We start from the raw sequence: 141910 nt of genomic DNA, 5'->3' as shown, positions 1-141910 counted from the left end.
CATGGCTCTGGATGACAAGGCATTAGGAACAGCCCTTCAGGCTTCCCCAATCCAGGGATTCTGACCTCTGGGTTTCCTTTCAAGCAGAAATGTTAGAAAAGGCCAATGAGAGGAACAAGGCAGAGATTTAAGTAACCACTGTATGTGAATTATGACCTAACACTGGCTCCACCAAAATCACCCATGAGCAGTGTCCAGCAGCTTCCCCCATTCAACAGTCACAACACTTTGTAGGCTTGGTTGCCCAGCGTCAAGCTCTGGTTCTTTGCTGCTGGACTCCCAGGTTCAAACCCATCTGCCAAAGTTACCCACGTTCCAGCTCCTCAGGTCCCACTAAAGTGCAGGGTGTGAACACAGTTCTGGCACTGCCCTTAACTACACTAAACAGACACATCCCAACTCCAAGAGAAAGCAGTGACGTTGCATCCAGGTGGGCAGAACCATTTGAATATTTCTGATGAACAAAAGGCATACAAGCAGGAAAAGACTGGAAATAACTTTGATAATAGGGAACAAGGTTGGCTTTTCTCCTGGGTGGTCTGGCTTGCTTGGACTTCCTAATTCAGCTCCTTTAGACCTCACTCGCTAAGCCAAAGGCCTTGACTTCCCTTCATAAAGGCTCTCCCAGGGATGCTCCTGGGATTCGCTTCTTCCTACTTAAAATTAAAGTGAGTTAAATTTTCCATATTCTCTGGAACAAAACCACTACCTTAGAATGTCTTCACTCCAAATTCTTTCCCATTATTCATGCTGCTATTATTTGTTTGTTTGTTTGTTTGTTTGTTTGTTTGTTTTCGTACTGGGGATTTAACCTAGAAGCACTTAACCACTGAGCCACATCCCCAGCCCTTTTTAATTTTTTTTTTTTTTTTTTTTTTTTTTTTTTTTTTTAGGCAGGGCCTCACTAAGTTGCTTCAGGCCTTGCTAAATTGCTGAGGCTGGCTTTGAACTTGCAATCCTCCTGCCTCAGCCTCCCAAACCTCTGGGATTACAAGCATCTGCCACCCCCATGCCTCGTTCATTTTTCCGTTATTTTAATTCCATTTTGCTCTTACATTTCCCCAAATTAGTACTTTTTAAAGCCGAAGCCTAACCATTTTTTCTACTGTGTGTTAATATTTGTTCTCCTTTGCGTCTTTCATTCCCCTCTTACTGGACATACCCCTACGTCATTCTTTCAGAGAGGGCTTGGCCTGGCAAACATCTTAGGTTTGGAAATGCTTTTTTATTTCATCCTTATCTTTGAATGATAAGATAGCAGAGTATGGAACTCTGTTTTATTTTGATTTATTAAAAAAATGTTATTCAGTGGCATTTAACATCGCTGATGAGAAATCTGGTTTTAGTCTTTGGGGATGCTGGGTTTTCCCCCTGCCATTTGTTTTCTTTGACACTTCTTAGTTTCATTATGGTGAGTTTAAGTTTGGAGTAGTTTTTGTTTTATTTTGTTTTTTATTTGTGTGGTGCTGAGTGTTGAACCCAGGGCCTTCTGAATGCCAGACCTGTGCTCCGCCACAGAACAGCACCCTGCTCTGAGGAGTCGCTCTCCACGTTGTCGTGTGCTTTTTCAACTTGAAGACTTAAGTCTTTTTCAAATTCTAAAAATTCTCTGTCTTTATCTTGTCCAATCTTGCACTTTGCTGCTCTCTGCATTCCTCTCTTCCTGAGGAAACTGTGAGGGCTGGATCCTGGACGCATCCATGCATCCCTCAGGCACTGTGGAGCTTCCTCCCCTGTGCCCACCCTCCGTGTCTTGTGGTCTCCAGGCCACCTTCCAGTTCACAGCGAGCTCCGCTGTGGGAGGCCGTCCTCACAGCGGTTTGAGTTACCTCCTGGCTGAGCGAGAGGCGCTTGGACACAGCTTTCTCCACCCTCCTCCAGGTCCGAGGGCTTGTCCCTGCAGAGGCGTGTCTGGCCACTACCCCGAAGACCCAGACCTCACCCCTGACCTTGGGATGCTGCCCCCCTTAATCTTCATTGGATGGGATTTTCTCCAGAATTTTTTGTTCCCCAATAAAAGTCCACTCCCTGGCGTGTTCTCTCTCTCTCTCTCTCTCTCTCTCTCTCTCTCTCTCTCTCTCGCTGGCCTCTTCAGTAAACCTCGATACCACACTAGGTGGCTGGAGGCTGGAGCTAGGAGGAGCCGTCCTAGAGCTGGTTCATTCATGAAGGTCGAAGGTCGAGGGCTCAACTCTGCCATAGCACCTGGCCGTTGTCCACTGAGTGTTCGTCAGGACAGCCACGTTGATTACCTCTAGAGTTTCTCTTCATTCCTTTTTAATCGACTTGCACTTTTTTCATGACCTCTGTGCTCTTCAAAGACCCCAGGCATATTTGCACAGACAGATCCCTTCCTGGGTGTGCTTTATCTTAGCTGCTGAACCCACCCACTCACTTGGGCATGGTCAATGGTTCCCTTGCGTGACGTGTGAACTGCCGGGTGAGCCTCTTGCAGACACAGTGCTGCACCTGCCCTGGGATGTGGGGCATCTCTTGAAGTCCCAGTTCTGAACCAGTCCATATTTTAATTTCTCAGCTTCAGATCTCTGCGCCTCATATATGATGTAGATTCAGACAACCCGCACATGGCCCAGAATTCTGCAGAACAAGGCCTAAAGTGTGGACGTGATTCTGAGCTGTGTTCCCAGTCGGATGGGCAGGGGTTTTGCCCCCAGCTCACAGTTCAGGCAGCCCTCCCTGGCTCCTCCTGATGCCAGATGCCACCTCTGTGCTGCGTGGGGCCCGGGGTAGGGGGCGAACACCCATGGACTCAATTCCTTCCTTCCTGCAGTGGAAGCATGTTGAGGACTTCACAGGGCGCCAAGCTCCGTCCTGACCTTTAGCTGGGTTTTGCTATTCCTTAGTTTCAATAGTGAGTTTATGTTTGGAGTAGTTTTTTGTTTTCTTTCATTTTACTTAATTTTGCTTTGTTTTTTATTTGTGTGGTGCTGAATTTCCAACCCAATCTTAATTTCTACATGTTTTATTACTATTATGGTTTGGATATGAGGTATCTCCAAAAATCTCCGGGGTGAAACAATGCAAGAAATTTTAGAGGTGAAATGATCAGATTATGAGATTCATGACCTAATCAGTGGATTAACCCACTGATAGGGATTGACTGAGTGGTCACTGTAGGCAGCTGGGGCTGGAGGAGGTCAGTCCCTGGGGGAGGGGGGTATATATCTTGTCCCTGGTCAGTGGAGCTCTCTCGTTGCTTCCTTATTGTCGTGTCCTGGGCTGTTTTCTTGCCCATGTCCTTCTTCCCTGATGCTCTGCCTCACCTGGGCCCAGAGTCATGGAGTGGACCAGTAAGCACTGACCCTCTGAATCTGGGAGCCTTAAATAAGTTTTTCTTTTCTATGTTGTTCTTGTCAGATATATTGGTCACAGTGATGCAAAAACCCACTAAAACAATCACTTTAGCAAGCATTCTCGTGTGTTTCTAGAAGGGCCACTGATAAGAGGGGGCCTCAGAACTGGCTCCATCTACCAGGTCATGTGGACTAAACTCTGCGGTCATGGGGCAGAGTAAGAATTTCCAGGAGCTTGCCTAGCATGTGCCAGGCCCTGGGTTCAATCCCTAGAACCACCACCAAAAAAAAAAAAATTATCAAGTAAAAAAGTAACCAAGGCCAACTTGAAAGACTTGAAAGGCAAACCCAAAAATGATGTCCTAGTGCCACCAGTTCATTCTTCACCTGAGACCTGTCGTTGTCCACTGGACTGAGGACGGGACCATCTCTGCCTCTCTCCTGCAGCATGCCAGGCCCACGCACGGGCTTGATCCTCGGACAGTGGTCCTGATTCTCTCTGATTCATATAACGTTTTTGAAGTAGGCATGGTTTTCCTTCTAGTTTTTAATGTGGTAAATACATATGGCATAAAATTACCGGCTTAACCATTTTAGGTTCAGAGCTCGGTGGCATGAAATACCTTCATAAAGCCGCACGACCCCGGCTCCTTTCAGCTGGTAGAAGTGAAATTCTATTCCCACTCGGCAAATGCTCGCTCCTCACCCCACCCTGCAGCAACCACCTGCGGCCACCTCTGCGTCGGAGCTTCTCTAACTAGAAGGCATCGTGCTCCAGCTGCCATTAAAACTGCAGAGACTGCAGCGAAGGCCTGCGCCTAGGGTCACTTCTACCCGAGGGCTCTGATTCCAGTCCACTTGGGCCGCTGCTGCTGCTCGGCTGTGAAGCCTTTGTAAAGTTCACGGAGTCTGTGAGCACGGGAGGAAAGAGACACCGCAGGACCTGGGAGGAAAGATGCAGGGATGGGAGAAGCTAACTGGAAACAGATTTTAAGTCACGTAAGGAATTTTTATACCAACTAAACAATCAAGAGAGCCTTGTTGGAGGGCACCCAGTACCAGGCGTTATTGTGGAGTGGACAGCCTGGCAGGGGCACTGCAGAGGGACTCCCAGCTCCCAGAGCCACAGCCTAGTGGCTTTTCCCACCCTCCTTCTGGGCTGTCTTCTCATCTCTCCAGCCTCATTCATTGCACTATAATGCCTCATTTGAGTTGGTGACCCAGATAGCTTCAAGTAGCTCTCTGCTCTGTGGGTGGCCAGTCCCTTGTGGGGGTGTCCAGTTACCAGCTGCAGACACTGGGTGACTTCTCCCTCCCACCATGGGCTCTGCAGTCCCCACCCCCACCCCATCCCACCCCACTGCCAGGATTAGGAGATCTCAGCCCCTGCCCATCCCCCACACGACAATCTCACCCCCCTCAGGGAGGAGGGGAGGACCCTTAGCCCCCTGAAGTGGGGGGTAGAAGCAGAGAGCGGAGGAGGAGGGCGGAGGTGGGTCAGCCTCAGCCTTCACTGGGGGACCCTGACTGACTGACGAGCATGGACGCTGGGCATCCCCCAGGCCAGGACAGCCATGAGCTCCGTGCTCTGGGCCAGTGGGCCAGCCGTGTGAGATGTGCTCAGGCTGGGAGGCTGGACTTGGAGCGGCTTCCCTCAGCCACACACAGAGCTCTGTTCCCCATGTCTATGTGACAGGGAACCCCAGCAGGCCTCCTTGCCTGTTGCTGGGCCTGTAGGACAGGGCTGTGGCCTCTACCCTGAGATGCCCTCCTGCCTCCTCAGGACCCTCATCTCAGCACCCATCAGCTAGGTGACCCCCTCAGAGGGCAGTGGCCGAAGAACAACAAAAAGCAACCATAGAAACTAGCAGGAGGGGCTGGGGTTGTGGCTCAGCGGGAGAGCGCTCGCCTATCACGTGCGAGGCCCTGGGTTCGATCCTTGGCACCACATAAAAATAAAGAAAGAAAGGTATTGTGTCCAGCTACATCTAAAAAATAAATAAATATTTTTTAAAAAAGAAAGAAACTAGCAGGGAACAGAACCCAGGGGGCCGTCCTGTGCTGCAAGTCCTTGTGCTGATGTCTCTGCCCTGCTGGAAGAATGACCAGACGATGCTCTCTGCCGAGAGTTTCTGAGGGACGACGGTGCCTGACCCGCGACGGGGAAGCTGAGGCACAGCACAGCAGTGGTGTCGAAGTGCTCTTTACCGCCAGGCTTTACAGTGTCGGACCCCGGGAGGGTGAGGAGCGCCAGATCCTACTTCACAGACAAAAGCAAGAAAAGACAGAGCCAGACCCTGCGTTTCCTTCAGGTTAACCTCGGGCCGACAGCAGCTTTCACAGTCCTGGCCTCCAAGGCCAGCTGTTCCCTGGGCCTTTCCATGTGTGTGTCCTCCTGTGAGCCCGACCCCGGGACTGTTGCATTCAAGAGCAGACCGGGATTGTGCCAGCAGGGACAGGAGACTGGTCCTGGGGGGCCGGTTCCACAGGTGGCCACTGGGCAAAAGGTGCCTGAGATCCTGCCCCTCTGCAGGGCCGTGCCCTTCCCAGGGCCTCCTCTTGGCTTACACGCCATTCACACAGCTCATTTTCCCTCTGGAAATCTCACAAGAGAGGGAACACATTCCCACACTCCGAGGAGGGGTCACAGAAACACATTTCCAAGCCGTTCTGAGCGTCAGCAGCTCAAAGGGGTTTTTCATCTTAAATGACTTTATTTGGTGTCAAAGACAAAAACATTATTATTCACTCTGGCTTTAATGAAAGAATGTCTCCTTTTTAAAATACACTTATTTAAGTTCAATAACTCTATTCAGGATCTTGATGTCCTTTTAAACGCCCCCCCCACCCAGCCCTCCTTCAGGACCCTGTCAAAGGCTCCTGGTGATTTGTAATCTGCTAGTCTGCATTTTAATATTTGCAGCTGTGAGGCTGAGAAACGCCCTCAGTCGGCATTAGTGAAAGCCGGCTTCCAGGGAGAGTGAAGCTTCCCCACAGTGTGATTTTAGGTTAAAAGAGCAAAATAAACAAAGTGAGAATTTTGAGAGTTTCCTTTTGGGACCATGAAACCTCCCGTGGACATGACCTTTGTCACAGGTACAGAGATGCTGATCATCACTAATACACGTCTCGGGGTCTCCGTCCTTCTTTGGTGTCCCACAAAGAGATGCAAAAGTGAACAGCTCAGTGGTGGCTTCTTACCGTTCCTCGAAGCATCTCTGCCAGGGCAGGTGACAGCACCCCTCCCTGGCTCTCCTCTGCCCTTTTCCTACAACCATCTGCACTTCGCTTTGTGTTCTCAGACCTGGGAGTTGACTGACTCCCTCCAACCAAACTGCCACGGCCACCCAGCTGGTTTTAGTTGCCCTCAGGAGGTGACTGAACCTGTCAGTCGCCTGCATTTGACCTTTCATCCAGACTAAGGTGCACGGTGGATGATCAGTGAGTTCCCCAAAGGCCTCTGAGTCCTAATCCTAATGCCCCTGAAGGCCCATGTCTGGGCCTGTGACTATGAATTTTTTGCAGATGTGATAAGGGCTCTGAGACGGGAAGACTGTCCTAGATAATCTGGGTGGGCCTAAGCATAACCAATGTCCTCATGAGAGGGAGGTGACGTGGTCATGGAGGCAGAGCTTGGAGTGATGGGGACACAGGCCGAGGAACACCTGCAGAAGTTGGAAAGGCGAGGAGAGATTGCACCCTGGAGCTCCCAAAGGACCCAGCGCTGCGGACCCATGACCCAGGCCGTGGGGCTGACTGGGACTCTTGGCCATCATAGCTGTAAGGAAGTGGATTCATGTGGCTTACAGCCACTAAACTTGTGGTGACTTTTTATTGCAGCCATGGGGAAGCGGTGTGGGAGAATGACAAAAGTCAGGTCTCCTGAATCACGCTGTTTGCTATTGTATAGGGCAGTCCTAGGGCCAGGAATCCACCTGCAGTTTGTGGCAGGTCTTCACATCACATGTGGGCGGGAGGTTTTCCACCCACTCTGACTGGCCCTGCCTTGGTTTTCTAGTGTAAAACTTGGAACCCCAGGTCTCCCGGAGGAACTATACCCAAATCATTCTGAACAGGTTAGGGTTAGCTAGTTTTGAAAGGTGTCCCAGTTGATCCCTTATTTTCCAACACCGACATCTGACAAATCAACCTCACTAAGCATCAGAATCCCACGAGAAGTTTCTTCTGAAACGCCAAATCCGTTGACATTCCTGGAGATCTCGATGGAGGAGATTTGGGAGGAGCCTGCGCCTTTGCATTTTTAAACAGTTCCCTTGGCGATTGCTATCGTTTGGATTTTAAATGCCCCTGAAGGCCCTTGTCTTAAAGGCCTGGTCCCCAGCGGTCTTTTAGAGGCAGGTCCAGCGGGAGGGCTTCAGGCCACGGGGCATGCTGTGTAAGGGGACCGTGAGACCAGGGGCCTTCCTCCTGCTCTGTGTGCTTGCTCAGCGCGGGGTGAGTGGTCCTGCTGCGCTGCGTTCTCAGGACACGCTGCCTTGCCACAGGCCCAGGGCAATGGGCTTGACAGATGGTGGACCACAGCCTCCAAAATGTGAGCCAAAATAAACCTTTTCTCTCTAGACGTTGATTGTCCTGGGTGTCATTCTAGTAACAGAGCTGACCAGCACAGCGATCTCCTGGCCAGCGGTCTAGGGAGGTTCTGAGTGCATGCCCAGCTCCCCAGGGCTTTCTCCCCTGCAGGAGCCAGGACCCGGCTGTTTTCATAGTGACTTTACATGCCTGACACTGGTACAGATTGATTGATATTTAATAATCTGGGGATGCAGCTCCGTGTTGGAGGCTTACCAAGCATTCAAGAAGCCCTGGGTCAGAAAGAAGGAAGCTTTTCATTTGTTTATGATCCCCCTATTTCTAGTGCTCAAGAAATATTGACTAAACTATGTCTATCTTGCCTTTCCCTCAAGGCAGAATTTCACAATTGATTCCAGAGCAGGGTAACAGCTGTGGCAAAGAGACACACATCAGTCACTATGGTGGCGTCATGTGCCAAACCTATGGGAGGGAGCAGGGGACCTGGAGTGTCGTCTAGAGGAGACAGGAAGGGCCTTGGGGGGAGAGGGGCCATCTGCCTGGTGGAGGAGCTGGGGAGACATGCCGGCCCCAGGAGACCCCAGCACCTGTAGATGGTCTATTTTTATCCACTGCAGTCCCCCGCTTGAGCCAGTGACGCCATGGAGAGGGTTCAGGTAGAGCTGACAGTGACCGTCCAGCGCCTGCCCTCCCTGTTGCTCTGAGGTGATCTCCACTGGCGCCCCGCAGGCCGCAGAGCGGACCTGGAGCTCTCCTGGACTCCCTCGCCTGCTCCTGCACCTGCTCCCCCTGTTCACTTGCACCTCTGGTTTTTTGTTCCCAGCCCATTTCTTTGTTTAGTCCCCAATAATCCTTCTTTTATTGATTTCCATTTATATTTCCAAGGAATTAGGAGCCTTAATGTCAATTTCAATTTCCAAAGTCGGTAGCAATTAAGAAAAATGCTTTCCTCGGGTCGATACTCCTCCTGACTTGATCTGGAGCCATTAACAATGAGCTGCGTGTGATTTCATTAGGAAGAGTGGCAGGGACCAACAGAGGGCAATATGTGGATATGAACCTGCTGGTTTTCCCCGACACAGGTCTTTATGGAAAGGCCAAGTGCTCAGAGTCAGAAGGTGGCCTTTCCATTCTGCGTCCCCACTGGCCACTAAGCTTGTGGTCACGTCACCAGCAACAAGCCCCACTGGGCAGGAAGCATTTCAATGACGCATTCTGCTGACCACGGATTGACACTCACTTCCCTCTCGCTGAGCTCAAATCCACACTCTGCTGCCCATTTCAGCAATTTTCTCAGTTGACTTATTGGGGTCCCCCATCTTAGGTGGGTTGTGCTCCAAACAGGGCAGCCAGTCACTCCCTGCACTGCTGCCCTCTGACCCTGGGGGGAGCCTTCTCCATCCTACCTTGCTCCCAAGACCCCTGCCCCTGCCTCAGGGCCAGCACAGCGGAGGATGGGGGAGGTGTTGGGCTGCAGCCCTCCACTCCCCACACCCCACCGAGGCAGAATGAGTCTTTCCTGAAGGGTTGGAACAATGAGAGGGGGGTCTAAGGGAGAAGACAAAGACTGTGCACAGTGCAGAGCAGAGTGGCCTCAGGTCTAGGAAGAAGGCTCCAGGGAAAGGCAAGACCTTGCCACCTCCCCACACTCCTGGAGACAGCCTCGCCTCCTCAGCGCCTGGGACTGTCCCCAGACCACGCCCGGGGTGCTGGAGCACTCTGGGCTGTGAGGGCTAACCCCAGCAAGGCCCCCTGTCCCCTCACCAGCCTGTCTCTTTCCATCCAGCTGGCACTGCCTGGTAGAACATTTGCACACACACACACCCACACACTCCCACACTCTCCCAGTTCAACCAACAGCGTCACCAACCTGAAGGGTGCAGCCAACACTGTCCTAGGACCCCACGCCTCAAGACCAGGGGTACCTGTGCCAGGCCCGAGTGCCATCCGCCTTGGCCACTGTGGAAGTTTTCACCCACCGCAACCACCCAGACCCTTCAGATTACGCCCCTTTGAAGCAGCAAGGAGTAAGGAATAGGATTATTTCTGAGCCATCTGGCAGCTTCATTAACCTCACAAAGACTTGAGTAAACTTCAAGACGATACTCAGGAAGGCCTAGGAGACAGTCCCCCGCCCTGCAGCTGGAGGCCAAGGGAGGGGGTGGAAATCAGGGGTGAAACGTGATTGTTCCTTCACGGACACTAGGGCTCTACCCCAGTCCCCCACCCCTGCGTCCCTGCCAGGAACACTGAGTGTTCTGCAAGCTTCTGGGCTGACTGGCTCCAGCACTGCTTTATGAAGACGTGGCACCCAGCTGCGAAACCTCTCTATGTCATCTGTACTTTTGGCTCCTCTATGGAGGTTGTGTCTCAAAAGTAGTACCATCTGACTTTTTCTTTGCAGAATAGCCTCAGTGTGAGCTTCTTTTTTTTTTTTTTTCAAGAAAATACTACCATAGTATAGCTAGATGATTGATCGATGGTTGATCTATTCATTGATTGATGGTGAATAGAGATAGACGATAGGTAGGTGGATGGGAGGTGATGAGTCCGTCTGTTGATAGATGGCTTAATGACAGTCCTCTCTCCGAACCTAACACCTTCCAGCTGTTCTCTTTGCAGGCACCTGAGCCTTCCAGCCATCTGAGAGTTGAAGATAGGCCTCCTGCTTTCATCTTCAGACTCTGCTGTTCCATCACACTGGGAGGAGATGCTGCATTGACAACTTCATCTGAGATCTCACAACTACGTGTTCCAAGGAAAGTCCACCGGAGAATGTGTTATGAGCCCACGTGGACCCTTGGAAGCAGCAGCAGGAACAGCTGTCTTCTGAGGCCCCTGCCAAGGGGCCTGAGATTCGCGCACCAGAGACCTAAAGTAGAGATTTCTCACCCACCCCGCCGTGAACCTTCCAAGTCACCATCTGGCGCTTCCTGCTCTCCCGTGAGCCCCTCCCATGATGGTCCCTGGTGGGGAGGCCACAGCCCTAGGAAGGTTTGAGAACAGAGTCGAAGGATGGATCCAAGAACAAACGGTATGGCCAAGACACAGATGTGCTCCTGCACCCTTCCAGCAGACCCTCACACCAGCCCAGGCTGGACCCGAAAGGCCTGAGGGGGATTTAGGATAGACGGCTCTGTCATAGTCTTTCTCAGGGTTTGGGATTAAACATACTTTCTCAATATCCTCAACAGGAAAATCTAAAGCAAGCAAAGCAAAAGCAAGTATCAAAGGCTCCAACAATACTTCCTGATGAACAACTTCCACGAATTTTTCAGACCTGCTTTCTTTGCCTGATCTATCTGAGTTTTCTGCCTGAGGGTGAAAAGGCTGTCACCAAGGCAGTGTCCTTGATCAATTACCCTGCAACAGAAACCACAAAACCACAAGCTCACCCCATCCTGGAGAGAGGAAGGGAACATGTCACCATTTCTACTTATATTAGGATATGGCTCCACATATCTTTGTTACCTGCTGGGACCTCCCTAAAGGAGGAAAAGAAGGAGATCATTTGCCTCAGAAACTGCTAAATGTAAGGAAGAGGCCCTATCAGAGGTCAAATTCCATCCAGATGACATACTTGGGCCCAGTGGTGCCTGGAATTTTAAAGCATTTCAGAGGGAGCAGCAGTTCACATAATAGTTTTCTCTCTGGCTGTGGGTGTAGCACGCCCTAGAAGCCGTGTTGGTGCAGGGTCACACTTAGGAGTCCCTGGAACCATGCAGTCGGCCCCTCACGTGAGAGCAGATTCCTCTGACCTCCCGCAGGGCTGGGGAACACCTCTTCTGAGCATGGCAGGGCAGCTTGGCTTTCCAGACTCACAGGACAGTTCACACCAAGCATCGGGGCAAAAATAACCTCGATTTTTATAGACTAGTATTTTTTCCAAAGCCTTGGCCCATAATCTTATTAAATGTAATGGTTCAAAATAAGTTTCTCTGGGAAACTTTGAAAACTAGGCAGCAAGAAAGCCACCGATGAAGTCTGACATGGTCCCTCTGCTGACCCCCTGGAAGTCGATGTTCCCAGTTCCCCTCTCCAGGAAGGGCTGTTTCCTTGGTCTCTCTGCCTGAATGAGGACAGACAGCCCCACTTAGCTTGTGGGAAACTCAGCTAGCTCCTACGTCTCTGTGAACGACCACCCACCTGTTGCCTGAGTCTGCAGACGGCCACTGCTCTGGGCAGAAGATGTGGCCGATCGTGGCAGAAGAGTATGGCGGAGGAAAGTGGCTCAGAACACAGCACTGGGTAGGGGGGACAGAGAGAGAAACTCTCCTCGCCACAGACAAAATATATATCTGGAAGACAGCTCCCAGTGGTCCTCCTCCGCCAGCTGTTAGCGCTGTTTACCGGTGACGAGTCCTTGCTTCCCCGAATGCTGAAGTAGAACACCAGAGAAGCAGCCGAGGCCAGGGTAGAGTGGACATGGAAGCTTTATTAAAGGCAGCAGAAGAGACTTCCCCCGGAGGAAGAAGGGGGCCCCAAGGCAGAATCTGGGGAATCTTCCCTGTTTCATAGCCAAGATCTTCCTTCAGCTTGCCCACCCTCCTGACCTTTGTCTCCCGTTATCCTGAGTGATGGACTGCAGGTGGGAAGGCCCAAAGGTGGGAGGGAGGTGGGCTGGAGGGTCATCTGGGCAGGAAGGGCTGTTTGCGGGGAGCTGCTCCATTAACAGTTCCTTAGGATGGGCTCGGGGCCTTGGGGACGTTGACATTTCCATTTCCCCGAATGCTGCTCTGGTTTCCTGGACTCCTGCCATTCTCTATAACGGCCTCCACTTTCTTTTTCCTACTGGACATGAGACCTGACTTACCTAACTGCACTGACTACCTATCTGCAAATCTGGCTTCACAGCCACACCCCGTCTGCCTAGAGTTACCTCCAGTTAATCCCTGTCAGGGGACTGATTCACTGACTTAAGGCTCTCATAACCCATCATTTCTCCCCTGAACCTTCTTGCATTGTCTGACACATGAGGGAAACTGTAACACGGCCTTTGCCCGGCCTGTGTCCCTGAAGACAGCCCTCCGACAGCCCTGCCCGTTCCATCCCTGCATGTCCAGCATGCCACCCACCTGGCCCTGCTCCTCCAGAGCACTCGCCAGGCTTTAACCTGCGTCCGTCACTCTGCCAATGCGGTTCTCACTCTTGGCCATTGATCCTCCTCCTCCCTGGCCTCTCTGACCCCAGTGTCTGCTCCTTATGGCAGAGGGTTTTCGTGTGTCCTCCTCACTGACCTGTCCCCAGGTGCTGAGCACACCAGGTGCTCACTAACATGTGGGGTGAACACTGACCTGTCCCCAGGTGCTGAGCACACCAGGTGCTCACTAACATGTGGGGTGAACACTGACCTGTCCCCAGGTGCTGAGCACACCAGGTGCTCACTAACATGTGGGGTGAGCACTGACCTGTCCCCGGGTGCTGAGCACACCAGGTGCTCACTAACATGTGGGGTGAACACTGACCTGTCCCCAGGTGCTGAGCACACCAGGTGCTCACTAACATGTGGGGTGAGCACTGACCTGTCCCCGGGTGCTGAGCACACCAGGTGCTCACTAACATGTGGGGTGAGCACTGACCTGTCCCCGGGTGCTGAGCACACCAGGTGCTCACTAACATGTGGGGTGAGCACTGACCTGTCCCCGGGTGCTGAGCACACCAGGTGCTCACTAACATGTGGGGTGAGCACTGACCTGTCCCCGGGTGCTGAGCACACCAGGTGCTCACTAACATGTGGGGTGAGCACTGACCTGTCCCCGGGTGCTGAGCACACCAGGTGCTCACTAACATGTGGGGTGAGCACTGACCTGTCCCCGGGTGCTGAGCACACCAGGTGCTCACTAACATGTGGGGTGAGCACTGACCTGTCCCCAGATGCTGAGCACACCAGGTGCTCACTAACATGTGGGGTGAGCACTGACCTGTCCCCAGGTGCTGAGCACACCAGGTGCTCACTAACATGTGGGGTGAGCACTGACCTGTCCCCAGGTGCTGAGCACACCAGGTGCTCACTAACATGTGGGGTGAACACTGACCTGTCCCCAGGTGCTGAGCACACCAGGTGCTCACTAACATGTGGGGTGAGCACTGACCTGTCCCCAGGTGCTGAGCACACCAGGTGCTCACTAACATGTGGGGTGAGCACTGACCTGTCCCCGGGTGCTGAGCACACCAGGTGCTCACTAACATGTGGGGTGAACACTGACCTGTCCCCGGGTGCTGAGCACACCAGGTGCTCACTAACATGTGGGGTGAGCACTGACCTGTCCCCGGGTGCTGAGCACACCAGGTGCTCACTAACATGTGGGGTGAACACTGACCTGTCCCCAGGTGCTGAGCACACCAGGTGCTCACTAACATGTGGGGGAGCAGAGTTGTGAGGAAGGACATCCTAGCATCAGGTTCACACTTAAAACCACTGACTCTGGCTGTGACCACAGCCCTGGACTGAAGGGTCAGTTTGTGGAGGGTGGTGACAAAGCTGCCACCTCAGTCCAGCTGTGAGTGACAGCAAGGCTGGGTCAGTGTGTGGAGGCGAACAACGGCAGGCAGACTGGGCCACTCCAGGTTCGGGTAGCAACTCCAGCAGGGCAGGACAGTGGTAGGGACACCTTGGCCAGTGGTGGTGGCAGACAGAGGCAAGACAGATTCGAGCTGAGCCCCACTGTGGGCCTGGGCCATGTCGCTGGCCTCAGCAGGCTGGCGTCCAGCACAGACTTAGGCAATGCCAGCATCTTTTTTTTTTGGCCACTGGTTGTGGTTCTCAAAGCAGATTCCTCTTGTCTCACCATGGGTGGAAAGTCTCCAGAGACTCAATCGACTGTCACTTAAATGGCGTGGGCGCCAGTTAGCTCTTGCACACGGATCTGTATCCCTCATGGCCTGGGAGATGTGATGGCCACTGATTAACGGGATCCTTGATGGCACTGGCCTCTGGGAGCAGAGGGCAATTCTGAGGAATGAGCCCCTTGTGGGTGTGTGCACGTGGGTGTAGCTGCATGTGCACGTGGGTGTGAGACTGTGTGAGAGTTGGGGGAGGCACTTTTTTCCCAGCAATCAGGTGCAGGCCTCACTGCAAAGCCCTTCTGTGCAGCCGGAGGCCACGGCGCCCTCAGGGTGGGCTGAGGCCGGGCTGCAGCCCCACGGGCACACATTAGTGAGCTGGAGCGCCATCTGGGACGCGGCCTGCGGTCAGGCTCTGAGAAGTCTGATGTCCCAGGCTGCTGCCCACAGCTGACCAGGAGTGAGAAAGCATCCCGTCCAGTAGCCCAGGAGCACAGGCTGCATTCCTGCCCTTCCTCCAGGTGACCAGAGCACTGCTGGTGTCCAGGGACATGTCATCCTACTGAAGAGGAGAACTGGGCCTTTCCCCTCCCAAGAGGCCGCACAGGTACTTTGTTATGAAAAAGCAGAATGTTTGATTTTCTCCAGGCTATCAGTCGCTCTCAGTGGAGACGTTGCTTTGGTAACTGCTCCGTCTTGGGATTTCCGAGCCACCACCGGTGAATTAGATCCACACTCTCCCAACTCGGGTGAGCGGGATTCTACTAACCCGCCTGTCTTCTCGCCCCTCCCCAGCTGTGGGTGGCCAGAACCTCTTGTCCTGACATTTGTGAATGTGGGAGAGTTGGTTTCCTTTCCGACACAGTTCTGACTCAGCGGGCCTACCCCCTCCGCCCCAGTTCTTCCGCACGGTATCTGGGCGCAGTGGCCGTCTGTAGCAGGGTCTCCACTGTGTACCCCAACTCCACTCTCACAACTGCACCCCACTAGTCTTGCATCTCAAGGTGTCAGCCCACCCTCTCCCTCCCTGTGCCTGTCTAGAATCCTCTGTCACTCCCACTTGGAGTGAGGGAGCTTTGCTGTCCAGAGGGACACGCTGGTCCCACCCTGTCCACCACAGTGTCTGTGCTCTCGGTACCAGCTGATCCCACTCAAAGCCTCCTCTGCAGCTGCTGGCCGTGGGCTTTGTCCTGGGCTGTGAGCCTCCAACCACAGCCGATTGCTGGTCTGGCGCCCTGAGCAGGCGGGCCAGGGGCGTACCTGTGGGAGTTCTCTGGGCCCCTCCATCCTGGCCGGGGCAGAGCTACCACAGAGGCTGGGGCAGGCGTGTGGCTGTGAGAGAAATTTTGAACCTTCAAAAGGCAGGAGGGAGGCACCTAGAACCCCGGCCTCTCTGGGTCAGGATTCAGAACGGAACCTAGCTAGTTAGGAGCCCTGGGCCTTCTTCCTGCCATCTGGTGAGCCTGGGAGCAGCGCTGCACAGCAGAGGGACTGTCCTGGTGGTGGTGACGATGACTGTGACCCCACCAGTCACACCTCTTAGGCCTGGCACTCTCTCCCTGTGATGGTGATTGCAAGTGTGTTTGATGTGTTTATGTGTAGACATGTGCAGTGTGTGTGTGTATGTGTGGGCATGTGCTGTGTGTGTGTACATGTGTGGGCATGTGCTGTGTGTGCATATGTGTGCGCATGTGCTGTGTCTGTGTCTATGTGGGCATGTGCTGTGAGTGTGCGAATGTGTGGGCATGTGCTGTGTGTGCATATGTGTGCGCATGCGCTGTGTCTGTGTCTATGTGGGCATGTGCTGTGAGTGTGCGAATGTGTGGGCATGTGCTGTGTGTGTGAATGTGGGTGTTGGTGTGTACTGAGACTTTATGTGTGAGTGCACCTGTATGTGTGTGAGTGAGTGTACGTGTCTGTATGTGTGGGTGTGTGCAGTGTGAGTGTATGTGCGTGAACAGGACTGAACACATATGAGTGTGAGTGTGAGTGTGTGAGTGCCTAAGGCAGGTCTTTGTCTGACCTCTGCTCACTGTTCACGACACCCTCACAGCTTGGATGTTAGCAGTCAGGTGTCTTCTGTTACGGCCCAAGCCCACAGACATGGCTCTCACGATGGTGTCTCACTGAATACGCTTCTGTCCTGGGTGGAACCCCTCCCCGTCTCAGGGAAGACTCCTCCTGTGCCCCCCATCCTTGGTGAAGTCACGTGTATTCTGCTCCAAGCAGAAGGAAAAGTGCCGTGTTGCCCCTGCTCTCCAAGCACAGCTAAAGCACTCCTGCTCCTTCAGTGGTTGCTATGGAGATTGACCCTTGTGGGAAACCTCGTGGGCAATGTACCCCCCACAAAGTGCCGCAGAGGAGTGTTGGCCAACTCAGGCCGTCACAGGTTGCTCCTAGTCGCCGCTCCACTGGCCCTCCTGACCTGCAGGCCACGCAGGGGCACTCTAGAGGCTCCACAGCAAGGAGGCCCTGGGGGACCCCATGCCCTCGCTGCTGTCAGCAGCCCCCACCGCAGCAGTGCTGTGCGCCTGGCGTCCCTCCCACGTGGAGGGCTGTGCCTCGGGAGGTGGCAAGGACCTCAAGGACACACATCCTGGTCTCAGCAGACAGCTGGGCCACTGTGGCCCGTGGAGAAAAATGGCGAGATTGGAGATTCAGCAGGAGGAGGCCAGGAGGAGACAGAGCGCTGATGAAGAGCACCCACGTGAGGACTCCGCAGCCCGAACCAGACCCCTCGCCCGTTTCATCTCCTGTCTTCAAAGACGCGCCAGGACGTGGGAGAGGATGAAAGGGAAAGTGATGAAAGAAATGGCACCACGAGGCTTGAAGGGGAGGGGAGGCTGGGAGCAGGCTGGTGGCGGCCTGCAAGTCAGCTGCTCCCGTCTCAGGGACCCCACGCTCTCCTCCAGGCTCTGGAAGTCGGGCTGGGCACCTGGAAGACATGGGTCTAAAGAAGGGCTGTGGCCCTGACCAGGTCCTCCCAGTGCACAAGCAGCTCTAGAGCCCCAGCTCTGCACCTGCTGGGAATCAGGGGCAGACGAGCGGAGCGTGCAGGGCCCAGCCTCCCTCCTCACTCCTGGGCAATCAGACAAAAAGGCCTGTGTCTGTCCAGGGGGACAGGTGAGGGCCAAGAGGGCCCCTGAGCTGGGGACATGGTCCTGCACCATCCTGGAGATGTGGTTTTAGCTGTGACAGCTTGTGAATGGGCCCAGACCAGGGAGTCCCAGAGGAAACCTGCAGCTGTTCCTTGATCTCCCGCCTCCTGCGGTGTCTGGTTTGCTCCCTGCAGGACATTTGCACACACTTTTCACACTGAGGCCAGGGAAGGTCTAAAGTCACAAGAGCTGGTTCCCAGACCAGGCTTCTGGCTCCAAGTTCCAGAACCTTCCACAAGTACACACTGACTGCTCCTCATCAGACACGGCAGTGAGTCCACCTGGGGCTGTTTAAGGTGACTCAGAGAAACTCACTCCTCCGGTGATGACCTGTCCAGACGACAAGCGGCTTTGGGACAACTTAGACGTGGAGGTGTGGGTATTCTCGGGGGCCTTTCTGCTGCAAGTCCCAGTGTGGTCCTCTACCGTTGTATGGAAATCCGACGAGTGGTCACCTTGCATCCTGTGCTTTTGGGGTACACTTTTCAAGTTTCTGTGTTCAAACATTTTGAAAATCAGAAGTGATCACGTGTCCTGAGTTTCAGTTTGAAAGCCACAGTGTGCAATAGTCGCTTCCCTCAGATTTCTACTGTGGAAAACAAAGCACATAGCCCTCAAGGTCAGGGACAAAAGCAAGGGCCCCCACCCAGACCCTGACCACAGCTGAGGGCCGCATACCTCTCCCTGCTCCCCCGATGGCCCTGGCTCAAACGTCCTTGAGACACCTTCACAGGTTCAAGACTGAGCAGGAAGTGGACCCCCAAAGGCCAGAGCGTGGAGGAGCCAATGCTGAGTGTCCCCAGACCTCGAGGCAGAGACTACAGCAGGTGTTAGTGCTGCATCTTCAGGAAGCCCCGGGGCCAGGGTGGCCAAAGTAGAAGATGGTGGGAGAGAGAAATTCCTAGAGTGGGGCTGAGGGCCTCCTCCAGGCAACCCCTCCGTCCCCAGGGTGCAGCGGGCTCTGTTCTACAGGACCAGTGACACTTATGACAAGCCCCTGCTGCCACCTCCCTCAGGAGAAGCCACTGGCTGTCCAAGGCCAAGACAGCATGGCACCCCTCCTGTCTCCCTGGGTTTCTGTGACTGCACAGCGGGCATCCTGCACTGCTGAACCCCTGTGCTGGGACAGGACGCACAGCCAGGGTCCCAACAGGCCCTGCGCATCACAAGACCTGGGCCCCAGGTTCTGCTCCCTCGGGTGTTAGCTGAGGGTCCTGCTTCAGATGCAGCCATGTCTGGGTCCCCCTCATGATGGGCTGCAGAAGGGGTGGACAGCAGGGCAGGGAGGGAGGAACAACTCCTCCACCTCCAGATACTCAAAGAACAACTCTGAATCAAGTTTGAAAACAGCTGCTCTTCTGATGATTTAAGTGATGTCCTGAGTGTTTGCCTTGGGTGCACACAGGGCCTGGGTGGGCTGGGACTTTGCCCAGGCAGGACCCTGGGAGACAAGGCTGCTGCACTCCCAGGAGGAGCTGTGCTTTGCCTGTGCCCTCACGTGAGGAGAATCCAGGAGGTTTGGCGATGTTGGCAGTGTCTGTGAATGTTTGCAACATCATGTGACAAGGCCAGTTCAGGTGTCTACAAACTCCTGTGGCCCGAGCCCCCTGTGATTGCCATGCAGAACCTCGTTAATCCTGCCACAGGTTGAGATGTGTCCTCTGTAAGCCAACCAGACACACAACCTGGAGTGTTTCTATCATCAGAAGATCATTTTAACTATAATCCATCAGGATACATTTTGAAAACTGGCCTCTGACGAAGGATTGGATGGTAATGCAGTGCCTGCTTTGATCTGGATAAAATTTAACTTGCCTTAATAATCTTTTTCAATTCCCATCAATGTTTCCCTGAGAGTGTTCTGTCTACTGTGAGTGTTGTTGAAACATAACACAGAATTCACTGAGGCTGACATTTCTCCCTCTGCTCAACTGGGCCAAGAAGCATCTCATTTGTTGCATTAAAAATATTAAAAATGGTTTCAATATGCATTTCCCTGATTGCTAGAGATATTGAACATTTTTTTAGTGTATTTGTTGACCAATTATATTTCTTCTTTTCAGAAGTATCTGTTTAGTTCTTTCACCCACTTATTAATTGAGTTATTTGGATTTTTTTTGGTGTCAAGTTTTTTGAGTTCATCTCCCGTCAGAATGGCAATTTTGAAGAATACAAATGATAAAAAATGCTGACAAGGATATGGAGGGAAAGGCACACTCATCCATTGTTGGTGGGACTGCAAATTAGTGCAACCACTCTGGAAAGCAGTATGCAGATTTCTCAAAAAACTAGGAATGGAACCACCAGATGATCCAGCTATTCCATTCCTTTCCTTGGTATAGATCCAAAAGATCTCAAATCAGCACCCCTTAGGGCTGCAGCCACATCAACGTTTATAGCAGCACAATTCACAACGTCCAGCTATGGAACCTACTGAGGTGCCCTTCAACAGAAAAACAATGGGGGGTTACTTGGCCATAGAGAAGAATGAAATTATGGGATTTGGGGTAAATGGATGGAACTGAAGATTACCATGCTAAGTGGAATAAGCCAGACTCAGAAAGTCAAAGGTTGAAGGTTTTCTCTGATTTTCAGAGAAGCTACCAAACCCATGGGGGGTGGGGAGGGGGACAGAAAGAGAGACAAGGAAAAGGGGGTGGATTCCATCAAAGTAGAAGAAAGATCAATGAGCCAGATGAAGAGGATTGAGGGGGAGGGAGAGGGGACGGGAGAAGGGAGGAACAGCCGAATCAATCTGACCTGACTGTCCTAAGTACCTACAGGAATATCCCACAGTGAGTGTCACCTCACCTACGTCCACACTGACTATTAAGTAAATGCAGAAACTAAAAGTAAATAGCAGAAAGCTCAGTAGAGGTAAGGGAGCAGGGGGAGGGAAGGGGGAGGAACTGGGAGGGACCAAATTGGGACACATTATATGCTTCTATAATGGTGTCAAAATGATTATATATATATAATATAAAGTTATGTGAAACTAAAAAACACCAAATATGTAAATAAACAAACAAATAAATAAATAACTACAATAATTAAGGATGGGGCTGTAGCTCAGCGGCAGAGCCATGAGCAAGGCCCTTGGACTCAATCCCCAGCACCACCACACTACAACAATTAAGTACTGATACACAGTGTTTTTATTGTATTATATAAAAAATCAAAACAAGCCTGAACTTCGGCCTGGATTGTGTAAGAGCCACTGTCCCACACGGAATTCTCCAGGCAGGGAGGGAAAGTGCATGTAATCAGGTAGCCATCCTCAGAGGAAGGAGATAAAATGGCCCCTTGCAGCAAGAAAACCACGGTTGTGTTGGGTAATCAACCCTGCACAGTCTCCAGGGCAAACAAAAGCATTCATTTCCATTTTGGTTGAAATGAAAACTGACTTTCCCTCCTGCCTCCCCGCATCTTGACCTGCCCTCCTGGGTCCCTTCCCAGGTGAAAACCTGCCCAGCAGAGAAGCAGCGGGAACAGGGCAGGGGCAGGGGTCTCACCAGCACCAGGCCCAGCCTGTGAGAGTCTGCCAACTTGGGTCTCAGCGCACTTCTGCCACAAGAGAGACGGATGCTGCTGACAAGAAGTGCCAAGTGGGTCCTCGGGCACAGGACGGGGGCTGTCCTCCTGTGTGACAGCTGGCATCATCCCATACACTGCGGGAGGGTGGGGGTGGGAAGCACAGGTCACTGTGGCCTCCACATGAGTCTCCAGGACCTCAGAATCCAGGGCTGGTGGGGCTTCCGAGATCCCGGTTCCCTGTGTGACATCTCAGAGTGAGCTGGTGCCGACGAGGTACACAGAGAGACGCGCCCCAGAGGACCTGGAGAAGGCAGGCTCCCTCGTGCAGATCAGGGAGGGGCTGGGGTCAGGAACAGAGAGATTGTTGGAAATTTTCCAATTTACGCATTTTTGAAACTTCAGATTTTGTCCTTTTCCTTTGTAAACCCCGACATCCCCTCCTCATGCCTTCTGGGCCGCGTCTTTCTCTACTCCGCTTCCACGTGACGCGTGATTCTGGTGGGGACGCGCAGGTCCCAGCTCAGAGTGGAAGTGCAGTCCCTGTGGCTCCCCGTGGCTTTCACCCTCCCAGGAAGCAAGCGGAGCGGTCTGCTTCCTGTGGCTTCTGTCCGCTGCAGGAAAGCGCCACTCGGAAGAGCACATCCCACCAAAGAAGGCTCTGGTGCCTGTGGCGAGGTCCCCTCAGTCACAGGAGGAGCGGGTCTCCCCCCACACACAGTCAGTGCCCACCCCAGCACCTGGGCCACTTAAATTCTCTCAGGTGACAAGACAACACTGTGTTCAGCAAACTCCCTGCTTCTAGGAAAACTTCCCCAGAGGACAGGCTGGAGAAACCAGCCCCCCACGCCCACATGTCCACCTGCTCACACTCCTCTGCTGACACGCACATGCACACTCATGCATGCACTTGTGCCTGCGGTCACACCCATTCATGTGCACATGTTCACACACACAGACTCCCTCGGGTGCACACGCTCACACCTGTAGATGAACACTGGTGCAGGTGCACACTCATATTCATGTGTGCACACAGAGGCATACTCAAACTCCACACAGAGCAGTCACCTGTGCACAGCCATGCACACTCACACACACACAGATGCAAACACACACACACATTAACATGCTTGCCTGCACACAGTCACGTGTACACAAATTCATACTGCTCTTCATGGACACATGAGCACATGCTGGTATTACATATATGTCCACACACCTGTGCACACCCATGCTCACTTGCACACTCACCTGTGTGCACACACTTGTGGTAATGGTTTAAAGGGAAGAGCACTCAGATCTTTCTTTCTCTGATGACTGGACACAATGCTTTCTACAGAATGTTACACATGGGGCTTGGGTTTTCTGAGAGTTCCCCCAAAGGAAAATGCCCTGTGCCCCTCTGTCGTTTCAGGGTGTGACAGAGGGGTCAGGACCAACAAAAATCATCAAGCTGGGGTGGAGCATGGAGACACTTGTCCCAGCACCTGAAGTGAAACTCAACAGCACCGGCAACTGCACAGTCAGACTTCACGGTACCTTAGAGACAATCCATTTGCATAGTGAACATGTCTCATCATTAGAGCAACTGCACAAGAAGTCACTCCAGGTCACTTCTCTGCCCTGCGCATGCTGAAGGCCTGAGTGTCTACTTCTCTGCCTCCTGCAGCTCCTTCAGCAGGGCTTGAAGGAGCCTGCGAAGCTTCCAGAACACGCTGGGGGCTGCTCTCCAGTTCCCAGTGGAGACTTCTGGGTCCGTGCATTCCTGTACAGCCTGCTGTAATTGCCGCCGGAGCCGGAAGGAGACAGCAGAACTCTTGAGAGTTGAGGGGAACCAGTGGCGAAATATTTTGTCACAGATTACCTGGGGAAAGAAGGGTGCGCAGTTAATTCAGGGCGGCAAGTCATCGTTCAAAGCTTCCCAAGTCCCCAGTTGGTTCTCCAGCAGACCTTGGCTCTGCTCCTTCAGGGAGGGCCCTAAGAGGCCACTGGACTCTTGGGAGGTGGGCGGCTTTCCCTTCTGCAGCTGAGACCACTCTGCACCCAGAAAAGCCCCACCTCAGAGAGTGGGAGCCTGGCTCCCTGTGCAGAGGGAAATCCATCCCCAGCCTGGAGCAGCGGAGAGGTTCTGGGTGATGCTTCGTAGAGGACTGAACACATTTCCAAAGAGAAAGTGAGTAGAAGTCACCAATAGGGACAGTTCTTAGGAGTCAGTGGCTCTGTGGGTCTCAGCCAGCCGCCCTGCCCTGTCCCCACTCCACATGGGCTGTCCTGTCCACAAGTGGGTCAGAGCAGCAATGATAACCACCCCAACGGGGCGTCCTGAGGGCCAGGTGGAGCACAGCGGAAGGCAGTACAGACACGTGCACTGTTCCACGCAGCCTCGGAGCCTGTGAAGAAGGAAGAGGCTACGGGCATAGGTATCTTTAAAGGAGCCTTCAAATTGTTTTATTTTAGGAGCAGAAGGAAAAAATTAAGTTACTCTATAATGGTCTTTAATTCTAAAAGGCTATGAAATTCACTGATGCCCAAGAGATCTTGAAATTCTCAGTTTGAACGTGATCTGCTTACAGCTTTCACAGCCCCTCCGTGGAGCCCTGGCCTGGACGCTGCACAGTTAACAGTGCTTTATCTCCCACATCACCCTGGGTGTTGGGATCATTCAGCAAACGCCTCCGTTTTATTGTTTTGCTATTTCATAGAAGACAAGTAATTTAACTTTCATTTTCCAGACCCTATAAAGGCAAGGATTACTTTTTTTAAAAGACAACTTTATTTCTTTTTTGAGTCAAGAACACATTTTCATGTGCAGACTTTAAAGTGTCCTGAAGAATACACCATGATCTCAGTCTCCAACCAGCCCGGATTCTGGGCTCCCCCGAGAGGTGACTCCTCTTCAAGCACCCTAGACAGAATCTAAGCCTGTAAACACATTGGCCCCATTTTCTTTTATGTTTGCACAAATGCTACTCTGGGCAATATGGCAAGTTTGCATGCAGGGATTTGTCGGGAGCGTTCATGGGGACACATCTCTAGGGAATTGAGGAAGACCTACATAGTTGTCCTTTATGGGGGCAAAGGGACTCAGCTTTGTATCTGTGCCCCCTTCTCCCACACTGACCAATTGCTAGATGCTGCTGCCAGGAAGCAGGCACAACCCTGGTAAAGAAGTTCTGTGGATTTCCTGGTTGAGGGGTTGCATGATCTCTGGGAGCCAGGGATAATTTTCCATCCATGCTCTACCCTTCTGGTCTGTGAGGAGAATTGCAAGTATTTTTGCTTTGCTTATAGTTTTGGTGATTTTGTGGCTTCTTTGGCCATGGGGATTTTTTTTTTAAGAGAGCTAAATTTGTGCACTGTTCTTCCTTTGGCTTCTGAGCTGTGCTCTATACTTACAAAGGCTTTCCCTGCACTAGAATAATATTACATTCTCCAAGGAAATTCTTTCCTGGTACTTTAAGGATTTCACTTTTTACAAGTAAGTATTTGGACCATCTGGAATTTAGTTCGGCATAAGGAATGAAACACGGAGTTAACTGGACCACTTGTTGGGCTGCCACTTTACCAGTCATTACTCAACCCAGCTCCCACACGGGGCTGCACCCCCTTAACCACACACTAAATGCCCACTTATCAGTAAGCCTATTTGTGAAATTTTTTATTCTATTCCATTTATTTGTCCATCAATTTATGCATGGCTAGAATTTTTGTGTGAAATTTAAGTTAGAAAAGTAGAAATATTGCAAGATGAAGAAAAATGGTAATCCTACCATTCAGAAATAATTATCTTTGACAGCTTGGTGTCTATCTTTTCAATAATATCCTATTTCGCAAAATATCCTATTCGTAGTTTAAATATTGATTTGTAGTCTCTATTTTTTTTTAACTTAACACTTCAATATCTCATATCCTTAAAGAATGTGCAATCTCACTTCTAGGACTTTATTCTAAAGCAATCATCAGGTTTATGGACAAGTGAAATTGCTTAATATAAACATTTCCAACACTCACAACTCTCCAGAGAGATACAGTTTATGATCTATAACAATATAGACATTTATCTCTTTCCCTGAAGCTTCAACTGTTAATGAATGGCATTTTAATGACTATTCCCAACTGACAAAATAAATTTATTATCATCAGATTTCCAAATGCATATCTTTGATGAGATGAAATTATTTTCCATTTCTTTGGCTCTTTGGATAGGGGCATTCAAATGTCTGGTATCTACTCTTTCTCGCTGATGATGGGGTGACTGGGGTGACGCTACAGTGCAGACCACCCCCCCCCCAGCTGGATGCACCAGGTGTGGGTGCACATTAAAGAGGTCAGGGCGGCAGGCCTCCAGGTCACATGGTTGCTGGGCCTCCTTCAGGAGGAAGCCCAGGGCAGTTCTGGAATTCCACCCCAAAGTTTGGGCCACTCTGGGGCAGAACCAGGGCCTTTATCTGACCTGGCCATAGACCACCAGATTAACAGCACGACTGTCCACCTCTCCCCAACCCACCCCATCCTGGGATGGCGCCCTGCACTGTGCGCCCCTGGCGACTCGGATTCGGTGGTGAGGCGGTCCCGACACTGCCCTCTGGCAGAGGCCTCAGACCTGTGGGCCCCCATTCACCCTCACCCACCTAAGCACCTCAAGTGAGGGCTGGAAGGGACTACTTCTACCAAAAGGAGGGATGATGTCCCACTGGTGGGGGACTCAACCCTGGACATGGGGTCTCCCACCTGGAAACCCAGTTCAGCCGTCTGAAGCCCAGTTGACTCCTACTCACTGCTGACCTGGACTCGGCTTCCTCCCCCGTCAACCCTGCAACCTCTGCTGTCCCGAGTCTATCCCGTGGCACTGCAGTGTCTGTCCATCCTGAGGCCTGCTTTGCACTCTTATCAGTCTCATCCTTGACAGATTGGTCTCTGGGTTCTCACTCTTGGTGTGTGTGTGTGTGTGTGTGTGTGTGTGTGTGTGTGTGTGTGTGTGTGTGAGGGGTTATGTCGACGAAGACACTGGACCCAGAGAACAGGTCTCCAAGCCCAAGGATCAGGTGGAGCTTCAAGGAAGAGGAAGCCCAGCAGGTGGCTTTGCTGGGACCTCCATCCATCGGATTTCAGTGGCCACTTGCCCACCCTCCCCATGGGGTAGACATTAACCACCCCCTGCCCAGCCTTTGCTGAATACTTGGGGTGAGCAAGAGAGACTGGCAGGCCCACCTTCAGCTCCACGGAAGGGATCTGTGGCGCCAGAGGCTACTAGAGGGACTGATGGCATCCCAGCCCCCAGCAGCCCACTCACCTGCAGGTTGCTGTTGACACGTTGAGCTCCACATTTGTTCACATGCAAATCACATTTTGAAAAACAGTCAAAGAAATTGCAGTCTTCATCTCCTGTGCAATTCTGCTCAAGAATCTCCCTCATTTTAGGTTCAAAAAAGGCCATGTCCACATCAATAGCCACGACCTGCAATCAAAACAGCACGGAGCCATCAGAGGACACTGCAGGAGCCTGTCTGGGCTCCTCCTTCTAGCCTCTTTGCCCTCATTCAGAGCCCGGCCAGGACCTGGAGTGGCTGTCCCCCACCAAGAGTTTACAACTCTTCACATGGATTATATTGCAAAGCTTCAACTGCAAAAAGAAACTTTGCCCTCACTGGTTAAAGCCGAGGATTTGGAGCCATAACTACAAGTATCGCTTTTCATCTTTGAACATTTTCTCTGCTTCAAAAGTAGAATCTCTGAAATGGCTTAAAAATGAATTTATTTCTATTACTTTATCAGCTTTGGTCTCTGACCTCTGTCATCCTAAATAACAAAAACAACCAGAGATTCTCCGAAGAACACTGGCATCTATTTAGGAAGAGTTAGCGTGGGAATAGCAGAGCCTTGTGGTGGGAGCCCAGCAAACTTCTGCCATATTCAGGGCTGAGGCCTGGGGAAGCTTCTTAGGGCAACAAGGAGGATTACTTAAGATGTTTGAAACAATATGCTGGGTCACAATGACTAATAACCATCATGGCCTCAGTCTGAGGTTGACGGACAGTTGCTGGGCAGATGTCTTGTAGAAGTGCCTTATATGTAAGGCTGCGGCGGCCTCTGTGCCCAGCTGTGCTTTTTGACAGCCTCCTCTGGTGGATACTGTCAGGGAGTCATGCATAGCAACCCTTCCTCCACAATCTCTGGCTTTGTTTATTTTGGTGCTTTGGTTAGGGTTGACATGAGCAACTCCATTTAGATTTGACAATCCCCGCGTATCTTTTACACCTTCGAGATGGGGATTTTTATCTGAGTTTTATGGCACCTTTGCTACCCACACCAATGAATTTCCAACCGACCAGTCTGAGTAAATGTGAGGGAAAGGGCAAAGTGCTCAAATTAGGATAGACACATGTGGATCCTGACTCAACAGGATCAACAGGAGGGACCCACTTCCAAGTCCCACTGAGAACCTCACAAGCCCCCTGGAATTTCGGATTTATCATCCTGGCTTCAAACCAAATAGTCTTCAAAAAAAGAAGAAGAAGAACCTCTAAATTCTGCAGATTTTCCTCCACCACCTGGATATAACAACAACAAGAAAAGATGAGCTTGAATCTGAGAAAACCTGGAGTCTGCCCAAGTCATGCAGCTTATAGCTCCCAGGTATCAAAAAGCTATTAGGAAGCTTGATGAATCTGATGGCGTTGTGGCATTTCACAAGCCTTCACAGGTCAGTGTCAGTCAGCCCCTGGGAGAGAGCTGGCTTGCTGGTGTTCCTTTCCTCCAGCTTCACACAGCCACGGGGGGACAGGCCCTGGTGCTTGCCTATTTATTTATTTATTTATTATCTTTGTTTTTCACTTAAGATTGATGCTGGAAGGCAAGAAGTGTTCTTGGGAATTATTTAGTGAAACAGAGCAGGAGGGAACATAATTTGTTTCAAAATATGTGCAGAATCATGAAAATAAAGAGCAGAGAACTTTCCCCTGTCTGAGGGCTTTGCCTAATAACTAATTCAGGCACAGCAAACAGAATTTATCATTTTAATCAATCTTTCTTATCTCATTATTCAGCCAAAATAAATGGCTAATTTCATTATTTAGCCTGGTTAATATACTAAAACTGGATGAGGGCTGTGCTGATGAATCTATCATCTTTATAACTTATCACCAGAGCGAGCGCCTCTTCCCGGAGTTTCTGGCAGCCTCCCCAGCTCCTCCTGGGCTCCAAGGTGGAATTCCAGCCCTTGGCTCCTTCTCGCTCCCGTTTCTGGTGGTTTCTGGGTTTTCATCCCGGAGAGAGCCAGGTTTACTTCTTAATTTATATTGTGCACCAAGGATGAATTACAGCTCTTGAAAGCACGACCCTACACACCTAAAATAAGAACAGTAACCACACAAACACAGAAGCCTGTGTGATGCTCTTAACATCAAGAGAACCGTGGAGCCCTGCCTGCATGAGATTACTGAAGGTGCATTACCATCTTCAGATTTCCTCGGGCATCAGAATAGAAAGATCAGTGAGAGTTATTTCATTCTCCGCTGCATGGAATCGTTTCATAGTCTACTCTCCATTTTCATTCTCTAGAGCAAGAAGACATCGTTCGCTCAAAAGGTGCACTTGCCTGCCACAGTCTGGGTCACCAAGCCCTGACCTAGTTGTTCATTTGCAACCACTGGATAAACTCTCCATACCTGCAGGGGGTTGGGCCTGCAGGTGGGGGGAGACTTGGAATCCTGGACTCTTGGCACCCCTCCCACCACAGGGCAGCAGGGCAGCTGGGGCTCAAAGGCAGGAGCCACCCACTGGGACCTAGAGCACCCAGATCTCAAACTTGAGCACAGCCAGAACCAGCTGGAAGGAGGTGTTCCTACAGCGCAGGCTGCTGAGTCCCACCCCAGAGTTTAAGATCCCGCCTGTGAGGATTCAGTAGGGGTGGAGTCTGAGAATTTGAATTTCTAAAAAAGTTCTTAGGTGATGTGGGGTCTGCTGGTTTTCACTTAGACAAAATCCAGGCAAAACAGCTGACATGTAGTTCAGTGTCTCAAGGAGGGTCAAGATTCGGGGCTTGTGAAGGGATTCACCCTTTCCCTCCCCTCCCCACCCCACCTGCCCCAGAGCCAGCGCAGAGGGACAGCTCTGGGGAGCGCAGTCAGGGATGGCAAGGAGCAGGTCAGGATTTCACTGAGCAGAGCTCTCAGGACCACCAAGTGTAAGACGCCAGAGGCACAATTTAGGCGGCTGCACGAACCAGGGCGCCCCCTCCACACAGAGGATCCCCAGCCCCAGCCCCTCCATGAAGCCGGGTTCCTCCCAGGTCCCTGGAGCCCGCGGCGCCCACAGTTCCACTCGCTGACACTCAGGCACACTTGCTGGATGAGTCTTTGTGGGAACTGGCCCCTGCCAGGCAGCGGGGAGCCCAGAGCACTGCGGGTGGGCCTGAGGGCCCTGAGCTCCCTCCCAGAGCCTTCTGGAACCTGCCAGAACCTTTCAGCTCAGTCCCTTTCACACCTGCTTGCTGCCCGCCCCCCAGGGCAGTGAGAACAGGGCACTAGGACAATGCTGCCAGGTCAGATGCTCCAGTGCCCTTCAGGGACAAGTCCCTCAGGTAGACCAGGGATTTGTGCTGCAGGCAGATTCTGTTTCCAGATGGCAAGCTGCTTTAAGAAGGCTATGTCACTCCTGTGCCACCTGCCCTCAAAGTCATGGCCAGCAGCAGTGGAACCTCCTCTTTGTCCCTTTATGTCCTGACCAGGATAAGAGTCTTACTCCATCATGAGCCAGTCCCATGGGAGCCCACTCACCCTGGTGACCAGTGTGTGCAGTGTAGGAACACCAGCTTGTACAGGAGCAGGGACCAGAGCGCAGCTCCCCAACACCTATTTAATGCCACCACATCACAGGCAGTCTTGTCACCACTTCCCGTTGAGTGACCAAGTACCCTTAGGGCAGACAATGAGGCCACCGTTAGGGGAAGCAGCTATCCTGATACATTGTGTGGGCCCAGTGGGGGGACAGGGGTATCTCGTAATAGAGCACTGAGTCCTTCTGGCCCCTTCTCTGCCTCCTGGGTCCTGCAGCTGCCCAGCACTTGACCCGGGCACCAGACTCCTCCTGCCCTGCTGGCAGTCTTAAACACAGACTGGAAACTAACTAGAACCTCTCCAGAAGAGACGTACTGACAGGTCACACGCTGCTGCAGCGCATGGCAGTTTGGGCACCGTGTGCCCAGGCCAGGCCACTGGGTGAGTGGGCCAGGCCACTGTGCACCCAGCCACATGGCCCTCTGCAGCTCCTCCTCCACAGAAGGGCTGGCCTAGGTCCTCTCCTCCCCCAGACTCGCAGACCTGCAGCGCAGCTCACTCCACAAACACCCTCCCCTGGCCCACTCACTGTGAAGTCACTCCTGATGGCAAAGTTTTCCGGCTTGACATCACAGAGGTGAAGACGGTGGGAGAAGTCATGGTCGAAATGGCTCACCATGTCCAGGAAGCTGAGCGCGATGTGGCTGATGGCCTGCACCTGGGCCTGGCCGCCCCGGGGAGCAGCCTGGCCCAGAGGGAAGAGAGCGCTGTGCTGGGGGCTGCCAGCGGGCAGGTACTCCACCGCGTAGAAGTGGCCACAGGAGCCCAGCACAGGCAGGACATGGCGACTCAGGCCCTGCAGCAGGCTGAGGTGCACGTACTCCTCCTGCTGGAGCAGGGACCACGCGCTGGCCAGCTGCCGCCGCCAGCCTGGACCCCAGCGGCCAGGCCACAGGGGCCCCATGCTGCTGTTGGGCAGCTCCAGGCCCAGGGCGTTCTTGACTTCCCCGGCCAGCACTAGGAGGAGCTCCGCCTCTGGGACCCCCTGGCCCCTCTGCCCAGCCTCCTCCTCCTGCAGCAGGCCCAGCGGCGGGAAGCTGGAGAAGGCCTCCCTCTTGGACTTGAGCACCACGGGCCTCCCCCGCCACTGGGCCTGCAGCACCTTCTTGCCACGCTCGTAGTACAGGCAGCGCTGGTACAGCAGCTCCCCAGCCACGCACAGGTCCTCGCAGAGGTCGCCCACCAGCCAGCCGCCCCGGTAGTCCTGGCACTGGAAGGAGAGGAAGAGCGGGTCACCACAGGGTCAGGGCAGGGGAAGCACAGGCTGGTCCTTACTCAGGGGCTCCTGATCCAGCTGTGGAGAGAAGCCCCCAGAGGTGAACCACAGGCCTCTGCATCCGTGGGTTCTGTGGCCAACCACCCATCAAAAATATTTCTTTAAATCTACATCTGTACTGAACATGTACAGATCTTTTCTCGTCACTGATTCCTAAGCAGCATGGTATATTGTTCACGTGGTGTTTGCACGGCTCTAGGGAGCACACGTGGCCTAGAGATGATCTGGAGCACACAGGGGATGTGGGTAGTTACGTGCAAATACTTCACCACTTTATATAAAGAACCGGAGTCCCCCCAGGTTGGGTTTTGTATCCATGGGAGTCTTGGAAACAGCCCCCTGGGGATCCCCAGGGCAACTCATTCTGTGAGGGAAGAGAATCTCCTCGTGATTATATCACTCAGTCGGGTCAAGGACCAGTCTTTAGAACAGGAGTCTGGAGGCCAGAAGCTGTCTTCTGTGGCCCAGCTGCTTGGGAAAACCGAGTCAGATGAAAGCTCTGGCCCAGGCCAGTGGATCTCAACTCCAGCTGCATGTGAAGCTCCCCCACAGAGCATTAGACACTCCCACCCAAGAGCCGTTAAACCAGATGGGCACCAGGTCCTCGCCTGCTCCCAGGGCCAGCCACGGCACTGCCCGTTCCAGCAGGGACACACCTTGAGCTTGCTGCTCTCAACATGAACTGACGTGGCCGACGAGGCTAGCAGCTGTAGGGTTGCAGATGCTTAGAGGAGAAAACCAGGAGGACACAGGAGTGAGAAGAGGTCTTGTGGCTGGTGGCCTGGAGGAATGGCCCCTCTGGGTCACATGCTGGGTGCGTAGGGAGTACTGAGTTCCAGCAGTGCTGAGGAAGCCCACCCAGCACCCTCGGATGGGGACTTTAAGATAGTGCCAATGGGGGACCCAACATCCTTCCCCATCACACCACAAATTCCCTAAGAGGACTGTCCAGCCAAACAATCCTGGGGGAGGAAGGAAAGAAGAGAGGGATACAAAGCGGAAAGAAAGAGAGGATTGTGGTTCTTTCCTTTTCATCTTTTTCAGGAAATGTAAATCTGCAACCCATTTTTATTACAGGTTGAGCATATTTTCTAATCCCACCTGTTTCTCCCACACAGGAATCTGCCTCCCACACCACAAATACAGCCTCTCTTCCCCAGAACTTCTACAGCACATGACCAGTCACCTTCTTCCCTACAAGGTCATAAAACAAGTATAAAATCCTAAAGTAATTTTCCACCCCACGTTGTTGGTTATAAAACACCTTGAAGGACCAGCTGTGGACACTGTGCAGCATGGAGCACAGGACAAAGCACTGGCCCAAGAGCCAGAAACCTGGCTCCTCCCCAGCTTTGCTGCTATGCCCTGAGCACATCGCCTTGCTGTATCACAGGGCCCTGCCACCTGCACAGCAAGTGCAGAGCGGGTGTGGCAGTTAAAAAATATGGGTGGATAGAGGCCCGGAGATGGCCCTCCAGCAGCATTTGCAGCTAAGTGTCTATTTAACTACTTTCCAAAGACTAACTGGCTGTCTCCTGTTAGCTTTATTAACCTCAAGTAGATTATGAGATGCTCCTTGAAGTTGAAAAATGAACTTTCAGTGCCTGGACACATACACTGTTCCAAAATCAAACAATTGCAAACTACAAGTTTTCCTGACTCATTTGGCCTCATGTAGTATCCAAATCAGACTGAAAAAAAAATGAGAGGCTATTTATAGTCTGCATGTATTTGATTCAGTGTGAATCTGCATATATTTTGCTGCAAGATTATTAATTTGATTACTGGTGCTTCCCATATGCAAAATAAAGTGCATGTGTGCTATATTATCTCCCTAATACCCAAAAAGGTTTGAATTCCAAAACACACCTGGCCCCAAAGTGTTAGATAATGGATCACCGTTGTTCAAACCACAGTAACAAGTAATACTCCCCAGTGCTTGTGAGCACTGAATTTCCAGCACTGTTGGGTCACCGCCCCAACAATAGCCCAGAGCACAGACACCTGGCTTCCTCCTGAGAGTGCCCTGCCAGCTGTGAGGCTCTACATCTCTGCATACCCTAAAGGACGGGGCACATTTGCCAGAGACAATGTGACAAAGGATAGTGCTCTCCAGCAGAGAGCCACAGCCAGACCCTGCCGCCAGCGAAGGAGGCCCATCACCTGTGGCCGGAACTTCGTCTTTGACACCCACGAGGAAGCTGTACTAATACACACACCCAGAAAAACGGTTCTAAACACCCTTGAAATCCTATGCCTTCTTCTTGGAACGTGGCAGAATCTTGGTAAAATGCCTGTCTTTAACGTTGGTACCTCTTTCTAAGGCAACTTGTCGTGAAATGACCATGGAAAGGATGAGACCCTTGGTGTCAGCCACGTGGCCTAGAACCGCTTCCATATTGTCCTGGTGAGAAACCACTCGTCCCAGAGGCCACAGCACAGCCTGGGGAGGAGGTGGGAACCTGAGATGGGAACCTCAGACACTGGGCAGGCTATTGATTTTACTTGTGTTTTCTTTTTTCCTACTTTATCTGGTGTTTTCAGTACAATAAACAATTTTAAATTTCCTTTTAAATAAGAAACAACAACAACAAAAAAAGGCTGGGCTTGGTGGCACATGCCTGGGATCCCAGTGACTAAGGCAGGGGATCACAGGTGCCAGGTCAGCCCCAGCACCTTAGCAAGGCCCTAAGCAACTTAGTGAGACTCTGCCTCAAAATAAAAATGAAAAGGGGCAGGGGACATGCTCAGTGACTAAGTGCCCCTGGGTTCAATACCCAGCACCAAAAACAAATAAAGGATGATTTCCAAACATGGTTTGATTCAATTTCATAAACATGTTTCCAGTGTCTCTAGATTTATAATTTAGCCAAAGGTGCTTTTGTGTGAAGTACGGAACAGAATTGAAAAAGACAGTAAAGTGGGCAGCAGGAGCCCAGCCGGGGCAGCCAGGAGAGGTGACCCGTGCTGGGAGGAGGGGAGGGAAAGCCTAGGAGGCTGGCAGCTGACCGCCAGGACCCTCACGCTTCTGATCTGAGCTGCAGCCACCTTTGCCATGAGCCATGAATGACCGCTGGGGGCCCAGAAGCCAGCTGGATACTGACACGATTGGGAAAGGCCGCGGGCTTTCAGCCCCACCTTGCCACCTGCAAACCACCAACACCAGCTTCCAAAGTTAACCAGCTGATGGTGAGCATTCAAGGGTCATCCTCCACCTGCAGCCACCCGTCAGCTCACAGAAGTGACTGCCCTGGATGCTCTTGAACGGCACTAAAAGGTGAAATGTCCAAGACGGTGAGGCTTAGCTCCAGGGCAGGCTGGGTTGGCCCCCAGAGTTCCCCGCACGGGCTATGTGCTGGTCTGTATGCCGTACAATGAGGACGACTGTGCTGTGTCCCAGGAAGCCTGACAGGCCAAACAAGGTGAAGACGCACATTCCTAAGTCAGTGGCCTCAGCAATGAGAGCTCCCTTTCCACCCTCCCACCCCTGGCTATGAAAGGGGGGGTCAGGAGGCTCCTTCCTGGAGGAGATGCATCTGAGCAGACAAAGCCGAACTCTGCCCAGAGACAGTGAGGGTGAACGTGGATCAGGCCCAGGAAACAGGATGCAGAGGCCCAGTCCAAGCTTCAAAGTAGCACCTAGTGTTCAGAGAACCAGAAGGAACCAGCAGAGGAGAGAGCCAACTTAGAGAGGTGTACTCAAACTTTGCCCCGTGAACTCAGAAGGCCATGCCAGACAGGAGCTGCTGGACATTTGAACAGTGGTTTGACCATTGGATTTGGCATCAGCCTGTGGTTTTCAAGAGGAACATTAATCTTGGCTGCTTTTCTGGAGGTCAGCACATTGGCCTATCAGTGCAGGGCCCACATGGCTGGCTCCTTGCTGGGATACAGAGTATCAGAAAGGGCAAGAAGTGGAGGTGGGTGACCAAAGCCTGGCCTGGCCCTGCCAGTTACCACGGTGAGACCCTGGGTTTCTGACCTAACTTTTCAGTGCCCCAGTTACCTTGTTTGCCATGATAGATCATTTACATTAAAACACAGACACACACAGTTTTCACAGAGCTGCCCTTTGCCATTATCCTTTATGATGCATTTTGGCTTCTCGGTTTTGCCCTTCTTATACAGACTGTGAGGCTGTGGCTGGTTACCAGCGCTTCAGTAAGTGCCTAAGGTCTCTTGGCATGCCTGTGCCCGCTGGCCACAATTAAACCTTCATCCAGCAATTTAAAAGACAATAAGTTTAACACACAAATAGAAAGTTTGAAAGGGAAAGCTCTCATCATGTGAGAGACAAGAGTTGGATTAGCTCATTAGCAGCATTTCCTGTTGAATTAGAATTTTTTTTAACTCATTTAAAGTGGTTTAACTCAAAGAGCTTTGTAATGTTGTGAACAACCAATAAAAAAAATAAAAAATTTAAAAAAAAATTAAAAAAAATAAATAAATAAAGTGGTTTAACTCATTTAAATATACTTGCCCAGCATGCACAAGGCCTTGGGCTTTATCCACAGCGCCCCTCTCCCCAACACACACACACATAGGGGTTTACTTATTTTTAAAGTCAGACTTTATCAGACATTTTTCTGCTGATGGGGAGCTCCTAACTGCCAGCTTGAAAACAGGTACATTTCTGTAACCAAATTTGTGCCTACAAAATCCACAGGTGTCATATTTTTAAATAAATCGGGGGGGAAAGGGGCCTCATTGGCTCTGGCTCTGGCATTATTTAAGTTAATGAAGTTCACAGAGGATTTGAGTTTCTCATGGACATGTACAAACACACAAATGCCCATTTCCATGGGGCAGCCCCAGCTCCTGTTGGAAGACTTCTTTGTGGTTGTTGCTTAGTGTCTTTGCATTTTGTATCATGGTTCTCGGGCAAAAACAAAACCTGTCCACTCTAATCTAGGAAACGACTAACAGGCTCTCCGAGGTCATACTGAAGGGCTGTTTTCTTCTATGTGCTTGGTTTTGTAAGAAGCATTCAGTTCCGGTGTGGTTAGCCACATTCATTTTTCATGAGGGTATTGCTTCCTCCAGCCGCCACAATGTGCACTGCACAATCTCAGCCGGTAGCTGGTCCACTGTGCAGTCCCTCTCCATATTAAAAACATGGCCAAGCACTCAAGGAAAGAGCCAGTTACTGCTATGAAATCTTCCTGGGTATGGGTCCTGGCTTCTGGGTCCCATGGGGGCCACCAAGAAAGATAAGCCTGCCCTGTTAAAAATGAATCCCTAACAAAGGCACAAAATTAAATCCCATCAAAAACTAACCAGCCACAAGGCAGTTAAGCCTCCTGATAACAAGTCTCTGGGGACAGTTTTGAAGTGCTTTGAAAACGACATCCTCTGGAAAAGCAGAGTATCCGCTAAGTAACAGCTTAGGGTTTTTTCTGTTGTTGTCTTGTTTTTTTTGGGGGGTATCAGAGATTGAACTCAGGGACCCTCGACCACTGAGCCAAACCCCCAGCCCTATTTTATATTTTATTTAGAGACAGGGTCTCATTGAGTTGCTCAGTGCCTCACTTTTGCTGAGGTTGGCTTTGAACTTTGGATCCTCCTGCCTCAGGCTCCCAAGTCACTGGGATTACAGGTGTGTGCCACCACGCCCAGCACAGTGTAGGGTTTAATCACAGCAGAAGCCACGCACTGTCTCAGGGTTTCTACTGTGGGACTGCACAGGGCCACACCCTGGCTCCCCAACCCAATGGTAAAGAAGGACAAAGTTACTTTACCTTCCTGCAGCTCTGTTTTGCCCTCTGAAAAAAGGGGGCTACTACAAAGCAAGATGATTAAAAATGAAATAATACATGCACAAATCCTCTGCACCGTGCCTGCCACAGAGGACTTCCGCAGCGCCGGCAGCAGGCATCTTCAGGCTCTGAGGAAGTGCTCTGCCTGCAGCAGCAGCCAGGCACCAAACTGAGCAAGCAGAGTCAAATTCCCCTCAGCCTGGCTGAGCTTCCTTGTGCAAATGGACTACGATATGCGCTGAAAAGCCGCAGAAAGAGGAGCACTTAGTGTGACTGAGAAAATCCAAAGCTCAAAGACCCAGGCTATGAATCCTTTCAAACAACTCAAGTTGGCTCTTCTAGGGACTCCTGTCCCCAGAGTGTGGTGCTCCCCCAGGAGGTAGGCTGGGGGCATGGGGGAGCCTATAGATCTCCGACCCCATCCCCTAACTTCATCATCTGGTGGCAGTATCTGCAGGCAGCTCCTCCTAGGCCAGCAATGCCACCTGCCCTGCTGGGCCTGGGAACAGGAGTTGGGGATTCACTACCACTCCTGGCTCTGCCAGAGGCTCCCTTTGGCTTGGCTGGCAAAGTTGATTCTTCTGTGCTCCGGTACTCAGAGTGAAAGCTAATGAGAGTCTGGAGGCCAGTCAGGAAAATAACAACTCGTTTTATTATGTAGGATGAAAGCCAGGCAGAATGAAAAGTGCCGGGAGAGCCGGGACACAGAGGCTCGATTCAGCTGGAGTCCTCAGAAGCCACAATGCTACCCTCTGCTTGGCAGCCCAGCCCAGCCCCGTCTGGGCTGTGGAAATGGGGGTCATATTTAAGCCTGTCCTAGTTTAGAGTGTCCTGGACAGAAGTTGAGTCAGAACTCTGGGTAGGTCTCACACCAGCAAATGCCGAACAGCAGAAAGAGATGTGGCAGTAATAAAGGGGGAGAGAGAGCTTCTGAGCCAGCGTGAGGAAGAGCAAACTCACACAGGACGATTCAGGGCTCCCAACACATCAGTTCACCTGAGACACCCTCAGACAAACCTGGGGAAGACAATGTGTCACTGAATCCTTCTTTTGGCAATGGTTAAGATTGAGAGCCTTTACAGGCAGAATCACTCTCTCCAGTGGTATGTCAGACTAGAAAATGATTCCATATGGCTGCCATTGAAGATGTATTGGCAAACTTCTCAACAGAATTGGTTTTAATTTTGGACCTGGAATGCTGGGAAAGTTATGATTAGCAATTACTTAAATTATCGCAGGCTATTTAATTTCCATTAGGCCTTTCCCCTCCTGGCCAAAGATAAATAAATGAAAAACTGTGTTTGTTTTTTATGTTAATCTACAATATTATCATATTAAATTTATAAATAGGTCTTGCATCTTAGCCAAAGTATTAATTTTTGTTTACCTTAGTCAATCTGCTCCCCAAAAATAAAGGGGGGTGGGAGAAATCTTTATAACTGAGGAATTTTTACTTGAGTTACTGAAAAAAACCATACAGCTCTTGAAACTTAAAACTTGATCAAAATTCTGTGCAACAGTGGGGGGAATGGATGGAGAGTCTAGGATGTGTCACCAAAAAACCATCAACTCCTCACAGATTCCCATTCAATTAGGGAACATGGTTTGTATTAGATCTTTATTTTTTCCAATCTCATTTTTAAAATCATTTATTTTAAAAACCTTTATGCTGCCACGGTTTGAAAATCTGCAATCCCAAAACCCCACCCATATGTAAGCAATTGGACTGAACAGTTCCCATGTGTTGGGGATTTCTTAAATAGATCACCTTTCAAATCAAATGTGTAGATGGTCACTATTTTAGGAAATAAACAATCGCTTAAGAAATCAAGCAACATAGTTGCTGAGGTCTTCTTTTTTTATGTCCTTGGGGAGGGGGATGGAGAGTCTGTCTACCTGTATTCCAGTCTCTGCTGCACATAATCTTCCGCACCCAAAGACAAGAGCAGCTCTTGTTTGGAATCCAGGAAGACCAGCATTTCGTCTGGGGGCACAAGGCCCAGGGCACAGAGCAGTCTGCAGAAGCCAAGTGTGTCTCTCTGCCTAACTGCCCAGGCCAGCCAAGGAGCTGTTCCGTGTGTGCCTGCAAGCCCTCCACCGCTTAGGAGACTGCAGTGGAGGACCAGGACAGGCCCCCTCAAGGCACCAAGCCTGCTCGCTGCGCGCTGCGCTCGTCCGCCAGCGCTCTGCCTTGGTTCCCACGGACCCCACCAAGCAGAGCCTTGGCTTTGAGGCGCAGAGGCGGGGCCCTACCAGGCAAGTTGTGCGCCCAACTAGGCAAGTTGCAGGTAGCAAGTTATCCCAGGGTGGACTCAAAAAAGGGCGACTGGCCTAGAGGACCCGAGGGACAGACGCGCGGTCCCCTATTAGCACCGAACCCCAAGCCAGCCCACTCCCCGATCTCGGCCGCCTGACACGGGTCGCGGGCACCAGGAACCTGGAACCAACCCGCAAACTTTCTTCGGGAGCTTAGGCTCAGAAGTGGCGGCGGGTAGTCATGCAGGGACGCTGTCTTGGGACAAAGGAGCGATTTTGACGAAAAGGGGAGGGCTATTCCCCGCGCCCCCATAGAGGACTCCCAGGCTGAGACCCCGGTCGTGAGCCTGGCCTTTCCACGCAGGTGGCGGGGGCCCCCTCCCCCGGGCGGGAGCCACCGCAGCCCTCGGCCCCGGGGCGGGGTGGGCGCAGCCTTGCCGCAGCCTCCAGTGGCCCGAGGAGGTGTCGGAGGCCCCCACCCCGGACGCGCGGCGCGGGGCAGTGCGGCGGCGGGACCTACCAGCGCGGCCAGGATGCGCCGGCTCTTCTCGTCGGTGCAGCGCTCGGAGAAGACGCCCGGGTGCGCGCGGAGCAGCAGCGCGGCCGCCAGCACCCAGCCCGCGGTCCACGCGGCGAAGGCGAGGAGCGCGCACCGCCCGCACCGCCCGCACCGCGCGCACCGTCCGCACCGCGCGCCCGCCGCCCGCGCCATGGCCAGGCCGGCCAGGCCCGCCGCCGCCAGAGCCCCGCGCCCCGCGCTCGCGTCGCAGCTCCGGGACCCGCCGGGCGGGGGGTCGGGGGAGGGGCAGCGCGGGGAGGAGGGGAGGGCGCGCACCGAGCCCCGCGGGCGGGTCCGCTCGCAGCTCCCGGGGGACGCGCTAGGCGCCCCGCTCCCTCGGCCCCCGCCCGCAGCAACGTCCCACTTTCCCCCGAAGACCAGCCCCTCACTCAAACGGAATCCGCGTGGATTCGCCCCCGACCGCCAGCTCCGCTGCCTACGCCCCAGCTCTGAGCCGCGGCAGCGCCCGGGTCCCACCTGGACCCCTGGCTCCCCGGTGGGCTGCTATTCTTTTCGATCCCCTCCCTCTCCACCGACTCCGACCTCAACTTGGGCTTCCTCCAGGTAGAGCTGGGGGTCGGGACCGTCAGGGAACGTCTGGGACAACCTGGTGCGCCCTTTCCCACCCGCCCAGGATCAAACAGCCGCCTCCCACCCAGGCAGCCCAGGGCTCCGGGTGACCCACTGATTTTCCGCTTATGGGGCGAGGAGAAAGTGCTCAGCAATGTGCCTACATCTGCGTGTTTGTGAAATCTGGAGGAGCATGCTTCGATTTTCAAATCCCAGTCCTTATTAAGCAGGGGGGTGTTGGGGCTCGATCCTTTTCCCTACACACACACACACACACACACACACACACACACACACACACACACGGAGCGGGGTGCTTCTCCTGCTCCCCAGACCTTTCTCCAGTAAAAAGCGAGTCCGCTGTGGGTGGCGCTCGCCCCTGGCACTGTCACAGCTGAAGGTCCCGGAAAGCAGCCGCCCCTCTGGCCCAGGCATTCACCGAACCAAAGCCTATTCAGCGCGGCTTATGTGCCTATGAGCCTTCCTCCTTCCCTGTGCCCGAATTTCTCAGAATACATTCCGAGCTTAGACATAATAGAATTGCACAAACCCAGATCTCGCGTTCTGTAATTGCCTCAGGAACAGGCTTTCCAACCTAGTCTATTCTGCAGCTGGTGGTTTAGCTTCTCCTTATGGCTGGCTCCGTGGTACAAGTCCCCAGGAACTGGAAAATACCAAGTCAACAAATGTTTGGATCTAAGGAACACTTAGAGTACACCACAAATAAGTATTTCCATAATGGGACAGCCCCTGGGGATGTGAGTGCCACTCACTTCAGTCCTGTGAGACTGGTTCTCTGGCCACTGTCCATCTCTAAGACACACCCAACCAGAAGCACCAGGAGTTTCCTAGCTGAAAACTTTCTTCTCCTACAGTTGCAGGACTCAGAAAGCATCACAGGGTGCTTCAGCATCTGGGATAGCAGTGTGCAGTGGCTGCCCTCTTCCACGATTTCATTTGGTGTGGGAGGAAGGAATAGGAAGGAGAATGAGATGAAGAAGTGTGACCACTTGTTCTTTAAAATCTAGGAATAAGCCAGGAGTAGTGGTGCTGCCTGTAATTCCAGCAATTTGGGAGGCTAAAGCAAGAAGATTGCAAGTTCAAAACCAGCCTCAGCAACTTAGTGAGAACCTGTCTCAAAAAATAGCAAGGGCTGATGATGTAGCTCAGTGGTAATGTGCTCCTTGGTTCAATCCCCAGTTTTTTTTTTTTTTTTTTAAATCTAGGAATAAAAATCACAAAAATAAAAATCATTGAAAGGAAAAGCAGAACTTGAAATAAAGATTAACATTAATGTTTACAAGTTAAAGTTTACTTTTGTGGGTTGTGTAATGTTAGTAATACATTTCTTTTGTCATTTTATAAGGAAAAGTATACAGAAAAGAAAATTGAAACCCCATGATGAAGAGATCCTTTTAACAGGCAGCATTGTTTCAATACAGCAATTAGGGTACTCTCTAGAGCCAAGATAAGGTCCTAAGGGACCCCAGCAGGACTGTCATCCTGTTGTGCCCTTTGTGCACTGCAGTCAGATAGGACTGAAGTCCATCAGAAGTCAGCCAGTTCACTAACTGGGGACACTTTATCAGAAGAGACACTTTTTAAATTGCCTGTTCAAATGGGACTCATTATTATTATTATTATTATTCACAAGAAGATGCCTTATAGGCTAGCTTTACTTGGTACAAAAGATGATCCCCTAGAGCAATAAAAAATAAATGAATAAATTATTACATTGACAATGAAATTGCAAACTTCTGCTGAATAAATGAGAAATGAGCTTAGTCTCATTTCCCAGGAGTCCTGCTTGCTAACATGGGCACCACCCGCCAGTTCTGTGTGATTTCGGATGACTGGCAGGCTAAGTGGGGCTAGGGGCATGGCGCTGCACTCAGGATGAAGGGTGCGACTGAGCAGGGGGGTAGTTTGCTCCAGTACCAGTTCATGTCATCTTGACTTGAATAGGGTTTGACTCCTTAAAAACAAAACAAAAAAAAAAACTATGAAATTCAAGAACCACTACTCCCTTTCCCAAAACTATGAAATCACAGTCATATTAGATACTGAGTTCAGTGACCCCTCCAGTCCTATCAAACTGCACTCAGACAGAAATTCATGGTGCAGTTTTCCTTTGCCTTGAAGGAAATTTAAACTTAGCTCTGTATAAGCAGAGGAGAGGCTCCCCAAGATTCTAGAGTCCAGGACCCAGGACCCATGCCTGAGTCTCATTGAAATGAACACATCATGTGTCTAGAGGTGGTTGTGACCATGAAGCCTCTCTACCACCACCTTTGCACTGTCTTCCATTGGACTAGAGGAGGCCTGAGGCTTGGGCCTTGAAGGCTGGTATCTAATGTGTGCCTGATGTGGAATAGGCCCTTAAAATCTGCTGAATACATGAGTGGGATATGGTTGCAAGCATTTCCTCTGAATAATCAGAAAACTTTGAACACCCCATGGAATTTTTCTCAAGAGAATGCTTTTAACACATAAATATTTCTTTCTGATTCTTGAGGCTAAGTTGAGCAGTGCAGACACATCACAGGGTTGGGAATATGTTTGAACATATCCTCTGGGTTCTGACCTCCTCTATCGAGAGCTGAACTTGTCACTGAGAGCAGAATCTGAATGTTTGGTTTGCAGGCCATTACTGGAAGAAAAAGTAACGTTCCATAGTTTCCTAGACAAATAGGGTTATTAGTGTTCATTCTGCTACATTTCTACATAAACATATTTATTCTTGAAAGGACTTTGGCAACAAGAACTAATTTTTATGACTGTACAGTACTTTATATATTCACATTGATTAGATCATAAACTTCTGCCAGCGACCCAACAGTGTAGATGAGCAAATGTTGTTAACTCATGTTCTGTAAGAAGGGCGCTGGCCTTGTTTATATGGAGGGAGTGACAGGGCCAGAGTTCACCAGCTTCTTGGCTGGATATTCTGATCACGGTATGGATATTAAATCGCCCACTCCAGAAGCAGACATGGAAAATGCTCTCTGCCTTCACACCTGCTCACTGAGGTATCTTGCCTGGGGCTAAGAAGCCTTGCAGGGTCCCCGGCATTATGAAATGTTTCCAGCCCTGGATGGAACAAGATTTTAACTCGCGCTCAGTTTTGCCACAACTTCTTTAGCCCATTGCGGCTTCACACTCCCCAGCCACAGGATGGAGGGGCCCTTTGGGGCAGGCAGGGGCAGTTCTGGTCACCTACAGGGCTGAGGAGGGCCAAGTCAGAAGCACCTAAGGCCAGCCAGCAATGTCTCCTTAGATGCTGTCCCGGATTTAAGAAAGTCCTCTTCAGAGCATGACTGCACCCAGGACTTTGCTTTCAGTGAGATCAGGCTGGTTTTTGAGGCGAGAGTTTGAGAGGAAGGGAGGTGTTTCAGAGTCTGGAGAATGCCGGGGTGGAGGACGCAGGCGGTAAACCCGGGAGTTCTTTACAGGGAGGACCTGGAGGCGAGGGAAGAGGTGGGGACGTGGGAGAGGAGAAGGAGGCCCGGGGTGACTCCACCTTATAGAGCAGGTGTTTGCCGCCAGCCTCCGTTCTAAGAGCTGAGGTGGAAAGCTCTACACCTGGTCTGTGCAGGTAAACCACCACCATCTGCCTGGCACCAAGTAACTGTGCTAATAAAAATGACCACCTGTGAACGTACTGATTTAGCAGAAGTCCATGGATGCATGAGTATACTAAACTCAAATCAGAAAAACCAGACCCATGAGCTTATCCAAGACACCAGACACTCAATGAAGGAACCTTGTCACCGAGGCCCAGAAAATGAGGAGCACCCCAGGACCAGACTTGGGGTCCCAGACCCAGTTACCTGGTATCTCATCAAGCCTTGCCCAGGAAAATCACCACAGTGACATACTTCCAAATGTGCCCTCAGGCGTCTCCTATCTGTGACAACCATGGGTGACCCACTCCAAGCTGATTCTCTGAAGCTGCTGACCATCCAGACCCTAGCCTAGAGCAAGTTCCTGCACTTTGACAGCTCTGCACCCTGAGCAAGATCGGTTTGTAATCTTACTTGACCACCTACGGTGACTCTGCATCCTACGGTGACTCTGCATTCCCACCTGCACCAAGCCTTCGCTTTCAGTTCAGCCTCCTGGACCCTGTGCTTTCAGAGTCTTTCTGTGATACACACACACACACACACACACACACACACACTCACATATATGCACATGTGTGGGTGAGGTGTGATGTGTGGCTTGAGTGTTACAAATATCAGAACTTAAGACTGGAATAAAAGAACTTGTGTTTGTTTGTGAGTCTCGGGTGACCCCCAGGACTGAGCAGACTGCCATGCTGACAGTGGTGTGCTTCTGACACTGGGAAAGACACAATGCTTTGAGCCTGTTGCTGGCATGGCTTGCTCACCACAAGGAGCCCAAAGCTGCCTGTGCTGTATCAGGCTCGCTACCCGTCAGCACGGGTTAGGGATCTTTATAATGGGGCAGAGAAGAGCAACAGCACGCTAAGTACCTCAACACGCACAGTAGGGACTGGGTAGATCACCCTTACTCATCTGTCGGTGGAAGAATGACGAGTTGCAAGGAAAACAGTCTGTCCTTTCTCCTTGTCCTACACCCCAAGTTTCCCGGGGGACTCACACCCCTTCACCATTCATCTCTGTGGTTTGTCCCCACTGTCCCCACGGTGGGGGCAGGACTTGAGATGAAGCCTGCTGGGGGCAGCTCCACATTCCCCAACCACAGGAGCCGGCTCAGGCACCCCCAGCCCAACAGGCCAGTGGGAGCCAGGGCCCGTTCTGGTGCTTCCTGGAGCTGTTGGGAGAAAGCCGCCTTGTATGGGCAGATTTTAGGTCCTGAGGATATTTTGGCCAGGGCCACCCAGGGGGATATGCTGGAGGGCAAGACAAACCTGTGGGAGGGAGGGCATGTTCCTAGGACGGCCTCTGGCTCCTGACTTTCCAGTTACTCTGCTGATGAATTCCCTTGGGGTTTCAGCCAATCTTCATGGGGTTTCCATCATTCAGATGGAAAGTCTTGCCTGGCACGGATGTCCATGATACCACTGAGTGAAAGAGCAGATTCCCAAACACGGCATCCCACATATTTCCATCTCAGTCGGTGCTCGCTAGTGTACCATATACTTATGTTGTATACAAAAAAGTCTGGAGACATGAAGATGCTTACAGTGGTCTTTCTAGGTGGAAGTCATGCAGCGATGGTCTTTTTATTCTCTTGGCTTGTGATGATTTTCTAATTTTATTTACAACCAACATGCATTATTTGTGTCCTAGCAAAGCATTGATAGTTGAAGAAAAGAATTACCAGCCGGGACTGAGACACCAGAGTCTGGTCTCTGGAGCTGTGGCAGTGAGCTGGACAGGGGAGAGTTCAGCTCTGGCTCATCCTTGACCACTCTGGATGGACAAAGCTGGGCAACTGCATCTATTGTCCACTTTCCTGCTGCCTTGGATGCCAGTCCCAGGTCACTCCAAAGGTACACAGGAGCCTGGAAAGAATGGCGAAGGGAGCATGGTGCTGGGTGGCAGCCGGCAAAGGCACAGGGTCACATAATGTTCCTCTCTGTTGATGGCTCCCATCTTTGCTACCTTCGCTCATTGGCCCAGGAACTCAGGGCTCTGGCTCTTGCTCCTAGAACTCTTGCCTGAAAGAGGGAATGTGACTTCCAAGGGCAGGTCCTCCTAGATCCCAGGTCCTCCACAACTTAGAGTTGAGATTCCTGGGTTATAGTCATCATCATTGTTTTTAATTGATTTATTAAAGTATAATTTATATGCCATAAAACTTCCTTTTTTTAAGCATAGAATTCAATGATTTGTAGCAAATTTTCAGAATTCTTCAATCTAGTTGGGAACATTTTCATCACCCAGAAAGGTCCCTTTTGCCCACTGGCATGGGGCTTCCTATTCCCCACCCCCAGGCAACCTCTAATCCATCTCTACAGGTTTATTTCTTCTGGATATTTCATGTAAGTAGGATGATATAGCAGTGTCTTTTGCCCCAGGCTTCTGTCACTTGGTTTACGTTTTTGGCCTTCTCCACAGGGTGACACCTGGCGCCATTTCATTTCCTCTGCATTACAGCAGCATTGCATCCGATGTGTGAGCACATACCGTCTGTCCAGACATCAGGTGATGGACATCTGGATCGTCTTCACATTTTGGCTACTTTCATAACTGCTTCTGTGAATATGTGTACATGTCTTCATGTGGATATATGTTTTTATTTCTCTTAAATTTCTAGGAGTGGAATTTCTGGGTTTTATAGTAAATTCAGGTTTAACTTGTTAAGAAACTGCCAAAGTGTTTTCCAAGGTGGAAAACACCATTTCATACTCCCATGAGTGATGTCTGAGGAGTCCACCTTCTCCTAGTTCTGGCCAACACTCACCGTCTTGATTACAGCCGCTCTGGTGGGTGGGGAGGGTTTCAAACAGCACGTCCTTATGAAGAGTCATTGTTTTGACTTTCAGTGGCCTTACGACTTGTGTAACTATCCTTTCCTTGTCTTGTGATTCAGTCACAATTTAGGAGCTGCAGTCCCAGAGTTCTCCCCTTCTGGCACTGATTGGTGCAATGGCGAGGGCCTGCAGGACAGGGACCAGGGACGGGGACGGGCGTGCAGAGGATTGTCAAGGAAGCACAGCCCAGTTCCCTGGAGCACACATGGGCTCGGGGTACTCCCAGGAGCACATGTGAACTCGGCGTCCTCCCCGGAGCACACAAACACTCTCTGGAGTACACATGGATTGGGGTCCTTCCTGGAGCACATGAGAGCTCAGGATCCTCCCTGGAGTACTCACACAAGCGCAGGGTCCTCCCTAGAGTACAGACACCGTTTCAGGGTCTTCCCTGGAGAACCTGTGAGTTCAGGGTCCTCCTTAGAGGAGCACTTCCTGAGAACATGATTATGAGCCATGAATTTAAAAACTGCCCGCAGTTGCTATTGTTTCCACACAAGAGTTTAGAAGTAAGACATTTAGAACCACACAGTGAAGTTGTTGCTGTTCTCTTTCACAAGGCCTCCGTTGTTTGTTGAGGTTGGCCAGAAATCTCTGCACAAATGAGTCACCCTGTTTCTCACAGGACGCAGCCTGGTTTATAAGCCTCTGGGGTTTCCTAGCCATCCACAGTTGCAGTGCACTTTGAGACTAAACTTCAGGAAACCTGTAACCTTTTTTATTCCCTCCCTTCTTTTATTTTCACTTCAGTTCCACTACAACTGCTCGCTGGGCTTCCCCTCCAGACAAGGGAGAGAAGGAGGAGCCCCTGATGCGGATCCTTCACGTACACAGGCGCATCTTCCTGTGGGCACACGTCAGAGGTGGGTATCCAGCCCATCCTGGTCCCCCAAAACTGCTGCATGGGGAAAAAACCACCGGGCTGCTTGGCTTTGAAACTCCTACAGCAGCATCCTCAGGAAAAAGTGACATCCCAGAATTGTCATTTCCCACTTGGCAAAGGACATGCACCTCTGCAGAAAGTAGCGCTCTGCCCCTCTGCAGGAGTCTGCAGCCCTGGCTTCTCCCTGAGCTGCATGGGGCCCGCTGGTGCCCTCTTCACCAGCAGATGAAAGAAGCCCCCCACACACACAGCCTTTGGTGACCCAGGACGTTGAAATTAGAACAGCCTAAATATCTGACCATCGCTACTTTGCCAAATGAACATCCTGAGAGAGTCTCTTGGCCAAGGGATAAAGTGGTTACTAAATGTCAGCATGTGAGAAACCATGTGTCAGGTTGCCAGCATCTGCACCCCATTAAGCTCTCCAAGTACCCTTGAAAGACGGGGTGGACTTCATCAGTAGAAACACTGTTTTAATCAGGAGAGTCTGTGCCACCTAGAACCCTCTCCACAAGGGTCTCCTGGCCTTTCTGTGCTCAGCTCTTCCACCTGCTCGGCTCCAGCACACTCCTAAGAGCCCTGACATCTGCCAGTGACGTCATAAGCCACCCAGTCACTTCCTAGCTCAGAAATCTTGGGTGATTCTGGTCCCATCCCACTATCACAACCCAACACGGCAGGTTTTTTGTTTGTTCGTTTTGGTCTTTTTGTTTGTTTTTGAGCTACAGCCTCAGGTCTAACACCATTAATTTTTAACTTAGAAATGTTCTTTTTAAAAAAATTTCTTTCTTTCATACATGACAATAGCGGAATGTATTACATTCATAATTATCCATTCACAGCACAATTTTTCTTAACTGTATATAAAGTCTGTTCACGGTAAATTATGACATTATACATGGGCTCTCTAATTGATTTCTTTTGCTTTACAATTTTTAATACACCTTTATACCACAATTTATCATATCTCTGTTTGTCTAGAAGGTACCAACACTGCAGTTTTTAAAAGTAAAAAAATGTTGTGCTGGACTGGACAGCACATACACTAAAACCAGAATGACACAGGAAAGTCAGCATGAGTCCTGTGCAAGGAAGACATTCCAGTCCTTGAAGTGTTCCATATATTTTTGAAAAGTATAGAACACTGAGAAATAAGTTGAAGAATATGTTCCATATTAACAAAGGTGACTTACAGAATCACTGCCATCCCCATCAAAATACCAATGAAATTCTTCACAGAACTAGAAAGAACAGAACTAAAACTAATGTGGAAGAATAAAAGACCAGAATAACCAAAGCAATATTAAACAAAAAAGAACAGTGCTGGAGGCCCTTCAATGCACAATTTTAAATTATACTACAGGACTGTGGAACAAAACCAGCGTACTACTGTCATAGAAGCAGACACATAGACCAAGACAGAGACAAACCCACCCAGGTACAGTCATCTGATAAAACTATCTTGGGGAATAAAAGCCTTCTTAAAAAATGGTGCTGGGAAAACTAAATACCCACATGTAGAAGAATGAAACTTGCCCTGCACAAAAGTCAACTCAAAATGAATCAAAGACCTAAGAATTAGAGCAGAAACTTTGCCATTGCTAGAAGAAAACAGAGGGTCAACACTCAGCATATGGGCACAGACAATGACTTCCTCAGTAGGACCCCTATAGCAGGAAATAATGCCAAGAGTTAGTGAATGGGGTGGCATCAGAATAAAAAGCTTCTGGCAGTAAAGGAAACAATTAAGAATGTGAAGAGAGAACCTACTGAAGGGGAGAAAATCTTTGCCAGCTACTCTTCTGAAAAGAATTAATATCCAGAATATATAAAGAACTCAAAAAACTTAACTCAAAATAAAAATCCCACAAATACCCAAATCAAGAAATGGGCAAATGAAGTAAATACACGCTTCTATAAAGAATGACTACAAATGAAAAACGAATATAGGAAAAAATTCAAGATCTTTAGCAATCAGGAAAATGAAAATCAAAATTCAGTGATATTTCATCTCACCTCAAAATGGCAATCATCAAGAATACAAATAATAATAAATTTTGGAGAGAATGAGAGGGAAAATGAACACTTTTACACTGTTGATGGGATTGTAAATTAGTACAACCACTATGAAAATGAATATGGAGTCTCCTCAAAGACTAGAAATGGACCCTCAGGTGATCCAACTAAACCACTCCAAAGACTTAAAGCCCGTGAGATGTATGCATGCCCGTGTCCACAGCCAAGTTATGGAACCGGTCTTGGTGTCCATTGAGAGATGAATGCATAAAGAAAATATGGTGTGTATACACCATGGAGTTTTATCCAACCAGGATAAAAGGAAGGAAATTTCGTCATTTGTAGGAAAATGGACAGAACTTGAGAGCATTGTGTTAAGCAAAATAAGTCCTCAGAAAGTCAAGGGTCATGTGTTTTCTCTCACATGTGGAAGGTAGGAACACAAATAAGAAACAAAGGGGTGGAGGAGCCTCATAAAAAAGAAGAGTAGAGCAGGGGGACAGGATAGGGGAGGTGAGGGGAGGGAACCGTGAGGACCGGGGATGGAACGGACCAAATTCTAGGTGCATGTGGAGACATACCACAATGAAGTCAACTGTTACGTATGATTGTCACACACCAATCAAAGCTTAAAAATAAGTAAAAAATTTTGAAACACAAATTTTAAAGGAAGTTTTATGTTCACAGTAAAATTGAGAGGAAGATACAGGGATTTCTCACCCACAGCACCACCTACCCCATTATCAGCAGCCCAGGGAGGGGTACAATCAGTGAACCTCCGCAGACACCTTGCGTTGGTCCAAAGTCCCTAGCTTGAAGGAAGCTGCACTGTGGGTGTTTGTAGCCTGTGAGTGTCAGCGAATATCTAGTGGCAAGAAGCCACCATTGCAGACGTGGAGCAGACAGAGACAGGGCGGTCTCCCTGCTCTAACATCCTCCAGGCCCCCCCCCCATGACCTCAGGCAGCCACTGGTCTTTTATGGTAGAGTCGAATAATATGTAGCCATTTCAGAGCGTTTCTTTCACTTAGCAATATGCAGTTCAGGTTCCTCTGTGTCTATTCATGGCTTGAAATCTCATTTCTTTTAGCGCTGAGTAAATATCACAATTTTTCATGCATTCGTTTATCCATTCAGTTATGAATAAAGTTGCTCTGAACCTCTGTGTCCGTGCTGAGTTTTCAGCTCATTTGGGTAGGTACCCACAAGTGGGATTGCTAGGTCATGTGGTAAAACTACGATTCGTTTCTAAAGAGACTACCAAAGGCCTTCCAAAGTGGCTGCACCATTTTGCATTCCAAAGAGCCATGAATGAGGGTCCCTCCTGCTGCACATCCTCACCAGAATTCCGTGCTTTCGGTGCCCTGGCTTTTGGCCACTCCAGTGGATGTTCTCTGGGTGGTGTCTTGTTCTAGCTGGAACTTCCTTGATGACACACAATGTTGAGTGGAGTCTCAGCGGGCATTGTAAGGACCCAAGGGCAGCACAAACCAAGTGTTTGTTGAAAGCACTTTGATTTTGAATATTTCATGAAAAGCAATGACGTAACAGGAGAACGCTAAGTTGGTTAGACCACTTGCTTAATTTCTGGCTGAGAACTATTTGACGTAGTTATGGAAGAGACCACCATCACTCAGTGTTCTGAAGTACAAGAGGTCTTCCCTGGGCCCCTCGGGCCCTCCCTCCCTCCTTTGCTCAGCTCCTGCCTGATCTCTACAGACTCCACCAGGGCCTCTGGGCCTCCTCTAGCCCTGCCTGCCTCAGGCCACGAGCTCGTCTTAGAACAGGAAGTGATGGTCTTTGCCCTGGGAGCTACTCCCAGCCAGTGCCATCCCAAGCCTGCCAGTCTTCCCGGTCACCATCTGTCCATCAGACTCTGTCACTATGGTACCCTCGGTCCCTGCTGGTTCCCGTGGCCTTGCTCTTCCTGCAGGACCCACCTCCAAGACCACCTCCTCTCATTCTCCAGGCTGCTCTCTTCCCTCCCCACTCTAACACTTTCCACCACCTCCTCAGGGTGTGTGTGTGTGTGTGTGTGTGTGTGTGAGAGAGAGAGAGAATGAGTGAGAGAGAGAGAGAGAGAGAGAGAGAGAGAGAGAGAGAGAGAGAGAGAGAGAGGAGAAAGAGTTGGTTCTCCTGCTGAGCTGCAGACTTCCGGAGGTCTCCTCTTTCCTGACTCTCATCACGCTATGTGTGGCACAGGCCTCCCATGTCAGTGGGACGGACCCCACCGGCCCCCCTCACCCACCAACCTCCAAGCTCTGCTCAAGAGAGTCCTTCAGAACACTTTACCCCACAGACAGCGAACCCCACAAGATGAAGGGAGACAAACGTGCTTCAGGAGAAGTTGGGGAGCATTTGTGATGGCCGTGCTTCGGCACACACTTCCCCAGGAACAGAAGGCACGGGCAAAGGAGCTTCATCCCTCCTCTGAAGACTTCCTATCTGTCCTATCACTAGTTATATTCTCTACCCACTAACGAGCCTTTTATGAAGGGTAGGAAAAGCTGCCACAAGTTGACTTCCTAAATCAATACGCACATTTTAGAGTCTCCTAGATGATTTTGGCACTGAAACAGTGAGCAGGGGAGAAAGAAGCCAGTTAAGGATAACTAAGGAAGTGGCTCATAAATAAATTAATGACATTATGTATTTCTCTTTGTTGATATTAATTTTTTATGATAAAACTAATGCCTGAACAGACATAGTTCCCCATTGTAAAGCACAAATTCGCACCGTGGTAAAATAAACATAGTTACACTATGAAACTGTATTTCGGATGCTCAGCAAGGTACAGAATTATTCAAGAAGAAAATCTCGTACAGCTAATGCAAGTAATCGAGTTCACAGCAAAAGCCAGTTGCCTTTCATCTGTGCAGGCCAATGAGCTTGACGCCCTGCCAGTCTGACTGCAGCTAGGGGCCCCTGCTCCAGCACTCCCCAGCCTCCCTCCCAGCCTCACGGCCAAGTTCATCTCCTTGGGTCCTGTCATTTCCCCTTGTCACTCACGCCTGCCAGATGCACTCACCCTTTTCTTTCACAGAGACCATTTTAATGGGAAAACGAGTGCAATCGTCTCTAAGCTCCGCACATGGCCTTCCCATCGATGCCGTCCTGGACTGCAGATTTCAGGGGGCAGGGAGGGTGTTCTTTTGTTTACTTTGAGTTGGGACTGACCCTGAACATTCTATCCTCTGGCAGGAGTGGACGTGGGGTGGGCAAAGGGACCAGGCAGGGACGTGGCGGTGCTTGTCCTGGCCTCGGCAGAGTGAACATCTCCTCAGCCTCCTGAATTAACTTGTCTTCTTATGGTGCCATCTGAAAGCAGGTTTCTCTTTCTTTTTTTGTTTTCTACAACATCTAGTGTTTTCAATATTCCTGGCATTTGTGGAAATTCTCATAGCTTAGTCACTTTCGGTGCTAAACAACAGTCTCTTCTTTAGAGAGTGAGGCACTTTGTAATCCTGTTTAACATTAGAGCTGCATAGTTCACTTACAATCCTCTGCCTTCTTGGCTCAGGTCAGCCTCAGACCACAACATCGGCACTGTGGTGGCGTCTGGGGTAAGATCTGTTCCCTCCCTAGTTCTTGGTCTCCCTCTCCCTAACTTATAAAGAATGATGTTTTTATTTCCTTCTTTGCAATCCTTATGTCTTCAATTATTTTTGGTCCTCCTGTACAAGTTGTTTACAAGTAGCAGTCGTAAGCATCCTATTGGTTTTGTTGTTGTTGTTGTTGTTCTGTAACTAAGCCAAATATTTTATTTGTATAACTGAAGAAAATGTACAACTGGTATTGGGAGCTTTAAGGAGTTCTTCTATAAGGAGGATCTTGTGAATGGCTATTATTTAAAGTGCATGAAAACAATCATCTATACAAATGTTGCTCTTAGCCTCTAGGTTTTATTTTTATGTCAGCATACATAAAAGTAAACTCTGTGTGTGCTCACTGTTCTATGAATATACCACATGAGTAGATCTGCATAACCTCCACCACCACAATCAAGATGCCAAATAGCTCAGTTACCCAAAACCTCCAACAGCCACCCTTTAACAGTCACCCTCCCCCTGCCCTTAACCCCTACTCTAGCTGCAAACTGTAGGTTTGGTATAATGTACATTTGCTTTAATTCATCTCAGTATTTTCTAATTTCACTTGTAATTTTAAAAATTTTGCCCATTAATTATCAAAGAGTATGTTCTTCAGGTGTTTGTGAAATTCCCAAATTCCTTCCACTTTTTGATTTCTAATTTCATTCTGCTGTGATCAGAGCAAATTCTTTGGATGATTTCACCCTTTTAAATTTGCTGGGGCTTTTTTTTTTTTTACAGCCAGAACATAGAATGTTCCGCACAATGTACTTGAGAAAATGTGTATGCTTCTACTGTTGGATGGAGTGCTTGAGGTCTTGCTGATTTATTGTAATGGTCAAGTCTTCTGTTTCCTGTTGTTCTCCTGACTTGTTGCTCTACCCATTGTCTGAAGGGGGATAGTGGAGTCTCTGTTACTGTTTCTTCCTTCATCATCATCAGTTTTGCCTCACAGATTGGGGGCTCTGTGGTTAAGTACATATATGTTTACAGATTTTATGTCTTTTTGATGATTGACATACTTACATATCATGTCATCTTTGTCTCCACAATTTGGTTATAAGGTCTTTTTGGGTCTTGTGTTAGCACAGCCACTCCCTCTCTCTTTGAGGTATTATTTGCATGGTGTATTCTCATCTATCCTTTTACTTTCTTCCTCTTTATGCTGTTGAATTTAAATATAGACATAGTTGAGTCATGTTTGATTACCCATTCTACCAGTCTCTGCCTTTTGTTAGAATGGCTAGTACATTTACATTTAATGTAATTACCGATAAGGTAAGATTTACATATGCCATCTTACCATTTTTTTTGCTGTAAATATTGGGGCTTCTTTGTTTCTCTATTTCTTCATTAGTGTCTTCTACTTTATTGAATAGATATGTTTTAGACTATCATTTTAATTTCCTTGCTATCCCCTCCCCCATGTGTGTATGTGGGTATATATGAAGTTTTTTTAAAAGTTTTTTAGTTGTAGACAGACACAATACCTTTATTTAATTTATTTATTTTTATATGGTGCTGAGGATGAAACCCAGTCCCTTACATGTGCTAGGCAAGTGCCCTGCCTCTGAGCCACATCCCATCCCCAAGAATTTTTTTTAAGTATTTTCTTAGTGGATGTCTCAGGAATGACAATATCTGGAGACATTCATGTTTGTATTAATACTAAATTTTGATTGTATACTGAAAAAAAACTTTGCTCTAAAAAGTTCATTCTCTCCTCCCCTTCTTTGTGCTATTATCATCACACAAATTACACCTTTATATATTATATTCCTGTCAATACAGTTTTATGATTATTGTTTTACATATTCATATTTTAAATCATATAAGAAAAATGAGCTGAAAATAAAAACTATGAGGTCACTGGCTCTTATATTAATGTCATTGGATACCTTTACCACTTTCTTCATATGTCTTTGAGTTACTTTCCAATGTCCCTTTACTCCAATTTGGAGACTCCCTCACACACTTTTTCTCCTTCTTCCCTCCCTTCCTCCTTCCTTGCTTTTTTTTTGAACCCAGGTGTGCTAACCACTGAGCTACATCCCAGCCTGTTCTGTTTTTCACTTGGACACAGGGTCTTGCTAAGGTGCTTCCTCCTGTTTCAGCTTCCAGAGTCACTGGGATGACAGGCGTGGGCCACTGTGCCCAGCTGAAGGACTGCCTCTAGCATTTCCTACAGGGCAGGTGTACATACCCATGCCTTCTCTGGGCATGTTTTTATTTGTCTTTCATGTTTGAAGGATACGTTTTCCAGGTGTAGAATTCTTGGTTCATAGTGTTTTCTTTCAGAATTTTAAATGTGTCATCCCCCTGCCTTCTGCCCTTCATTGTTTCATAAAAAAAGAAAAATGGCTGTTGATCTAACTGAGGCTGAATTGTGTGTGACAAGTTGCTTTTCTCTTGCTCTTTTCAAAAACCATCTCTTTGTCAATCAACAATTCAACCATAATACGTCTAGTTGTTAGTCTCTGGGTTCATCCTACTTGGAGTGTGTTGGGTATGTATATATAGTATTTCATCAAATTTGCTCAGTCATTATCTCTTTTAAAAATGTTTGGCCTTTTTCTCTCTCTTCTCCTCCTGAGCACCCAATTTTGCATATGTTAGTGTCCTAGAGGCTCCTTTTACTTTTCTTGATTCTTTTTGCTTCTGTTCCTCAGACTAGATAATCTCAGTGACCTATATTCAAGCTCACTGATACTTTCTTTGTACAGTTCAAACTCAGTACTGAGCCTCTGTAGGGAAATTTTTATTTTCTTTTTCTTTTTTTTTTTTTGGCACCAAGGATTGAACTCGGGAGCACTTAACCACTGAATCACATCCTCATCTTTTTTTTTTCTGTATTTTATTTAGAGACAGAGTCTCACTGAGTTGCTTAGGGCCTCACTACATTGCTGAGGCTGGCTTTGAACTTGTGATCCTTCTGCCTCAGCTTCCTGAGCCACTGGGCATGCACCACCACACTCAGCCAGTTGTATTACTTCTTAACTTCAGAATTTTTATTTGGTCCTTTTTTTATAATTTAGATTTCCTTATTGATATTTTCTATTTGGTGAGACTTTGTCACACGTTCCTTGATTATTTAGACATGGTTCCCTTAAGTTCTTTGAACATATTTTTAGCAACTGATTTATGGTCTTTGTCTAGTAAATTCAACATCTGGACTTCCTCAGACATTTCTGTGGGTTGTTTTATTCTGTCTATGTATAAGCCATGTTTTTGGGTTTCTTTACATGATGTGCATTTTTTTTTGTTGAAAGCCAGGCATTTTAATGAATATAGTGTGGCAGACTGAAGACTGTGTTCCCTTTTTTCCTCAAGGTTTGTTGTTCTGTGTGTTGTTGATGATATTTTTTACTTAATGAATTTGTTGGATTAATTCTATGAAGTCTGTGTTCCTAATGTGTATAACCACCGTGGGGTCATGTTGTCTAGCAGGCAATTTACAACTCAGCCTTTGTCTTCCCTGCTGCCTGGGCAGAGCCTCACGCTCCTCCAGAGAAGGGACCTGTCGGGTCTCCCTGTGTAGACACACAGCCTTGCATGTATGTGCCTTCTCCATTCCCTGATATGTTACATCTCTTCACAGGCCAACGTTGGCATCTTGTTCACTAGTTTTTCCCTTTAATTTTGTTTTTTGTTTTGTTCGTTTAGTCTTTTATCAGGCCCAAATTCAGCTGGGTGTACTGTTAACCAGTTTGGTGAACACTGGAGATAGAAGTGTTCACAGAGAATAAGGTAGAATAAGAATAAGAATAATCAGGTCAAAGAACGACAGGTTGAGTCCAGGAGCGAAGGTGAAGCTTTTCCAGGGAGCTGGCATCAGGTCCTAGGGTGGCACTTCTCTAGAGATGGGACTTATTTTGAAGGTCCATTCCATTTTTCTCCTTCCAGGAGGAGATAGTTCTGAGGTTGCTGCAGAGCTGGGGAAAGGGCTATGGGAACGGGTCACGTTAAAACCCGTTCGTGCCGATCGTCACTTGCTTTTTCTTGAATAAGGTGAAGCCCTTAGTCAAACCTCAGAGTTCTGAAAAGCTGATTTTGACTTTTCTCTGGCCAGTGTTCCTGTTTTCCTGGAGGAGTGGGTTTTAGAGGACCTGACCCTGCCTTTCCGGGAGTGTCGGATTTGGCGGTTTACTCCCTCTTCCCTACTTCATCCGTGTCTCCTGTTATGGAGCAGAACCACCCAAACACAAGCATCTCTATTTTCTTCCTTCGTCACAATGACAGCGAAACTCTTTGCCTCATCTTCTGCCTAACCTCTGTCCTGTCGCTCCAGCAGGACTCTTCAAGAGGGTCCGCTGGTTCTCAGTGCTGCTCGAGCCCACTCGTCACACTTGTGCCCATTTCAGGGCTCCCCCGACCACCCCCACCCCCCGTCAGTCACCCGTTTCCCCCACAACGCCATGTTCAGTGCTCACTTCTGGGTCCACATTTCACTTGGCCAGTCACCAACATCTGACCACACTGACCACTCTCTCCTCCCGGAAGCTCTTTGTCCTCCAGGACACAATCCAATCTGGTTTCCCCCCTTCCTTCCTGCTTCAGACCGCTCCCTGGTTTATTCCCTGCTCTTCAACCTCTATGTGTTACAGTGGCTGGACTCAGTCCTTGGACTTTCATTTACTACTTACTCCCTGGGGATAACTCCCATGTGCTGAGGACTTAGAAATTTCATACCTCTAGCTCTGACCCAGAGCTCCTGGCCTGTTCAGCCTGTCCCCAACAGGCAGCTAAGGAGCATCTCAAGCCTGCTTGGCACGGAGGTCCTGCCATGTCCTGATTCCCCCCATTCCTCCCTAACTCAGTTAACAGCATCCTTCCTGCCAGAGCTCAGGCTGCAGTCTGCATTGCCCTCGGTGTCTTTCTTCTCCTCCAATCCCAAGCCATCACCAGATCCCACTGACTTCACTCAGCACCCATCCAGGATCACTCGCCACCACCCACACACCCAAGATCTGTCCTCCTCTGTCCCTGCATGAACCTCACGATTCCACAGCCTGTACCCACGCCCTTGACCTTGTGCAGTCCATCCTCAAGAATGGGTGTTCCTCTGCTGAGAACCTCTGTGGTTCTCCCTGCAGGTACAATAGAACTGAAGTTGCGACCATACCCTACATGATCCGGTTCCTTCTTGCTCGTTCACCTTCTACCTGTGAAAAGATGCAACAGCAGGGTGCCATCTGTGAACCACAAAGCAAGTCCTTACTAAGTGCCAAATCTTTCAACACCTCAGTCTTAAACTTCAAACTGTCAGCAATAAATTATGCTGTTTAACTTATGGAATTTATGTCATAACAGCCCAAATGGACTAAGACAGCCTCTCCAAAGGTCTTAGCATTGTTTGTAGGCTGGAGGCAGGAGGAGGTGAATAGCTGATCCTAGGAAGACCCACTTTGGGCTGGGGATGTGGCTCAAGCGGTAGCGCTCTCACCTAGCGTGTGTGCGGCCCGGGTTCGATCCTCAGCACCACATACAAACGAAGATGTTGTGTCCGCCGAGAACTAAGAAAAAATAAATAAATGTTAAAATTCTCTCTCTCTCTCTGTCCCCCTTTCTCTCTCACTCTCTCTTTAAAAAAAAAAAAAAAAACAAGGAAGACCCACTTTGGACATCTTCTTTGCAAGTCCTGCTTGGCTGGTCTGGCTCTGCACACTAGGATGTCAGAACACTTGGACCTACTGTGTTACTGTGTTGCTCTCATCTTAGAGCTTTCTGCCAAACCTCCAAGACCACGGATAGCCACACAAAAAAAGAAAGACATTTATATAAAGAGAAAAAAATGGAGAGAGGAATGAGAAAGAGAATCTAAGCATTTTCCTTTTAAGTGGAGAAAGAGAAAACAAAGCCCAGATCCAAGCAAAACCCTCTGTGCAGGAAGCAGAGGCCCCCACGTGGTCATTCAGGATGCTGCAAGATGGGTCTGTTCATTTCCCCAGGGACTTTTCTACTAACGTCCCACACACACTGGAAGCCTGAAGTAAGATGTCCACTTCCTAGTTTCCATAACCTGTCAATATGTTGTTTATATGGCAAAGGGGGCTTTGCAGTTGCAATTAAGGGAAGAATCTTGAGATGACAGAACCCAATAGGTACACAGATTCCTTATGAAAGAGAGAAAAAGGGTGGAAATGAGAGAAAGGGAGATGTGGTAATGGAGCTGGAGGTCAGAGAGACGTACTGGAAGGTGGAGGAAGGGGCTACGGGCCAAAGCACCCAGGCTCCTCTAGGAGCTGGAAGAAACCTCCAGAAGAAACCAACCCTCAGGACACCCTGATTTTAGAGATCCACCTCCAGACCTGTAAGAGACTGACCAAAGAAACTGACACATCTTCATGTGCCTGAAGGGCGGACCACCTCCAGGTGCCCTTGGCATGGAGAGAACGCAAGGTCCTCCATGATGCTGCACAGAGCCCGTGCAAAGTGCAAGTGGACAAGTGGCCCCCGCGGCCACTTTCCAGCAGGCTCAGAGGGAGGCGGGGGCGCTGCTGACGTGAGCCGAATCCATCCTGGGCTAATGCGGGGCCGAGCTCCCGGCTGCCATAAACCACATCCCAATTTCTTTTTTCTTCTTTTTAGGGAGACGCTGAACAGTGATACCTGAATTTTGAGTGACAACGACTGTTTATAGTTCAGAAACCTGCGTGATAATCCATGGTCAGATGACCTTTCCTAATTCAACTCTTAACTCATCCTGCTGTGTTCAGGCAATAGGAAACAAATGTCTTAAAGGGAAGTAAAGCTTTATTCCGGGTTCCCACTAGCATTTAACAACTGAACCCCGTCTGTTCATTAAGATCTTTAATGGAGAACTTGTCTTCAGTTGTATGAGGGAATTTGTCACTCCACCAAACTGAAGGAGAAAGAGCCCACGGTCATCCAGAGGTGAGTCCAGCTGCACAGCTGGCCCCAGGGTGGTGGCAGTGGGCTGTGCTGGGGGCAACTCTACCCTCCTCAGGTAGTTCAGGGCTGGATCCAGGACTGTGGGACATGAAGGTCTTGAAACTTGGGCATCTTTTTAAGAAAAGGAACACAAAGCAACGAATAAAAAAACAGGCTCAACAGCGAATGCTTATGTAGGAGGGGCCTGTGGGATAAGAACCTGAACCCTAAACTTCATGGCACGTAACTTTCCGAATAGGCTCAGAACTCCATAGGTGGGGTTCTTCCGGGGCTAACCCATGGTCCATCGGCCTCCATGCTGGGCCTGGAACACGGGCCTCACGTGCTCTGCCACTGAGCTGCACCCGCCCAATCGAGCTTCCCTTGCTTGCTGGCCCGTGGGTTGCCGGCCCTCAGCCCTCTCCGGACTGTGGTCCGCACCTGGGTCACGACGGCGCGCTGCGGTCTCTGGCTGTGGCTTCTGTCTCCTCCTTGCGTTCCTTTTGTTCCCTCCCCCCCCCCCATTTTCTTTCGTCTCTTTTGTCCCCTCTACAAGTGGCAGTGACGCCAGTTGCTCAGGATGTTCTTCGCCAGGGTGTTGGTGTGACCGGGTTCAGTGGAGAGAGATTCCGGAGCCCCTGGAGGGTCCAGTGGAAGGGCCTCCCCGAGGGCAGGAACAGCGAGGGCCTTCCAACACCCTGCGCACGCGGTGGGGTCAAGTGCGCGCTGCGCGGGGCTGGGCACCCCCACTTCCGTCCACGGGAATCTCGGCGCGACCCTCCTTTTGATTAGGGTCTTTACAGATGTGATTTGTTTTCATGAGGTCAAGCCCTAAACCCAACTACTGGATTCCCTCTAAGAAAGAGAGAGGACACCGGCTCACAGGGCAGGTGGCCACCGCGAGAGAAGCCCGCGGCGCGTCTGCAGGCTGGGAGACAAGGAGGGCGCACCCTGGGGACCCCTGCGCACGGCCAGGGCGCCTGGCCTTCCGCACAGCCGCACTCCGTCCTCCAGATTGCGGACAGTGCGTTTCTGTCACACCGTGTGGTCATTTGTCATGGCAACCCTAGGAACCTAAAGTCCATGTAAATAAATTACTGAAGACACCTTGGCCCGACTCTAAGGTTCTGAGAGAGGGAAACTCAAGGTATAAGCTCATGCCTTTTGGACAGAGCCTTGGTTTCCCAATTTAAAAGTGGGATCTAAAAGGAAATGGGTCCAGAGCGTAACCTGCTGATCTCAGGAGCAACTGTAACGGGTCCTTCTGAGCCTGCCTCCATTTTTCATACTTTACCTGGGGGCGCTGATGGCGCCAAATATCTGAACACACACAGGAAATGCAGATGCGTGACTAATACTTCTCTCTGCAGCTGGTTATTGTGCTGCACCCAAAGAAGAAATTGTGCCCCCGTGCGCGGTGGGCTTGCCGTGCACAGGCTGGGCTGGCGCAGGCTGACCTCCAGGTCCCTCCTCTCCTCTAGCTATGGATAGATTGCTATCACCCAGAGAACACAGGGAGCTTCTGGAATTTTCCAGGACATTAGAGGGTTTCGATTTTCCTTTTGCTTATCGAGGGTTTTAAAGCCATTTATGTTCTGAAACAGGAGAGTGATTTTTTTTCTGTCTTCATGAAAAACAGACAAACTATTTGCAAACTGCCAATAAAAGGTATACAAATGACAAATTTAAAAAATCTCCAAGTTTACTTTTCCCTCCTCAAATAAAAAAAAAATCAAAGGTAATAGAGGGTCAGTCACAGAAAAATGAAAATTGAAGCCTTCTACTCCTAACTGTCCTTAATTGCTTAAGAATAAACTGCCCTGAGAAACAAATGAAGATACAGAAAAACACAGAACACCAAGTACAACATGTGAGAGTTGTTTTGGCAGAAATTGCCGTCAGCTTTGGCTGGTGAATAATTTTTGGTGAGCACACACATTTCTGTTATGTTTAATTCCCTGTATTTCAAATCTAAAGCTGCAGTGGTGTTGTGTGTTTATAATTAAACTCAGCATTCAGTTACTTTCTATATAATCAATGCAAGATGAGGAATCAAGGAAAGCAGGATTTGACATAAAAATGTTTTTATGTTGGATTAATTAGTAAATATAGAGGGGCACACTTGTGATCCCAGCAGCTCAGGAGGGTGAGGCAGGAAGATTGCAAGTTCAAGGCCAGCCTTAACAATTTAGCCACACCCTAAACAACTTAAGGAGACTCTACCTCAAAACAAAAAAAATAAAAGGGAATGGAGATACGGTTTAGTGGTTAAGTGCTCCTGGATTCAATCCCTGGTACCAAAAACAAACAAACAAATAAATAAATAAAAAATAAAAATTTAGTAAATCCTCAAATATTTGGATATTTTAAACTATAGATGAACAATGAGTAACAACAGTATTCTCGCAGCATGAAGAATTGATACAGGTCTGGAAGGCTTACCCCAAGCTCACAGATGAGTCCTGACAGGTATTGCCCAGTGAAAATCATAAATGTTGTCTTCCATTGTCAACTGTGAGGTTCCAAAATTAGTTTGAAATCCTTATAATAACATGGAAATTCAAACACGTTCCTATAGTAGCACAGATGCAAATGGCAAATAGTAGCACAGATGCAAATGGCAAATGTCCAAGCTAACGTTGTGGTGAAAGGTACACTCGTCACCAGAACCCGATGAGCAACCATGACCCCCAGCCCCGCGTCCCTTGTCTGGACCCTTTGAGGCAGACATAAGCCATGGAGCCAGGGCCCTGAAGAGGTGTCTCAGCCCTGGTAGGGGTGTCCCCTAAGAGTCCCCTCATGCCATGGCCACAGCATGATTTCAGGTTTCTCTTTGCGTATCCAGGTGTCCTTTAACTACAAACAAAGCGCCATCTTTTCTCTTTCTTGAACAAGTTAATGGTTTCTTCTTTGAAACAGAAAGAATGAAGGACTTTGAAGCTATGCTTAGAAATGCCAAAGGGGAGCTAAAGGACATTTTAGAAATTTTGCTAAAGTTGACTTTTTTGATGATGCCAGCATACTTTTTTTTAACACACCCCCCAAAAAAACTCCCAAAATCTTGAGTTCACTTGTCTTTCAGATTTCCTTATGTCTCAAGGCACTGCTTGCACACTGTAGACAGAGGAGGTCCCTCCTCTCAGCCACCCCACCCCTCCCTCAGCTTGGCACATAAAGTTGACTAAAGAAAACAGGAAGATAGCAGAATGCAAAAGAAAACACCCTGCTCAGAGTTTGCTCTGAGATCAGGTGGAAGAGTGAAGGGAACTTCAGAACTGTTAAACAGGATGAGTTTTGAAATGATACTTTAAAAAGAGGTTTCTGCATTTGCCTTAGATTTAATGAATGAAAGATTTAGCTTAAGGATTCCTGACAACAGAACTGTTCCTGGGCTGAGGGCATCTGAGAACTGAGGCAGCACAGAGGACCCCCTTCAAGTCCTGATTCTTGCTGTCAAGTCAGATTTCAGCCATGTCACTCAGAACAACAGGCATGAGATGATTAGAAAGGACAGGGAAAGGGGACACTCTCCAGGCAGAGAGTGGGTTTTCAGGGGGTGAGGGACAGCACTCCTCTTTTGCCCTTCAGTTTTATTGGGGGTTCCAGGGAAGAGGCCCACCCGGGTCCACCTCTTGACTTTTGCCTGACAGCAGGATGACTTTCCAGTCCCCACTGCCATGAACACTCTAGGTCACTTTGGCCCATGCTGATGGGTTCTAATTGGAACTTGTTCTTACAAATTTTATGGTTATGCGGAATTATCCTTATCGCCCTGAGTTCTGGGACTTTATCGGTGTAAGGGTCACAAAAGTCCCCCCATTCAGGGTAACTTGGGTTTCTCTTATGGACATTATCTCAGGCCTACATTTCTCCTGCAAATAACAGGTAGTTTGCTGAGGAATGTGACATATCCTATACACTTAAGCAAAACAGGGCTGCAGGTGAATTGCTTTTTAAAAGATAAAGCATGTGAGGGGTCAGCACAGTGGGTCCACCCACATCTGTCTGTACCCTATCAGAACCACTTGGAGTTAAAGAGCTGTTGCACACCCAGCTGGCAACTGGTCATAGCATCACAGAACCTAAAACAGAATGGAAGAGGAGGCTTTTTTATTTTTACTTTTTGTGGTACTGGATATTGAGCCCAGGGCCTTGTGCATGCAAGATAAGCACTCTACCGGCTGAGCTATATCCCCAGCCCAAGGGGGCTTTTCCCTTCTGTCCAAGGACTGTATCTACAGCAGAAATTTTGGTTTGTGTTGGAATTTTATCAGCAGTGGGAATTGTACTTTTTTGCCTTGGATGAAATTAGATTATCTGTGGGCACTCATAACTTGCAGAAATAGAATTGTATGTATTATTCAAAGGTCCTATCTCAGATTATGAGGCTTGATGCGAGCCTTCTCTGCCTTCAAAAAATATACATATACATACATACATGCACACATATGTGCATTAATAGGTGCATACATAATTCATTTCCCATGTGTGTAATGATATGTAATTCTGCTAACCAGTGCAAGAAGAATGGGGTACGGAAAGCATTTTAACATCTAGGAAATTACAACTGTAAACCTGTTTAAGAGGAAAGGACAGGAAAGAAAGAATGCTTTATCTACTCATTCAGGTGTTCATTCACTCTTCAAATCTCTGTTGAGAAGGCACCAGGCCAAGTCAGCCCTGGAGACCTAAGTCCTGTTTTCCCAGAGCTTTGTGTTGGCAGGACACAACTACAATTTCCAGAACATTCTTTCCAAAAGGGGCACATTTTCAAGATATGTGCCATAATGTCTCAATTAAAAACCCAGTGATAAGGTTCTGGAGCACATCCAAGGACCTGGATTCAATCTCTAGCATTGCAAAAAAGAGAGAAAGAAAAAGCCAGTGTGAAACCGATAACACGGCTCCTATTGAGTCACATGGCAGCCAAACCCTATCTCCAATCAAAAATGCATGGCTAGGGCTGGAGATGTGGCTCAAGCGGTAGCGCACTCGCCTAGCATGCATGCAGCCGGGGGTTCAATCCTCAGCACCGATAACTGAAAAATAAATATTAAAATTAAAAAAAAATGCATGGCTGAAAATAACTGTAGTGCCACAGGGAGCTTCCTGTCCAGAGAGCCAGACCTGGCAGCACAGGACGCAGAGCCAGAACTGTGGACACTAAGTGTCAACCATAGCTGCAGTGGTATTTGGTCTGACTCCATGAGGTTTATATTGATCTTTGTAAAGAGCTGTAAATGTTAGTGGAAAAAGCAATTCCCTGCATCTTGGCATTCGTCTTTCAAGCTCTTCAAACTCAAAAATCTTTGACATACTCAAGGTAGATTTCATTGAATTTGAGAAAATTGCAGCAGATTTTATGAATTCATTAAAATGACTCTTTAACCTACTTAGTATTAAGGTATTATATGATTGCTTCAAACCAGAAGCAGGAACGGCTTATAAAAAAAATAAGTTAAGACTGGGTTTTGACCCACTACTGCTGTTACTGGTGCTCTTGGTGGGGGGTGGGGGGCGCATGGGGATAATTGAATTTTCCTCCTGGCCCTGGTTTAGAAGACACTAAGGTCTTGTTCTGTCTGCCTGTTTCCATATTTCTTAACTGCCTACTTACTATAAAATCATGGTGGGGAATGAGTCCAGGGATTAAGTCCCACACTGCCTCCCCACCCTGTGCATTGCTGCTGTCCAGCTCCATCACTGGTGGGCCAGTACAAACTACCACCAGCGTGCCAGCTGCTAAAAGCCTTTCCCAGCACACGTCCAGAATGCTGGGCACAGAGGCAGGCTTGTGAGGCCTGCCAGCTCCGCAGTCCATCTGAGGAGCGCCCAAGGGCCTGCTGTGCTCACACGTGCTTCCACGGAGCTCTCCAAGCACAGACCACCTCGCTGTGCTCCAGGTGGCCTGCCCCCGGACCCATCGGCACGTGGGCTGGTAGCCTCTGAAGAGCAGAGAGCCAGGAACACGCCTTCTGTCCATCAGGGGACCTTCTTTCCTCATGGTGACTTGCTAACCAAGTTCAAGCTCTCTTGGAGGAACTTCAACCTAGGACATAAAAAATGACCCCTTGGTATCTGGATAGAAGGTGGAAGCTGTCATGGAGAGCAGGGATCAAGGTCCAGAGTGGGACCAGCTCTTCCATAGCGGACAGTCACCAGGAAGGAGGCTGGCCAGCCAATGGCAGTGAAAGGTAAGCCAGTTCTCTGTGGGAGTCATACTTTTTGTCTTTTTCAAAAAAGACAAAAATTCTTGAGTCTTATGACTGGGTCCAGATAAGGCCCATAAGGTTAGAGGCAATGCCCATATGGGAGCTCCCCGGAGAATGGGTGCTCACTGAACCCCAGCAGGCAATTATGAAGGAGGAATGGGGGAACCCAAAGTCCCAGGACATGGGGGAAGAGCATACAGAGGAAGCAAGGAGAGGGCCTCTAGAGAAGCTGGGGGAGCCCAGCACAAAAGTGGGGCAGAGTTTAAGAAAATAGGAGTCCCCCAAAATGCACTAGAGGTGCTGGAGAGGGACTTAGACCTGAAAACTCCAGAATCTTTACAAGACCCAAGAGAAGGCTCTGGGCACTGGAGGGGAGATGAAGCCAGGCCAGAGCTGAAGATTTGGGACAGGCAGGTGGAGGCCTCTGTTAGGAGAACCCGACCTGAGTGGATTCAGACAAGTAGGGTAGAAACCCCAGGAGGACCATGCAAAGGTTGAGGGCTTCGTTTAAAAAGCAAGGACATGAATACATGCTCAAAAGACTGGGTGGGCTGGCTGGAGGAAGTGCAAGGAAAGCCGGAGCGTCCAGGATATTGACCCTGCCCCCGGCTGGCGTTCACTAGAGTAATCTGCACCCTCCTGGGCATGCACAACACCCCAACCATACAGTCTTCAAGTCTCACTTGGAATTTGGCCAAATAGGAAGTCACCTCAACTTTTGGGTGTTTAGAGGACATTCTCTGATCGCTTGATCATAGATTGACAGGGACAACTTCTACTCATCATTTGATATTTAAGGCTCAATACGTGAATTATGTACTCAGCCAAGAAAGTAAAACTATAAACAGAGGTATCTGAGTCAGCCCAGGCTGCTATAACCAAACAACACACATTGGGCGCTTAAACGACAGATACTATTGCTCACAGTCCTGGAGGCAGGAAGTCCAAGGTCAAGTGCTGGTGCCAGCAGAGCTGGTGTCTAGTGACCACCGGCCTGTTTCCTGATGACAGAGGGCCATCTTCCTGCTGTGTCCCCTCATGATGGGGGCGGGGGGAGTTGGTAAAGAGAGGAGAGGGAGTCTTTTTCTCTTCTTAAAAAGACACAATCCCATCCATCCTGGGGGCTCCACCCTCATGACATCACCTAAGCCTAATGACCCCCGGAGACCCCACCTCTAAAAATCTTCAGATTGGGGCTTAGGGGTTCAAGGTGAATTTGGTGAAGGGGATACAGACATTGAGTCCTGCTGCAGTCTGTCTGGGCACAAAATGACCCAGCCGCCACAAAGCCTTGTAGGTTCAAACAGCAACCTTTATTCCCGAGCTCTCACCAGCACTGCACACACACTTCCCGGGAACACACTCCCACCACTGGGCTCCCAAATCTCTGGGAACCCCAGGAGAACTCAAAGGGAACTCCAAAGTAGCGGGCCACAGAGGCAGCCGGATCCGCCCTAATCCCAGCAGGATCCGCCCTAATCCCAGAGCTGCCCTAATCCCAGAGCAGGGTCATGTTTCAACCATTCCCTCTAGCAAAATGCCAGGCGACGTTCCGACTAAACTGTGGCTCTCAACAGAGTCCATAACATGAGGCCACAGAGTTTACTAAGGAAGTTGGTTCTCAAGATACAGCAAGGATTCAGTGGCTAGGTGGTTACTTTTATCAGCTTGTTAAAAAATAAAAATCGGAAACATACACACACACACACACACACACACTCTTTTAGGGACAATCTTCCAAGAAGATTCTGTACTTTTAAAATGAATAAAATAACATAATATTTTCCCCTGAAAATCTAACCAGTAAGAAGCAGAGAATTAAGATAGCCCATCATGCATTTTCAAAGAGAAGTGTTCCTCCACATTCATGATGAAATTGGAGTGTCCTTTCTTCCCTTTCTTTGTGCTGCCTCCTTATAGGGGTTCATTCACAGTGTGTGATGGTCCCTGGTGTTCACACAGGGGAAAACTTGTCTGAATTATAATACCTACAGGCCTGGTGGTTAATTATGCCCTTCATGCTTTGGTGGCCTGCACACTACAATTGTTACACAGGACATAAGAGTCCCAGCTTTCCAAGTTAACCAGTTCATGAATCACAACTCAGATGAGCCATCCACCCAAGACACACCAAAGCAACAAACAAAAATATATGTAGGCTTCAAATGCATGGGCACAGATATAAGACTCAGAGGAGGAGACTCTATTTTCCTGATCCTCTGAATGACATGACACCTTATATTACAATATATCATGGCTTAATAACCATGTTGGAGGCTCTAGGACAGAGATTTCAAATATCTAAGTTCCTAAATTTCAAAAAATTCTGCATTCAATATATTCAAGGTGAGACATTTTTATTGTTGGAATTTTAATAAGTTTGGCCACAAGGGCGGTATTTTGATTAGGAGAGATATTTGAAATATGAAGTAAATTAAGTTAGTTGATGATTCAATAGTGTGTGATATTAAGTTTAAAATCCCATTTCTACATGAAACATAGAAAAAACAAAATCTACCGAAAAGCACTTATTTCCTACTCCTAGAGGGTTGCCAGGCTCTGCTGGTGGGGTGGACAGCGTGGTTCAGGTAGAGAGAGCCTGTGCTGGATGCGGAGGCCAGAGACGCCCTGCCTGTGGGAGTTCTTACCTGGGGCCACTGGCCACCCTTGAGGACCCTGCAGGTCCAGACCGGCAAGGATGGAGCCCAAACTGAGCAACCACTGCTGTGAGGAGCGGGACCAGGAGGTCCCCGAGGCCTCTCTTCACAGGGAAGCTCAAGCTCAGCTGCGGGGTCTTGCAGGCGCTGTATTAATTTTCCAGTGCCGCGTGACAGCTGTGGTTTGGGTGTGAGGTGTCCCCCAAAAACTCACGTGTGAGGAATGCAAAAAGGTTTAGAGGAGAGAAAATTGGGTTGTGAGGGTCTAAACAGGATCCGTGAATGAACCCCCTGAAGGGATTAACTGAGTGAGAGCTGAAGGCAGACCCTGTAGGGTGTGGCTGGAGGTGGGCACTGGCCGTGTGACTTTGTGTATCTAGCACTGGAGTCTCTGAAACTCCGGGCCATGTGTGAGCTGCTTCCCTGCCACCCTCTTCCCCCAAGGATGCCCTGCCTCACCTCCAGACCTGAGGAGTGGAGCCAGCAGCCTATGGACTGAGACTTCTCAAACTGTGAGCCCCCAAGTAAACTCTTCCTCCTTTAGAGTTGTTGTGCTTGGGTCTTTTAGTCACAGCTGTGAAAAAGCTGACTAAAACACAGGCTTAGCCGCTGAAAATAACACCTGCTTCTTGTCTCCCAGTCTCTGCGGGTCGGGCTCCTGTGCTCAGGGTGCCAAGCCAGTGGTGAAGGAGCGGGCCAGGCTGTGTTCTCAGCTGGGGCTTGGCTGGGGAAGACTGCTTCCAAGCTTCTTCAGTACTTGACAGAATTCACAGGACAGGACCTCGGACCCTTGGGAGCTCTTACATTGTGACCTCTCCATCATGGCATGAAACATCCTGGCAGCAGCAAGTCTCTGGCTGCTCTCATCTCAACCTGCACCCTATTTCCAAGAGCTCACCCCATCAGGTGAGGCCCACTCATGCTCAAGGAGAAACAGGAAGCTTAGGATTCTGCCACAGCAGAGGGGACAGGAGATGAGGTGAATCACGTTTGGTTCTGAATGTACATACACACACCTTGTTTTACTGTGCCTCACTCACTGTATTGTGCTCTGCAGATACAGAGCTTTTTGTTTTGTTTACAGATTGAAGGTTCATGGATCCCTGTAGCCATCAAGTCTACGGGCACCATCTTTCCAACAACTCAGATGATCATTACTTTCCGCTCCTCCTCCTCCTCCTCCTCCTCCTCCTCCTCCTCCTCCTCCTCCTCCTCCTCCTCCTCCTCCTCCCCTTCTTCTTCTTCTTCTTCTTCTTCTTCTTCTTCTTCTTCTTCTTCTTCTTCTTCTTCTTCTTCGGGGTGCTGTATTGGGGATCAAACCCAGGGGTGTTCCACCACTGAGTCATATCCCCAGCCCTTATTTATTTATTTGTTTGTTTGAGACAGGGTCTCTCTAAGTTTCCCAGGCTGGCTTCAACCTCTGATCCTCCTGCCTTGGCCTCCCAAGTAGCTGGAATTACAGTCATGCACCACTATGCCCATCTGATTATTAACATATTTTAGAAATAAAGTATTTTAAAATTGAAATATGTACATTTTTTAAAAATTTATACTATTGCACTCTTAACAGTGTAAACCTAACTTGTATACATTGGGAAACCAAAATTTTTATATGACTTGTATTATTGTGATATTCACTTTATTGTGGTGAACCCAACACACAGTATCTCCAAGGTCCAACTGTGCTGTTTTACAAAGGGCCTGTGGAATATACCAGCGAAGTCCTGCAGGTAAGAGGAATTGGGGGCATTTGGAACTGAAGCATTTGGATTAACTGATCCCATGGAAACCAACACAGAGCCAGAGACTTCTAGAGACCAACTATGGGAGGACTAGAATTTACCAACCTCCAAGGTTAGGGTGGTGTGGAGCCCTTTACAATTGTCCCTTCTAATCTCCTTATACTGCTTCCTTCTTTCTTCCACTCTATCTGGCAATTATTCTCTGAAAAAGTCACCAACTACTTCTCTGCATCAAGGTTTCTGGAGAATAATTACTGTCTTCAAAGAGGTTTCTGTTCCCAGGAAAATTCTCCATTTTCCAAAAGGGTGATCATTCCCATTGTTGGCATGTTGAGTGAAACAGGGTTTATAAGAACTCAACCAGATTCTGGAGATTAAACTCTATCTCCTGCTGGAAACTGAAAATTGCAGCCACTGGAAGCCTGAGCTAATGTTGCTTGAACAGATTAATAATCAGTAGTAAGTTCTATAATGCTTACATTTCCTAAGTTCTCATTATTCCCCTTTCCAAAGCACCCAACCCCCGGCCACCCATGTTACGGCTTGGATGTCAGGTGTCCCCCCAGATCTCCTGTGTTTCTGCAGGAATGTTCAAAGGTGAAATGACTGGATTGTGAGACTTGTAATCTAATCAGTCCTTTCTAGTTTGAATGACTAGATGGTCGCTGTAGGCAGATGGGACATGGCTGGAGGAGGTGGGTCATTGGGGGTGATTTCTCTAAAGGATTATCTTCCCTGTGGCCCCTTCTTCCTTCTCTTTCTGCTTCCTGTTCCTCCGTCCTCCATTGGGACCTTCCCCCATGATGTACTGCCTCATCTTGGGCCAGACCAAGGAAGTCAGCCTTCTATGGACTGAGACCTCTGAAACCCTGAGCCCCCAATACACCTTTCCTCTAAGTTGTTCTTGTCAGGTATTTGGCCACAGCAACACAAAAGTTAACTAAAACACCCATCTCCATATCTCTCTCCTAGTTTTCTCTCATAATGTCCTTGTTCCCAAATCCAGCAGAGAAGACTAGAAACATATTTATCTATCTCCTGACAACTAAGGCCAGATTCATTGCTAGGCAGCCACCTGCAATGCACCCTTTACCAGAGATGAAATGGATGTGCAGGGCCACCTGCTGGAAATTCAAAGCAGCACACTCTACTCAGATGCTAACTCATTTACTGACCAGTTGTGTAGGGCAGTGGTCTTGTGACTGACTGGTACCCAAGGCACAGGCTTTCCCAGGAGGGTTCAGAGTTTAAAGGGCATCACTTTCCAGCTCTCAAATCTCACGGGGGATTTCCCCTAGAATTGACAGGCCAGGAAACACAGGTAGCAGAGCAGAGCCCTGCTGTTCCTCCTGGTCACAGACTGTCCTGAGAGAGGATGCACAGGCAACACTTACAGAGCCCTCACTCAAAGCCAGGCATTGTTGTAACTGCTGTGCATTTACCAGCTCATGGAAAACTTCTCAAGTTCTAGACAAAGGCGCAAGTCCAAATTCAACTCTCATTGGAGAATGCCTCCTTAATTGAGGTCTGGAGCATATTTGGCATCTTTTTCAGGGTATGATCTAGAAAGTTCTCCTTTGTAATAATTAACATATTTCCAGGAAAAAAAGGATTCTACCTTAAGAATAAAACTTACACTTTCTTAATATTTATTGAGATTCATAATTAACTACTGTTTATCAGATGATGATTAACATTGTAAACGCCCATTTCTGTACCTGCCCCCAAATGTGAAAGGTGTACAAGCTTTGCAAAATTCTTTTGAGAATACTCTTATAAAAAGATTAGCAGACCGCGGAACAACTTCCAGGGTTAAAAAAAGGGAAGCAGCAGATACTCAAATCGTGGTGGGTATGCTTGCTTTCTTCATGAATTCCTGGAATTGTGAAAAACCAACAGACTTCTCTTGGGAGTGGTGATAGTGCATGTGTTGCAATCAAGTATCTCAAACTGGAATGTACTTGAATGTGTGGCTTGCAGAATGCTACTCCTTGGATTCTGCGGGTACAGCGGTGCAAACACAGGTCTCGGTGGAAAACATCAGGTCCAAAGCCTGGGAACTCAGAAAACGCAAGGTAAGTTCCTCAGTTTCGGACTTCAAAGCTGCACTGAAGATCTACACGACCTCTCGCACCCCACAGTCGAAGCACCACACCCCCGACCAACCCCGGCGAGTGCCGGGAAGCCCAGCTCTAGACCACCGCCCCGGGCAGACTTTATGCCCCGCCCTCACGGCGCGCTAGCGGAGGAGGGGCGGGGCAAGACGAGGCCCGGGATTGGTGGGTGGGGCATGTGGAGGGGCGGGGCGAGACAGTCCGACTAGGACGAGGATTGGTGGGCGGGGGCGGAGAGGGGCGGGGCAAGACAGTCCTGGACGAGGCTGGGGATTGGCGGGCGGGGTGGGGCGCGGGCCTCTTGAGGGCGTGGCCTTGGACACGTGGTGCGGAACCGGCGCCTGGGGTGAGCGGGCCTCATTGGCTGGACCTTCCTTCTCTGGTGGGCGATCCAGGCCTCTGGCGACCAGGCGTGAGGGCTCGCGCAGCTGCAGGAGTCGCACTCCTTGGTGTGGGAGCGTCGGGCCCCAGGCCGCAGCCAGTGAAGCCCGGCTGTCCCCAGCGCGGCCGGCGGTAGAGGCCCTAGCGGGGTCGCGGATCGGAAGGGGCCTCTCGCGCCGCATCCCGAGGGGCCAGCCGAGCGTCCGGGCGGGTGAGGGGACCTGCTCGACCGCGCCCGGGCTCCGGCCTGCGTGGCGACCTGGTGCAGGTGGGGTGGCGGGAGCAGCGTGCAGCTAGTGCTGCCCTGGGGAGGTCTGTCGTGCGCTCAGCCTTCTGCAGACACGCGCAGGGCCTGGCTCGCCCTGGCACCTGAGGCGGAGGATTCCCCAGCGGCGGGGAGACATTCCCTTGCCATCTCGCTGGTGTGGCAGGCCCCTTACTCCATCACCTGTTTCCTCTGTAAAATGAAGTCTGTGCCTGGTCCCCTGCACTAACGCCCTTGAGTCCCGGGGCCCTACAGAGGGGGCCACCAGTGTGGTTGGCTTCTGGAGAGGCAGCCTGGTTCAGACTCCGGGTAACCAAACCAGGAGAACTCTCCTGGGACCTGTTCCTGATAGCCTGTGTTGTCTCGAATGTTGGCAGGGAGGAGTGGCAAAAAGTAGTTTCGTGATATGTTTAGGATGAAATTCTAGAATAGGCAAATAGGAGATCCCCACCCGCGGTTTAGTGAGGGTAGTAGTTCTCTAACATATACCTTGAGGTCTCAGGGGAAAAAGATTGAGACACTCAGAATTAAAAGAATCATTTGTGTATATCGCTGCGTAGTTCATATCGTTTCTCCTTCCCCTCTTAGCAGCCTCTATTTAAATGTTGCTCCCCATGAACTTTATATTTTTAGAGGGGAGGAAGCCTGTCATATATTTGGAGGGATAATATATTGCTTTTGTTCTTTCCTACACACTGCGTTTACCTTAGTAAATGAGTTTCATCAAGTCACATAAAAGTGGTTCCATTTAGTGGCTTTGGTGTTAGTGGAGGTGAAACAGAAGTCAAGTACTGATTGGGAGACCAAAAATCAGAATCTGCCCGACCTGCTCTGCTTTCTGACAGTTAATATAGGGGAGGTGCTTTGAGCAGTCCTTGTGGTTTTACAGGGTAACTGAACAATCTGTGTCTGTTTACTCTTGGCCAACAGGCACAGCTTAGACAATTACATCTTTGAGTGCTTTAGAAAGCCATTAGTTAATTGACTAAAAAAAAAAAAATATTAATGAGATGATTCCACAGTGAGTTTGGAATTTGTGGTATTTAGTGACCAGAAACTCAAAGGAAAAGCACCCAGTGTAGGGTATGGTCTGGCTGAACAGGATTTCATCTCATGTAAATAGGTGGCTTCTCTGTGTGCATTTTTTGGTGACAGATGGCTGAAATTTGACTCATTAACACTGATAAAAATGCCTCAGCAGCATTCACGGACTCTGTTCTACTTGAGACTCCTTCCCATGAATGCCTGAGCCTGGGGCATTACAAGTTGGCCCAGAGTATGAAAATATTTCATGCTTTCTTGCTAGTGTCTGTGAGGAAGAAGGGGAAAAGGACATTGAGAGCTTCGTGGTGTAATCTCCTACCCATATAGAAAGCACATCTGCCGTACTGTGCAGCTGGAGAACCTTCCTTAGTCTGCTGTGCGGCTGCCACACTTCATGTCACATGGATCAAGTCAGTCACCTATTTACAACAGCTCTAGAGCCCTATACCAAGAATATATGCTGTTCAACAACAGTGTGTCAGTGTGCAAGCATTTGCCCTGCACCCACTTCAGACCCATAAAGTTGTGGTAGGATCTTGTCACTTTGCTGCACTCAGGACAAATCTGCTCAGACAGCTGATCTCTTTTCTATTTCTGTTTAAGTCTTGAGTTTTTGAAGAAAGAGGAGAGACACTGCTTTGAAAGTCTAGAGACATTTTTATTTTGTCTTCATTCTGATTTTTTAAAGCAGTCCCATGATTTACTTGCCCTGCGTCTGTAAGATAGAGCAGGAGTCAGAGTCTCAGATGTGAAAGCTGAATGTTAGAAAATGTGTGTGGGGGGCAAATATGTGTGCCAGGAATGGAAGTTTGGTTTTTATTTTTTAATTTAAACTTATGTTTTTAACTGATGCACAAAAACATAAACATTGTACATAATCATGGAGTGCAATGAGGCATTTCGGTGAAGTATGCATTGTACAATGCTCAAATCCAGGGCAAATATACCTGTCTCCTCAAACACCGATCATTTTCTTATGGTAAAAACATTATGAAACCTGTTTCATGGGCTGGAGATATGGCTCAGTGGCAGAGCCTAGCATATGTGAGGCTGGCACTGGGTTTGATTCTTAGCACCACATCAAAAGAAATCTGTCGCCTAGCTTTCTCCTGTGTAGGGTGTTATCATTACCCACACTTGCCCTACTGGACAATGGGGAAGTTTCTTTATCTTGGGTCCTTGTGGAGGTTGAGTGCAGCACGCGGCCCTTTGGCAGCTTCTGTGCTAAGATCCTTAGCATTCCTAAAATGAATTTATCTGGTGTGCCTGGGGCTGTCTTGGCTGAGTTCTGGGTTTGTGGCTGTTGAGACAGGATGTGACATTTTTGCTGAGATCTTGAAATGGTCATAGAAAGTGGTCAGTTCTCTGTTTGCTTTAAGAAAGTGAATTTTTTTTTTAAATGCTGGTAAATTAGTATCATTGGGAAGTGCCTATTTTACTTTTCGTCAGATTGTCTGCAACTCAGGGCCTTTCAGTTACCTGCCACTGGACACAGGGTTTTGTGTGGATTTTCCTTCTGAGAAAAGGGAAGGTGAATCTAAACCTCTAACTAGATCCCAGAGATCATGACTCTGAAGCCAGTGACTTCCTGGAGAGTCCTGATGCCATGGGAGTGTTGTAATGCTGCCCAGGAAGGGAAGGGCAGAGGGCCCTACAGTGCTGATCTGAGAGCTCAGCAAGTGCTTCCAGCTGCTTACCTCAGTCCCCACCTACAGGTGGCTGGTGGATTGTTCTCCCTTCCAAGAAGCTTCAAGGTCTGCAGTCTAGTAGAAAGATGTCGGCTCTAACTACCCTGTTCCAGTATATTGATGAAAACCAGGACCGCTACATTAAGGTAAGGGAATATTTCATCCTAGTAAACAATGAAATTTACTTTAATTCTAGAATCTGAGAAACTTTCAATAAGCCAATATGAGTTACATAATTTAAAGCAAGTATTAAAAATGTTACCTAGCAGAGGCTGAGACAGGAAGATTGTAAGTTCAAAGCCAGTCTCAGCAAAACTGAGGCTGCTAAGCAACTCAGTGAGACCTTTTTTTTTTTTTTTTTAGAGAGAGAGAGAATTTTTTAATTTTTTTTTTTAAGTTTTCGGCGAACACAATATCTTTGTTTGTATGTGGTGCTGAGGATCAAACCCGGGCCGCACGCATGCCAGGCGAGTGCACTACCGCTTGAGCCACATCCTCAGCCCCAAGACCTTGTCTCTAAATAAAACACAAAACAGGGCTGGGGATGTGTCTTAATGGTTGAGTGCCCTGAGTTCAATCCCTGGTATCCACCCTCCAAAAAGAAAAAAAAAATGTTACCTACTTTTCTCATTACAGCAAAAGTTATACTTTTTGGCATTTGACAAAAGTGTGAATATGTTTCTAGAAATAACAACTAATTTGAGATTTTGTTTAACCACAATCTGTGATTTCTTATGTTACATATTAAAGAACCAGTAAATATTTAACATGGTCTAAGTTACTCAGTAATATTATATATTAATGTTTCTTGAAGTTAAGTTGAAGAATTATGCTTTAAAGTTATTCTGATGGACATATTTCAGACAAAATATTTAGAATCCTCCTTCTAAAAATTACACTTTAGAAAACTTGACTATTGCCAGGATGAGAAAAAAGCATTAGATATCAGATAGCATGAGATATTGTTCATATCTTTCACTTATAATTTTACTAGATTCAGAAACTAATTTTTGGAACTCTATATTTAAGTTCACATCATCTTAAATGATTAAAAATACACATCCTGACATTTTGTTGTTCCACTTTAGTTCTTAGTACAAACAATTTTCAAAGTCTGAACAAAAGTAACCTGACAGGTCTGTCCCCTGTGTCCATCAGCCTGGTCAGAGTGAAGCAGCAAGTCAGTTTCATGTGCCAGAAACCCCCCCCCCCCCCCCCCCCGCAAGTGCCTTTCTCTCCTAAAGGAGCAACATTTCAGAATCCCTTTCCATTTGCTGTCCACAACAGAAACTTGCAAACTGGGTGGCTATCCAGAGTGTTTCTGCCTGGCCCGAGAAGAGAGGGGAGATCAGAAGGATGATGGAGGCTGCTGCCGCGGATATCCAGCAGCTGGGAGGTTCTGTGGAGCTGGTGGATATTGGGAAACAAAAGGTATGACCTGGCCTTGCAGAACCACAAGCCAGATTCTGCCTAGGGGCTGGCAGGACTCTGCAAGTTCTTGGAGGACCTTTGGCTTCAGACGCTCCACCCAAGAAGTGTGGCCCTGGTGCAGAGCCTGCCTCTGAGAAGGATTGCCACATTGCTCTGGGGCAGAGGCTCAGTCCAGGAAGGAGAACTGCTGACAGTTTCTCTAGAATAAGTTCATGTGATGGTCATTCATAGAGCATAGCTGAAATTCTCCCAGAAATCAGCATGCTTTCAAAAGAGGAAGCTTATTCCTGTCACTTTATTCATATCACTTTAAAAATAGTGAAGACCCCATTCACACAGCACCGTGTCCTGAGAGAGAAGGGGTGCCACAGGTCAATGGCATTTTAATACAGGATTCCAACAGATGAGAATGCTTTGTTTTCTGTGCAGTTTAAGTGAGCAATCTCACTTTGTGGACCCTGGTCTGCTAGTTTTGGTTTTGGATGTTTTGAGGCCCACGTGATTTGTATTTTCATGCCCTGTATTTTCAGTTTGGAAGACTCCTATATCTCAGAGCATGAAAGCGCTAGTTTGTCTCTGTTCTTTTGCCTGATGACCTAAGTGTTAAGTTGCACTCATGGTCCTGGAATTTGGAGTGTGGCCATCAGTGTGCTCCCTTCATCCTGGTGAGCTGTGTGTCACTGATTCATGGCAAGGCCCAAATTAAAATTCAGGCCTCCTGACTCAGGGTCCACTATTGTTCTTTTTTAAGATTTTCTTCTAACAACAAATTCAATGATTGGTTTAAAACATTACAGCTCCCCAACAATTTCCTCCCATTCTTTTAAGAATAAACCAAGTCTCTTGATATTGTTTTTTAATGAGAGCAGTTGTGACTTACTCCTCCCTTTCTTCCCAAGATATAAAAAAATCTGGGTGGGGTAAATAATTTTTTTAAGAGTTGTTTCACTACAATAAATAGGTTTATTCCATCTAACACTGACTTCACAGGGCAGTTCTAAAGAAAAGGCCTCCTATAAATGGCTGTTGTACATTTCAGATCATATTGAACCTATCTCAACAAGGAGTTGAAAGATTTCAGCACTGTGGAAAAGTTCTGCAGAGACTTTTGCAGGAGGCAACAGCACACTGGTCTTCCCCTGAGCATTCTGGTGGTAGCAGGGCTCCTTGTTTAGAGGCTGATGGCCTGAGGCAGGTGTGCAGGGAGCACCAGCCAATGCAGAAGCAGGAGTGTTTCCAGCTTACAGAGGGAAGTGAACACCAGGAATTTCAGGTCCTTAAGGATTTCAGAACCAGTTTGCCTAAGGGCTCCAATAGCTTCTTAGAAAATGCTGAAGTATTTCAATATTTCAGGCTCTGTCAAATAGAAATATATTTAGAGAAAATCTGCTGTCATTTAAAAGATCATTTTTCTGCTCAGGCCAGCTGAGCTCTGGCTGTGATCACAGAGGCCGTGTGTCCTTTGTGCCCAGGACAGGAGTTTAAGGAACAGTTAGTTCTTTGCCCCCACCAATGCACAAACCCAGCCTTTGGTGCAGTCAAGTGAGCAAAGGACATTGAGTCCTCACTCTGCACACTGGTAGCTGCCAGGTTATGAGAATTGCTTGGGGTATTATTTTACCAGTAGAGTCTACTGAGAAAACAAGTCACGTGTCCTTACAGGACACCCAGCTACCCGCCTGGTTCTCTGACCGCTTGTGTACATAAAGCTCAGGAGCCCTGGAGTTTGGGAGGTGGACAGATCTAAGCCTGTCACCAGCATTGTCCTGATCTGATTGTCATTTTCATTTGCTGTTCATTTTACCTCTTCAGTGTAAAATGTGAGTTTAGCTTCATTATCAATTCAGTTTGTATGTTATGTTTATTAACAGATATTTCCAGAAATGGTGTTTTCTAATAGCTAGATTAATACATGTGTGTGATAATCTGGCTGGAACAGTCCTTTCCTCCTGTGCTGAATCAGCAAGAGTGTGTGCACTCCTACCCTGACACTTTGTAGCCATTGTGGGGGCTTTCTGTTAGGATATAGGACCTGGTAGAGGAGGAGGAACATGAGTGAGCGGGGCCCATGTACAGTCGCAGATGGAGACCATGGACATGATACGAAGGAGGAGAAGAACTGACTGGTTTGCCTTCCTGTCCCCATGATTCTTCTCCAACAAAGGGGATTTTGTGACTAATATCCCTGTTCCCCATTCTTACAGGACAGTGGACAATTGATAAGGCTTTGGGAAAAAGCTCAGAGGACTACTAATCATCACTACTTCATTTAGTAGGGTTTAATATGAATTGTACTGCTTTATATCTTGATTTGTTGCCCATTCTGTGCATAATAGTAGTCTGCATACAGAATTTTAAAAATTTGTCTTTTGATTCAAGATTATAATTATTTTTAACCATTATATTTCAGAAAATAATGAAAGTGACATCCTGAATTCAACCTTCATGATACTTTATTATATAAAGTTTAACAAACTAGTTGGTAAATGTATTCACTTATACATTTATACTTAAATGTATTCACTCTGGATTTCAGGGAAGGAAATTCTTGCTAATTAATGGCTGTGTTGAACATTGTGGTCTTAAACTGTGCGGTAGAAGTTGATTATAAGAACAGATAAGAAAGCCCAGGTTTGTTTTCATCTTTGATGTGAGTTCTGAGCTTATTAACAGGACTGCCCTTGATTGCTTCCTCTGACTCAGCTCCCCGATGGCTCGGAGATACCACTTCCTCCCATTCTGCTCGGCAAACTGGGCTCTGACCCCCAGAAGAAAACAGTATGTGTTTATGGGCATTTGGACGTGCAGCCCGCATCCTTGGAGGACGGCTGGGACAGCGAGCCCTTCACCTTGACAGAGCGGGACGGTGAGGGACAGTGCTTCCAGAGCTCAATGGCCTCCAGAGGAACAGTGCTTTTAGTGCTGGGAGGAGCATTTCTGTTATTTGAGTTTTGGAAAGTTGCTGATGGTCACTTGTTTTTTCCGCTGTGCAGTACAGCGTGTTTTTCACGTCAGCGGGAGGCTGGGTTCCGGGAGTGGCGAAGTGTGCTGTGGTCACTGCAGGTCCCAAGAACCTCCCTCGCTCTGGAAGTGTGCTGTCCATGGCGCGGGCCTTTTGAGCTTCCCTTGCTACTGCTGCTCTTTCCAGAGCAAGGTTCTGAGCTGAGGCTGTGTGGCTTCCAGAGCTGTAACCTCGGGCCTTGCCCTGCTGAGCTGGTCCCCTGCCTGCCCTGTGCATATAGCAAGCATGTTGGACACTGGGAGCCCCGAGCTTGGCCTCTTCTTCCATCCCGCTTGGCAAGAGGGTTCTCTGCTTTCCCTTCTGAACTTTCCCTCACCTCGCCACAGGGCACCCCCTGGCCAGCTAAGGCAGTCCTGTTGGCACCTTGGCCCTCAGGGCAGAGCTCAGACCCTCTTGTCTCACTGAATGCAGAATCTGTCTTCAGGCCTCTCCTGGCTTGCTGTGGACCGCCTGTGACAGTGCAAAACTGAAAAATTGTTTAAAGCAGCATCTTTTATGGCACTCAGTCCTGTCCCATTCCCACCACAGTGTGATTGCTGAGGTACCAAGTTGTAGAGTTAGTCCTCTCTGTGCACTCGGGCTCCTCCTGGTGTCACACCCACATGTCTACCAGGTGGCTCCCTCACCATGTGAACCCACCTGCCCGGGAACAGGCTTTCTTGTCTTTCTCTTCAAGCACTTGATTGCGTCCCACCACATACACCAGAAGAAGGGTCATTCTGTCCCCACCCTGCCCACCCTTCCCTCGGCCCTTCCTGGGCCACTGCTGCTCCCACGCTGAGGATCCCCCAGTGCTGGCTGGCATTGCTTGGCCCTGCCCCCCTCCAGGCCTTGGCTGCTTCACAACCATTACATATTCCCCCCACATGGCCCCCAGCATGCTACTCCTTACCTGACACCAAGCAGAAGAGTCAGCTGACTGCAGATTCCCTCCCATCGCCTGCCAACCTGCCTCCCCTTCCCTGCTCCTCCTCCCACCTGTGCCCAGCCATGAGGAGCCATGTGCAGGCCCCAGAACCCAGCTCTGCACCGTGAACAGAGTGCTCAAGCCACCATGAGCACCTGCTTGTACTCCAGTACTGGTCACTACTGCCAAGTCCTCTGTGAGGCCTCAATCTGAGAACCCAACAGGTGGACATCCACACCCACCCTCCACAGACTAGTGTAGCTCCTCATATTTCAAAGAAGCTTCATCACAAACATCCAACCAGTGCACCTCCTCCTCATCAGGACCCCTGAGCATGGGGAGCAGGAGTGTTTATCATTCACCTATGATCCAGCACAGCCCTGGCCACTGTAGTTATTTGGTGGTTGTCACAGAAACAAGTTTATTTATTTATTTTTTTAAGGAGAGCTTCTATTTAAGTTTTTGTGAAAAGCTGTGTTTTGTAATAAAAGGAACTTCCCAAGGTAACGATGGCTTTAAGCTTCATGCTGCTTTGGGGTAGGTCATTCTGAAACTGCCAGACCTTTAAAACCGTCTAAGGATGAGGAAGTGAGAGAACCAGCAAGGACAGACAGTAGAACTCGCGCATGGCTGAGCCTGGCTGAGCCTGAACCCATGAGCTGGGACCCTGGGACTGTGGAGGCCAACCTTGGGTCATGTGACAGAGGGAGGAGGAGGGTTTTGAGTGATCTGAGATTTGGTGTGTGTTTTGCTTTGTTTTATGATATTGGGGCTCAAACCCAGGGCCTTGCTCTTGGTTGGTGAGGGCCCGACCCCTGGATACCCACTCCTCTAGCCCCGAGTTGCCTTTGGTGGTGTTCAGCTTCGCAGCCCAGACCCCAGTATAAGTGGTCCTAGAAGCAAGTGCAGAGAGGGGAACAACAGCACCAAGGACACAGACTGGAGGTGTGTCATGTCCTGTAGTTTTCAAAGTGGTAACTAAAGGAAGAAAGAGAAATGGAGAAGTGAGTAATAAAAATGCAAGGTCTATTCTGTATCAAAACAGGTGTCCAACTTAGGGTGAGCTTTGGGATTGAGCTTTGGGGTGCTTTTATGATGATGGCATGTGTGGTTCCTAAGTGTGACCAGGCCTCCTACCTGTAGAAGTCCACCAGCCACCTTGGGAGGCAGCGTTGAAAGAGCTCATCACCTCCTGGAGGTTTCCTGGAATCGCCCTGACCCAGCAATGTTGGCTGGCTCCTGGGGCTTCTGATGTGAGAGAAAGTCTTCCCCGACAGTGTGTGTGTGTGTGTGTATGTGTGTGTGTGTTGCTCACTGGAGATGAGCTCCTTCCCAGCTCATCGTGGTTGTAACTGATTTACTGATTGCTGTTCTAGGCAAATTGTATGGGAGAGGTTCCACTGATGATAAGGGGCCTGTGGCTGGCTGGATGAATGCCCTAGAAGCTTATCAGAAGACCGGTCAGGTATGCCTCCGGCTCTGCCCCCATCGCATTCCACCCACTCACCAGGTTCCACCTGAGCAATCACTGGGCAACCTTAATCAGCACAGGTGATTCAGATTTAAGATCATAGCTGTTTTCAACTTAGAAACATGAGAAGTTTAATTGTTTCACAGATACTCAAAGGTCATACTATTGACTACTTAGCAAAGTCAACAGGATTCAGCCAACACATGGAATGTGAATTTTCTTTCTTTCTTTATGAGGCTAGGGATCAAACCTAGGGCCTCATTCTTTCTGGGCAAGTGCTCTACAGTTAAACTGCACCCCCAGCCCAAAATGTGAAATTTCAGGCATTGATTGTACCCATGACACTTGCCAGAATGCAGCAAGCTTTGGGATGTGGGACAGATTCCTCCCCAGCTCCCCCCTCCCCATTTATATTCTCTTAAAAATAAGTTGTTTTAAAAAAAAACTTCATCAGCTGTGAAATATGTGGTTATTGTTCAAAGTTGGTAAATTAGAGAAAAAAATTGCTAAAAATCCCAAACCTCAAAATACTCATTTAGTGTTTTGTTTCTTAGTAAACTCACTTTTGGTCTTTACTCTAGTTGTGATCACATTGTATGAATAGTTTTTGCTTCTGGCCTTTATCTTGTATCATGATAAAATAAGAATAAGATAAGCATTTTTGTCAAAGTATGGACTGTTAGCTATGAAAAGGGTCTCAGGCCCTCTGGTCTGGCAAGTGGTTTTGCATAGGAGGGAGCCAACACACAGAACCACCTGCCTGGCACAGGCAGCCCTTTGCACTAGGCATGGGAGCCAGGAAGCCTCACCCTTCCAGTGCTGCCTGGAGCCACGGCCTTGCGGTGGAGATGCCTTGGGGTCTAGGAAATCCAAAGTGAGGGACAGTTATGTATAGTGGAGAACCCTCCTAATAGCTCTGTCACCCCTATTCCACATACCCAGGTACCAGGGAAGGTCTCACTTGAGGGTGGAAGAGGAGGAGGAGAGCAGGAGGGGACACACGTCTGTGGACAGCACTGGGGGTGGAGGGCAAAGTATGTGTGGTGAATTGTGCTGCTGCCGGGCAGATTTGAACCCGGTCTCGGTAGACCTGAGTCTGCATTTGGGGCTGCTGTTCCATGCCCTGTTGGTCTCTCGGGTTTCCCTCTTGCTCACCTGCAGCTTCCTTTTCTCATCTGGGGAGGGGACCACTGCCTCACCCTGTAGAGCTGGGAGAGCACCTGGAAGATGTCTAGAGTGGCTGGAGGTGCCAGGGCTCGCAGTGAGGGAGAGCCTACTCGCATTGGCAGAGGCTCTCTGTGCAACACTGAGGATCTGGTGCTCAGGTGTAGAGGTTCTTTGTCCCTCTGTTGTAGAGGGAGCAGCTTGGGCTGTCCTGAACATTCCCCATTTGCTGTCACTGGGCGTCCACAGACGTCCCATTAGGGCTTACCCAGGCATGAGGCAAGGGCCTTCCCTTCCCTGCCCAGGTGCCCTGCAGACCACTGTCTGCCTGTGGCTATCCCAGGAGGTTGGGTATTTGAAATTTCAGTGGAGAGCAGAGAAGCCAACTCCCTCCTCCTGCCTTCTGTCACAGGACATCCCTGTCAACGTGCGGTTCTGTCTCGAAGGAATGGAGGAGTCTGGCTCTGAAGGCCTGGATGAGCTGATTTTTGCCCAGAAAGACAAGTTCTTTAAAGATGTGGACTACATCTGCATTTCTGACAACTACTGGCTGGGGAAGAAGAAGCCCTGCCTCACATATGGCCTCAGGGGCATTTGCTACTTTTTCATTGAGGTATGTGCCCAGTTCTGAGGCTCTTCCCTAGCCCTGAGTTTCCTTGTCTTCCTACCCTAAAGCAGGCACGTGCCAAGAGGCAGTCATACAAGAAGGAGAAGTACCAAGCTTGGGTGGTGCCCACTTCCCAGGCTCCGCAAGCCATTGTAGGAGCCCAGGCACAGATGATGGGACTTCCCATGCTCAGAAATCATTTCAGAGAAACATGCAGCCAGAGCAGTGTTGCTCCTCTGTGGCCTTGGAGCAAGTGGGAAGAGAGGCCATGCTGGCCCATCTAGGAGGCCCAGTGTGCAGAGCACTGAGAACGCCTCCTTTAGGAAGTGGAGAGCGTTTCTGAGGCCTTGAGCCCTGAAGCCCTCCGCCTGCATGAGTTACTGTGGGGATCGAGACCCTCCTAGAGGAAGAAGCTGACACTGAGCCAGTGTGGGGAGCCAGCTGGGCTCTGCCCTCACTGGCAACCAAGTCAGGGTGGCACTCCCCCCGGCCCCCCCCCGACCCCGCACAGACTCTGGTGATGGAAGTAGACCCCGTCACCCAGTCAGGGCAGAAATCGTGGCCGTGGCTAACTGAGCACTCGCCCTGGGCATCACAGCCCTCCACACACCACAGGTGACCTGGTGCTGAGAGTGAGTTCCCCTTCACATGGGGGCCTTGCCTTACCTAGTCAGAAGATGGTCAGTGGTGGGGTGGATCTGAGCCAGGTCCCCAGGCTTTCCAGGTCCTCATGAGTCATCATTTATCTTGGGCATGCCCACTTGGGAGATGATCCTTGTGAATGATGGGGCCTGTCTCCCCTGGAGGAGGCTCTGTGTCCTTCAGGGTAAGAAGGGAGAGCTTGCCCTGCAGCGTGCTCTCACCTGTGGCCAGTATTCCCAGCATAGCTGTGGCAGACATACCTGGGGCACCTGAGGCCGGCATCCCCACTTTTTGTGGCAGATGTTCACTGGAGATGAGCACCTTCCCAGCTCATCATGGTCATAACTGACTTACTGACTGCTGTTCTAACCTATAGTTACCCAGGGTCTAGAGTCAGCATATCCAGGATCATTTTTTCTTGTCTGAGTTTCCTAATTGGAGGAACACCTTGCTTTGCTCCTTGAGGGAACAAGTTTTGGTTTGGGAAATTGTCAAGTCTTATGAATGTTCTTTGTTCGATGTGCTGTTACATGATACAAATAAGCTTCCACTAAGCAACCAGATAAAGTGGCCTTTGTTTTCATCTAGGTGGAATGCAGTGACAAAGACCTCCATTCTGGGGTGTACGGTGGCTCTGTGTACGAGGCCATGACGGATCTCATTGCACTGATGGGTGAGTGTGCACTGGCTCACCCTCGGTCGGTACTTGCTGCGTTGGGAGGCTGGTGGGGCTGCTGCTTCCAGGCTCTGCAGTTAGTGCGCCTCAGCGTTCTGCATGAACCAGCTGGTCCATTGTGATGAATTCCTTCCCTCCTTCTGTCCACCGTTTTCTTTAAAAGGTGTCTGTGCTCCATTTCTGACGCTGTCCTCCTCTGCTCTTCCTGGGACTGTCCTGTGCGTTGTCTCCACCTATTGAGACCCTGCCCTAACCCGCACACCCCACTGGGACACCCCAGTTCCTGCCCAACCTACCCTTAGGAGCACAAGCTGCCATCCCTCCTCTGACAGCAGACTACTCTCCTGGAGATGACTACTCTCCTGGGAGCATGGGCTTTGGTCACTTGCCGTGGCTGCCTGCACCTAGGTTCCCATCATGGTCCCCGCTCGAGGCTAAGCAGAGCTCTTCTCTCCCACGTGATTCTGTAAGCTCTCCCTTCCTACCTGACCGGCAGAGGTGCCTCGGGTGAGGTGATGTCTGCTCAGTCCCACTCCCGTTTCTTCTCCTGGACTCCAGAGCAGCTTGTTTCTTGTGGGATGTTTCTTAAAAGTGAAACGCTGGATGGTGTATCTCTTTTGGAGTGAGCCTGCTTGGAGCCAGCTGGTCTGGTTGGTTTCATGGTGTGACTGAGGGCAGTTACCCCCCCTGCTCCTCAGTCTTTGTCTAAAAGCGGAATCGTGATAACTGACTGACTGCCTACTGCCGTAGCACCTGCAGAGGTAGCGGCTCAGGGACATCACCACCAGGGCTGTCCCTGCTGTTCCTGGCCTGTCCCGTCGTGGGCCCCGGAGGCTGAGCTGTGGTCTCTGCGTTGCCTGACCTTCTGGAGTTAGCACTGCTGAGAGCTGCTGAGCATCTTAACCCTTTGCTCCTTCCCCCAGGCTCTCTGATGGACAACAAGGGGAAGATCCTCATCCCTGGTGTCAATGAGGCCGTGGCCCCCGTGACGAGGGAGGAGCATGAGCTCTACGAGCACATCGACTTCGACCTGGACGAGTTTGCCAAGGATGTGGGGGCGGAGACGCTCCTGCACGGCTTCAAGGTGCCCCGGGGCTCCAGTGGGCCCCGCCTGGGGAGGGTGGCAAACCTAGAAAGGAGGGCACGCCAGGCTGGGCACACTTAGGGCCTTTCTGTGTCAGAATCGACTCTGAGAGAACTGGAGGTGGTGTGCAGGGGAACACTGTCATCTCCTGCTGGCGGGTGGCTCCGCTTTCTCTGGGATCTCTGGGATCTGAAGCGTGATCTCTTTACAGTGGGCCCAAAGGTTAGTTAAGGCGCCCTACAGGGCCAAGTTCAAAGGCAGGAGCTGTCCACACCTTGTTGACTTAGCTGGGGGTGGAAATTGTGCTGTGACTTTACTCCTGGTTTGTTTGGGGAAAGTTGGTTTATGAGGTGTGGATATCAGTTCAGCAGTTTCCATAAAGCTGATTTTAACTGAATTCAGCAACAGGCCCGGCTCTCTAGGGTGGGGATGGGAGCAGGCAGAGCAGGCTTGGCCCTTGAGTTTCATCTTTCCCTGAGAAAAGTGAGCACAGAACTCCAGAAGAACATGCGTGGGACCGAGCAGGGCCAACCCTGTGGGTTTGCCCAAGGGTCGGGTGGTGGACAGATCTGAAAGAGGCCTCATGGGGTCCTGCAGTAGCACTGCTCGGCCAGCAGGGACAGGCTGGTGGGAACAGCAGAGAGGCCGAGATGTGGCAGCTCTTTGGGGGCTGAAGGGTCAAGCACATGCCCCCAAGTGTCATAGTCAGCTCCTGAGGCTGTTAAGGCCAGCGAGCCTCCCCTGGGGTGAGGGGCAGTAGTTCCAGAGCCCGCAGCAGCTCTAACCAGCCCTGCCAACTGCTAGACGGCATCTGTCTCCTCAGTGAGCGAGCAAACATGTGTCATGATTTTGCAGAAAGACATCCTCATGCACCGTTGGCGTTACCCGTCCCTCTCCCTCCATGGCATTGAAGGTGCCTTCTCCGGGTCGGGGGCCAAGACCGTGATTCCTAGGAAGGTGGTCGGCAAGTTCTCCATCAGGCTTGTGCCAAACATGACTCCTGAAGTGGTCAGCGAGCAGGTCTGTAGGAGTGTGGCGTGCGGGTGGGCGAGAGCTATGTCATCAGGATGTGGGGAACAAGGGACTTCACTGGAGCAAAAGCCTAGACCCTGAGCACCCTACCTCTTGGCTCTTGCCTAATCAGTAGTCATAGAATAAGCAGTTCAGAAACTTCCCCTCAATGAAGGCCACATGAACAGGCATCCCAAGAAAGTGACCTTCATCACTGCTAGGGCAGCCAGACCTGATCTCTGGCCTCACCCCAAGGCTTCAGGTCAACTGAGGTCCAGATCTGGTAACGGGGTCCACCTGGTTCCCAGAGCAGTCACCCCCTCCTCCAGGGAGGTTCCTCGGAAAGATGGAATCAAAGTCCTTGCTGCTGGGAAGAGGAGACTGGCCCACTTGCCATATGCGGGAACTGAGGTTTGGGCCATATACTGGGTATCTCCTAGATCCATTTTCCACCTAGATGAAATTTAGCTCACGACCATTTTTATAAAGCATATTAGTCTGCTAGAGCTGCCATAAGTGAAGCTGACAGACTGGATGGGTTAGGTGGCAGAAATGTATTACTCCTATTTTTGGAAGCTGAAAAGTCCAAGATGAAGCTTCCAGCAGATGGTGTCTGGCGAGGGCCACTCCTGGCTTGCAGATAGTACCTTCTCTGTGTGCACATAGTGAACAGTGAGTGAGGCTGTAAGGGCACTAATCCTGTCTAACCGGGGCCCCAGCCTATGACTCATTGAACCTTAATTACTTGTACAAAGGTCTTATCTCAAAGTATAGTCATAGTGGTGTTTAGAGTGTCCGCAGGCATTGGAGAGATACAAACAACCTTTTCTTAACATAAAGCATGTCAGAAAACATGTTTTTTCAACTTAATGTAAACATTATCATCACTTGGAACTCCTATGTAAAGGGTAAAATGCTTGAAATTTAAACATTGCCTTTACCTTCAGATAACTGAATTTTATTTCTAGATTAAGTCTAATTTCCTGCTCTTGTGGTTATGTGGATCATTATTCAACAGCAGAAAATGAGACTCTATAGACTCATTATAGAATGTTATAGAGCTGGGGCTGGGGTTGTGGCTCAGCACTTACCTGGCATATGTGAGGCTCTGGGTTCGACAACCCTCAGCACCAAATAAAAACAAACAAATAAATAAAGGTATTTTAAAAAAAGAATGTTGTAGCAGTCTTGTTGTAGATGACTGACTGTAGCCCAAGTAAATCACTAACGTTCCATCACATGCCACGCTTTTTAAAGAGCATGTGTCTCTCCTGTTTGTGGTTTAGGTTACAAGCTACTTGACTAAGAAGTTTGCCGAGCTACACAGCCCCAACAAGTTCAAGGTGTACATGGGCCACGGTGGGAAGCCCTGGGTATCTGACTTCAAGCACCCTCATTACATGGCGGGGAGAAGAGCCCTGAAAACAGGTGGATGTTCCTTGGGGACAGATGCCAGGGATCACGTATCTAAGCGTGTCTGAGGGCCTTGTCATGTCATGTTGGACGCATGACTGTTTTCTCTGTGGTGCTCTCGGGAAGGGCATGGGTGACTTCCTCAGGCTGGGCTGCCGTCCCCAGCATCTGTCAGTATCGCTGCCTCTGTGATGGGTCTCTAGCTCGAGGCTCTGCGTTCACTATTTCTCTCATTCCATTTCTTCTAGTTTTTGGTGTTGAACCAGATTTGACCAGGGAAGGTGGCAGTATTCCTGTGACCTTGACATTTCAGGAGGCCACAGGCAAGAATGTTATGCTGTTGCCAGTGGGCTCAGCCGATGACGGTGCCCACTCCCAGAATGAGAAGCTCAACAGGTGAGCCTCCAGGGCGGGGGCCTGATGCGGTGGGTGCCTGGAGGAGCTTCCCTCCAGCCTCTCTTCTCCCTGCCTTCCTGCCTCCCAGCTGCTACTGCCAAGAAAGGCCAAAGGCCGGCAGGCTGCGTGATTCTGTGACCATCCCTGCATTTGTATCTGCATTTGATGGGAGGCAGGACAGGGCGTGGTGACAGCGGTGTGTGAACCATTCAGCCAGTGTTCTCCTACCACTCGTAAACCCCTCTACTGTTCCTTTTTGAAAAATTCCTTGTCACTGCTCACTGCTTGAGGCACTTGTACTCGTTCTGACTTAGGCAGACATGACAGGGCTTCCTCTAACCCACTGGATGAAGCGAGCCTCTGGGTAGTGGCAGGAAGGAGAGACCCAGGCAGGCAGGGGCTGTGAGCAGGGCAGGGGGAAGTTCCTGGCTGGAGCTGCTGAGGACTGGCAGCAGAAACTCATCCCGGGGAATCAGGGTAGATAGGACCAGCAGTGCAGCCCTGCAGGGGGGCCTGGGGCAGACAGGCCTGGTTCGAGCTGGGCCTGATCCCTAGATCAGAGCCTTGGGTGTGACCTCCTGCGTTCTTAGACCAGGACCAGTATTGGTTCTTGGCAGTGGGGTGGTAGAGATAAGCAGGACTTCCAGCTGAGGTCAGGAGCAGAGGGTGCGCCTGTGCCTTGGGAGGAGTCTCAGCAGGCGGGGGGGGGGGGGGGGGGCTGTATTCTGTGACTCCTGCTGACGTGATGTTGTGTTCTTCCTCCCAGACATAACTACATAGAAGGGACCAAGGTGCTGGCCGCATACCTGTACGAGGTGTCTCAGCTAAAGGACTGACAGGCCTGGTTTTCTGTGGACTGCCAGTCGGAGCAGAAGGAATCCTGCCCTCTGCCCTGTCCTCTTCCTCTTCTGACTCGCCCAGGAAGTGGAAGTTCCCCTCCCTTTTCCTCTTACAGGTCACTCTCAGACCGCCAAGAATGGACACAGGTGCACCCAGCTGTCGGAGGGTGGAGTTAGCTGTGCTGCCAGTTGGAAATGCTTAGTCCTGGGGCTTATCAGGGACAGCTGAGTGACCCCCAGGGTGGGTTCTCAGAGGTGGCCATTGTGACTCAGCCTCCAGAAGGCAGCCAAGGTCCAAAAGCACAAGTTCCTCAGGAGGCACCTGCCTTCAAATTAGGGTGGACAGGGCTTGCTCTTCTCCGCCCGCCGCCTCCCTGCTGCCAGGCGTGCACAGCTGGGACACCCAGAAAGGAAATGGGAGATCCAAGGCTTCCTACACCATGATGGTCCCTCTGAGACCCTCACAGTTGTGTGTTTCTGTCCTCTCTTGAGACCTTGACTGTCTGTCTCCCCACTCTGTCACAGTCCCTTGGAACCCAGCCTGCAAGTGCTAGTGACAGCACCAGTGCCTCTCCGTCCACTCTGCTCAATAAAGTGAAAACAGAGCCTCTGAAGGCATTGCTGTGCCTGGCTTAGGCCTGGAGCACGCGTGTGTGGTGGGGTGCCATGGGGTGTGCTCGTGGAGCATGTGTGTACTTGTGGGATACCACTGTGTGTGCTGCTGGGTGCCCTCAGGTGTGCTGGTGGGATACCACTGTGTGTGCTGGTGAGTGCCCTCAGGTGTGCTGGTGGGTGCCCTCAGGTGTGCTGGTGAGTGCCCTCAGGTGTGCTGGTGGGATACCACTGTGTGTGCTGGTGAGTGCCCTCAGGTGTGCTGGTGGGGTACCACTGTGTGTGCTGGTGGGTGCCCTCAGGTGTGCTGGTGGGGTACCATTGCGTGTGCTGGTGGGTGCCCTCAGGTGTGCTCATGGGGTACTGTTGTGTGTGCTGGTGGGTGCCCTCAGGTGTGCTATCAGGGTACTGTTGCGTGTGCTGGTGGGTGTTCAGAGGTGTGCTGGTGAGTGCCCTCAGGTGTGCGTGTGGGATACCACTGTGTGCACTGGTGGGTGTTCCCAGGTGTGCTGGTGGGGTACTGTTGTGTGTGCTGGTGAGTATTCCCAGGTATGCTGGTGGGGTACCATTGCGTGTGCTGGTGGGTGCCCTCCAGTGTGCTGGTGGGGTACCATTGCATGTGGGTGCCCTCAAGGATGCTGGTGGGTGCCCTTCGGTGTGCTGGTGGGGTACCATGCACCATTGAGTGTGCTGGTGGGTGTTCCCAGGTGTGTTGGTAGGGTACCATGTACCATTGCATGTGCTGGTGGGTGTTCCCAGGTGTGCTGGTAGGGTACCATTGCATGTGCTGGTGAGTGTTCCCAGGTATGCTGGTGGGGTACCGTTGCGTGTGCTGGTGGGTGTTCCCAGGTGTGCTGTGGGTGCCCTCAGGTGTGCTTGCTCCCTGTGCACACATGAGCTCCTCGGGTCTGCTTCTGGAGCACCCGTATGCTTTTTGATAGTGTGTGACGTCAGATCATGATCCAGCCTCAGAAAACAAGACCCAGGTCTTTGAAGGTGGGTGCTCGGTCCTCCCAGCCCACTGGAGTGATGTCCCTGGCCACTCCCTGTGCTGGCAAAGAACTGGCCTGACCCTGCCTGCTGCTTACTGCTGCCAAGTCAAAGTCATCCTTCTTTCACAAGAAAGAATCAGTGGCTGCAGTTGATATCAAAGCCCAGGGTAAATGCTGACAAAAGAAGCCAGGCTCCTTGGAGAACTGGTTGATCCCAGGGATGGGGCAGCAAAAATACCAGAGGATCCCGGAGTGCCTCACAGTGGCAGGAAGTAACACCAGGGAACATGGGAGTGTGAAGTCAAGTGGAGGAAAGACAGGCTCAGCAAGATTGGATTCTAACCCATAGCACAAATGCTACCCCCGAATCTGTGCTAATACAAAGGACAATGGATGAGTGAGAAGGTCAGGGCCTTCTTGTGGGGTGCCACTAGTCAGTGTCAGCAGAGCAAGGGAAATGGAGAATCACCATGGCGTGCCACAGGCAAGATCTCCCCACCCAGTGTGTGCTAAAAAGGGTAGGCAAAATCTTAAGAATCAGAATATTTGCCTTTCCTGAAAATGTCTCCCCAAGTTCTTAATCTTCAGGGGAAATAGTGACTTTAGAGGACAGATCTGGCAGCCACCATCTGCTTCTGGTGGGAAAAATGAAACTTAGTGGTAATGACATACATTTCAATGTCACACAGCCCTGGCAGGGTTCCCTGACATGTCATTCTGATAACCTCACACTCATTGTGAAAAGAAGTTAGTCAAACCCACGCTTGTGAAATCCAAAGAAAACCTACAATTGATGTTACACTGCTATTAAATTCTTTGTTTTGATCATTGTACTATGTTTAGATAAGATATTAGCTGGGTGCTATGTATCTAGATACTTGAACTTTGCAACTTCTCTTGAAGTCCAATACCAGTTCAAAGTGAAAACTTAAAAAGGAAGCCGGTCACTGGCTTCAGCTGCAGCTGGACCAGCAGTTGGTCTTTTTGTTGCTGGGGACTCCACCTCAACATCTCCATCACTGATGTGAGAAATGCCTTCTGTAATTCTGGAAAAAGAGCTACAGGGTTTTTACCCAGAAATGGGCTCAAGTCGGTCATGAACCCATTGCAAGCAGTTCTTGCACCAGAGCATGTAGCACCCTGCGCAGTGCACTAGATCCACAAGACACAAGGATGATCTCATTCAAGTCCCTAGAGATTAAAAATGGGATTTATAGTCATAGGCATATAGAACCCAACAGTTGGAAGAGTATGTGTAAGAAGCACCCACCACCTCTGAGATTGCACAGCCAGACTCGAGCCCAACCCCAAGGACTGAGGACCAGACCTTGCTGGCAAGTGTGTGGCCACGGCCCAGCATCCACTGGGGGAGCCACAGTGGTGAGCCCTGACAGAACTGGCTGGAAGTCAGCCCTCTGGAAGCTGTGCACAGGGATGCATCTAGCCAAAGGCATTCCAAGAGGAAGCTAAAGGCCTAGTGCATTGTGGGCTGGACGGCTGAGAACACAGGCTGACTGCAAGAACTAGGAGTCTGTTCTACCTCGTTCCTCTGAAGCTGCCTAATTCCAGAAATCAATATAGAAAGTATTCTTGCTTATATATAAGGTCTGCATTTTAAAACATCAGTCTTATTCATTAAAAACTTAATATTGTGTCTACCTTGCTGACTATTTTGACTCGGGTCAGAACTTGGATGGAGCCTGTCTTACGCAGCACTTTCTAGAACATGATGGTGAAATTGGGAGTCCCTCGGCTGTCATGGCCTCTTGATAGTAATGGGGTTCCCCAGGTGCCCCTGCCCTGAGACACCTCTACCATATCCTACCATATCTTCAGAAGCCAGGCTTGTCTCTTCCTCCTTACCACCTTCTAACCCTGTCCTCCCTGCCCCACTAATCCTCTCGGGGAAGTGATCCGAGAACAACTGTGTAACACTTTACATGCTTGAGTGACCTGTGCATGTAAAATGTTATGTGTTTCTCTCTCTCTCTCTCTCTCTCTCTCTCTCTCTCTCTCTCTCTCCCCCTTCTCCTCCTCCTCCTCTTCTTCCTCCCTTCCCCCATTTCTGTCTATCTCTATCTCTCTTGGGTTAGGAGATAAAACCTTTATTATGGCAATGACATGGCTGTGATTTCAGCCACAAAATGTTCCAGGAGAAGTTGGTCTTAGGTGTGGAGCTCTTCTTGGGAAGTCAAAACCTTGTCCTTCATTGTGTTCCCAGCAGGAAGTTGGCCACTGAAAAAAGCAACCACCTTGTCTGACTTAGAAGTTGCCAGGCCACGTACTTCACCTAGGAAAGGGAGACTGAGTGAAGCAGCTCTGACTTGAAGACTCTGAACTGACCGAAGCAAAGTCAAGTTCATTCTGTTCTTGCTATTTTGGAATCTGTGTCAGAAAATGTTGCACTAGAAATATCCAGGACCCTTTAACAATGGTGTATTAATTACTGAGAATATAGGCTGGTGTGTTGTCAAAATAACAAAGACTTGCACACAGTGAAGGTTAATGCTTTATCCTTCATGTAAATGTCTGTGCAAGAAATCCAGGCCTGGTGTGGTGGCTACTCTGTCATGTGGGGCCCAGGATCCCTGCCATGCAGCAATTCTCTTCCACCCTCAGTTTCATCTCAAGGACAATGATCTGTCCGCCATCTCCTGCTGGAGCAGCCAGTGGGAAGGAGAGGAGGAGAGGTCAAGATACACTTCTTCTCTTAAAGAGCATAATCCAAAATAGCAGATATTTTTTCCATTTGCATCTTACTGTCCAGAAAGTAGTCATGTGGCTATCCCCACTTGCATGAGAGGTGGGGAAATGCCTGTCTAGAAATCCAGTGACAATGTAGGGAGGGAAACAGATATCAGAAGGCAATTTTAAGTTCCTCTGTTATACTTTGATTATATTGTGACACCCGTCCTAAGGAAAACAGACCAGAAGAAATTTTTGAAAAGAAATGAAAACCACCCAAATTGGAAAGGAAAGTTTAAATTGTCTCTGCAGATGGCATTTCTATATATAGAAAACCTTTAAGATGCCACCAAGAACCTCTTTGCACTTATAAACAAATTTTGTAAAGTTGGATACAAAATCAACTCACAATCAGTTGCATATCTAAACACTGAAAATAAGCTATCCAAAAAAATTGAGAAAGTGATTTCTACTTATAATGCCAAAAATAATAAAATACCTATATGTGAATTTAACCAAGGAGGTGAAAGATCTGTATAAGGAAAACTAAAAGACATTAATGGAAGAAAATGAAGAAAACAAAATAAATGGAAAAACATCCCATGGTCATAGATTGGAAGAAGTAATAGTGTTACTGTGTTCATACTACCCCGTACAATCTACCAATCCAGTGCATTCCTATCAAAGTTCTAATGATATTTTTCACAGAAATAGAAATGAATCTTAAAATTCATTGGTTAGTATTATAGGAGTAAGTCCCTGGTAGAAGGATAAGTTCATCCCCCTTTCTTCTCTGTCCCTCTCTCATGCCCTCTCTCTTGTGCATCTGTGCACTCTCTTATTCTTCTGCTTTCTACCATGGGATGATGCAGTAAAAGCATCCTTGCCAGATGGTGACCCCAGTTGGTGGATCTAGAATGTCCCAGACTCTAGAACTGTAAGTATTAAAACTTCTTCATAAGTTACCCAGTCTCTGCTCTGTTCTTCTGTTACAGCAGCACAACATGGACTATGATAATTAATTTGATTGTGATTATCATTATATCATGTGTGTTGTATATTATTCACTTGAATGTGTATAATCTTTGTCAAATATATATTTTTTAAAAGACTATATAACAAAGAGGAAAAACTCACGGAACTATACTTTGTTATCCGTGTCTCAGGGAAAAAATTCAAACATCCATGCTAGTTCTGCCTGTTGGCCTTGGATGGGTACACTGCTCCCTCTAAAAGGTGACACCCCTCTCACCCACCAAAGCATCCAAGGAGCAGCAGCTGGAGGTGACCACTAGACTCCAACAGCATCAGATGACTTCCGGGCACTATCTCATCACAAATCTGTGCACATGAGACACATTGTTTCTTCTTCCTCTATGGTCAGATTGAAAGAAGCATCTTTGTTCCCAGATGTGAATGGAACCACTGTGTCCTCTTCATCTTTTCCTGGTGGGGGTGCAATGAGTTGGGGCTCAGAGAGATATTAAACGAGAGCATCTCTAGGCCCTTGTGGGACTTCTTCCACATCCCTTGGTGGTGGAGGTACTGCTCCAGGCTTCAGAACTCCAGCCAGATGGATCCCAAACTCAGGAGAATGGTAAGTAGGACCCGCAAGGCTCAGAGCCTGCTGGATCAGGGTATGCTGGTCCCTGGCCTAGGGAGTGCACACTGACCCAGCCAGCCATGTAGGCAGGGGGATGCCCAACATGCCCTCGGGCCGCTACTGACAGATGTCCCTGCCCCAGGGATATGGGATTTGGAATCACTTTATCAGCATTACTTTAGGGTGGTTAAATATTCTTCAAAATTATTTAATGGCAACATTTCTAGGAAGTTTATATTCAAGTGTTTCATGAACTCCGCCCTCACACTTCCTCTACTCAGCGTCATGTTTTTGTGGCCATGTCGAACCCCACGGCATAAACGTGCCACATTCCATGTATCTATTCGCTAGCAGATCGATGTGGTCTGTCTCCACCAGTGTGAATAGTGCTGCTGGGAACATTTGTGCACTGGTTCTTGTGTGGATATAACTTTCCATTTTTCTTGAGTATGAAAGCCAGGAGTAGAATTCCAGGGTCATGTGGCCTGTCATTTGAGAAAGTGCAAGACTCTTGCACAACGACTGCACTGGCACATTCCTGCCCACGGTTTACAGAGGTTCCCATTTCTCCATCCCCCCCACACACTAGTTAATGCATCTGTTCTGTTGTAGTCATCCCGTAGGCATCTACACATCTCAAATGATTGCTCTGCATTTCCTATGATGTTGAGCATCTTTTCATGTACCTTTGACCAAGGAATCTGCACCTTTAGCAGGAACCCTCTTCCTTACTTCCCATTCAAAGGATGCTGACATGACTCTGAGAACATTTTCAAGTTCAAGTAGAAACACTCCCTGGGTTTTGTCGTCTTGTGGGTATGTTTCCTGCTCCAAGATTCTGGATCTGAGCATGATTCTATTATCTAGGGCTCAGCTTATTTCCGACTAAGTTCTTCTACTGTTGATTTGCACAAGACAGGATCTGGCTTTCTCTTCCAAGCAGCCTGTTAAAAGCTAGAAGAGGGAACTATAATGACCAGAAAATGCATGGACATTGGTGACCAACACTTTTCCAATGAGAAGGTAGAATGCTTTCCTCTCGGAGAAAAGCCTTCTCCACCAGGCAGTGATATTTGACCAAGGAGACCCATGACTGTATCCACTCACGTTTAGTTCTCTATGTTCACAGACCCAGCCTACCAGAGAGGGATGCACAGGCTTCTCCCAGGGCCTGTATTTCTCCCTGGGCGGTCACGGACTTCTGACGTCCTCCCATCCGCTTCTGCCTTCACACCAGCTCACAGTGGATAGGGAGGCTCTTTCAATGGCTCACAAGTACCTCCCTGTCCCCAGTCCCAGCTCATGCTGGACAGGACGGCCAACAGGGATGTCTCTATTGCTTCCCTGGGCAGCCCTGCTCACCCCCAGCCAGGACACTTCTCCACTGTGGGACTGCCGGGGAAGACTGAGAAGCAAGTGGCCCGGGAACAGCCATGTGGCTGCAGACATGGTAGCCGCAGGCTAAGCTAGCCAGGACATTTCCTGGTCAGTCTGCTCCTTGCCCTGATCTATTGTTTTAATGGAAAGTTTTAAACAAGCTTAAAAGTGGACAGCTGGGTGCAATAAGCCCCCACATGCTCACCAGCCATTCCAGCAAGTATCCGCTCATGACCGGCCTTGAGTGAGCCAAAGCGCCTTTCAGTCCCTTCCCCTTCCCAGATCTTTCTAAAGCAAATCCCAGACACTGCGTCACTCTACCTACCACTGTGCATATCACCATTCCATTCACACACTGTAAACCTGCAGCAGATCCTGAATATCAACACACTGCAGCCATCAAATTTCTTGCACTGCGCCATGAAAAATGTCTTTTTTATAGTTAGTTTTCTAGAACCCAAATAGAAATAAGATCAATGTTTCATTTTTGTGGGAGGAACTTCTCAAATATTTGCTGTTCTGGAATGATACCCTCTAATTTGGGAGGATCATTTATTTATTCAGGAAACCAGACCATTTTTCTACAGAAAAATCCACATTTAATAGTGACTCAATTTTTAAAGTTTCTGCTTTATTTGATAGTATCTAACTTCTGGTTTAAAGTGTCCTCTCACCGCAATAAGCAAATAATGTAGTTATGAATGATTTTTTGCTATCTTCTACAATTCATATTATCATCTACATTATTATCACTTAGAAATTTATTTTTATCATTATAGAAACATTAATTTTTGGAACAATGTCATGTTTTAGTAAAGAATAAAAGTGGCTCATGGTATTGTGTTTTAATCTTATACCCCGGTGAAAATGCCTGAGCTCTGCTCTGATTTCTGACCTAGCCCGGGCTTCTGGAATGGGCATCCTAGTTCAGCATGCTCCCCACCAACAAATGACGTGACAAGAGGGATCAAAGGGGGTTTTAGTGAGGATTGGAGAGCAGGTTGGGACAGTAGACCCTGTAGACCATTAGAGAGTTTCTTAACTCTCTAATGCCTCCGTTTTCCCACCTGTGAATGGGTCAGCAATAATATCTGCCTCTCAGAATTGTCAGCTCATTGCTGTGAAGTGCTCAGCACAGTGCCTGACTTTCATATACGTTGCTACTGCTAATAAAAATGCAAATTGGACCTTATTGCAAGAGGGCATGGCTTCTTTCGTGAATAAACCATATGATGTCTATACTCACTGATTCTCTCCACTGCTATATATAATCTGAAGAATGCTCAAAATCTCAGATTCTGAGCTTGGCTTTATCTAATAAAGGGATGCCAACTTTCCTTCATCACAGTGTTTTAGCACAATCCATGGTAGAGAGTTTAGAATTCTGTTGATGAACCACATGGTAAGGAATCCCACGGTGGGAGTTGGGAGAGCCTGCGAGACTTTGGTTGTAGGGCACCCTCCACTGTCCACATCAGAACCTTGATAGTTCCAAAAGAGAGGGTCTGGGTGGGGTCCTCTCTCCTTCTGTGGGCTCGCTGTGAGGGCAGCCTCAGGCTCTGGTGCTGCAGACTCCTGGGCTAGGAGGAGAATATGTACAGTTCAGTGATGATACGTACCCCACCGGGGCTGGGAAAGACCCAGCTGCCAGCTCCCCCCAGGGCATGCTGTGCCTTCAGTTGGAGCAGCCACCCAGCAGGTCACAGGCAGAGAGGCTGCTCCACACCCCAGCCCACTCATGAGGTACCCCATGGCCCCTTGGCCCACACCTCTACCCCAAGGAACCAGGGTGCCACCAGGAGCTGAGGCTCACCTGGGGCTGGCACTCGAGCTCCTGGAGAGATGGGGGGGGCGAGAAGAGGTTTGTGGTAGCTCCAGTCTCCATTCTCTAGAGGCTGCCTCCACCTGTCTGAGCCCTGAGACAGAAATGTGGGCATATGACTTATGTGCTGGAAGCTGGCCAAGCAGTTGTACTTTAGTCTCAGTGTTTCAGGGAGGACTGGAGAAGTGTTGCATTAGGGAGCTTTAACCTAAAGACCTTCCTGCCCAATCCCAGTACTGCACAAACTGAGGGAAGTAACCTTTACACACAAAGAGAGGGACTTCTGTCCCCAAAGCACAATGCCCCAATGTCCAGCTTCTCAATCACTCTTTCAAAAGATTCAAAGTGCATTGGTTAAAACAGAGGCAACTTTCAGGGTACATGAGTGGTTCAGAAAGGGACACATGCTGGGCTTCTGGCACCACTGCACCATCAAGCTGACTGTCCCCTGCTGAACCACTAAGGAATGGGATCCAGAATGCCTCAGGGAGTAGGTGTAAGGAGAAAAGGAGAGAGATGGTGTTAAGAAGAGGTCTGTACAATGAAATTCCCCAGAGAACATAGGTGAGAGGGAGGCCCCGGTACCACCCAGGAGTAACCCCTGTGCCCGGGCACCCCAGGTCCAGAGTCCATGGAGTTTATCTTCACAGTGTACTTTGGGCACTCGTTATCCAACCTGCCCTTTGTACCACAGGCCACAAGTCCACTCAGGAGTGCTGATATAGGCAACACTTCACCGGATGTTGGTCCTGCTGACAGGTTGGGGTTTGGATCTTGCGCTCCTGGTATCAGGACCACAGTTATGAATAATTCCCAGTCCTGGCCATGGAAGCTGGGGATATCCAAGATACGAACATTGATGCCTTGTAAGGTTAGTGATTGGAGCATGCAACCTTTTCCATGAGACTTCTGGTCTTCAGCTTATCCCTGCCCTCTTCCTACTTAGGAAAGTCTGCATTGGGTAACAGGTAGCACTTCCTGTGGAGTCTGCAATGTTGAGCACAGGATGCAGGTCAGGCATGGGTCTTGCACACATCCTGCATCGGCCAGGGGGATGGGCTGGCTGAGAAATAAAAGCTAAGAAATAGTACCATGAAATAACCACAGAACACAGAAATATAGTTTCAGAGTGAGGGCAGCAACGGACCAGCTGACCAGACGAGTGCAGCTTCTAACAAAGATGGAACCCATGCTTGTTTTATTTATAGGGGTACAGGTCAAAGGGGATTGGTAGGTATAAGGTCTCCGTGTGGGAGGAGTCTTGTCTCGGTGCTTGCTTCTTCATGAAAAACAGGATATATGTGCAGGTAGGCAGGCTGTTTGGCTGTTAACGGGTCACGCCCATGTCTGGTGTTTTGCAGGACCTTTTGGCAGAGCTGGGTAGGAGTTCACATGTATCGGGTCATCTCACCAGCAGGAGTGCTGCTATGTGTTCCCAGATACCAGATCTTCCCATTCAATGGCTTCAGTGCCCATCTGTTCTATGCACATTTTGCGGGTGGCTTCCTACACATGGGGACATCATCTTTCACGAAGCCATATCCTTGTAGGCAAGTTCTGATCAAGCTAGTAGATAAGTTTTCTTAAAATTACCAACAAGCAACTGAATGTACCTTAAAACTTAAGTCAAAAAGGAATAGACTTAAAAGCCCACTAATGTCACTACTAAGGGATACAAGACAAAACACACAGTGATGATCTGGGGTTGAAGGTGCGGATTGGCTGGGCCACAGCATGAAGGAGTGAGAGTCCCACCAAAAGCAGGTACCAAAAGCACCCCAGATGCAGAAGGCAGGCAGAGCCAGCCCAAGTGTATGCAACTCAGGGGCAGACTAGTTCCTGTCATGGGCCAGGCTATTTGGGCAATGACCAAACAGACTCCATTTACCCTAAGACTCCATACCATGTAAGAAATGCTTCTCTGGCGGGAAAGCCCAGCCTCTGTACCTATTAATAGTTACCTAGCATGACATACTTGGCAACACAAAATAGTAATTCTTATATAATGTAAAATTGTCCTCTTTAGTTTCCATTTTTCTTGGGCAATGTACCTTGTCAGAGATGGATTGTCTAGATGTTAGGGGTCACTCTTCAACTTGTACTCAGCTAGGGTCATTTTGACCCCCTTCCCTTCTGCCTGCTTGCTGCTATGCCAACCTGGAAAGTCCTGTGGGAAATACCAGTGTACCCAGTGCATTCTCACTAACTGCTCACTTCAGCTTCTGTACCTGCTTGCTTGCAGCTACGTCAACCCAGATGTGGTTTTTGCCTTTAAATATCCTAAAATGCTCAGGATTGGGGCTGTTCCTTGCAGAGACAGTTATGGGTCCTGTGGGGAGCAGTCACCAGGTGGCCAGCTAAATAAAGACTCTTTACTTTGGACAAAACTGGGACTTAGTGTGTTTTCTGAGCGACCTGCCCCACAACAGTTCCCAGCTGGCACCAGTGTTGGACCTGGAACGGGCACCTCCAAGCACCGAGTGGAGGGTCACAGCGTATCTAGAGAGCAGTCATTGCAGAGGAGAACGATACTCCTGCCTCCCAGTCAAGCCCGTGCATATCCCAAGCGAACCCCAGAGGGCCAGGAAAAGCGGTGCTCCCTTTTTTGCCAGTTATAAAGGGTCATGGCTGATACTCTTACGACAAAAGGCAGTTTAACAAGAGAAAAGCATGACGGATTTATTAAGGTGTACATGTTTACAAGAGCCACGCCAAATATGAAACCCAAGAAGAGGGCCAGACGGTTGAAGGTTAAAATCTTCTTCATGGGAAGAGGGTATGGGGGCTTCCTGCAATTCTAGAGGGGAGTAGGTGGATCTGGGGAGAAATTAATGACCCCAAGATGATACAATAGTTTGAGACGAAGTTCCTCTGGGCTCTGATTTCCAGTCTCTTCGTCCATGATAAAAATTTAATCTTCCTTTGTTAGTAAAATTCCAGTAAAGGATTTTGGGGACAATTCTAAGATCTTTGGTTGCCGCAGTCTGGCTGGGCACAAGATCACGAGCCACTCACAGCTTTGTAGATTCAAACAGCAATTCTTTATTCCCGAACTCACACCGGCCTCTACACACGTTCTGGGGAAATCCAAGTTCTGAGCCCAAATTCCCGTACTCCACCAGGCTTTGAATCCCAAAAACTTTCTGAATTCCACGAGAACTCAACGGGAACTCAGGCAGCAGGATATGCCCTATTCCCAGCAGGAATAACCTTAAACCTGGAACTGCCCTAAACCCAGATTGTCCTAAACCTGAACGCCCTAAACCCAAGGAGCGGGATACTTCCTAAAACCTGCAGGATACACCCTAAACCTGGATCCGCCCTGGTCCTTGAGCACGGTCACCTTTCTCAAACATACATGCAATGTCACAGCGAATGTCCAAGGCAAGTCCATTTCCACGAGTCCTTCCTCTAAGCAACATGGGGTACGCTGGCAAGGAAATTTCAGTGCGTCATTCCTACTTGGCAGTGGCCCTCAGCATTTGGTAGATCTGGAAATTGAGGAAAAGCCCCTTCCTAGGCTTCAGAAGAGAATAAGAACAGAGAGGATCCAGAGACTGGCTGTGGAGGAGTTAAACCTGCTTCTGAGACTCGGCAGCTCAGCATGTCAAAATACCACACTTTGGGGTATGTTTTCTGAGCCCTCAAAATACAAAAGGCAAGTAAGAAGAAAAATGGCCCCTAAAATTAATTGGGAAGTAGATTACTGTCACCGAAATGCAAACTGTAGGACATACTTAAAATGGATACCCCTGAAGTATGTTTAAAATTGTCAAGAGAAAAATGCAAGCCTTACACTCATGTCAAAGAACAAGAAATTACAAAACTTAAATAAGTACATATGAAGCACGAACAGATGGATATGAAAACTACCAATGAGAAGTCCTGAGCATGAAAAATCGCCGTTGAAATAGCTCAGTAGGTCGTGTAGGTTGTAGACTAGGCACAATCCAAGACAGAGAACTAAGGGACTAAAATGCATTTGCCTGGGAGAATCTACCCAGGACGCAGAGCAGAGAGACAAGGGGGCAGGGGCGGAGGAGACCAGCTAAGCTCTCCGGAGGGAATGAGATGAAAAGGACTGACTCCCTGTAGGAAGAAGAAAGCAGGGCTTGCGGAGTTGTTCCAAGGGAGAGTGGCCATTTTACAGAATTAAAACTGTCCAGTTTGAGCCCCACACTGAGGACTGAGCAGGATGGACACTCAGGCCCACAGGGAAACTGAACAAGGAATAAGAGGCAACCTGATGTGACTGGGGGGAGAACAGGCGTCAACGTCAGGTGTGGTGACACGGGAGACAGGTCACGGCCTCACCGAGCTCATGTTCACACAGGTCATGCAGATAATTTAGTAAACAAGTGAGAAAGTGTTAGGTGGTGGTGAGGGAAAGAAAAGCCAGCCTGCTGCGTTGGATGATGTCCCTCCGCATGACAGCCCCTGGGTCCACCTGGAACTTCAGAAGGCGACTGTATTTGGAAATAGAATCTTTGAGATGTGAGAAGTTAAATCGAAGTCATGCTGGTTTCCAGTGGTCCCTAAATGCAGCGACTAGTGTCCTTCTAAGAAGAAGAGACACAGAGAGAAGCTGGCCATGAGACTGGGCGGTGCACACAAAATCCAAGAAACGCCCAGGATTCAGGAGCTGGAGAGGCGGGAAGGAGCCCAGCACAGCCTTCAGAGGAGCACGCCCTGGCCACACCTGGATTCGGGAGCTGTGGGCTCCAGACTGTGAGAGGATGAGCCTCTGTTGTTCCAGCTGTCCAGTTTGTGGAAGTGTCACAAGTGCCCAGGACACTGATAGAAAGAGGTAGAAAAGTCCCTGCCCTCTCTGTGAGTCTCTGCCTTTCCATATGTTGAACTTGGGTTCACAACCAATAATAACCTGTGACCAAATCCTAGGAGTGGCCCCTGATTCATGCTGCCCTAATCCTTTGGGCTTTGCTTCCCAGGTGGCAAGGGCAGCTAAATCCCTGGGTTTTGAGGTCAGGACAACTTTGCTTTGAGCTTACCGGCTTAGAAGATACACTTTAAAGCAAGTCGAGGTAATTACAGTTTCCTAGGAACAGAAAGGTGTTCTTCAGCAACCTCAGCATTTTGGTGCCTCCACCCTGCCTCAGGGTCCCCCCTCCTGACTCCTGGAAACATCTCCATCCTTCCTTGTCATCAGGCCTGAGTCTGGGCCTCTGCTGGCTCCAGCACATCCTGCATCTCTGTTCTGCCTGGGTCTCCTCTGCTGCTCCCTGAGGTCACTCAGTCTCCCCTGCAGGCATTTACATGCATTTTAACACTTCAACACAAAATCACTACAGTGAGACTGTAATGCCAGATTCGTGGGACCCCAATAGACCTCCAGGAGCCGAATCCGATGCAAGCACACAAGAGTCTGTATTGCAAGCTCCAGCCTGGACTCACAACTCTTCCCGACGCACCTGTCACCCCTCAAAATCAGAAGCCCTGCCCTGTTCTAGGCTCAGAATCAGAAGCATTCCTGGTGTTGAGGATCTCACAAGCTGTTTTTGTTTTTGTTTGTTTCAGCACTGGGGATGGGATTTACTACTCAGCCACATTCCTAACTCCTTTTTATTTTTCATTTTGAATCAGGGTTTCACTAAGTTGCTGAGATTGACCTTGAACTTGTGGTCCTCCTGCCTCTGCCTCCTGAGCAGCTGGGATTATAAGCATGTGCCACTGCATTTAGCTACACAATCCAGCTTTATCTGGTGACCATACTGTCACCCCTGTAGTATATTTCAGTGTATCAATTTAATTGATGATAGGTTCCTTCCTATGGGAGACGGGGTTAAAAAGAATAGGAATCTGGTTATTTCACTCACATCTTTTCTTTTCTGGCCTTATTTGTCACTGTGCTCCAAGCTGCCTCACGTTTGCAGATGCTGGAAGGCTCTGGAAGTGGTGCAAACCTGGGCAATCTCTCTGGCTGATCTGTGGAGACCCCAGGGGACAAAAGGGCTGGAGGTGGCACTGGTGCAGTTAGCGCTGCCAGCATCTCACAATGACAATGCAACTTTCCCCTCCCGTGGCCCACCCTCACACAGCCAGGGGCCACCTGAGCCCACCTGGGCCTTGGGGCAACCAGATTAGTTGTCTTCTGCCTAGGATGGAATGCTCCGAGGACCTCACGCGCCCTCTCCTGCCAACCCCCACAGTGCGTGGCAAACACCGTTGTCTGAGTCGGAGCCAGTTGCCAGCCTGAGCCAGCCCATCAGTAAGTGCAACAGCTGAGGTCCACACCAGCTGAAGAACCTGGAGAGACCCGGGCCTGGCTCAGGCTCCCCTCCGTGGCTTCTGGAGAAGGGGTTCCTGAAGGCCTAGTGGCCGGCTCAGGTCCTAGCCACGTGATGTCCTTTGTTGCACACCCAAGCATCCGAACGCAGGGGAGGTGTGTGGGACCTGTGTTCAGTTCAGAAACGAGTTTAAACCAAACCTGGCCTCAGCCAAAGGTCCTCTGGCATGGCACTTGCTGGCCAGATCCCACTTGAGGGTGGTGCAGAGACCCGGGGTTCTCGGAACTTTCTGGAGAACTTTGCTCCTTCCCTTTACTCTTGGCTGCTCTTTGAGGGGACCTGCCCTAACTGCCTCCTTCTGCACTTGCTGCATTGCTATCGGCAGGAATCCCAGGATCGGCTCTGCTTGCAGGAGCCTGTTTTCTGTCACTGTTTTAGATCCTGTGCTGGGAGACAAACTCGGGTGAAAACCACACTTTTCTGTTACACAACGTTCATCAAGGCAGACGCGGCGCTTTGTCAGTGAGAGCATGAGACTCTAGAGGACTTGGTAAACGCGGTTCTCGGTGTCCATGTTGTCCCCAGCACTGGAGTGTGCTCCTGGGCTGCAGGTAGTCCGTCCTGGCTGGAGACTGCGGGGCTGGGGAGTGCTTTCCTTTCCCACTGTTCGGCGTCTGCGCAGTATGGGTTTTTCCCAGCACCCCTGCGCCCAGCTTGCTTTTGGCTGGTGTTTTGTGGCAGGAGACAGACATGGAGGGCCACGCACAACAGAGGGGCGCATCAGGCAGGCGAGAAGCCTGGCGAGTGGAGGAGAGAGGACGAGCAGATGTCGAAAGGCCCAGAAGACTGAGGGTGCTCTCCTCACGTCCTCACTCTGGGGAAGGGCAGGCAGGGTGGACATGGCCAGGATGTGGCCCTCCTCTGAAGAGTTAACAATGTCTCTGCACAGGGACACTTGGAACTTTGTTTCAAATCTGAGCAACTGGCAGGAATAAAGAGGAGCCTGTGGAATCATGTAGTTAAGGAAACTCTGAGATCAGGCCTCTCTCTGCCCAGTCTCCAGTTCTAGACTTTCACGTCCCCTTTCTGTCCCCAGCTCCTTTTCCTTCTTCCTGCAAAGGCAAAAACCAGAGTGACCATTCTAAATCTCCAGATTTTCAGTGGATGACTAGTTCAAGATCAAGCATGACTGTCACACAGAAAACAAACAGAAAGTTAAGAGCAAGAGGAGAACAAGTGGGCAGAGCCAGAAATCCCACCCAGAGATGGGGAAGGCCACATTCAGGGCCAGCACTGACCTCGGGGGCTGCTCTGTCACAGTGGTTGGTACCTGAGGGGAAAGGGAGAGAAACAGAGAAGGATGTGGGAATGGAGGGCATCCGCTCTGCGGTCAGGACCAGGACCTCTCCCCCGCCCAGGAGGCAGTGCCCACTGAAATTGGAGACATTCTCAGTCTGTGTATAAATGCTGTTTTCATTCTTTCCCGGCTTCTTTTCCTTTTTCTTGTTTCTCTTTTCATCTTTCTTTGGAGAGAAGCAACAAGTAAATGTTTTGATGGAAATTGAATGAAAAAAGTTAAAACAGCCTACACCATCTCAGAGTCTGCTTGGAAGAGCCCTCCTGCCCTGAGCTCCGTTTCCTGCCACTCAGGTCTCTAGGTCCTTCCCACCTGACTTCTTTGCCATCTGCCTCTTGGCTGGGTCCCAGAAGCTCAGGGAAACCGGCCGGGGAACGGCTCATCAGCGCCTTCTAGTGGTCTGTGTCCGTAACCCACTCGTGAACAGCCCAACCTCACTGTGAACTTTTTTATTTTTCCCCTCTGATGGGCTAACATTTTTTTAATTTATTTTTTGTTTGTTCTAATTAGTTTTACATGACAGCCACTATTCAACTACCTTGTGTGCATCCCTCATAACATTATATTTCTATTGTCAAATGAGTGGTTGTATTTGTGATTATCATTTTTTTTGCCTGTATTATGATGGAATTCATATACCTTGCACTTCACTCATATAAAGTAAGCATTTTAATGGGTTTTAGTGTATTCCGAGCTGTACAACCATCACCACAGTTTGGAAATATTCTTATCAACCAAAAAGAAACTCCTAATTATCAGTCACTCCCCAAGCCCACCCCACCCCACCCTGCCCCCAGGTAACCAATGATCTACTTTCTGTCTAGGGATTTACTCTTCTGGTGCACCGTCTCCTGCATAAGGGGATCACACAATACTTAGCCCTTCTTGCCTGGCTTATTTCACAATGTGTCCAAGGCCCATCCACGTTGTAGCAAGTGTCAGAACTTCATTCCTTTTCATGCCAAGCCCTGCATCCCACTGGATGCCCAATAATCTCTCATTACATGGACGATCCTCATTTGGTCCATTTGTCTGCTGAGGGACATTTGGGTCGTCCCTTCTTTCCCCATTGACTTATCTTGGCACCCTTGTGGAAAGCCAATTGATCATAAATATGAGGCTTTATTTTCAGATCTTCAGTTCTATTTAATTCATGGCCTTTTGTCTACGCCCCCTTACTCAAAGCTGCTCTCTCTCTCAGCCTTCTTGGTTGTGAACACGGATTCTCTGTGGTCTCTCAGACTTTATGTGAGCTGAGTCCTATCCAGAGGGTTTCTGAAAACACCCCTCCCTCTAGGAGGCATGTCACCTGGGAGCTGCGCTACTTTTGGCTGGTGATGTTTCATCCTGTGCTAAGGGACGTTTTGGCTGGAGAGGTACCCCCTCTCCTGCATAAGGACACGCATGCTGCGTGCAGTTCTCGTTGGACTGACGAGAAAGTCAGTCAGTTCTGATTCTCACCTTTGCTTGGTTGGGGCCCAGAGGTCAAGGACAGTGCAGGAGTGGAGTTGGCTGTGGCCAGTAGTGTTTGGGGAACAGGAGCAAGTGATGAAGAGACCCACACCTGGTGCCCTGCAGCACGGCACAGAGCCTGCAGAGGCAGGCGGACCCCACCGTGTCAGCCCAGGGAGGCCAGGTGAGCAGCTGGGTTTTCCCCAAGTTCTCAGAGAATTTAAAACAAGCAGTGACAGGATCTAACCCACCTTCCAAAGACATCTGGCTGCTGTGTTGAGAGTGAGTGGAGGGCTCTGAGTCGAAACGTCCACCTCCTGTCTGTCAAACAGACTTGCCGATGCTCCGTCCTAAGGCAGGTAACCTGCCGGGCAGCCTCTGAAAGTGGGCACAATGACCCCTCTTGGCCAGGACAATGTAGGACAGTTCCTTCCTTTCTGTTGGAAGGGGGTGACACTTCCCAGGGACTCTCAGACTTACCTCATGCTGGACCCTGTGATATTTTCAGGCCCAGAGCATCGGGCCAGGACCCAAGAGAAGCTCTGCATTTCACAGACCTTTGATCTCTAGAGGACACAGAACTCAGGCCCAAACAAACGGGCTTTGGTCATGAGTGGACCAGACATTAGGGCTGCCTCGGACTCTCCTGATGCCCCAAGCCCGTGCATGTGCTCACGGGGATGGGACACCTTCGGCTCTCGGATCCCCTGCCTGCTCACGCTCTCCTGTCCCCTGGAGAGTGGTGAGTCTGCTAGTACCTGTTGGCCCCGTGAGGGAGTCCTGTCCAGCACCTTCCACCTCTCTGTACCCCGTGGTACCCCTGGGAGCATCTGCACATGTCTGGTGCTAAGGGCGGAGTGTCGAGTTGGCCTCAGATGCCACACCAGTTTGTCTACCTTATGTTTTAGGCAGCCATCGATCGAGCTCCACAGACTTGCTTTTCTCTTTTCGTCAAAAGAGAAACGTGATGATCATATTTTTATTTATTTTTTTTTAGAAAAAAAATTAACTTGGGAAAGGGGAATACAAGAGGATTTGGGTCCACTGTGTGCCGGGCAGTTAGATCCCAAATCTCAACTGTCCTGCAGTGCATGCCACAGGTGTCACTCCAGGGGCATGTGTCAGCATAGCACTAGAGACAGACAAGACTGCAGGATCTTGGAGCTGCCGGCTCCAGGGTCCATGCTTTTCCTACACAACAGAGGGGCACAAAGATCTACTTCCAGACCATGGAATGGTGTGCATCATTAAAAAGAAATGAGCTGTCAAGCCACGGAGAGACGTGGAAGCAACTCCAGTGTTCAGCCTGACGTGAAAGAAGGCAGTCTGACTCGGCGTGCTGCGATTCCAGCCCCATGACCTGGGGAGCAGCACAGCATGGAGACAGCCTGCAGACCAGAGGTTGCCAGGGTGGGCGGGGTGGGACCCATAAGCAGAGCACACAGGCTCTGCCAGATAGTGACATGGCAAACGAGTGTCACTGTACTTGTGTACAACAGTGTAGCATGCACAGTACCCAGAGGGAACCCGAATGTCATCTGCAGTCGTTGGGTTAGAGTGATGTGCCCATGTGGCACGTTGATAATGGGGGAGGCTGTGTGTTTGGGGCAGGGTAAAAGTGGGAGATCTCTGGACTTTTTACTCAATTTTATGGGAACCTTAATCTTTAAAATTAAAATCTATTAAAAACTACATAAAAACCCAGAAGGGAGAATTGGTTTGGAGAAGACACTTATTTTTCTCTGAACCTGGAGATCTTCGCATCGTGGATCGGTGTTCTCTGCTCCACCTCAGTCTGAGCATTGGCCTCTGGTCCTGGCCGACTGAGCAGAGGCAGCCTGTGGGCAGTCTTGGCACCTCACCAGGACTGTGCCTCTGTGTTCAGAGGACTCAGCCCTGAACCAGGTGATGAGTTCCCGGATGCCTTCAGGTCATCATCAGTCAGAACAGGAAGGTCTGGCACATTGTGAGTCTGTAATCCCCCAGTCCACCAAGGTTCTGGGAAAGACGCTGGCTGTCCCCTGGTGACCAGCTAGACTCTGATTTAGGAGACAGACCCACCCTTTTTTTGTTGTAGGAAAAAAGGGGACAGATTAACTCCAGGTCTGCCTTTTTATTTTAGACCCTGAAACTCCATCTTCTATCATTTTTAGTGAACTATTTTATATTATAAAGTCATGATGTTTTTAATGTATGATTTTTTAGGTGTCTACCTTCTCATGGGTGGAGGTGAGTGAGAGAGAGTGAGGAAGCACCCAGGCAGGGGAATCCTTGAAACCACCTGGAGCCCTTCCCCCAGGTGGCTGCCGGCCTCCCTCCTCCAGGTGCACATGGAGCTCCTGGGACTTTGGCTGGCAGCTCCCGTGGGCTGTGCAGGGCTCTGGGGGTCCCACTGCCTGGGGTGCACTCTGCTCACTTGGCCAGGGAACACGTAGGGCCAGGGAGAACTGCCTCCCCTGAGTACCGCTGCATGAACAGGTGGAGTCATCCCACAGGTGCAGCCAGGTAAGGCCACGTGTACCACCTGGAGCCTGTCTTGGGAGAAGGGAGGAGGGCCATGAGGGAAGACCAGGCTCGTGGCAGGTCCCTCATGTGGAGGCCATGGAGAGAGGGGGGCAGGGAGCCAGAAAGACAGAGCCCATGACCAAGGCCAGGGCTGTCCTTAATGTCATCAGTCACAGGCAGCTCTATGAGTTTCGTTTGCTTTCTTTCCAGTGCCGAAGCTGGTGGGAAGAGACCCCACAGCGCTGCGGGACTTTAGGCATTCCTAAGTGGTTCATCACAGAGGGCTTCTGCGGGCTGCTGTTGTTTCTGTCTGTACCTCCCACGTCTTCCTGCCTCTGCCCCTCACACAGGGTGCAGAGGACAGGGAGCAGAGGCACAGAACCATCCTGTCACAGGAATAACCTGAGTCACATGCTTTGCAGACCAGCTCATGAGCTTGGTTTCTGTCTTATTAAAATCTTTGAGCTTTGAAAATGCAGTATCTAAGAAAGATGCAGGAGAAAGTGCGTTTCTAGATCCACCACCTCCTACTATTAGGCTCCAGCTGACGTGGGTGGTAATCCAGGGTTGGATAAAGCCTTCCCAGAGCTTTGGAAAGATCAAAAGCCCAGAAGCAGCACGTATTTTGAATGTGCCCATCAACTTTGACAGGCTTCCTGTCTTCTGGCGCTGCTGCTGCTGCTGGAGGGCGGCACGTTCTCCCCTCCTCCCTCCTGGCTGCTGGAGGAGCTCTGCCAGCACATGGACCTCCACCAGGATGAATTTGTGCAGGTAGGAGAAGCTGTGCTTCAGTGCATCAGTGACACCCTCTGGGACCTTTTGTGCCAACAACTTGGCTCCATTGAAAATGCCTGTGACCCTGGGTTGAGTTAAGATAACCATGGTCCACCAGGTCTGCGGAAGAGCTCCCTCCTGGCCACTGCTCCTGGAAAGGGCACTCTGTCCATCCCTGGTGCATTCATTTCAGCTGCCCCTGTAGAGATGACCAGCAACTCTGTGGGGCTCTCTTGCTTTGGCCCCTCAGGTGGCCCACTAGCAGTGCCACGTGGCCCCTGGCAAGGTCCAGACAGAGCTGGGGCCCAGAGAGCCCTGGACAGTTGCTGTCAGCCTTGTCTGTGGTGCAGTCCAGGGAGCACTTGGTCTCCTCTCTTGTCACCTTCCTTCCTGCTTACTCCCCACACAGCTGTGGGCACCTGGCGCAGGCATGTGAAGAAGGGGAGGAAGGAGGATGAGGAGGAAGGGAGAGAGGCGGCCAGGGAGCAGAAGAGGGAGGGACGAGTGGGTGACAAGGTGCAGGTGCCTGCGGTGCCCACCCTCTCACTGGGTTGCTTCCCTCCCCCTTCCCTCTACTCTGCCTCTTGTGCCCTCCCTGGGCATCTGGGTAAGGAACCGCTTCTGTGGCCACCGACCTTGCCTTCTTTGGCAAGAGAGGGGCTTACCCTGCTCCTCACCCCAACCCTCAGAGTGCTCATTCCCAGGAAGGAGGAAGCACCCTTCCAGGGCAGGCCTGGGGCCGGGGAGGAGGTGAGTGAAGGTAATCTTGTACGGAAAGACCCCACCCCGGCACCTGAGTGTCACCTCTCAGCTCACTTGACCTTTCCCTTAAATTCATATGCAACTTTCTCCAAGGGTCATTCCCCACGGGTCTCCAAGAACTGCATTCTTTCTTCAAAATCATTGCTTAAACTGCCATTTCAACCTTGATGGTGACCCTAAGCCCAAAGCCACCCATTCCCAATGGCAACCCTAAGCCCCAAACCACCCATTCCTATGACAACCTTAAGCCCCATGTCACCCATTTCAATGACAACCCTAAGCTTGATGCCACTCATCCCCAATGGCAGCCCTAAGCCCAAAGCCACACAACTCCTAATGGCAATCCTAAATCTAAGCACCCAGTGCCACCTGCTCTGCATGAAGAACTTCAGAATTATCCAAATTTTCCAGGATTCTACTTTAAGCCAGTTGTGTTCTAAGTTCTTATTGAAGAATGCATCCTACTAACTATACTGTTTGTCAGTGTGTACCTAAGCAAGTACTTGGCTTTTAATCATGTTTTATATTTTTATTAAAAGTGTCTAATGGGACCCATTTTAGAGATGGAGACAGTGAGGCTCAGAAAAATGACACAGGCCCTTCAGCCACCCAGGGAGAGAATGAACAGATTCCTAACGTCATGTTCTGAATCTTCTGGAAGGACCATGGAGGTTTTTAAACCAAGTGATCCATCATCTTTCTGCAGCTGCCTGATAGCCAGAGTCTTCCCATCCCTCCTATCATCCTGGCTGAACTGGGGAATGATCCGAAGAAACCCACCGTGTGCTTATATGAGCACCTGGATGTGCAGCCGGCTCAGGAGAGCGAGGGGTGGCTCACGGACCCCTACACGCTGACGGAGGTGGATGGTCAGTGACATGCTGACTCCTCAGCACCTTGCTCATCTGTGGATAGAGCTTGCTCACAGAGGTTAAGAATTTAAAATGTGACTCTTTCCCCAGGCTCCAGGTCTTTCAGTGTCACGAAGAGTGAATTGAAGAGGCGAGGATATAGCTCAAGGGGAGAGCACTTGCCTAACACATAGGAGGCCCTGGGTTCAATCCCCAGCACTCAAAACAGCAACTACTAATAAAAGGGTGAACAGAAGCCTAGGGTGTAGCTCCATGCAGGAGCATTTGCCCAGTATGCACAAGGCACTGGGTTCCATAGTTGGTTCATTGGGGCTGATTTTCTTTCATTTGAAAAAGAAACTAAGAAGTTCTGTGTCCCTGAATGGGGCCCTTGGGTGCTGAGGAAGACATTTATCTAGGTGAAAACTTTCCTTTTTTTTTTTTTTTTTTAAATACAGGAATTGAACCCAGAGGTGCTCAACCACCCAGCCCAGCCCTTTTAATTTTTTTTTTTATTTTGAGATGGGGTCTTGCTAAGTTGCTTAGGGCCTCACTAAGTTGCTGAGGCTGGTTCTGAGCTTGGGATCCTCCTGCCTCAGGCTGCCTTAGCTCCTGGGGTTACAGGCGTGCACCACCACATCCAGCTTCCCTTTCCTTTTTATAAAATGAACTGTTTCCTTTCATTAGGACAGTATAATTATACATCGTAGCTGACTTCAGTTTGACAAAATCATACATGCATGAAATTTAACTTACCCCACTTCAGTTCCTGGTTCCCCCTTCCCTCCCCTTCTGTCTCCCCCATTCTCATTCCCCTACTGGTCATCTTTTCACTGGTTTACTTATTTTTCATGGGTACTTTATAGACAAACATGCACATGGAATTAACTGGTGTATTTACACATGCACATGGTGTGATGCTGTCAGATTCATCTGCATTTCCTCCCCTTTCCCATCCCTCCTCCCTCTATCTCATCCTTCTACTCCACTGATCCTCCCTTTACCTTTATGATATACAGCTCCCTCTTTCCCCTTATTTTGCTCTAGTTTCTGCATATGAGAGAAAACATTGACCTTGACTTTCTGAGGCTGGCTTATTTCACTTAGCAGGATGGTCTCCAGTTCCATCCATTGACCAGCAAATGCCATGATTTCAGTCTTCTTTATGGCTGAGTAAAAATAACAAGTATAACTTGTATTTTATACAGAAAAGAAGAAAGGCTGATAGAGACATACATACTTTTTCCCATTATCCTATCAATTGTAAATTCCCAGAGCACATGGCCACACCATGTGCTGCTCTGCAGAAACCTTGGCTTCCTTAACAAACTTATTATTACTGCTGAGGCCCCTGGAATCCATTTATTTAAAACTAGCCTATTCCATCTGACTAGCTGTTGACGATATTGTACATAAGAAATCACACCTTGCAATTTCAGAGGAAGATTTGTGCCTGGAATATTAGAAAGTATTGTTAAAATCATGGCCCATGAAATCACATTGGTTTTTGACTCACTCAGCTTAGCAGACGTGTCCATGCATCATTTTTAATTTTTTTCTCCTATTTTAAAAGAGTAAAAACTGTATGGACGAGGATCCGTAGACAACAAAGGCCCCGTCCTAGCTTGGATTCATGCTGTGAGCGCCTTCAGAGACCTAGAGCAAGTAGGTGGCCAGCTGCGTGGACGGGGGAGAAGAGGGTGGTGATGCCCACTGTGTCCCTCCTAAGCTTCAGTGTGTGACCTGCTTCCCCCAGCATCTTAGGAGGTGGCACTACTGTTACACCCTTCTACAGAAGAGGAAGGCTTGGGAACTTAGGGAACGTACTCGGAGCGGCCCAGCTGGTGCAGTGACGAGCTCCCAGCATGGGTTCCAGCTGCCTGTCAACCACATTAGAAACAGCAGACACCGTGACGAGCCTGTGGCCACATTACTATCTGCTGTGAAGCTGTGAATTGTCTTTTTCTAAACTCTTTGTCTTTTTTTTAACCTTCTTTTCCTTCATATCATAGAGTATGATTTTTAATAGATGTGTACGTATCTTTTTAAAAATGTGTTAGATATTTTGTAAGTGATCAAGGCAGAAATCTCTGCCTCCTGACAGTTCTGTCTGAATCCTTCCCCCAACAGCTCAGATTGGTGTTAGGAAAGGAAGGCGGGGAGCAGCTTTGAGGGGTGAGCCCACTCTTTCTGGCCACTAGAGGGCATCAGTGGTGGGTCGAGGTTTGTGTCTTTTTTTGTTGTTTTGGTACCAGGGATTGAACCCAGGGGCGCTCAACCACTGAGCCACATCCTAAGCCCTTTTTAAATATTTTGGTTAGAGACAGGGAGTTACTTAGGGCCTCACTAAGTTGCTGAGGCTGGCTTTGAACTTGTGATCCTCCTGTCTCACTGTGATTACAGGTAAGTGCCACCGCGCCTGGCTTGGTTTGGTCTTTAACTGTCTCATGCCTTGCTCTCACAGGATGGTTTTGTCTTCAACCAGCATTTCCTCCTAAGGAATGTGCTTAGACTCCCACTGAGATCAAACCCAGCCACGTGGCTGTGGGCGGTGACTTACTCTCTCTGGGCTCTGAATTCTGTTCTGCAGAAGTGAGTCACTGATTTGGACTGTGCCCTCCGCTGCTGCTTGACTGCACTCAGATGTGGCCTGTCTGGATGGTGCCAGCTGAGGCAGGGAGACTGGCCTCCTCACTCCCCACTCCGGGGATGTGGCCACCTGCTAGTGAGGATCTCTGCACTGTTGCGGGGCCAGCTCTGTGCTTAGGGAACCTGTGAGGAGAGGAATGGCGTGGGAAAGGGAGGACACTCACCCCAGCTCCCAGGGAGAGCCTCCTGCTAGCTGCTCCCTGGTGTTACAGTGGGGGATACTGAGCTCCAGGCCTGGCCAGAGGCCCTGGGGCTGAAGGGCAGGCTCCCAGCTCCTGGGGACTGCTGCCTCACCCTCCTCCACGCAGGAGGAGCTCCGGGACGGGCCCAGATGGCCTCAGCACTCCAGGAGCGTCTCTCCTCTGCCCGCACCCAGCTCACTGGGTGCCCATTACTCACAAAGATTCCCAAGTAGCTAATGTTGATGTTGTTGGGTGTGGTGAGGTCACAACAATGACAATGTTGGTTTCATGGGTGGTGGGACCTGCAGGGATTTAGATTTGATCCCACGAAGCATTTGTTCTGGTGCAGAAGGATTTTATGGTTTGGAGCTAACTTTAGAAATCCACAGCCTCTCTCCCTTCCCCTCGTCTTACATTACTAATTGCATTAAGCACTTTCAACAAATAAATACTGAAAAAGAAAATGGGGCCCCTTTGTTGGGTTCATGGGCAAAAGAGAAACTGGCTCCATTCACAGAGCAGACCCCGCTGGCCCTTCCCCAGAAGGGAACTGGTACACAGTGCGGAAGCAGAGGAGGTTGGGGTTCAGCCTTGGGGTCCATCTCGCCTGTGCTGGGGAGAACTCAGAGGAGGGCTCAGTCTCGGGGCCCCTTCCCACAGGGCGGGCCAACACAGGCCGCGCGGAGCAGCGAGCCCTGCCCAGGAGCCCAGGCAGAAAGCACCTCTCCCACAGGAGGCCCAACAGAGCAGATGCCAGGGCTTCTCTTGCAGGAGTTTATTTTCTCCTCAGACATAAGCCAATGAGAAGGGAGGGGACCACTCACCCCTTTATCTCACGGAGAAAGACAAGGGCAGTAATTAGAACGTTTCTGCTGGGTCCTGCTGATCACTCCAAAGCTGTCTTTTTACCCGCTGCACCCACTGAACAGCCCTGTGGCTGTTCCACCCTCTTTTGTGGCTTCTCTCCACCCTCTTCCTCACTCACCTGCCTTCCTTCCTTTCATCTGGATGCCGATGTTTATTTTAAAATCCCTATATAAAGGTTTGATTTGGTTTTTAAATTTCAATTCTGAAAATTACATAAATATAACAAAGAAAACACAGGAAATATTCACTACCTGTGGACAAGTCCCTGTTCTCTCTGAGCCTCATGTTGCTCATCAAGGGGAACAAGGAACAGTTTTCCTGAGAAGATTAACTAAAGAAACATGTGCAAAGGCTCTGTGGTAGGATCTACCCTTCCTGAGGGCCTCTTTTCTTCTTGCCTACAGAGAACTTAATCATACCTTACCTCCTGGGGCTATCTCACTAGCGGCAGAGTTGGTGTTAATATTCATATTTCATGGGTAGAGAACTGAGTGACCTAGAAGTGACATGTCTGAAGTTTCCTGAGGAACACAGCAGACCTAACCTGAACTTGACGGCTGGCCCACTTGTCCCCCAACACTTAGTCACTATTGGTTTGGTTTATGTTTTATTAAATGTGGCTTGCCAGCAAATTCTCAAGATTTCCAACTATGTCTCAGTGATTGTGTGCTCTTGTGTGTTAATAAAGACCCTCTGAACATTTCAGAACCTCAGCACTCCTCCTTGAGATGCTCAGAGGGATATTAACACGTTAAGTAAATCATTATCCCCAAAGGCTCTTATCAGCAGGACGACGAAGGTCACCGATGTTCCCACACACCGCCCTGCGTTTGTGGATCCCTGGAGCCAGTCCACCCGAGGACTGAGGAGCATGCACGTGTGCGTGGATCATCCACCCAGGGTCCCTGTTCCAGTCCTCCCAGCCTTTGCTGTGCTCTAGCAAAAGACCTTGGTCTCCTCTCTTAATGCAGCTCTCTCTCAAAGACGTGAAGCTGTAAATTATACAGAGAAAAAGGATCAAAACTGGATGGGAAAGGGGGCATGTTGTAAAAATTTTAAAGGAGCTGTTCTGTGCCCTAATATTAACTAGAGAAAAGCTCAAGCTCCTTTTCGCTGCAAGATCAAAGCCTTTGAATAAGTTAAAAGGCAGATTGAAATCATAGCTGAAAAATAATAGGCACTGGAAAGATTATCCTGAGGCTTAATAATCTTTCAAAAGAAAGAAGTTCTCATTTGCCATATGCAGAAATGTGAGGGCAGAGGGCGATGTGTAACTGAGAACTTTCTTCAAAAGTTCCTTTCGGGGAGAAGGAGGAAAATGCTGCCCTCCGAGCTCGGTAAAGCTCCATGCTGCGGATGCTGCTTTTTCTCTAGAAATGTCTTCCTCAATTCCATATGAGAGCATTAGAGGACAGGCCACATGGAGAGACTCACTAGGCCTCACCTAGCATTTCCCTCCACAGTTTAGGGTAGAAGTCTTCCTGTGAACAGAGATGCTGGAAAGGCAGATGGTTCATACATCGACTGTAAATGAGAATTCAAAGAGCCCAAGTTGAACACAGAGGAATCCTGGGTGTTTAGACAGTGGGCAGGGCAGGCATGGTTTCCTTCTCTGTGTACCCAGGATCTCCCTGTGAATTCCAAGTTCATCCTTGAAGGGATGGAAGAAGCTGGTTCTGTTGCCCTAGAGGAACTTACCAAAAAAGAAAAGGACCGGTTCTTCTCCGGTGTGGACGACATCGTGATTTCAGATCATCTGTGGCTCAGTCGGACGGAGCCCGCGCTCACTTATGGGACTCGAGGGAACAGCTACTTCCAGGTGGAGGTAAGGGTGGGAAAGGAGCACAGAGAGAGGTATTTGGGGCTGTGGACAGGAGGGAGGAAACTGTTCTGGGAGGAAGAGGAAGACAGGAAGCTCTTATCTTGCATACAGCCTGGGGGCAGGGGCTGGGGGTCATAAAGGTCTTAGGGTTTCAGGATACAGTTATGAGCTCTCCAAAACTTGGAGAAGATGAGGCTTACGTGCATTTTTTTCCCCCTGGAGAGGAGAGAAGATTGCTAGGGGTTTGTCACTCATAATCCCAAAGGACTAGTAACCATGCTTGTGGACTGTGGAGGCAGGAATAGCAGCCCACAGGGTAGACTTCCTAGGTGGAGGCTGGGAATGCTATAACACTGCCATGGTGTGTGTCGGCCAGGTCTGGTGGTTACCACTGGGGTGTCCAGTTAGGGTCTAGGTCCTCAGTGTCCTGAACAAAGAATGGAGCAAGACACACAAAGGTAACAGGCAAAGTATAGACTTACTGAAGGTGAAGGTGATACTGGTGTTGAGAACCAGGTTTAAGCCCTGTTTCCCCTGGTGCTGAAAACGGACACCCAAGGAACACAGGGCAAGCACAAAAAGTTTTATTTAAAGGATAGAATGGGGTTGGGGTGTCCTCCACAGAGGAGGAGGGGAAGTGCTTTGCAGGCATTAGCACTTTATTTCCTCTTAAACCAGCCCCCCGTCTTCCTGACCCAACCATTCTTTACCTCACCAAGGGTCCCCCGTCATCGCCAAAGTCGGCCTTCAGTTCATCCCCTCCCACCATCCCCAATCTCCTGGCCCCCAGCATGTTGCCATCACGCCATCCGATATTCTGGTCTGACCCATATGTTTCTTCTTTTCCCTTTTCTATTGATACAGGCAACCTGTGATCAGGCATATAATTTAGAATCAGAGTTCCTCCTGGCTAACTGATTGATGATTTAGCCACTGTGTTCTGTTTTCTCATATAACAATATGTAGACTTATGAATTGACAAGACTATTTAACCCAGGCAGTTGTGAGACTCGAATGTGATGGAGCAGATGGAACGTGGTGCATTCTCTGCCTCAGGGCATTTACTGCTAGGAGATACAGGGGTCTATAGAGATGACCCGGGAGTGAAAGGGAAGCAGGTAGCAGGGACGTCTTATTCCAAACTCTTCCAGGAAACTTGGCTATGAGAAGGAGGAAAGATGGGTCAACAGCTGGAGGGAGCACAGAGCCCCCGAGAGCCCTAGGAGGCAGTGGGAAGGGGGAGCAGCAGGGACCTGGGAGAAAGGTGGGGCATATTAATGAGAACAAAGGCCTTGAGGAGACGGGCCGAATGAGATCCTGAGCTGAGGAAGGCGTAACCTCTTCTGCAAGGCTAGAAGGTAGGTAGAGAGAAAAGTTATGCAATGTCTTTTTTTGTTGTTGGTCTCCATTTTTTCCCCTGCTGAGTAGGAAGCACGTGCACCTGCAGAGAAGTGACAGTCTGAAGTGGTTGCCATGGGGATGGGAAGAGGACCCACCAGAGCAAGAAGCGCCAGGCAGTGTTAGGGTGGGTGGCACCTGTCCCTGGATACCTTGCCACATCTGTGCTCAGTAGCTAGGGCCAGAAAAGGCCCAGGAGGGTAAGGTTGACCTAGGTGAGGGTGTTCCAGATGGGTGTGATAGAGGGCAGAGGGAAGCAAACTAAGGTGTGGGCCCAGAGAGGTGATAAATCGTGGCATTTAGGTTAAGAGGGGAAGATAGACAGGAAATAAATAGGTTGGAAAATCTTGGAAGGGTCAATTAACTGAATGTCCTGATGAGGACCAAGACCATTGGTAGTAAAGTAACGTGGAAAGAGAGGGGGGTGAGAAATTGGGATCAGAAGGAAGGACGAGGCAGCTTCAGGTTTTGGAGGTGACACTATAAACTCCAAAGTGCTCTAGTTAGTGTTATTTCCTAATAAAATAAAGTGACCAAACGGAAGACTCTTCTGGCAGCACATTAGGGATGGATTGGAGCAGGAGAGGACCAACTGGTCAGCAGGCACAGGAGGGAAGGAAATGAAGAGACGACTTAAAAATCCAACTGGCAGCTGATTGGGTTTGTGTACCTAGGAGAAATCAAGCTGGTAGGATGTAACTGTAGCAGAAGATGTTGAATTCATTTCTAAATCTACCGAACTTTAGAAACTAGAAGCAGTGTCCCACTCAAGTGGAACACACTGTAAGCGACCAAAACTTCCAGGTCTGGGCTTAGATAAAAGTCAGACCTCAGCAGGGAGTATGGAAAAGATGGAGACAGGAAATGATATCTGGGAGACCTCCAGGTACAGAGGAAGAAGCATCAAGGGTGGATCTTTAGAGGTGGGAGGAACAACAGGAATTATTGGAAGGGACAGCAAGAGAATTGCCTACAGGCAGGAAGGGACTGAAGAGAAGAAAGTTCCTCAGAAACCAAGGGAGGGGTTCTTCAGAGGTGATTGACAGTATGGGCTGAAGCCAAAAAGAAGTCAGCCGTAGAACATCAGCGATCTGGCCGAGGAGAACCTGGTGATCCTGGTGTCAGTGGAAGGGTAGGGGATTGAAGTCAGCCTCCGGGGATTCAGGAAAGAGTGGGAAGCGCAGAAGCAGAGATTGGCAGAGTCTCCAAGTTACATGACTGAGAAGCACAAGCAGCGTGGTCAGGTCTGAAGGTCGCCTCGCTCAGTCCTGAGGGACACCACTGTTGCATGCCTGCCACCAGGCAGGACCCAGCGGGTAAGTATATCCTTCTCTTTTACCTATTTCCCAGGTGAGATGCAGAGATCAAGATTCTCATTCAGGAACCTTTGGTGGTGTCCTCAGCGAGCCCATGGCTGACTTGGTGGCTCTTCTCGGTAATGCCTTATTTCATTTCCCCCTTTAAGCATCAAATAATCTCATCAAATTCAGTTCCGTTTGACTCTCTTCACCTCCCCTTCAGTTTCTGAACCAGCTCTGGAGTGGGTGTGGTACGCAGGAACACGCTGCCTCAGCTCTCTCCCCTCGGCTGCACCTTCCCGAGGCACAGAATTAAGACCATGCCATTTCTTCCCATGGACTCAAACTCCTTTCTTGTATTGGATATTATGACACATCCAGCCACCAGTAAGGAAAACAGTGAGGAGACCACAAGGACCAGGAGACGAGGACCATCTCTGACTCCCCCTGAGGCTTCCCACACACGGGTGGGAGAGGGGCGGTGGTCCCAAGCCAGCAGCACCACAGGTCCACCTCAGCAGAGCAGGCATAACTTTTTGACTGCAGATAAATCAACAAAATGATGACCAAAGGGAAAGCCATCTCACAGGTGAGGCCCTTGACACTCTCCCAGCAGCCTCTTGTGTCCCACCACAGGAGGAGCTATGGCAGCCCGCCCCGGCCCAGGGGGCCATGCATCAAGCAGGCGGGTTCTGGGTGGTTGTGACTAGTTGTGTGCCTGCTCTGCCACAGACCAGTTCCATGACATTGGCAAGCTACTTAAGTTGTCGAGGTTTTGGTTTTCTCATCTGCAAACAGGCATAATCCTAGACTTGCCTAGGAAGTGTGTTTTGAGGGCCCTGGAAGAGACCCACAGAGATCACTTCCTGTGGTGGCCGGAACAGGATGTCTGCAGGAGACTACTGATTTGCCAGCCTGAGGGAGCAGCTCTGACCTTCCCAGGGATTCTAGAGATGGTGCCAAGCATGCCAGCCTGCTCGGCTTCGTTTTCCAAGGTTGCTGTGGCCCAGACTGGCACAGGGATGCCAGTGTGTCGGCTGGCAGCACCCAGCATGGACCACTGCTCCCCATCTCTTGTGGGCAGACTGATATGTGTAAGCAGAAGGTTTTTCTCAGGAAGCCAGTTTGTTCAGGCTTGATCCCGTGGTGGCTCTTCCCTGCATCACGGCTGCCCATGGTGGATTCTCCGGAAGCCAAGGAGGCTTCAGCTTCAGGACCCTCTCTTGCTGGCACTGTGAGGCACTCCTGGGCATCGAGACTGTTTCCTGTGGGCAGTTTTCAGGGCAGCGTGGTCTACCTCCTGAGAATTTCCACCCCCATTGGTGGAGGTAGCTGCAGAGACTCCATCAGTGCCCAGGTCCTGACTTCAAGGGCAAAGAGAGCAGGAGGGGAGGGGTCAACTCTTAATCCAGCCAACACACTTGGTGTGAAAGCGCTGGGTGAGAACTAGCAGGGGCAGAATTATTTCTGCAGAGCAAAGACATTAACCAATCATCAAAGGAGACAAGGACCCAGCAGCACCCCACAGCTCTCCCTCGTCAGATTTCTCTGCAAGGGAATGAGAGGGAAAGGAAAATGAGGAAATGCTCTATGTCCACGGGCACCGTTACCAAGCTGGTAGTTGGAGAAGGGCTGTGCTGCATCCTGAGAAAATGGAATCATGATTTAAAGTGAAGCTGCTGACCACTTGTTGGGAAAGATGGTCCTGTGCAGACTGAGGACATGGCTGCCACCCTCACAACTGGCAGAGTTGGGCAGCACCAGCTGCAGTGTCGGGGCAGACGTCACCGTTTAAGTTCAGAGTATGAACATGAGCATCCTGGCTCCTGGGGGCACTCTTGGCAAAACACTGCCAGGTTCTGTGTCGTGTTGGGCTACAGGGACTATGCCCTTGGTGTCCACTCATCCTTCCAGGTTTAGCTGACAGCCATGTGGCCTCATTGGCCTCCTGGTGACCCCTGTGCTCCTGTGTAGGTCATTCCCTGTCATGGTTTGCACGTGAGGTGTCCCCCAGAAGCTCCCACGTGAGACGATGCAAGAAGTTTCAGAGGAGGAATGATTGGGTTGTGAGAGTCTTGCCCCAATCAGTCCATCAGTCCCTGATGGATTAACTGAGGGGTACCTGAGGCAGGTGAGCTGAGGAGGTGGGGCTTTGGGCTGTGGCTGGGGTGTCTATTTGTATCTGGCAAGTGGAGACCTCTCTCTGCTCTGACCATCACGTGAGCGGCTCCCCTCTGCCACACTCTTCTGCCGGATGCACAGCCTCACCTCGAGCCTGAGGAATGGAGACACCGTCTATGGACTGAGACCTCTGAAACTGTGGGCCCCCAAAGAAACTTTTCCTCCTCTAAAGTTGTTCTGGTTGAAACTTTCAGTCACATCAGCGAAAAAGGTGCCTAAAACATTCCCCATTCAGAGCTCCCCTCCTTGACCCCATGAACCCTGGGCCTGGGTCTCTAGGCTGGACCGTGGGCAGGGTCTGTGTCTTAGGCCTTCCCACAGCTCTGCCCTGACCTAGGACACAGGAGGCAGAAATGCCCCAGGGAAGACTGGTGATGGCATTATTGGTGGTGTTCTGATGGTTTTGGTGACAAAGAGAGAAGGTAGGCAGCAAAGCCTTAGCAGCCAGTCCCCGGCCCTCGGCAGCAGCTTCTTTAGACTTGAGTCTCACTCAGGGGTTGGGATGGCTTACTCCATCTACAGTGCGTCCCCTGGGTCAGCGGGGGTGCGGTAACACAGGACTCACAGCACAGTGGCCCGCGGCACATCCTGTAGCGCGGTCACAGAGGGAACATAGTCTGGGGAAGCGCAGTGGGACCAGGAGAGGGGCAAGGAGGGGTTGGTGGAAATGGTGGAATTCCTCCCCTTCCCCTTCTGCTGCCGTGGAGACTCAGTCCTCAGGCTGAGCCTCCTGTGGCATTCTCAAGGTGCCGGGAAGCCCACTGCTCACACCACCCCTGCCTGTGGGTGCCGGCACGCATTCTCCTGGCTTTTCTGTGTCGACACAGAGCCCAGAACCCTGGCCACCTGTCTGCTCGTGTGGTTCCCGTGGTTCCTCTGTGGTCAGAGACGGTGCCTCATTGATGGAAGGCAGGGTCTTGTGTTTCCGCACGTCCTAGCCTTGACCAGTAACTAGGTGTCCGTGCACAGGTGGCTCAGGGGCTGAAGATGAGCTTGGGACTGCTCACCTGAGCTAAGATCTTAAAACGTAGTTTTCTGTGTCATGTTCCTCCCCCAACATGGTCTTGGAGTCACAGTGAGAATATGAAATGTGTTATTTGTGAAGTGCCTTCACTTGAATAAAAGTCCCTAGATGAACTGAGGGTGAATGTAGCTGCCCCGAGACATTTTTGTATTATCTATATCAATCTATTTCCTGGTTGAGTATTATCTTTGATAGGTGTTTTCTCCAGACAGTGAGCAGTGTTTACTAAATCTCAGCATGTGCTTCCTTCATAGATATTTGTTGATGATTTTTTATTCTAATTGATCCCCAAACTTTTAAAAAATATTTTTAGTTGTAGATGGACATAATACCTTTATTTTGTTTATTTAGTTGTTTTTTTTTATGTGGTGCTGAGGATTGAACCCAGTGCCTCACACAAGCTAGGCAAGTGCTCCACCACTGAGCCACAACCCCAGCGCCCCCACCAAACTTTTTAATAAAGAGCAGTTTAGTGTATATACTTATTTATAATAAAGTATTTTGTATTTGTCATGGAGTAGACTTCAAGGATATTATGCTTTTGATTAAAAAGAAGTATTATATAATTCATGGGGGTGTAGGGAGAGAGTTGAGAAGGGATGATAGAAATTTTCAGTTTTTCATATTTACGCATATACATATGTACATGTATACATATATGTATATGTTTTAAAATATTTTAAATGAACACATTACTTTTGAACTCAGGATAAGAGAATTTGAAAATTAACCTTGTTTATGATACAAACAATATAGTTGAGAACTTGCACCTGACACAGGTGAGCCTCATCTGATTTAATCGATTGCAGACCCACGATTCCAGCCCTGCCTTTGATCAGGTGGACATAATAGCACACTTGACTCTGGCTGAGTCCACCTGGTGATCAGCTTTTTCCTCTGACCATTACCTCTTGAGTGTAATCGCTGCCAGTGGCTTTGGCTAGGTGGATCCGGGACAGTCAGGAGGCCGGCTGTCACCCAGGAGAGCTGGCTCACTCCAGTGGCACAACATCAGCACAGTCATCACTTCTACCTGCTTTGTTTCCTCTGTGCGTTTTGTAGGAAGCCTGGTGGATTCCTCGGGTCATATCCTGATCCCTGGAATCTATGACCAAGTGGCTCCTCTTAGAGAGGAGGGAAAAAAACTGTATGAAGCCATTGAAATGGACCTAGAAGAATACCGGAATACCAGCCAGGTTGAGAAATTTCTGTTTGATACCAAGGTACGGCAGCAGCCACATTTCCCACTGTGTAATTAGCACCAGAGGGCGCTAATCTGCACATATTAGAACCTAGTGATGCTGGTTCCTAGGCAGATCTGGACGTTCACAGCTCTTTCCTATGCTCTGCACCAACCAGTCCTGTTTCTGGGATCCAGTAGGCACTGGCTTCAGGCACCCAACCATGAACGAGGACTAACTACACAGCCATGCTTTTCCAAGGTAGTTTACTAACTTAGATCCAAGCCAGCCTGCAGCCCGGCTGCTGAGATTGGGAAGAACCTGAGTCTGCTCCAGCTCTAAGGCTAACAGGCATCCTGCCAGCCCCACCCCGGAGCCGCAGGGACTGATCTACAGGGCATGCTGCTTCCTCTGTGCCCTTGGGAAACCCAGAACCCCAGCCGTGGTAACTGGCCGACTTAGTTTAGTTTTTTGTTGTTTTGGTTTGTTTTCTCCTTCCCCTCTCTTTCTCTTTAAAATACTTACTAAGGTGTTTGGTAGCTATGGCTGATTCCTGGGGAAAGTAACAAGAGGGCAGAAACATGCTGGAAAAAGTGGGAGCGTTCACTGGTACGAAGTGTGTCTCTTCCTCCAGACTAAGTCTGTGGTGCCACAGCTGGAGAGGAAGGTGGCTCTGGCTCTGAAGAGGCCTTTGACGTCTTCTGAATGATTGTGGGACACAAGTGATCACTATCGTGATGGCAGATAGAAATTTATAATTGAATCAAATTTCTGAACAGGCCCTTTGTTGCCTATTAACAGCGAACTACAGAACCTGGGCAAAGAGAGGACCTTGGTAGTGGGTGGCGTTGTGGGCAAGGGAAGGCCACAGAGGAAGAGGAGCCCCGTGTCCTGAGAGAAGTCCGTTTGTGCTGCTGCTGCGGACACAGCTGAGTTAGGTGCTCGGACACGCAGGTGCTGCTGGGACACACAACCTAAGTCACTTGAGTGTTCTTGGATGCTTTTATTTCCATTTAGGAGGAAATCCTCATGCGTCTGTGGCGGTACCCATCTCTTTCTATTCACAGGATGGAGGGTGCGTTCGATGAGCCTGGAACTAAAACAGTTACACCTGGCCAGGTGATAGGAAAATTTTCAGTCCGTCTAGTCCCTCACGTGAACATGTCTGTGGTGGAGAAACAGGTAACAAATGTCCCTTGCTACTGTGCCTGTCAGTTCCTGAGTCCCGCACACCACAGTACAGTGAGCAGCCGGTTGTTACCAGGGAAGTATCATCTTTCTAACGAAAGAGCTGGAACAAATGTCAAGAACCAGCCTCAGCCTTATTCGGTAAACATCTCGTTCCTCAGTTATACACAACTGTAGCCGTGTGATAAATGACCATTTGGAGTTGTGGAGATGGGAAGCTTTTAAAAATTAGATGGGCGCTATAAAGGCAAGACTGGATCTGCCTGTCGATGAGCAGTGACTGCCCATGGAAGGATGCAGGCAGAAAGCTCAGGCCCCATCGTCACTTTTCCCTTGATGTCTGAAGTCAGCCGTTTGAAGCAGCCCCTTTTAATGAAGATATCATTTGGAAGGAGTGACATGTCTCAGTCACCAACCCATCATCACTTTGCCTCCAGTGAGTTTAACGGAGCGTGGAGAAGCCCCAACCTGACCCTCAGTGGCTCTTCTTCCCATCATCCTCTTCCACTGTCTGCTGGGCACTGATTACCTTCCCTGTGCCCTTCCCTCCGCGCTTCCTGGCCCAGGGTGCATGGCCCCTCTTTCTACAGCTGCACCCCCAGGGCCGGGTCTTCTGTGGCTTGTCCACAGCACCTGGACAGTCCTGGACATTTGCTGAAGGAGTGACTGGAGGGGAAGTTCAGGATGGCCCTCCCTGGGAGGAAAGAGGCCCGGGGAGGGAGGTGCTGAACTCTCTCCTTCACAGTCTGGCTTGGCATCGAGCCCTCTCTTCAGAAAGTTCCCCAGATATTCACTCGAATGCTAATAGATCCCCACACAAGGACATTCCAATCCCGCAGTTGTATCATGTTTCACACTTTTCTCAGAAGTTACTAGAACACCACGAAAGTATCAGACGCTGTGGGTAAGAATGGGGTGGGGACAGGCGAGGGGCTTGCAGGGAGAGGGGAAGAGCCAAGTGCAGCCCGGGGTGGAGCCCAGAGCCTCTTCCCAGGGCTGAGAACCCTGCCCTCTGTGTGGCACCCTCTGGAGTTCCCGTGTCAGGTTGGGATTTCAACCGATTCTTGAATGGGAGACTTTGTCCCCTGGGTGAGCGGAAACGGACGTTCCCTCTGACGGTGGACACATTGCCTTCTAGGTGAAGCAGCACCTTGAGGACGTGTTCTCCAAAAGAAACAGCTCTAACGGCGTGGCTGCTTCCATGACACTGGGACTTCGGCCGTGGATTGCAAACATCAGCGACATGCGGTATCTCGCAGCAAAAAGAGCCATCAGCAGAGGGGGGACCATAGATGTTCTGACTTGCCAGTTTACAGTGGAACCAGGGGGTCCTGCCTGTGGGACAGAAGCAGGCACTTCTGAAACTCCGGGGTTGACTCTCCTTTGCGTCTACCACCTATTATTGAAGGTGCCCTATGCACAGAGTGCTTCCTACCACTGTCTCAAGCGATCCAACTGCCTTCTCCATTTCACACAGGGGGAAATTAGGGGTTCAAGAGACTACGTAACTTGTTGAAGGGCACATATCTCAGTGGCAAAGCCAGGGTACCAGTTCAAATCTGGAGACCTGAATTTTAGGGAAAATGAGGGCCCAGAAAAACTTGAAACCCTCTTGATGCAAAGATCATGGAAATATTGGCCAACATACAAAAATCCTTTCAAAAACAGACTAACCCATATGAACGAAGGAAAATCCTTTGAGTTACAAATGAAAGAGAAACCACAGTCTGGTGGAATAGGCCAGCAGACATACTGCCCTGCGGGCCTCTGCTCTCCCTGGGCAATAAGAGGCCAGCGCTGCGATAGCCTCAGGCCAGCAGGAAGCAGGGAGTTGGACAGAAACCCCCTGCACAGAGATCAGAATCCCCCAGAGCCCTGTTCAACGCTGTGTGTGGCAAGCTTGACCTTCTGGTTTTTGTTCTGGATGAAAACAAAGTCTCCCCTGAGAATTTCTAAGCATGGACCCATTCCCAAATGTGTTGTCTTTCATTTCTGCTTTGGGTGTGGACCTCCTGACTGATGCCAACGCCAGACTGCCCTGGAGAGACACAGCCCCACGGGGGGCCATGAGAGATATCCAGGGAAGGGCTTCCTGGAGATGGACTTGTTGTACAAAGTCAAAACCCATGAGAAACCCAATGCCAGTCCATCCAGCTCCGAACCAGTGATCTCACAGGCCTCGATACTTCTCCGGAAGGCAGCATGGTTTTGTTTGGCGTTTCCTGGGTGGTGCTTATTTTAATTCTATGTTCTTCAAAGTCCTGGGCAAGACATATATATGATGGGACAACAGAGGGAATATGCCTGGGCTTTGGATGCCAGGACAGGAGGAAGAAATATCTAGTCTCGTTGGTTTCTACTGCAAGAGGAACAATCTGCCAATTATAGCAAAATGGGGGCCCCTAAACATGGGGAGAGTTTTGGGTGTCCCCTAAAGAAAGCTGGGCAAACACTGGCAAGTGTTAATATAGATCTATAGCCCAAAGCTATAGGTGGGGCCTGAGGCTACACTACTCTGAGAGGTAGAGCTGGAATTTAGAACCCAGAGCTCACTGCAGTCCTAATTTCCCAATGGTATTATCAGTTTAAGAGGCATAGCTATGAAAATTAGAGAACAAGTCCAACACTTAGAGCCACATTTCTCTACATCATAATTCCTACTGCCTCAATTTAGCAGGTATTTTATTAATAAAAATTGAGAGAGAAGAGGAAGAAGAGTTAGGAAGGTGGAGAAGTTGAATATTATGCCAGCTGAATAGAAATGTGTGTTTGAAATGTCAAGGTTAACGGCCATGAAAAGATCCCACATGCTCCTGATGAGTGCTCCTTTTGGTCAACTGTGTGTGACCCAGTTCTGCTGAGAAGGCACATCACTTAATTCACTTTCACACGTTGCTTTGTGATTAAGAAAGAGGTAGCATATTCTCTTTCATTTCTTTGTTTTAGATTTTATTGCCGGTCAATCACAGGTAGTTTGTTCTCTGAGCTAGAGGGTTTGAAGTCATCTCTGTCTAGAACTGAGGGTAGCAGTTGAAACTATTTGATGTGATCCTTTGAAAATTGGGAGAAACACTGTGACATTCAAGTGAGAGTGGAGGACAGATATTTGTTTGTATATCTGTTACCAAAAAAATTACCCAAGAAAGTCCCACTTCCATAATATTTAGTTCATGAAGAAACTCTTAAAGTGGGCACATTATCTTGTGTCTTGCCCACAATTCATGACCTCTTCCAATGACAACAAAATATCAGGCCATCCCGAATTGAGGAGCATCTTACCAAACAACTGATCAGTGGATTCTTAAAGAAGGTCAAGATCACAAAAAACAACAAAACATTGAGAAATGGTCACAGGCTAGAAAAGATGAAGGAGAAGCAATGATAAAACACAGTGTGGGACTCTGCACTGGGTGCTGGGAGGAGAGGAGGAAAGACGGTGGGATCTGTGAAGTTTGGAGCAGGGTTCAGGACAATGTCAGTTTCCGGATCATGATCATCGCACAACAGTTGGGTGTATTAACGTGCTGGAAAAGCAGAGTTAGGGATATATGGGACTGCTTTCTGTACTATTTTTATAATTTTCTAAATTCTGAACTTTTTAAAAATTAGTTCAAACAAATTCAAAAAAAGTTTTTGAGTATGTAATTGTAAAGAAGGATTCCACAGGTTTCTTCTTGACTGCTTCGTTCATTTTAGAACACAAGTAGCTGATATCAAGGAGCTTACTTACCCTGGCCCAAAGCTAATGTTAAAAATGAGAAAGAAAAAAAAAGAAAAAGAAAGATAAAGCAAATATCCCATTTGAGGTTAGTAGGGTCAGTCCTGTTATATATTCCACTGCTTTCTCTTTCTTGTGTTTCAGTGTTTGGAACAGAACCAGATATGATGCGGGATGGGTCAACCATTCCAACAGCCAAAATGATCCAGGACATCATTTAAAAGAGCGTGATGATGCTTCCACCGGGGGCTGTCGATGATGGGGAACACTCTCAGAGTGAGAAGATCCACAGGTCAGCAGGTCCCTGTGTGGACTGGGTCCCGCTGCACAAGCCCAGGGGTGCATGTGGTCAGGCCCCCTCTCCTTAGGTGACAATGGAGAACCCCATGTGGGTGGCTTAAGCATCAGACATTCGTTTTCTCAGTTCTGGACGCGAGGAAGTTCTGGGTGAAGGTGCTGGTTGATTGGGTTCCTGGTTAGGGCTCTCTTCCTGGCTCTAAGACCACTGCTTTCTTCCTGTGTCCTCACCTGTTGCAATCGAGGGGCGGAGGAGAGAGAGAGCCAAGGAGCCAATGAGCTCAGGTCTCTTCCTCCCTCCGCGGGCACCAGCCCTGGGGATTACGTTTCACCCTGCTGATGCAGTGACCTTCACCGGTTTCTCTAAGGTCCCACTTCCAAATACAGTCACATTAGGGGTTAGGGCTTCAACAGGAGAATTTTGGGGGTCATGACATTCCGTCCATAACAAAGAATATTTAGGCATGTTTGACACAAACCTCCTAAGTCTCCTATACTAGTAAGAAACAAGAGCATGTGTGGTTCTGATATCCATGTCATGTCAATCATAAGAAACCAAGGAAAATGAACTTTTTTTTTTTTGGATTTGGGCCCAGGACAGATTCCCATCTTCTTAATAATAATGCCATTTCGACACAGGAATCATCAAGTGCCTTTCATTCTGCGATCTCAGTATAGTGTCCAACACTTTAGATTGAATTTAAAATATCGATCTTCCTGTCTAAATGGTAGAACACTTTTCTTCCTTTGCTTGGTCATGATAACAAAGTTTCTCTTTGTTTTTTCTTGTGTTAGGTGTAACTACATAGAGGGGTCCAAGTTGTTTGCTGCCCTTTTCCTGGAGATTGCTAAGCTACATTCAGGACAGTAGAAACTTCCAGTACTACCTGACCCACTGACAGATCCCCTCTCACACCCCTTAGCAGAGATGACATCTGAACATCCAAAGAAATGTTGATCCAATCAATTATGTTTCCCCTTTCATTTGAAATGCCTTGGGACCTTTGAACCAAGAATACAATATTTGGGAGACAATGGAAATGGTTTAACATGTGATTTAAATCACTCACCTTTCCAAAGTCCCAGCTGCCTTCACCTTCATTTCTCTGAGTCCTGTGCAGTAGTTCCAGGACAGTTCTTCAGTGAGTGAGACTCTCACCTTGCAATACAATGGGCATAATCCCTCCACTTTGCTTTCTAGGTTCTGAAACACCCATGACACATAATTGTTCCACCCAGTGATTGTTAGCACTTACATCACTGTTGCTCTGACCACAGTTTCCTTTTATCTTATTAATAAAAATGTTGATCTCCACCACTGACTACCATGATTTCCCTGTGGGTTCATTTTTAGAGGAGTTACTAAGGCCTGGTGCTGTTTTAACCCCTTTCCTCCCCTTCATTTATTTTCTCTTGCTTTGTGAAAAGTTCTGAAGCTGAAATGATTAAGATTCATACCCTTTGCTATTTGGGATTCCATGTGCAAAGAAGAGTTTTTCTCTTATTCTAAGCTTCTTTATCTTCACCGTGATTGATGCCATCTAATCAGCTCCCCTGCCTCATATTCTTCCCACCCTGTCAGTAAAGGTTCTCTCTTTAACTTTTGCACACAAGTACATTCACCATAGCAAACTTAATCCTGATGGAATTTCTCTCACTCCATTGGAATTTTTCTCAATGACTACATTTAAATTGCTCAAAGCTTTAAATAGCATCAGTTTTAGATAGAAAACTAATCAACCCTGACATCAGTAATACATTCTAAATTTAAAGCCATCACCTAATGCAGCACTCATTAATCATTTTAGTTAACCATCTTGTTTGACTTGATTGGGTTTGATGATGTAAACACAAAAAAGGAATGTAATTTTTATAGTCAAATATATGTAAATAAATCAATTCAATATTTATAAATTCATTATCTAAATCACATTAATGGTGAAGAATTTAAGGGTTTATTTAAAAAGTGTTTCTTTTGTGGTTCCAAATAAAAACAAAATATAACACATTTTCCTTCAATTTTTTTCCATTTCTCTGTTGGTTCTCTAAATGTAAGTTTTAAAGCTTGCTGCATCACATTAAAGATGACCGGCCCATGTGGTCAGTGACTCAGTTTATCCTGACCTAGTGACAGAAATGGGATTGAACTTGGAATATCAGTCTTTTCAGGGAAATTTATTAAGGATTCCAGTTACGGTTTGCTTTGGAAGCAGAGAACTTCCAACTGCCATATCTTTTCTGATGCTGGGGAGCATCAACCCTGCCTGCTATTTTGTGGTATCAGGCACAGTTTGTGCTCTCCAGATTATGCTGTGCTTTGTGGTATTTTAGGTTCTGTTGGACCTACCCGAGGTATTTTACATTGTGTCTGAGGACTAACAAAGCAAAAGATTTATGATATCAATTTATGTTTTGTAAAAAAAGTGTTCATATTGATCAATTGACAAAAGTTTATTATAAAATATGTTATAACCATTTTCTGGGCAATGTAATATCCATTTGATGAAGTCATTAAACAATAATATGTATTTACTTATTCCTGTTAAATCTGTGAGACTAGCAGTGTCTCTGTTAATTATTCAATCACCAAGAAAGAAGGGAAGGAGGATAGTTAGTTATTGAGTGTGTTGAACCTGGAAGATTCAAACCCTGGAGTGTCAGAGTCCAAAATTCATGTTTTGCTGCCACCCAGGATCAGGATGGGTCTCCCTAGTTCTCCTTTCCTGTTTTTCACCCAATTCTAAGCCTCATAGCTCCCCTGGTTTGGTTGTGATATGTGGGAGCCATAAAAAAAAGGTTAACTGAGTGTTACATCCAGAGAGACGGAAAACCTCCTCAGTTATTGATCAAGCCAATTTTCCAGTTATAAGGAGGCAAAAAGTTGGGGGAGAGACATTTAAACATTGGTTTAAAAATTTATCCAAGAAATAAATGCACATGGGTTAAAATGACCACCCAGTCTTTTTAGGGGTATGTTGTGACGTATCAATGCAGGAGGGGAACTTGACTGTACTGGAGGAGGACAAGGCATCTAGTTTAGTTGGTAGAAATAGTGTGCTGACATGTCACTGTTGTGATGAAGTTTAAGGATCATGAACACCAATTGTAGATGCTGTTGCATAAAATAATGGTGACTGGGAATATTTTTGGTTTTGTTCTGTATTGAAAAATAAAGTGCAATGGCTTGGAAGCCTTGCTCAGGTGTCTGTCAGACAGTTTGAGGACACTGGTCAGCGACACCCTTACTCTGCACTTGAGTTGGGAGAGGGAAGTGAGCCACAGACACGTTGAGGATGGTTCTAGGCATCTGCTCACTGGGCCCTCATTCTGGGTGTGCTCGTCACTCCCATGGCCTGTGTGTCATATGAATGCTCATGCAGTCCCCTGTTCTGAAAGCCACACCCACTGATCCTTCTTGCCTACTCTGTATCTGAAACACTACTCTTCCTAAATGGAAACCTCCACCCATCCCCATATCTGTTTCCTCTTTGGGGGTCCCCATCTTGGCAACTGGGCTGTGGGCAGAATTCTAAATCTTCAACACCTGTCTTTCTCAACCCAATATACTATCAAAACCAACTATCAACGCCATAAGCCAAAACTTCCATAGCTTTTGCTGGGTCATTGCAAAAATAGCCCTCTGCTTACTCACAGTGCCTCTCTACTGCAGGGCGCACTGCCGCCGCGGTGTCATTGTCACCCATCCCTGGTGACCATGAGGTCTCAGGATGGAGTCTGAGACTTCAAGAGGGTCTCTAGGACTGTAGGATCTTTCCCTGGCTTACTCTTCTGGCTTTGCTTTTCCCTCCTAGATACCCCATCCTTCCAATCCTTCTGGTTTCTCAAGAGCTGCCTCAGAGCCTGCTCTGATTCTTCTCCCCCTCCTGGAACACTCTTACTGCCTTAGGGGTCTGGCTAATATTCCCAACACCTCGTTGTTCTTCAGATCTCAGCTTAGATGTAACTTTTCAGGGAAATACTTTGTTTCACCCCAAGTTAGGTGTCTCTATTATGCTGTCATATTCTCCTTTGTTCCTTTACAGCATTTATTATAATTGTAATTAAGCACACATTTGTACCATTTTAAAACTGCCAGCTCGCTTGCTAGAGTACAAAATCCTTGAGGATAGAGAGCATGTTTGTTCTGTTTATTGTGGTATCTTCAAAATTCTAGATATATTTATGTCCCCAGGAAATGTGTGATGAATGAAGATTTCAACACCTGTACAATCCATCTGCATGTTTTCTGGAAATTTCATAATTTTTGTTCATTTACCTTTCCCTTAGTCAACTTTCAGCTTTACAACACCAGAATCTTCCCTTTCCAAATGAGAATGCCAGGCACTCAGCAGAGTACGCTGCACACAGTAGGTTCTTGATGCTGAACACAAATATCTTGATATTTGTGCTACAGCTTTTGGGTCCATCTCCTCCAGGGCTGCTCCCCCACCCTGGACTCTGTCTTTGTTCTCTTCTTAGTTTGAAATGTTCTTGAGAGCAGTTAGTTATGGAAGAGGGCACATATAACAGACCATGCAGAGGTGTCCATGCTGTTCACTGTGCAACTTTCCCAGGCAGGAGCAACAGTTTGGTTCACACAGGCTGCAGACTAGCACTCTGTGAGCCCTACATGGATCCCTGTTTGATGTGGCCGTTACAATGTCCAAAATGATTTTGAATCGAATGCCAACATTGAAAGACTGGCAGATTTTACACACATATTTCTCTGGGGTAATCAGAAGATTGAGTAACACTGTTCTGCCATTCCTCCTGGGTGACAAGTTGGGCTGAGGAGAGTGTGCAACCTCTAAGTATCAAGAACCATGCATAATCCATAATATGTGCTCGACAAATTTCTTAGAAGAGGAATAAGAAGTTCATGAAAGAATATAAATGCCATTCTATCTGAATTCGCCTATTGATAGCTACTCTTACTTAAAAACAAATTCTCTCAAGCTCTGTTTTACAATAGGGACAAATGATTTTGAAGTACTATTTTAGTAGATCGTATTCTATACTACTCTAAATGTCAAGTTTTAAATGTATACATTGTTATTTTTATTGTATTTTCAATTCAAATTTGAATATTAATTGATCATGTAATGGCTGATGAACAAACTCGTGATTTTAGGTTTCGATTTACCACTAACTCTCATAATTATAAGTTAACTTAAACCAAGTCCTAATACTTGTATCTTGTCCTGTTCTTCCACCAGCCAGCTCTGTAATGGCACAGTCTATATTGTAGCTCACTTAGTAAGGAATAAACATGATCCTCTTCTTTACTATGTTGACAAGAAAGGAAACTCTTGGGGAGACGGGGGCAGAGGCTGAGTTGGGATGTTCTGCATTTTCTCAGCTATCCAAAGTTTCCATTAACGATGAAGTAGAAAGACAGGAAAGCAGGAGATCTTCTGAAGAAAAAAAATGATGTATTTTTTTTCTAGAATGATATAGAAGTGATGGTAAGTGTAATGACTATAATTTCTTAGTGGTTATGATAAGTAAATAAATGCTTCTGAGCTATTTTAGTTTGGGTAGAACTGAAAAAAACTGTCATTATGTGGACAAATTTTATTTTAAAACATTGTTCTAGGGTACTTCCTTATTCCAAATGGAAAACGATGTCAGATAAATTATGCCTTTGACTATAATAGAAAATATCAAGCTTTAAATCATCTCACCTCCCACAGTGAAATTTGCCAAAACAACATTCAGAAAAAGCTAAGATTTAACGTTCCAGTGTGGGTGTTTAAATTTTCAGAGCATATTCTGTTGTTGCAAGTAGGCATTCGACTGTAATCACAAAAATGTTAATTTAAAGGATAGTAGAATTTTATGTGACACTGTTAAAGTGAATTAGTCATAAAAAATGACTAGTCACCAAAAATGACCAAAGCTTCCTTTCAAATTTTAAATAATATATAAAAAAAGAAGGAGGCTATTTAAAGTCTATGTACAGCCTCACTTGCAGAAGCAGAGGGCAGAGTTTTGGCTGCAGCAGATGAAAGTAAGGGGTGGAGTTTTGGAAAGAAGAGGGCCACAGAAGGGAAATAAATGCCACATTTTTACATGCTCTGTGTAAACTACTGGACAATGCTTGGAATATGATGTGTGAAACAGATTCAACTCTTCCAGCTAAGGGTAAATGAAAAATGAAAGTTGCTTATTGTGACTAAGGATGGAGTACAAATATTGCCACAATTGCTTGTTAAAACAAGGCAAATGATCAATAAGAACAACAAAAAACACTCCAGTGCTCAAAAGAGGAACATATTGAAATTGAGTATCTTTACCTTGTATTTTTCAAATGTGTAATGTGCAATCTAAAGTTACTAGATATTTAAGAAATAAAAAATCGAGAATCATAATCAAGAGAAAAATTAATGATTAGCCCAAGATGATCCAGACATTGGAAGAGCAGACAAAATTTCAAAGCAGCCATTATAACTGTTTCAAGGATACAAAGGAAAATATGCCTAAAGTAAATGAACAAATTAAAAACTCTTCTCATTTGATAAAACACAAATTATAAGAAAAAACTAAATAGAATTTTGAGGAATTGTACATGTAGTATCTGAAATAAATAAATCTCAGGATGGTTTTTAACAGAGGTGAAAAAAGAATCAGGGAACATTGAAGATAGATCGACAGAATTTACCCAGTCTGAATGTCAGAGAGAAAAGAGAATGAAAACACAAACAAGAACAAAACATGAAAGGACAGAGTTTCAGTGAACTTGGTATATTACCAGAAGATATATCAGTGGAGATCAAGAGACACTGAGAGAAAACGGGAAGAAATATATTTGGAAAAATAATGGTCTTTAATTTTCCAAATTTGGCAAAAGACATATATTTTCAGATTTTAACAGCTCAGAATATTATGTCTACATTATTACATTATTAACTTCTGGAAAAATGACAAGTGACATATAGGGAAACACAAAGGGGAACAAAGATGTGAATTACCTTGAGTGTTCATCAGAAACAAATGGAGGCCAGAAGATACATCAATACATCTTTATTTAACAAACATCTCTTGTAGACAGCAGATGTCCAATATTTGCTTTAATTTATGTAAAAAATATAGAACAGGGTAACAATGAGTATAAAATCTGAATACGTTCTTACTATGGTTTGGATATGAGGTGTTTCCCCAAAGCTTTTAATGCCTGGATGTTTGGAGGTCAAGTGATGAGGTTATGAGAACTGTAACATCATCGGTTCATTCTTATTCGAATGGACTGACTGGGTGGTAACTGTGGGTAGGTGGGCCTAGCTGAAGGAGGTGAGTACTGGGGGCGTGCCCTGGAAGGGTTCATCTTCTCTGATGCCCCTTTGCCCTCCTTCGCCACTTCTTGGCTGCCATGAGGGAAGCAGTGCTTCTCTACCTTGCCCTCTGCCATGAAGTTCTGCCTCACTTTGGGCCCAGGCAATGGAGTCAGCCACCTATCAACTCAAGACTTCTGAAACCATGAGCCACCCAAAACACTCTCCTCTAAGTTGTTCTCCTTGGTATTTTTGTCACAATGACACAAAATGTAACAGGTTTTTAAATAAAAATAGTTTATTGTTATTTTCCATGTGACTTTTCAGCCTTTTGGCTAAGATCAAGTAAAAATAGTATATGTTATTTTCATGATTTTGATAATTGTTTTGTGGCTAAGAGACTATCTATGTTCTTTGGACATGTGCACTGACACATTTAGGAGTAAAATGGAATAACATTTGCAATGTACTTTTGATTGATTCACTAAAAATATGCATCAACCCATAAAGCAAAGAGAGCAAAATGTGAATAATTATAGAATCTGGATGCAGGAAACTGGGGAATTCTTTGTAGCTTTCTTTCAACTTTATTCTAGCTTGAAAATATCTTTAAATGAAAAATATATAACACTAAAAGAAATGAGGTCAGGAACTGATTGTTCCCTAAATTCCAACTAAGTATGAATGACTTTTTTTTTTTTTAAAAGAAGGCAATTAAATCTAACATTCTTCTTGCATCATTTTTTCTAATTAGGGAAAATACATCATTGATCACAAACTTAAAAGTTCTTCTGAAATGGTTCAGTTGCTCATTATTCCTGCCGAGACGGGTCTCCTGTGAGATTTTTAGCTGGAGACAGGTAAGAACAGTGAAAAGTAATCTCAAAATCAGTTACCTGGAGATAGAACTTTTGAAGAGTATCTCTTTGGAATGAGATCCTCATTCCCTACTCCTGTTATCAGTATAATTCCCTACAGTTAACCTGGGAAGAGAGGATTCTGGTATACATTCCTGCCTGAAGAGATAGCACAACATAGGGCTTCTCAAACTCTCCTCTACATCTGAATCAGGGAAGATCTTCTTTCGTTCACGTACTAAGTAGGCTAAGTCCTTAACTTACACGAGGCTCTGGGATCACTTCCAAAAATATCGTTGACAGCTGAAGATGCTGTATGCAACTGCTCCGCCACCCAACAGGACGCAAAGCGAACACAACTTATTAATTTACTGGCTTCAGATATGACTTGGTCATTCAGATTCCTCCTAAGGTGATTCTAAAGTGCAGCAAACTTGAAAACCACTGGTGAAAAGCTACATACCTATTAAATGGTTTCCAATTAAAATCCAGATCTTACCAGTTAAATATTCTGGGGCAAAGGTCTGAGCCTTAGTTTCCTTGGGCATACAGGAAGAATGAGAACATCCTTGTGGTAGGGCTATTGGTAGCAAATGGTGATATATGTAAAACACTTAGCATGGTGCCTAACTCATAGTAGTCGCTCAGTATATGGCATTTATTTGTTAATTTATTATCATCATTTTTTGAGGTATGATCTTGCAACAGTGTTGCCCAGGCTGGCCTCAAACTCGTGATCTTGCTGGAGTTGAGCTCCATTTTTACTAGATATGCGAAGTTGGCATAGTTATTTGGCTTGTGAATCGCAGCTCTTTCCTGTGGTTATGAGAATTCAACTAGATGACGCCCATGAAAACGTCTCTGCAAACTGCATGGAGGTAGGTTAGGGTCTGTTCCTGAATGTATTCTGATAACATCCCATTACAGTCTCTTCCCCTACGCCTACAAAACTGAAGTCAGAACCCCCGTCTTCAGTCGGACCCCAAGCTGGCCGCCGCCACCTGCGCGTCCTTGTCACGGCCACACAGACCCGGCTTTCGGGAGAGGAGGTTCTGCACCTGAGGTCCACGGGCTTGAACACGGCGGGGATATGGCTACTGGACCCCGGACCAGGCCGCCTCCTCCTAGCAGGTCCTTGGACTGTACGTCCACTCAGCGAAAAAGTGCACAGGGGGACATCAGCTCTCACCCCCACGCAGCCGCCCAGCCATCGCTGGCGCTCGGCTCGAGGCCCACGGCTGCGTCCCCAGCTCCGCTGCCCCCGGGTGCGGAAGAACGCGTCTGGAAGAGCCGTCAAGTCGCGAGCCTTTAACTCAGCCCGAGGCTGCGAGGCGGGCACAGGGACTCCCAGTCCTCTCGGAGTTTCCGGGGCCGCCCTCGAGGCGGAGGGATGGGGCAGGAAGGAGGCGGGATCCGCCCGGGAAGAGCCTGCTCCGCTGGGAATCCCGGCGGTCCTCCACCCAAGACACTCGTCGTGAGCCCAAACCGCATCTCCTTTATATTGACTCTTTCGGCTTCCCGTTTTCCTTCATTCGGGGAGGGGTGGGACTTCCCGTCTCTTCTTTGAGTGACTTCCGGATAGAGCTGCTGGGCTAAAAGCAAGTCGACACACTGGGGCCTTCGGCCACTCGGGGGGAAAAAGACAGAACTCAATTTAGGTTTTACTAGAGCAGTCAAAAGATCTTGCCTTTTGGTTGTGGTGTCCGGTGTTCCAGCCACCACAGAGTCGCCCTGGGAA

The 141910-nt window shown here is 48.7% G+C and overlaps 4 protein-coding genes, 1 long non-coding RNA gene and 1 other non-coding gene across 11 annotated transcripts in view; 4 read left to right on the top strand and 2 right to left on the bottom strand.

Annotated features, from left to right (window-relative positions):
* Window positions 1–20943: 20943 nt before the first annotated feature.
* Dipk1c (divergent protein kinase domain 1C) lies at window positions 20944–40192 on the bottom strand. Its single transcript, XM_078029879.1, has 4 exons — window positions 39983–40192; window positions 30704–31384; window positions 26631–26795; window positions 20944–23201 (listed from the first exon to the last, which is right to left on the bottom strand). Exons 1-4 carry the CDS (start codon window positions 40172–40174, stop codon window positions 22986–22988), a joined length of 1254 nt encoding a protein of 417 aa, XP_077886005.1. The 5' UTR covers window positions 40175–40192; the 3' UTR covers window positions 20944–22985.
* An 8769-nt stretch (window positions 40193–48961) lies between these two features.
* LOC120886705 (U6 spliceosomal RNA) lies at window positions 48962–49067 on the top strand. The gene has a single exon (XR_005729786.2). It is a non-coding gene; the product is annotated as a U6 spliceosomal RNA (small nuclear RNA).
* A 23944-nt stretch (window positions 49068–73011) lies between these two features.
* On the top strand, window positions 73012–91816 carry Cndp2 (carnosine dipeptidase 2). Of its 4 annotated transcripts, none has more exons than XM_078029874.1 (12): window positions 73012–73122; window positions 76567–76685; window positions 77827–77970; window positions 80674–80836; window positions 83276–83364; window positions 84947–85147; window positions 86372–86456; window positions 87383–87543; window positions 88399–88563; window positions 89841–89982; window positions 90216–90363; window positions 91130–91816. In XM_078029874.1, exons 1-12 carry the CDS (start codon window positions 73029–73031, stop codon window positions 91197–91199), a joined length of 1581 nt encoding a protein of 526 aa, XP_077886000.1. In that variant the 5' UTR covers window positions 73012–73028; the 3' UTR covers window positions 91200–91816. The 4 variants fall into 4 exon arrangements, with proteins under 4 accessions (XP_077886000.1, XP_077886003.1, XP_077886002.1 ...); XM_078029877.1 differs by lacking the exon at window positions 73012–73122 and adding an exon at window positions 73487–73507; XM_078029876.1 differs by lacking the exon at window positions 73012–73122 and adding an exon at window positions 73523–73810.
* A 150-nt stretch (window positions 91817–91966) lies between these two features.
* On the top strand, window positions 91967–133359 carry Cndp1 (carnosine dipeptidase 1). The gene is given in 11 exon segments (XM_078029878.1): window positions 91967–101164; window positions 112504–112623; window positions 114095–114268; window positions 115815–115904; window positions 119562–119762; window positions 122508–122592; window positions 126723–126883; window positions 127859–128032; window positions 129177–129306; window positions 131889–132039; window positions 132840–133359. Coding segments are annotated over 11 exon segments (1602 nt in total). The 5' UTR covers window positions 91967–100924; the 3' UTR covers window positions 132916–133359.
* Window positions 102947–108227, bottom strand: LOC144369750 (uncharacterized). Its single transcript, XR_013429467.1, has 2 exons — window positions 107837–108227; window positions 102947–107650 (listed from the first exon to the last, which is right to left on the bottom strand). It is a non-coding gene; the product is annotated as an uncharacterized LOC144369750 (long non-coding RNA).
* An 8334-nt stretch (window positions 133360–141693) lies between the features above and the next one.
* The window catches only part of Znf407 (zinc finger protein 407), a 421370-nt gene continuing 421153 nt past the window's right edge, over window positions 141694–141910 (top strand). For all 3 annotated transcript variants that reach the window (XM_078029872.1, XM_005334380.5, XM_078029873.1), the window contains exon 1: window positions 141694–141910. This exon is cut by the window's right edge and continues 118 nt beyond it. The gene's annotated coding sequence lies outside the window, so the exon portion shown is untranslated.

Source organism: Ictidomys tridecemlineatus, chromosome 13 (genome assembly GCF_052094955.1).
Source record: "Ictidomys tridecemlineatus isolate mIctTri1 chromosome 13, mIctTri1.hap1, whole genome shotgun sequence".
Classification (NCBI taxonomy): Eukaryota; Metazoa; Chordata; class Mammalia; order Rodentia; family Sciuridae; genus Ictidomys; species Ictidomys tridecemlineatus.
The sequence above is the reverse complement of the archived record's forward strand: the minus strand, read 5'-3'. Positions and strand labels throughout refer to the sequence as shown.

What these genes read in the sequence shown, in the direction of transcription:
- Dipk1c (XM_078029879.1), bottom strand. Translation starts at nt 40,174, where the DNA reads ATGGCGCGGGCGGCGGGCGCGCGGTGCGGACGGTGCGCGCGGTGCGGG. An exon ending in GGCGCATCCTGGCCGCGCTG is followed by an intron (nt 31,385 to 39,982) that starts GTAGGTCCCGCC and finishes CTCTCCTTCCAG; the next exon opens with TGCCAGGACTACCGGGGCGG. An exon ending in CCATCAGGAGTGACTTCACA is followed by an intron (nt 26,796 to 30,703) that starts GTGAGTGGGCCA and finishes TTTTGATTGCAG; the next exon opens with GTCGTGGCTATTGATGTGGA.
- Cndp2 (XM_078029874.1), top strand. Translation starts at nt 73,029, where the DNA reads ATGCTACTCCTTGGATTCTGCGGGTACAGCGGTGCAAACACAGGTCTC. An exon ending in CACCTTGACAGAGCGGGACG is followed by an intron (nt 80,837 to 83,275) that starts GTGAGGGACAGT and finishes TTGCTGTTCTAG; the next exon opens with GCAAATTGTATGGGAGAGGT. An exon ending in CAGAATGAGAAGCTCAACAG is followed by an intron (nt 90,364 to 91,129) that starts GTGAGCCTCCAG and finishes TCTTCCTCCCAG; the next exon opens with ACATAACTACATAGAAGGGA.